The following is a 143,097-nucleotide window of genomic DNA, read 5'->3' on the forward strand; positions in this document are numbered from 1 at the left end:
CAGAGCTGGACGCAGGGCTTGAACTCATGGACCGCGAGATCATGACGGGAGCCGAAGTTGGAGGCTTACCCGACTAAGCCACCCAGGCGCCCCCAAAATTAGAATAATTTTTGTAACAGTTGGTTGCTTCAAGGTTCTACATTTTGGCACGGTTCATCACACAGAAAAAGCAAACCAACATACTGAGTGGCTAGACCTTGCATTGGCCTATTGGCCTTCTTTTTTTTTTTTTCTTTTTTTTTTTTTTTTTTTGGCCAAGGCCCAAATTCTCTCTCAGAGGCTTTGTGCTCTAAGGAACTTAAAAAAAAAAAATCTAATTGCATTAATTTTTGCATTAATTTCTGTTGTTTACAGAAAAAAAATTTTTTTTTCTGTTGTTTTTCACTCCTGGGATTTTTGTAACGCTCACCTCTCTCCCACAGGTATATGAATTTCCTTGTTGTTTCTTCTGTTACAGAAAACCCAGTGTATTTCACACACGAGGTTAATTACAGGGGCAATATGTACACAAGCAAAACTGTGGTTGGAAACTTTTAATTGGGCATACAAGTGGCCAGCTAGATGTTCAAATTAAATGGTTAGCCATCCAACCACTACTTTGTAAGAAGCAGGGGAAATTTCTCCCCCAGCTGTTCATGATCTCGAACGGTGCCTAAAGTTCAATCTATACAACAGTCGCTGGGATAGACTATTCATTCACTCATTCATTCATTCAACACAGTTCTTTTTAAGATTATTTTCGGGGCGCCTGGGTGGCGCAGTCGGTTAAGCGTCCGACTTCAGCCAGGTCACAATCTCGCGGTCCGTGGGTTCGAGCCCCACGTCAGGCTCTGGGCTGATGGCTCGGAGCCTGGAGCCTGTTTCCGATTCTGTGTCTCCCTCTCTCTCTGCCCCTCCCCCGTTCATGCTCTGTCTCTCTCTGTCCCAAAAATAAATAAAAACGTTGGAAAAAAAAAAGATTATTTTCAAGTAATCTCTACCTCCAACGCGGGGCCTGAACTCACAACCCTGAGATCGAGAGTCATGTGCTCCACTGAGTGGGCCAGCCAGGCGCCCCCATCAACACAGCTCTTGATCGCCTACTATGCGCCAGGCATTTTGCCAGGACGTGTGGGATAGAGCGAGGAACCCAACCTGGCTGTTCCATGGCGTCACGAAGCCTATGTTCTACACCCCGAAGGCTCTGACTTTGTGAAGTTTCGCGGCTAAGGTCTAGTCTAGGAAACTTTATTAGGCACCTACACTTTGAAGACTGTCGGGCGGCACGAGACCAAAGAAAGAATGGTTACATGCTATCTTGGCAATTCTTTATGATACCAGATAACGCATTTTCCTGATAGGTTTGCTTTTTCATGCCGTTACCTGAGTTTTGAATAAACAAAGAATATACTGTCTTGGGCACTGAAGATACATCCAAACCACACGGTGCGCTATGTGGGGGCCCGAAGCTGAACGCACACTCAGCGCAACTGGAGAATCGTTAATAAACACCCACCTAACTGAGGCCTCTTGAGTCCTAACTCAAAAGAAAGTGGACTTGGGGGCGCCTGGGTGGCTCAGTCGGTTAAGCCTCTGACTTCGGCTCAGGTCACGATCTCGTGGTCCGTGAGTTCGAGCCCCGTGTCAGGCTCTGGGCTGATGGCTCAGAGCCTGGAGCCTGCTTCCGATTCTGTGTCTCCCTCTGTCTCTGCCCTCCCCCGTTCATGCTCTGTCTCTCTCTGTCTCAAAAATAAATAAACGTTAAAAAAATTTTTTTTTTAAAAAGTGGACTTAAAAAAAAATTCTTTTTTGAGATATCACTGACATATCACATTATGTTAATTGCAGGCATACAACATGATGATTCAGTATTTGTATATATTGTGAAATGGTCACCACGCGAAGGCTCCTTAACATCCATCACCACACACAGTTACAAATGTTTTTCTTGTGACGAAAACCTCTTTAAGATCTGCTCTGTGCAACTTTCCGATAGGCAACGCAGTATTGTTAACTAACAGTCACCACATCCCCCGGACTTATTTAGTAATTAGTAATCTTTGGTTTGAATTATTTGGATGGCTATCTCAGTTTTCCCCCGTCATCATGACAGGAAGTGGGCAAATGGGTGTCTAGATTGTTCAGCCAACAAATAATTTTGGAGCAACGGCCGACAAATGGGTGTTGTTCCCACTGCTGGGGATATAGCAGTGAAGAAAACAAGACAAAAACTCTGCCCTCGTGGAGCAGACATGTTTAAGCTGAGGCAATGGGTTAACACAGTAAATAAGAAAAATACGTCTCATTGGCGATTATAGTAAGCGCTCTCTACGAGTATCCGTGTATTCCACCGTGATGCTAGACACATTATTTTTTTTCTAATTTTTAAAACGTTTATTTACTTTTGAGAGACAGAGAGAGAGAGATAGCATGAGCAGGGGAGGGGCAGAGAAAGAGGGAGACACAGAATCCGAAGCAGGTTGCAGGCTCCGGGCTGTCGGCACAGAGCCCGACGCGCGGCTCGAACCCACAAACGGTGAGATCATGACCTGAGCTGAAGTCGGACGCTTAACCGACTGAGCCACCCAGGTGCCCCATGGCACATGATATTTACTGTGGGACTGCCAAGTACTCCCAATATAATCCTAATCGTCTTTTTTTTTTGGTAACAATTTATGTCTTAAGTATGAACTTCACTGTTTGATCCTTTATTATTTTTTTAATGTTTATTTATTTTTGAGAGAGACAGCGTGAGCGGGGGAGGGGGCAGAGAGAGACAGACACACACACAGAATCCGAAGCAGGATCCAGGCTCTGAGCTGTCAGCACAGACCCTAATGCGGGTGTCGAACCCAAAAACCATGAGATCATGACCTGAGCCGAAGTCGGCTACTTAACCCTTAACCGATTGAGCCACCCAGGCGCCCCGTGTCTTTTTTTTTTTTTTTTTTTAATAGCGAAGCAGATGCTGACCACAATGTCTGTCTTTGTTCAGTTCAGATTGACAGACGCGTGCTGAGCTCTGACAAGCACAGGGAGGTGAGAGGAACATTGGTGAAGAACACATTTCCTGCCCCTAGGGAGAGGCAGGTCCACAAGTAAATAGTTTCAATATAACTTGGTTGGCCCTTCCTAGAGCTAACTGTGACACCGACGTTTTCTGGAAACTGCTGAGTTTCCTCTTGAAGTATAGGAGGGAGTATCCAGTAAAGAGGCATGGAAAGGACATTCCAGGTGGCTAAAAACAGCATGAGCAAAGGCCAGGGGGCCAGCACCTGCTCCACAGGAAAGCCAGCAGTAGAGACGGGTAGCTCTCTGATGGCCACAGATCACAAAATGTGAATGGATATTGCCACAATAAGGGAAGCTAAGACTGCAAAAACCTTTCTATAGTGAATCCAAAGTTCAGCATGCCACAGTATTTACTTTCGTCGAACTCTTTGACAGATAAGTATAATGCAAAAATAAAACCATCTGTTTTTTTTTTATAGGAAGGGGCTTTGTTTGCTTAATGCTTTTTTGATTTCTATTTATTTTGAGAGAGAGAGAGAGAGAGAGAGAGAGGGAGGGAATCCCAAGCAGGCTCTGCACTGTCAGCACAGAGCCCAACAGGGGGCTCAAATCTATGAACCTCGAGGCCATGACCCAATCTGAAGTCGGATGCTCAACCGACTGAGCCACGCAGGTGCCCCTCAAACCACCTCTTTTTCACTCCCATTGAAATCTTTTCCCTTTTCAAAATCTTTTAAACAAAATTCCTCTTTACCATGGAATCCATTCTGTTGATTTAAGAAAAGATCTCTCCTAAAGAAAAACCATCTTTGATCTCACTTGACAAAAAGAACTAATCAAACAATACAGTCTATGAGGGGCAGGAAAAAAAAAAAAAAGAAGCAAGCTTCTTTGAGCCACATCAAATATATGACAGAGAAAATGCTTTATTTAAATGCTGAAAACTAACACAAACCAGCTTGAAATGTAATAACCTCTGCTGAATAAGTGAAACCACATGTTGGTCTGACATGAGTTTCTAAGGCACAATTAAAGGTCACTTCGTGTGCACACATCTTATTCTGCACTGAGAGGCTTGAATGTGTTGCCGGTGTTTTTGGCCACTGTGAGGCAGGTGCTGCAACCTGGCACGGTCCACGTACCGGGATGAAGTTAATAAACACTCCACAAACCCGAAGCCTGAAATCCAACCATCCCAGAAACCCACCAGCCCGGGATTTCAGCTGTCCCTGCCCCGAAGTCCTAGGAGACAAGAACTAAATGCGTTTGGCAAGCCTTGCTAATTCGGAGCCAAGAGCCCTCCCACGGAAGTGGCTTTGCTCAAAAATGAAAACACAGTTTCCTTTCTACTCTGCCCACCTTTACCTTCACCAGGCTCCTGGGTCCACAAGCAGAAATTTGGGTGCTCCCCTTGGGAGCATGGGGTGGTCCAGCCCCAGGAGGTGCACTTGAAGTGATCTCCAGGCAGCTGGCCGGTTTCAGTTCAAGAGTCTTTCATGGAAAGACAGGGTATTTGGAAAGTGACTTTTCAAAACGGTCTTCCCCACCCCCACCCCCGTTTGTCCCCCCTTTCCAAGTCCCTTTAAGAAAGGATGTGCTGGAGGAAGACTTCAAAGTCGTTCTTTCAAAAGGGAAATCACATCTAGAAAGCTTTTTTCAGAATGAGAAACAAATTATTTGATTTGAAAGAGAAGTAAATCTTCAGAGCAACGAGGGAGGATCAAAGAGTCAGTTCGTGTGAACTTAAGAAGTGACCCTTTCCAGTGGAACGTGACTTTACTCTTTCCATGCACTCAACGCATTTTGGAGATAGTGAGTTTGCTAGAGAATCAAAATAAAGAAGCTAATCTGCGTTCCAGAAAATCACGTGATCTCTCCCTCCCTCCCTCCCTCCCTCCCTCCCTCCCTCCCTCTCTCCTCCCCCTCCCTCCAGCCAGGCTGTGTGCCCCAACTTTTACACAGTCACCGGGGCCCCTGCAGCGTGTTGCGAGGTGCAGGTCTTTGCACACTTGGGGGAAATTCGTGGGTGGGGGAGACAGAAAACGGCTGAGAATCAGGCCAACCGAGCGAGCAGCTGAGTCCCCAGAGTCCCCACCCCACCCCCCCCTCCGCCATCCCACCCACGCCCTCCGCCCCCGCCCTCGCCCTCCGCGCTGCAGTCCAGCCCTCTCCCCGCCTCCTGCTCTCCGGACCCAACAGGTGAGCCCACCCCACAGCAGATGGTTCAGGAATCTTGGCGTGTTTTCTTTGTATTTTCAATTATTCAAGCCATACCTAAATACCTCCTTCTTGTTAAAAAAAAAAAAAAAAGTAAAATCTCAAAGCCAAGCACCCCCCTTCCCACCCCACCCCTCTGTGAGGGGTGAAATCATCTGCTAAGTGTATTTTCCTTTCCTAAGTTCTAGCTTCCTGGTTTCCCCTCCGTACCCAGTGCAATTCTCAATATACCTTAAGGCGATATAAATGTAGATATTATCTATCAACATAAATGGAAGAAGGAATTAGCACACTTAAAAGCAGAAAATTTTGACATAAATAAGAAACAACCAAAAACAAACAAACAAACCAAAAAACAAAACCCAATATCAATTCCTGGTTCTAAAAAGTCCAATAAAATTATGAGACATATTTGGCTGGAATGGGTAAGAAAGACGAGAAAGTACTCACAACAACATCAAGAATAGAAAAACAAATGTAATTACACGCCCAGAGCAGACTTTTTACATTTGTAGCTATTCCTATGTTCCACTTGGCTTGAAAACCTACCTTTGTCTAAGGGGGGGGGGGGGGGGGGGAATGAATGACCAAACTAGCCCAGTAAGGTGTCCTGTTTACATCTGGAAGCTGTTACTTTTCCTTACCTGCTTGTTGGATGCAGGTACCTGTTAACTGCTCACTGTAGGAAATTGGGGGGGCGGGGGGCAGGGGAAACACTTACTTTTCTCATGAACTTGGATATTAGGAGACCAGATGGGACCAAGAGTCTAGAATTTCATACGTAAAAATAATATCAAGCTTTTAGAAGTTTCTGTGGTAGGTAAGTCACGATATGGGTGAGATAAGTTGTCTCAAGAATCACTGATTTTTAACACATTTTGAGACTCTTACTATTTAATCCGGTTCCAGACTGAAGCAAGTCGGTACGTTAGCTTTACTGGCAGTTTCTGAACAGATAACCTGAAAGGGAATGCAAACACAGTGGTCAGGTTTTATCGAGGGCTTGGTCTGTGCCGGACATCATACTATACAGAATCCAACGACTTTTTTCCCCTTATCATATTTTAACTGGGAACCTCATAATTTCACCCCCAGGGTTCTGTACCTGTTTCACATAGATGGCGCTTAGGAAGAGTGGGTGTTTAAGGTAGGAAAAACATCAAATGCCCTCAGGAAAGATGACTACGGGATTTTAGGAAACCCAGGGAGTGTCAGCGAGGGGAGGTTTACCTAACCGGAAGTTTAGGGAATAAGAATAGAAAGCCCTGACTCAGCCCAGAACTGGCACTTGGGAAAGGTCCCTATAAGTCACCCGTCCATTATGGTGATGATTACTCCGTCTCTCCCTCCGCTCCATGAGAAGAAAATTCTTTTCCTTTTTCTCTTTCTTGTCTCCCTCCCCTCCTCCCCCAACCAAAACTGGACTGACTACTGGTTAATCCACTCAGAAGACCTGATTGGCTGTGAATGCCACATTTGCATCCCAAAGGAGAAGAATTCTCCGCGCTGCAGCTATTCAGGGTAGGTGTGGAGAAAGGTTCTGGAGGCTCTGGATCCTTCCAAACTCATCCCACCCGCCCCACCCCCCATCCCTCTCCACTCGCCCACCTCAGGAAGCCGTTTGCACTCTCAAGACACTGCCCTCCTATCCCCATCCAGAGACACCAGGCAGAAGTCTGTGGGGTCCTGGGCCCAGAATCACTGAGATTCACTTCAGCGAATATTCTAGAAGGGCAGAATTCTAGTTCTCCGAGCGTTCTGTGTGGTTGTAAACCACCCCCCAAGCTGGAATCCAGGCCTGCCTTTCTTTCTTTCTTTCTTTCTTTCTTTCTTTCTTTCTTTCTCTCTTTTTTTCTCTCTTTCTCTTTCTTAATTCTTCTCTTCCTTCTCTTCTGTTTCTTTTCCATTTGGGTCCTGCCTGGTTCTAGGTGTGTGTGTTACCTGTTTCCACACCAACTGCCATTTGCTACAGGGAGACTCATTCTTTGAAAGGCCCCTAATTGCTTTCTGTTAAAGGGCGTGTATGTCCCTTTTGATGTGATAAGAAAAACACGAACCATTTTCCTTTCTTGAAACCATAACTCCCTTGCCTTTTTAAAACAAACTTTTCTGTGAGCAGGGAGAAAAAACAACCCACCTGCATTTCTTTCCTAAGTTCTGTAAAGTCTGAGAGCCAGCCGTGTTGTCCTAACTCAGATAAGTTTTCTCTTTCTTTTGTTGTTTTGAGTGCATTTGGTGCTACTTCAGAAATCCTTCTATGGGTAGTAAGATGCTTCTGGCTGACCTTTCCAAATCCTTTCTAATAATGTGAGCTTTGTTGTAAACGTGAAATCAATCAAGAAGCAGGAATACATTAGCTTACCGCCCGTGTTTTATAGTTTCCCCTTCTCAGGCTTGTTATTTTCAGAGAACACACATTGAGCAACTTGTTTCTGAATTAAAGTATTGCTCAATCTGCTTGCTTTCTTAAGAATTACATTAAACCACTAAACGAGGTATGTATGGTATCCGGGTTTTGAAGAAGGCAGCCGTGAACTTTTAAAGTTTAGTCTGCCAAGATGAGTCAGTGTGATGGATTCATTAATTAGTAAAAGCCATCCTCTGAAATTACCTTACATTAATCACAATTCATGAAAAATAGATTCAATTAGCTTGAAGATACAGATTTGACAAACTATCCCTTCTTCGGAGACCACAGTCAATTTTATTAACTCTTGCCGGATAAATCATTTATGTTCAGCCCGAAATGACGGGTGGTTGAGGGAATTCCCAAAAGGACAACGGACTCCTTCTGGCAAAGCTAAAAGCCAAGGCAGAGACGGGGAGGCCGGGGGAAGCAGGAAGTGAGATCCTGACGGTTCTGGATATGCTGGTATCTGTTGCCACTTGTACCAAAGGCATCCACTTGAATTGGGTTTTTCTGAGCCAAAGGCTGGTGAAAATATAGAAACCCACATAGGCAGGAAGACCCCAGGTGCCAGAACTCAACCTTTTACTTAAGGGTGGCTAATGCCTGTCCAGGACCAAAATAAACAGATCCCCTGGAGAAAAGGTGGACTGAGGGGTCACCTGGCGTCCGGGACGTCCACCTTTGCGTGACCCACATCCTATGCCTGCAAAATCGTACACGTTATAGATCTTAAAAATCTCTCCTCCCGGTGGACCCACTTTACAGATGAGGAAACTAAAGGTCCTAGAGGATCAGTGCAGAATTACATGGCGAAGTCAGGAGCAGAACCCAAGGACCCTGAGGCAAGCGAAAGAGCTTTCCTCAGCCTAAATTTCCCTTGGTATAATGACAGAGCTGGGATAAACAAAATTGTATGATTTCCAATTCTCAAGGGCTGTGGTTTTAGTACTTTGACTTCAGGTCGACTTTCTCAAGAATGTCACTGAGCCTGAGTATTTATATGCGTATATACATATATAAATATACACATATATTTATATGTGCATACAGATATATATAACATATATGTATATACACATGAAAATATGATACTTCAATTTAAAGTTCTATAGAAACAAAGCTTAAATGATTTGCATATGACAATTTTTAAAGCCTATTTCTCATGCGTCCACTTCCTATTACTACATTTTTTGACCTACTGACTATAGACGAAAAAAAGGGAAGCCGGATGTTTCTGCGGATTTTTAATTCTCCATTTTTGAGATAGTATGAAAATGATTAGAGAAATAAGGGAAAAGAGTGAGTCTCCTAAAAACACACCTCATCCTTGTACTGCAACGATTGAACTATCCAGACCTTCTTAGACAAGAAAATGCTGCCGATGGATCAGTCCAAGTAGCAGAACAGGTGAACTGTAGTGAATTCATCTCCTAAAGATAGTTCACTGTCAGCGGAGTGTGGTTCCTGAGTTCACTTGTGAGCCGAGAGATTAATCAGAAATGTAGTTAGGGGTAGGATTTGGAGAGATTTTTACAAAGAGGCAGAAAATGCACATAGATAATGTGATTGGAGGAACCCTTTCCCTTTCTTGACATGCTAGACATTTTGTAAAGTGCCAAATCCTCTCGAGTATTAATGCGTTCTCAAGTACTCTGGATTATTAAGAGACGGGAAGAGAGAGAGAGAGAGAGAGAGAGAGAGAGAGAGAGAGAGAGAGCACCGTGCCACAGACTGGAAAATGGTACATGCAGAGCCACTGAAACACAAAGGAAGCTTCCGTATTTAGAAGCAGGAGTAGTCTGGAAAGACCACCGTTGGAAATGAATCTACTGTGTCCTTAACTTGGAAACTCTGAGCTCTGGATCACTCTCCCCCGTACCAGGCTTCAGTTCTGCACCTGAGGAAGTTAAATCTGAGGCTGAGCCATCCCTGGGCTGAGCCTGTCCTCCGCCCAAACTTCCCCTGCATCAAGGATCCTCACCCCGGTTCAAAAAAGGAAAGTGTGTTTTGCGGTCGTTCAAATGCCGCCTTGTGAGCAAATACGTAGCAAGGAATGGTACCTTTTAGGATGAATTTACAGAGCAACTGAACTTAGCTGAACTTTTTTCTTTTCTTTCTTTCGTTCTGAAGGCCTCTGGGGAAGTTGATAAAGTTATGATTTATCGTTTGGCAAGGGACATTCCAAAACAGCAGTCTGTTTAATTTTACTTTTTTTTTTTTTTTTAAAGACAAGCAAAGGTCATAGAGACCAACTCAACTTTTAATCTAACTTCAGGAGGATTGTTTGGAAAAAGAGGGGTATTTAGGGGTGCCTGGCTGGCTCAGCCGGGAGAGCATAGGACTCTTGATCTTGGGGTGGTGTGGGGCCTCGAGGTTACTAAAAAAAAAACAGAAGAAAGAAAAAGAAAGAAAGAAAGAAAGAAAGAAAGAAAGAAAAGAAGGAAGGGTATTTAGAGAAATCTGGAGCCTTTTATTTGTGAAGAATAATTTCAAAAAATAATTTAAACTCTAGGATAATATCTCAATGCATTCTAGATGTTCAAAAAAGTCACTATGTACACAAGGTCTAAGAAAAAAAATGGATTTCATGAAAGACGTCCAAAACTAATCAGTGGGCACCATCATCAAACATATTTAAAGGCAGATTGAGGAATCAGGGTGGTAAGTTCCCAAGTAGAAACACCGGAATCCTAAAACCAAATTCTCACAGCTTCCTACACGCCTGAGCTACATTTTTTTTTTTTAATTGAATTTTTAGCAACCAGCTGAGGCCCTCCGCTTCCTTCAAGTATGGGACAATCCTAGTTACTTCCTCCTACTCCTTCCCTTCCGTGGGCCCAGAGAGCAAAAAAAAAATTCCCCCATAAACACTGATACCGTGTGAGAGCCACGGCTGTTTCCCTGAGCTTTGGGTAGGCCTTTTCTCAATTTTAATATGTGTCGGTTCCCCCATCCCCCACTGCTACTAAAGCGAGTCTTAGTTCCTAACCATGGCTTTGCAAACCCTTGCTTGGCTGGAAAGATCTACCTTCTGCAAAACAGAAATGGCATTTTAAGAATTTTAGTTTGCAGATAAACACATCTAAAGGCAGTGATAGCCCTTGAGATTCTCATTCCCAGCTTAATCTTAAATTGCAAGTTCCCGAAGTGCAGTAAACCCGAAATGCTCTTAAAAAAAAAAAAAAAAAAAGAAACCCTAAAAGCTTTAAAGATCCATGTCCAAATTAGCCTATAAAGAGTCCTTTCAAAATAAAACAAACAAAACACCACAGTCAGAGATTCATGACCGGGGATCTATTGGGAGCTATATCATGTTGGTCTGAAGCGATCCTGACAACAGAAGTGAATTGGCCTCCATTGCAGAACTCACAGTTAAAGGAGCAAACAGGAAAAAAAAAAAAAAAAAAAAATCTGCGTGAAAAGTGTTTAAACATCGGCTGCTCTGAAAAGAGGTATAAAAATGTAGGGACTGTTTTTCTGCCTGCAGTGGGAAAGTTTACCCAAATGACAAGCTGTCATGGGGGATGCTCCAGTGGCACTCTGAGGTCCATTTCCTTAGATCAAAAAGGACACATAGAAGCCCAACACTTGTATCTATGCTGGTTGGTCATGCTCCCCTTTTCCTAGAGTAATTATATGCTACATCCATGAAGCAATGTGGCTAATACCTTAATGCTCTGAGTACAAAGCCGAGTGGGGTCATATGACACTGCTAAATTTAGAAAAGGGCTCTGTTTTCTGTTTTGCTCAACCCTCACAATTTTCTGCTCTGAAGAAAGAGGAGTTTCAAATGCACACTGATCTGTCTCATATCGTGAATGAACCCAACGAGCACCTGTTTTCAACTGCCAAAATACGTTCTTTTTTTACAAAAGGGAAAGAGAAGCCTGCGTACTCTTAATTCATCATAGGAGGTAGAATTTCTGCCCCCCCCCCCCGCTTTCTTCAAAAAGGACATAACCAGAAAGGTACAGGAATAATATTTACAAAATGTTATAAACGCAAAGGCATAGGTTTAACTAAACAAAACAACAGTGGGGCTGGGGATAATATGCCAAGGCAGTTCGGGTGAAATTCTTCCCCCAAAATACACAGAAAAAACTCACGAATCTTGGGAACGGCTAGCTCATGTCAACTATGCAAAGTGACTGCAAAAAAAAATCAACGGGGGGAAATAGTTTATTAGTTACAGAGACGGGCGAGGCTCCTTTTTCATAAAATGTCTAGAAATGCTGGTTTCAAAAATGGGCAGTTTTTCTTTTAAATTAAATGTCAAAAACCTCAACCGAGTACAATGAGCCCAATCTCTTTGAAAGGATGCTTCTGACTGTGAATATTCTCTCTGTGGGAGTAGTCCAACTATTTTCCTCAAGTCGAAACTTGGACTGATTACATTGGTGGACTGTATCGTGTTTGGTCTGAAAATTAGGTCCAGTCTCCCATATGCACAGAGTTCTTTCATTTATTTATTCAACGTTCATTAAGATCCACCTCCTAAAAATGGTAACTGCCAACTTACATATCCAGGATAGAGACAGGACAGGTGCTCAGCATTTAGGTGGATTTTAACATAGAATCATTGTCGGGGCGCCTGGGTGGCGCAGTCGGTTGGGCGTCCGACTTCAGCCAGGTCACGATCTCGCGGTCCGGGAGTTCACGATCTCGCGAGATCTCGAGTGATCTCGCGTGAGTTCGAGCCCCCCCTTCGGGCTCTGGGCTGACGGCTCGGAGCCTGGAGCCTGTTTCCGATTCTGTGTCTCCCTCACTCTCTCTGCCCCTCCCCGACTCACGCACGCTCGCTCTCTCTCTCTCTCTCTCTCTCTCTCTCTCTCTCAAAAATAAACATTTAGGGGTGCCTGGGTGGCGCAGTCGGTTGGGCGTCCGACTTCAGCCAGGTCACGATCTCGCGGTCCGGGAGTTCGAGCCCCGCGTCAGGCTCTGGGCTGATGGCTCAGAGCCTGGAGCCTGTTTCCGATTCTGTGTCTCCCTCTCTCTCTGCCCCTCCTCCGTTCATGCTCTGTCTCTCTCTGTCCCAAAAATAAATAAACGTTGAAAAAAAAAAATTTAAAAAAACAAACAAAAAAAAAACCCATAGAATCATTGTAACAAAATGATGTGGAGTTAAAAAAATAACAATGACACGCCCATTAACCATGGCATTGCTAATTCAATTAAGAAAATGCCTATGCAAGTCCCCCTCGTGTTTGTATGATGACAGACTTCCATCTGCTTTCTTAGAGCATTTGTTGCTGTTTTATGGATTTTTTTTAAGTTTTCTTTCTTTTTTTTTTTTTTTAAATTAAGTAATCTCTATACCTCATGTGGGGCTCAAACGCATGATGCCGAGATCAGGAGTCACATGCTCTTCCCGCTGAGCCAGCTATGTGCCCCCATTTTATAGAATTTCTACTGCTGTTTATGAGCGGAGACTCTTTATAATTGTAGCTTTAACGAAGTATTTCATTTAGTCATCTTTTGTTCAGTAGTTATTATTAAATGGTACCAGTCTAGATGCCCAGGGATCCTAGAATTTCGATGATATGAACTAGCCACACTTTCCCCAAAAAATACTTATTGAAACACCCAATCTTTTGGAAATAGAGAATACTTAAGACACGCCTTTCTGCTGCATGGCCATGGAATTGGGGTGACGGTACCACAGTTGATCAATTCTAAGGTTCACGTTAATTTTTACATTTTAACATAACCGAAATTGGTGTGCGTTTTGCGATCGATGGCATCTTGCGATTGGAAGCGGAAGCAACCCTTTCTTCCTCAAGAGTTCCTACAATAGCAGGGCGTCTTACAACGTGATGTTTTCGGTTCGACAAAATACGGCACCTAGCCCCTTTGGTTTTCTGGATTCTTTGGACGTTATTGCTTACGTATTTCTTCAAGCGTGATGGGTTTCCATAGGCTTAATAACACTGATGGCAATAATACAATAATCATTACTGCCATTTACGGAGCTCCTCCTGTGTGTCAGCAGATGTGCAAATTCCCTGACATTTAATCCTCACAAAGGCCTAAACGGGTGAAGCTGTTTTCACCCCGCCTTGTAGAGATGGCGACCTAAGAATCTCAACGCTGCCCACGCTTGCCTCGCCTGCGCCCTGGCCCTGGGTCGGGAACCAAAATTCACATCCAGGTAGTCTGGCATTCAGATCCATTAGTCTGGTAAGGGGACACACCCTGTTGCCTTCGTGGCGTTTGGTGCAATCAATAAAAATAGACTTGTTCCCTCATTGCTCGTTGATGAATGTCAGCCTCTCCCTGGGATGTAAGCCCCAGGAGGGCAGGGAAAACATTTCTCTTGCTCACCACCGTATGGCCACGACCTGGAACAGAACCAGCCCCCACTCCCTTTCAGCGGAGAGCCCCGAAGACCCACTACCTGTCAGATGCTGTTTTGGAGGCTGGTGATACAGCCGTGAGCTGTGGGGTCTGTCTTCACGGGCTACAGTCTTTGCCTAAACAAGTAAAAAACGAAAGAGAGCGAGGCCGCCTTGGTGAAATGAGCTAAACACCGTTTCTTGGCCCTAACTGGAGAAAAAGTGGCTAATGCAAAACTGGCTGGTTCCCAAGCTGCTTCACGTTTGGCTTGCAACGTACTTCGTTGGGGCGAAGAGCCTTGGTTTTCTTTGTTTCCTTTTGTCTTACAGCAGTAGTAAAAACAAGCTGTAAAGACCCACCAACGGGCAGCAAGACGGGGCAGCCCACGACTGTACGTGGACTGCACTGGGGAAGCCAGCCCGCCATTCCCCGTGTGTTGTGGGGAAGCCTGGAGTGTTGCCTCTGGTTAGGTTCTGCTTGGAGGTTAACGTGCCTCCCTTTAAAACAAGATGCGCCCGCTGAGCATACTTAGAAACGCCTGTACTGGCTCCTGGTGTGGGACTGCATCCTACTGATCTGCCCCCCGGTTGGTGATCTGATGACACCTGCTCCCATTCTTTTCCTGACTTCTCTCCCGTTCCGTCTCCCCCCCTATCGTCACTGCATCAACCACTAGCCAGTACCCTATTTCTATGTTGTGTCTGCTCTAAAAGCTGACTTTTGTGGGGTGGAAGGCACCAAAACACACAATCTGATGGGCGCCTGGGTGGCCCAGCTGGTTAAGCGCCCGACTCCTGGTTTCAGTTCAGGTCACCATCTCACGGTTTGTGAGTTTGAGCCCCGCATCAGGCTCTGCACTGACAGCTCAGAGCCTGCTTGGGATTCTCTCTCTCCCTCTCTCTCTCTGCCCCTCCCCCGATTGCGCTCGCTTGAGCTCTCTCTCTCTCTCAAAATAAACAAACAACAACAACAACAAAAGAATGATTTAGAACCCACAATTTGAAGTTTGCAGAATACATTTATGCTTCATCTTATGATCGTTACAACCTGGAAAATAATAAAAGACAGCAAAGTTGGTCTCCTGCATCAACCAACCCTCCTCCGTGTGAGTGTAAGACAGCTGAGTGGCATTCCAATGTTACACGATTATTTGCATTCTAACTGAAATTACAGAATACTGAAAAAGTAAACGGGTCATTTCAAGTTAGAAATGTGCCTGAAGTTTTATTTTTAACTTGTTTCAGGGGCTTCCGGGTGGCTCAGTTGGTTAAGCGTCCGACTTCGGCTCAGGTCATGATCTCACAGCTCGTGGGTTCGAGCCCCGCGTCGGGCTCTGTGAGGACAGCTCGGAGCCTGGACCCTGCTTCGGATTCTGTGTCTCCCTCTCTCTCTGCCCCTAACCCACTCGCATTCTGTCTCTGTCTCTCTCAAAAATAAATATAAAAAAAAAATTTTTTTTAAAACTAATTTCATCTGAATGCTGTGCTATAACTATTACATTTCATTATCACTAATTACTCTAACTTTACTTTGTATAATGCACCTAATATGTGTAAGGACTTTGCTGGACCCAGGGAAAGAGTGATAAACGGAACCTGATGTCTGCTCTTGACTTTACATTAAATGTAAGTATCAGGTATCTTCCAGGTGCAAAAGACTGTCCCGAATGCTTTAGCTCAGGAGTCAGTGAACTTATTCTTAAAGGTCAGATAGCACATGTTTTAGTCTTTGAGAGCCATTCAGTCTGTCTCAGCCACCTTCACCAAGTCATGTGAAAGCAGCCATAGATAATCCACAAATGACTGGGCATGACTGTGTTCCGATAAAACTTTATTTATAAAAACAGGCACTTGCCCAGGTTTGCCTCTGGGGGTGGATGGCCGAGACCTGCCTTAGATGTACTTGGTCATTCAGTGGTCACAGCCCACCCTCGAGGGGGAGCAGCAGCATCCCATTTTATTAATGTATTTATTTAGCAGGGTTATTGTATTTTTATTGCATTTATCACATATACTGTAACAAAGCTTTGAAGGTAATTAATGAATATTCTATGACCTTCATGTAGATGACTTCTTGGCATCTTTTAATTTATCAATGTTGTCAGATTATGGCAAGAGGATAGTTTAAAGGGACTCAAAGTTCTTTCACAGGAGACTGATTAAATAGATCTTAAAATGAAACATTTTGAAAGCTGTTACCAGGCTGTGATAGACCTATGTGAAAAGATCTCCAGTAAGTTTTTTTTTATTTTATTTTTTTAATTTACATCCAAATTAGCATAGAGTGCAACAATGATTTCAGGAGTAGATTCCTTAACGCCCTTTACCTATTTCGCCCATCCCCCCTCCCACAACCCCTCCAGCAACCCTCAGTTTGTTCTCCATATTTAAGAGTCTCTTATGTTTTGTCCCCCGCCCTGTTTTTATATTCTTTTTGCTTCCCTTCCCTTATGTTCATCTGTTCTGTGTTTTCAAGTCCTCATATGAGTGAAGTTATATGATATTTGTCTTTCTCTGACTAATTTCGCATAATACCCTCTAGTTCCATCCATGTAGTTGCAAATGGCAAGATTTCATTCTTTTTGATTGCCGAGTAATACTCCAGTGTGTGTGTGTGTGTGTGTGTGTGTGTGTGTGTGTGTGTGTATACACCACATCTTCTTTATCCATTCATCCATCGATGGACATTTGGGCTCTTTCCATACTTTGGCTCTTGTTGACAGAGCGTCATCCCATTTTAGAAGGGGAAGCTTAAACTGGATGGAAGGTAAGTCACTTAGCCAGTGACTACTGAAACTGGCGTCTGAATGCCCATTTTCCCTGTTACAGAAACAAGCATCACACTAACTCTAACATCAGTGGTGTAGACTCTGGAGCCAGAATGGTGGGGTTCGGGTCCTGACTTCTTCACTCACTTCTTGTGAGAGCTTGCGCCAAGGACACGAATCCCCCCGCCTCCTCTCTTCGTCTGCAAGATGGGATCAGCATGGTGTCTCATCTTAGTAAGGTGTAAAGGAGGCAGTGGAGAGGAGCCTGGTGCAAGGTCATTGAACAACTGCTCCCTCTTATGATTACAATGCAAATGTGGACGAATTATGGGGAGTGGGTGCGGGTGAAAGAAGGGTCGACAGAGAGGCATCCCGCCCAGAGGCAAGTCCGAAGAGAACTGAGAAAGGACGGTGGGGATTGATGCCATAAGCAGGGCAATGCTTCCCCAGCCCTGATGTTTCCTTCCCTGCAGGAGGAGTGCTACTAGCGTGACCCCCTGGCCTCTCGCCACTCGCACCTCTGACCCCAGGCGGGTCGGTCCGTGGTTTAATCCGATGCTGAGTTTGGATGGAGAACTGGTTGGGTTAGGTCCGCCCCCTTTGCTCACGTGGGAGCCAGCCAAGAGCACGTGCTGCCAAAGCTTTTTATTGACAAGCTTCAAGTCAATGTCCTGCCCTTGCGCTGACGTCCTCGGGTGGGCCTGGGCCGCCTGTCTCTGTGGGATGAGCCTGGCCAGCCTGGAGTTCAGTACCAAGAACCTCACCGCTTCATTAGGGCTGGTTTGCTTGGTCTCCATTTGTCTCATCCTTTTTTCCCCCCTCCTTATTTGTCATTTGGGTCAAGCCAGTCCTGTTGAGTCCCTTAGCACTTTGGAGCTCTATAACGATTGTAGGCACTTACCCAACTGAGCCCCCCAGATGCCCCCCCAAAAAGTATCTTTTGCAGCTGGTTTACCCAAACCAAGATGCAATCCAGGCCCCGGGCACGGAACTGGGTTGTTATGTCATTCTGGTCTTTTCCAGGCTAGCTCAGTCCCTTCTTCCTTTCTCCGTGCCTTGTTAAACAGGCCAGGCCAGTGGTCTCATAGGATGCCTTTTTGGGGGGATGTGTATGACTGTTTACGCATTCTCCGGGACTTTAGGTGTTAAAAAAAAGTAATTCATAAAAAGTGAAACCAGACACATACACACACACACACACACACACACACACACGAGATCACTGTGAGAACCCATGGCACCTCTCAGCGAGCTGTATTTAGCCACCAGTGCCCAACCTGCAATGTTGGGGCTGAGTCTCTGCAGCAGGAATCCGAAGCCACTGAGACATTCCAAGAAGGTGAGTGACAGGAATTGTGTTCTAGAAAAATGGCTTTTGGGGTGCCTGGGTGGCTCGGTTAAGCGTCTGACTTCGGCTCAGGTCACGATCTCACAGTTTGTGGGTTCGAGCCCCGCGTCGGGCTCTGTGCTGACAGCTCGGAGCCTGCAGCCCGCTTTGGATTCTGTGTCTCCCTCCCTCTCTGCCCCTCCTCCGCTCATGCTCTGTCTCTCTGTCTCTCTCTCTCTCGCTCTCACTCTCAAAAATAAAATAAAAACATAAAAAAAATTTATAGAAAAATGACTTTTGTGGCAAGAAGGGAATAGGAGAGATTGATGGGGACCAAGACGCTGGGTAAGTGACGAGTTAGGAGGCCAACATAGTGCCCCAGCATATCCCGAGGCATAGCGACCCCGAACGCCTGGGTTCAAATCTCCAACTCACCGCTTAGCTCTGTGAGCATGAGAAAGGCACTAGAGCTCTGAGTCTACCTGTTTGAAACGGGAACATAGTAGCACCTGTCTCACAAAGTAGCTCCGGGGACTCAGTGAGCAAATGGCTGTAAAGTACATAGAACAGTTCTCAGCACACAGCAGGGTCCGTGGAGGTGTTTGCTGTGATCGCTTTCCCCCAGCTTAACTGAGGTGTAATTGACAAATAAGATGGTAATATATTTAAAATATACAAAGGGATGGTTTGCTGTTGTATACACTGTTAAATGATTACCATAAGCAAGGTGACACCTTCATCACCTCTCAGCTACCTTTTATGTGTGTGTGAGAACCCTTAAGATCTGCTCTCTTAGTGAGGCACCTGGGTGGCTCAGTCGGTTAAAGGTCCAACTTCAGCTCAGGTCATGACCTCGAGGTTCACGAGAGTTCAAGAGCCGCAGGGGCTCCACACGGACAGCACGGAGCCTGCTTGGGATTCTCTCTCTCTCTCTCTCTCTCTCAAATAAATAAACTTTAAAAAATCTACTCTTTCAGTAAATTTCAAGTATAGACAGTAATAGGGTATTATTATTATTTTTTTAATTTTTTTGAACGTTTGTTTATTATTGAAAGACAGAGAGACACAGAATGGGAGCAGGAGAGGGGCAGAGAGAGGAGGAGACACAGAATGCGATGCAGGCTCCAGGCTCCGAGCTGTCAGCGCAGAGCCAGACGCGGGGCTCGAACTCACAAACTGCGAGATCATGGCCTGAGCCGAAGTTGGTCACCCAACCGACTGAGCCACCCAGGCGCCCCAGTAATATGGTATTATTAACTATAGTCACCATGCTGGGCTTTACTTCTAACTGTAAGATGTACCCTTTGACCTGCATCTCTTCATTCTGCCCCCACCCTAAAGACACCCCCGCCCCCCGCCAACCCCTGGTAACCACCATTTTACTCTCTGTTTCTATGAGTTCAGTTAGAAAAAAATTCTCCATGCAAGTGATACCATATAGTAATGAGCTCCCTCTGTCTGGCTTATTTCACTCAGCATAAACCTTTCAGTTTCATCCATGCTGTTGCAAACGGCAGGATTTCCTGCTTCTGTATGCCTGAATAATATTTCAGAGCATGAACATCCCAGAATATCCCGTTATAATATATAGGGGAAATATATATATATATATTCCACGATATATATTCCAATATAATATTTCCATTATGTATCATATATACTTTCCCTTTATCCATTTGTCACCTGGTGGTTACTTAGGTGTTTGCATATCTTGTCTTTCGTGAATAACACTGCCCTGAACACAAGCGTGCAGATATTTATTCCAGACGGTGATCCCATTGCCTTTGGGTGCTGTTGTGATCGTGCCAGACGAACAACTTGCCCAGGTCCGTGTGCCTGGTTCGAGAAGCCAGACTTTCTGACTTCCGTTTACTCCTCTTTCCATTCAAGGCTATATATGGAAAATAAAATTACCCAAAGCAAAAAAAAAAAAAAAAAAAAAAAGATAAAGAAACAAGCTGAATATTTGTATCAACTTAACTCAGTTTCAGCTGTAATCTGGAAAATCAAGATTTTGTCAGATGTATTCAAGTTTCGTAGAAGCATTCACTTGTTTTTAAATTTCATCCACCAACTTGAGAAAATGGCAGCATCATGGAAAAAAAAAACACCTCAAGAACTATATTGTTGCCAGATTTATATTTCAGTTATAAATGTAACGGAAATATTTCTGTATTTTTTTCTAATAATAAAAGTAAGGCATGATCATGACAGAAAATGTTTACAGTATGAAGAAAATAAACATCAGAAAATAAACCAGAAAATAAACATCACTCGCACCTTTACTCTTCCTCAGCTAAGGACCTGAATGGTGTGAGTGCATACCCTTTTCAGTATTTTATGTACACATGAAACTATTCTTTGTTTTATATTGTTCACTGTTTTCTATGTTTGTGGCAGATGCTGTTGGCTGTTTACACAACACACCAACTATTCTGTTCTTTCTTGTTCACAGAACCATGACTGTCTCTGGGTGTTTTTCTTCAGGGTGAAGGCTGGACCCACCCTTGTCCCAGAAGGTAAAGTTTGATTCATCTAACACACAAATCTGGATGTCCCATTATCCTTGCCAGTGATCAGTTTGGAATAACATTTCTCAACCTCAGGACTTTCGACATTTGGGGCTGGATCATTCTGTTGTAGGGCTGCCCTGTGCTTGTAGGATGTTTGGCCTCTACCCTCTAGATGGGGTACGCCCCCCCCCCACCCGCCCCATCCACCCTAGCTGGGACAACAGAACATGTCTCCAGACATTGCAAACGTCCTCTGGAGAGCAAAAACCCACCTGACCGACCACCAGTAGCTTAGGAATAAGTAGGTGATGAAATCCTGGTCAATGAGCCATGTTGTGACATATCTATGTTACTCTTCTTAATGACTTCATAGTATTCCATAGTGAAAACAGACCGTCATTTATATAACCATTTATGTAACCACTAATGATGGCCATTTCCTTCTTGGCTCTCTGCTGTTCTGGTTGGTCAACGATATGACTTTCTATATTTGCACACTTGTGGAAAGGAATTTATAGAATAAACGCCTGGAAGTGGAATTTGTGAGTTGGAGACTGTACGCAAATTGACATTTCAATAGATGTCACCAATATGTCTTCCAAAATGTTCCAAAAAGTCAATGCTGGTTTACCCATTAAGTGAGTACTTATTTCCATAGACCTTCACTAACTCTCGAGAGAAAATCCATTAAAAAATTTTTTTGTTTGAGGGGCACCTGGGTGGCTCAGTCAGTGGAGCGTCTGACTTCGGATCAGGTCGTGATCTCACGGTTCGTGGGTTCAAGCCCCGCGTCGGGCTCTGTGCTGACAGCTCGGAGCCTGCAGCCTGCTTCAGATTCTGTGTCTCCTTGTCTCTCTCTGCCCCTCCCCTGCTCACACTCTGTCAACCTATCTCTCAAAAAATAAACATTTAAAAAAATTAAAAACATTTTTTTTTTTGCATTTCAAATACATTAAAAAATGGTTATTGAAAACCGATTTTCTTAGTGAGGGAATAATATTCCATTGAGGTACCAAAATTTATTTATATTCCCCTAGTATGAGCATTCAGTTGATTTTTATTTTATATTGAAAGTTTCTTTAAAAAATATAAATGTTTTTCATAATTGTAACAATTCACTGACAGACTTTTTAAAAATAATTTTTTAAAAACCTGTCTTCTGTCACTGGTTTTATGATTATTTAATCTATGTTTCTATAAAATGACATTTCTCCGGAGAAGACTTCTCCATTAGACACAGCAGGCCCAGAAAATAGTTTTGGGGTCTTTTTTGTTTTGTTTTGTTTTTTATTTTTTGAAGTAATCTCTTCGCCCACGTTTGGGGCTCAAACTCAGGACCCAGAGATCAAGAGTCACAGGTTCCACAAACGGAGCCAGCCACGGTGTCCTAGTTTTAGTATCTATTACAATCAGAAGTATCTATTTAAAATCTATTGAAATCATGACCTTTTAGATTGAAGAAAAAATTTTAATACTTAAAATTAATATATTTGTTTTTCTACCAATGCAGTTATACAATATAGTTTATTTTATTTTATTTTTTTATAAAGGAAAGAACCATGGAAGTCATATTACAGCCCTACCTAATTTTAGCACGTTTGTTCAAAACACATGGATCAAATAAAACACGTAGTCACTTCCATGTGGAATAAGAATTAAAGCAGCAACTTGAATCTCAGAGTGTACAATATTTAGATAATTTTCCATCAACGGTGATCTATTTGCTTAATTTTTTTGTTTATGTTTATTTATTTTTGCGAGAGAGTGGGGGAGGGGCGGAGAGAGGGGGAGACACAGAATCCGAACCAGGCTCCAGGTTCCGAGCCATCAGCACAGAGCCCGACACGGGGGCTCGAACTCACAAACTGCGAGATCATGACCTGAGCCGAAGTCGGACGCTTAACCGACTGAGCCACCCAGGTGCCCCTATTTATTTTATTTTTTAATAGATGTGTTTCATTTTTACAACTCTGGACTTATTCTGGGCATTTCTGGTTTTATTCATTTATTCACCCAACAAATTTAGGTACAAAATTAGAAGAGAGTAACCTGAGGGGTGCCTGGCTTGCTCAGTCCAAGGAGCATGCACTCTTGATCTCGGGGTTGTGAGTCCCAGCCCCATGTTGGGTGTAGAGATTACTTAAATAAATTTGAAAAAAAAAAACAAAAAAAAAACAACAAAACCTTAAAGTATTAAAAAAAAAGAGAGAGAGAGTAGAGGGTAGCCTGAGAAGGACCTTGGAGGCAGATGAATGGATGTGGATAATTAACAAATCACAAAGTTGCAGGTTTCTCTTAAAACTTAAAAATGGAGTTCCCAGCATCAAATTTTTTTTTTTTTTTAATATATTTGGAGAAAGGAACCAGAGAACAGGAAGAGAGCTGGTGGGAAAAGGCTACACCAGGCGCAGCGCAGTTCTGAGGGCAAAGGCTAAGCTGAGAAGGCTCTGATGCCCCCATAGCTGCTCTGTGCAGGTGACACAGTTAAATGACCTACCTTCTTCCCTGGTATTAGAACACTTTCGGTTACAGTATTGTGGTGAATCATTTCCTTCCAAGGCTCAGGGTGATCTATCACACGGGTGCCTCGTGTAGATTTTAACAATATGAGTAAAAAAGTTTCCTCATTCCAGAAATACAAAACAAATTACATAAGAGATGTGTCCTCTAAAAAAAAAAAAATCCACATACAAGTGTAATAACTGGGAAGGAAAATTAATGCATGGGAAGACACATCTGTAAAAAGAAAAAGTAATAAAAATGCTTGTCGAAAAAATGAGTTTTCTCTCCCCTTGTCTAATTTATAAGAGTGAAATTCTTTTCTTGCAGGCAGGAACTGGGCTGGGGGCGGGTGGGGGAGGGAGTCTGGGTGGATTTGCCTTTTCTGAGCCGTGCAGGATTTCACTAGGGACCCAGTGAATAAGGAAAGGTGATGGTTTAGAAACACTGGCCCTGGTGTATTACTGCATGAATTTTTGGTGCGAAATCAATACCTTGGTTGTCCTTGAAAACCCTATAGGTCTGTTTTTAATAGCTGGCTACATGGCTGAAATTACACTGATTACTTAGCAAAGCCTCACCTTTGATCCACTGATCTAGTTAGGGACGTGTGACAGAAGAGAGATCATTAACAAATTAAAAGAAGGAAGGGAAAGCTACAAGTTACAGAAATACAGGAAGTCTGAGGTTTGTCCGTTGTTGAAACATTTCATACCGTCTTTTAAGAGTCACAGCTCTCTGTGGGCTTTCTTTGGATGACAAAGTACTGAGAACAACAACAACAAAAGCAAACTCGCATACAGTTCAAACTCCAGAACAGTGGATCAATATTCCAAATTAAGGAATGGCGGCTGACATTGTTTTCCACCTCATTCTCTCAAGAGATAGCTATGCCTTAAAAGGTTTCTATTTCCCATCTGTATGACAGTAACACCAAGGTTTGCTCTCATTAAAAGGTGCGCCCTTTAAAGTTTTATTTGTCATAATTAATAGACCTTACTGTTTAGAGTGGTTGTGGGTATACGGAAAAATAGAGCAGAAAGTCCAGAAGGTTGCCATTTGCACCCCACCCCTCCCCTGCGTAATTTCCTCTTTATTAACCTCTTGCATTCGTGTGGCACATTTGATACAACTGATGGACCGATACTGATACCTGATTATTAACTAACATCCATCGATTACATTAAGGTTCACCCTTTATGTTGTAGTTCTATAGATTTTGAAAAATGCATAATGGTATATACCCACCATACACCATCATCCAGAACAGGTTCACTGCCCTTAAAAATCCTCCCTTTGTGTTTTGCTAGCATCCATTCTGAATTCTGTACTTTTTTCTTTTCTTACAAACAGAAGTCTCACATATTTATTACTGAACAAACCTACTAGTGCAGAAGCATAGTAACAGAGAAAAATCATTTCCCTGATAAAATATGTCTATTGTTCAGGTAGCAGTCATGTTTACAGAATGATAGGATACAAGCATGTGACTTTCATGCGGCATAAATATGTGTCTCATCTCATGTGTGATCTCTTACAGACCCAGCCTGGTACTTCTCCAATGCCTCCTCTTGGAGTTGTACTTTATTTTATTTCATTTCATTTCATTTCATTTCATTTCATTTCATTTCATTTCATTTCATTATTTTCTTTAAATATTTTTAATGTTTTATTTATTTTTAAGACAGAGAGAGACAGAGCATGAGCAGGGGAGGGGCAGAGAGAGAGGGAGACACAGAATCCGAAGCAGGCTCCAGGCTCTGAGCTGTCAGCCCGGAGCCCGACGCGGGGCTCGAACTCACGAACTGTGAGATCATGACCTGGGCTGAAGTCGGACGCTCGAGCAACTGAGCCACCCGGGCGCCCCTATTTTATTATTTTTTAAAATGTGTCCTCATCTTTGAGAAACACAGACAGGACAGAGTGCAAGCGGGGGAGGGGCGGAGAGAGACGGAGACGCAGAAGCCAAAGCAGGTTCCAAGCTCTGAGCTGCCAGCACAGAGCCCGATGCGGGGCTCAAACTCACAAACTGCGAGATCATGACCTGAGCCGAAGTCGGCCGCTTAACTGACTGAGCCACCCAGGAGCCTCTGTACTTGTACTTGATTTTATTACTAGTTTTCATCTGAATCCACTGGGGAATGGGACAATTCTGGTTTTGTTTCCTGGCCAGGAATAGCTTGATGCTAAAAGTCTTGTCAGAAGATCTGGCAAGGGGCACCTGGGTGGCTCAGTGGGTTGAGCGTCTGACTTTTGATTTCGGCTCAGGTCATGATCCCCGGGGTTAGGGGATCGAGCCCCACACTGGGCTCTGCGCGGAGTCTGGAGCCTGCATAAGATTCTCTCTCTCCCTTCCTCTGCCTCTCTCCCCCACTCACATTCTCTCTCTAAAATTAAAAATTATAGGGGCGCCTGGGTGGCGCAGTCGGTTAAGCGTCCGACTTCAGCCAGGTCACGATCTCGCGGTCCGGGAGTTCACGATCTCGCGAGATCTCGAGTGATCTCGCGTGAGTTCAAGCCCCCCCCCCCCGCCCCCCCCCCCCCCCCCCCCCCCCCCCCCCCCCCCCCCCCCCGTCGGGCTCTGGGCTGACGGCTCGGAGCCTGGAGCCTGTTTCCGATTCTGTGTCTCCCTCTCTCTCTGCCCCTCCCCCGTTCATGCTCTGTCTCTCTCTGTCCCAAAAATAAATAAACGTTGAAAAAACAATTAAAAAAAAAATTAGAAAAAAAAAAAAAGGTAAAGAAAAAGACATAGCGAGTAACAATTAACCACTGCCACCACCATGGCGGAGAAAAGGCTAAATTCTGTACTTTCAACGTAATTGCCATTCCCCTCCCCCCTTTTTTCCTTCTCCAAGGGACTTTTATTTTAGGAATAGATGACAGCTGATTCTCCTTTCTGGCAGAGACCCACAGAAAGCCACTTTGTTTGGCTGCAACTCACATATCTCTGGAAGATCTCCTCTCCTGGTGTATTTTTGCCCAGACAGGAAAATACCAAAACTTGCTTTGCCAAATACCCAAGAGGAAGCCTCTTTCCTCCAAATGACAGAGCGAACAAGCCAGAAACTGGAAGGGGTGTGTCCAACGAGCATCTGCCCCTCACCAGGTTTTATAGTTGCACATCCTGATTATATATTTTTTGTAATTTATTTTTTTTTAGCAATTTTCTAAGTAACCTCAACACCCCCACATGGGGCTTGAACATGTGACCCCGAAATCAGGAGTCACGTGCCCCCCTGTCGGAGCCAGCCAGGTGCCCCCTGATTATCTTACTAAGCTGCAAGGACACAAAATTGTTTCTTGCTATCTCTGAAGATGTGACATCTTGCTCACGATCCCCTTCGTTGTCGAATGCCTGTCTAGTGTTGAGCTCCTAAGCCTACAGTTGTGACCAAAGACGTCTCAACTGAGGATATAGATGCTAGAGGGGTTAGATAGTCTTTGGTTAGACAGTGCAGGCTATGAAAAGTAGAAAACTAGGGGCGCCTCGGGGGTTCGGTCGGTTAAGCATCTGATTCTTGATTTTGGCTCAGGTCGCAATCTCATGGTCCGTGGGATTGAGCCCCGTGTTGGGCTCTGCATGGACCCTGTTTGGGATTCTGTCTCTCCCTCTGCCTCTTCCCTTCCCCCGCTGGCTCGCTCTCAAAAATAAATAAACATTAAAAAAAAAAAAAAAAGAATCCCATTAGCTAGGGGCGCCTGGCTGGCTCAGTCAGTGGCGCATGATCTTGGGGTTGTGAGTTCAAGCCCCATGTTGGGTGTAGAGATTACTTAGAAAATTAAAAATCTTAAAAGAAAAAAAGAATCCCACTAGATACATCCCAGCAATTCTGTCACTTTCCTGGTTCAACCCCTCATCACGTCTTGCATAGCTTCTCGGAGAGCTCTGCTCTCAGAGCTGGATTCATTGTTTCTATTCTCCCCCACCCCCTTTCAGTCTGTTCTTAAAATAGGGAAATCTGTTAAAAGAAGCCAGACCGGAACACCTCTCACCACACAACCGCGCTGGCTCCCATCTTGCTCAGGCTTGGACCCCAGTCCTTATGATGGACTGACTGCGTGGCATCTGGTCCCGCGTGCTTTCTGCCCTCGTCCGCTCTGCTCCCATCACCACCAGGTCCTCGTCTTGCCAGGAATACACCGGGCACGGTCCCTCCTCAGGCCTTCGAATGTACTGTGTCACCTGCGCCTATAGTCAGAGTAAACATGTTAGGCGTTTGGGCCACGTGGTCGCTGGGGCAATAATTAACCCTTCCGTTGCCATGCCAAAGCAACCGCAGACCGCAAACAAGGAGCAGCGCTGTGTGCCAATAAAACTTTATTTATGGACACTGAAAGGGGCTGTCCTGTGATTTTCATGTGTCACGAGATTTTGTCCTCTTTAAGAATGGTTTTATTCCAACAGGCTGGAAATGGAAAAAGCATGCTTAGGCAGTGGGCTGGATGGGAGCCCTCGGTCCCTCGTGCGTCAACCCCTGCTTTAGGGAGAGCTTCCCCGGCCGTCTGCCCAGACGTCGTGGCACACGCGCACATGCACACGTCCACACGCTCCCCATTTGTCCTATCCCGTCTTAATAGCGTGTCACAAGTGGACGCCCCACACGAAGCCGGAAGCTGGGTGGCAACTAGTCCCAAGCATGGTCTCCAAGGTGCCTTTTCGGAGCAGACGCTCGGGGCAGGCGTCAGGCTTTATGCTTCGAACGTGCCAGACGTAGACTGCTTTCCAGCTGAGAGCAGGGGTGAGCGTGGGGGAGACGGCAGGTTTGTGGAGGACGGCGTCGTGTGGTTGGGCAGGGATGCGGTTCGGTTCCCAGACCTGGGTCTGCCTCGGAATAACCTGACGGGATTTTCCAGAAACTGAGTCTCTCGGGCTGCACGCCACACTGCCCAACATCAGAATCCCTCGAGAGTCAGGCAGTTGGAGAGATTAAATCCAGACCGCACCAGATACTGACTACGTGACCTTGGACAAGGTACTTAATGTTTCTGAGTGTTTACTGCAAAGCAGAGATCATAATGACCTCATAGAATTGTCACGAGGGTTCCATGAGCTAATGTAAGTGAATCGCTGCGCCCAGTGCTTGGCACATTGTTTTTGCGGTAAATAGCAGGTATTGCTTACTTTTCATTAGAAAGACGTGCGCACTGTGGAATAACTAATGACATAGAGATCAGCAAGAATCAGGCAAAAAATAAGGTCATTCTAGTTCCCCAAAATGACTACTGATAATGTTCTGGTGTACGTCCTTCCAGATTTTGATCTCTCTGTGTGCTTTTTTTTTTTTTTTTTCCTAACACACTACCTACAATTGGGTTGCCCTGTCATCTTATTCCACCCCAAGGAATCAACTCTGAATTGGATCAAGGTGGTAAGTCTAACTGTTGATTTATGGGGAACACAGAAGACAGAGAAGCATGTTGACTGACCATGAGGGGTTGCCATCAGCAGAGTTTAAATTTTTTTCTGTTGATTTATTTTTGGGGGGGGGGCAGGTGTGAGTAGGGGAGGTGCGGAGAAAGAGGGAGACACGGAATCTGAAGCGGGCTCCAGGCTCCGAGCTGTCAGCACAGAGCCCGACGCGGGGCTCGAACCCACGGACCGGGAGACCGTGACCTGAGCCGAAGTCAGATGCTTCGCGGACTGAGCCACCCAGGCACCCCTCCGTCAGCAGAGTTTAAAATGTGTGGCTCTCTACATGACAAACACCCTCAGCTTCTTCAACAAGTAAGTTGCAAGGAAAAAAGGGGGTCGGGCATCCTCTAGAGCGTGCTATTCCGCTGGAGCAGAACTTCCGTCAACGATGGAAATATTCTCTGTCTGCACCGTCCCGCGTGGTAGGTGCTATTGCACAGCATGCGCGGCCGTTGAACCCTTCAAACGTGGCTTGTGTGGCTGACTGAATTTTTTATTTAATTAAAATAAGTTTATTTAAATAGCCACATGTGGCCAGTGGCTACGGTGCTGAGCTGTGCAGCCAGATTAAAAGGTACTTAGAGGCAGGCCGTCCGACCACACTGGAAAGACCTTGTCGGTTCCTCCCATCCAGGTACTAACCAGGCCCAATCCTGCTTAGCTTCCGAGAGCGGGCGAGATCGGGCACCTTCAGGGTGGTATGGCCCTAGACAAGACCTTGGTGGTTTCTCAAACAGATGAACTTAAAAAAAAAACAACAACAAACCTGTGAAACAATGAAGGAAATTTATTTTTATTTTATTTTATTTTATTATTATTTTATTATTTTTATTATTATTATTTTTTTGAGACAGTAAGGGAAACTCTTTTGCTTGAAATTGTACATATATAAGAAAACCTTTGTAAAAATTATGCAATCATCTGGCTTTATGCGTTTGTCTTTCTTCCTCAGGGAGTTGCATCATTAGCGAACGCGGACATTTATAAATGGAGAGCCGTCAATTCTCAAGGTATTATTAGAGTTTGAAGAGGAACATAAAACAGTGCTTTTATAAAAATCACAGCCAGGCCCAATGTGACCGGCTTCCTTTGAGAGGGCTGAGATCATTCCCGTTCTCTGGAGCATCGCGTGTCAAACTCAACTGGCCGGGCCGCCAGGACAGAGACCACAGTGGCCCCAATATCTGTCTCCCCTTCTCTGTCAGTAATAAAATCCCAACTTTTAGCTGGCACATGGCCACCCAGATAGAAGAATGTTTCCTAAGCTTCCTTTGCTCTTGGGGGTAGCTACGAGACTATATTCTAACCAATGGCCTGTAAGGGGGAGTGGTATAGAGGACTTCCTGGAATTGTCTTTAAGGGAACATGTCTCTTTTTCTGACCTCCCTGCATTCTTTCTGCTTACTGGAATGTGGTCTGATGGCTGGAGCTTGAGCAGCAAGGGTGGGTCCTGAGGCTGGAGCCACATGAAAGGCTGGCTAAGCGAGAAAATAGAAAGGGACAGGTTCTGACATGATGGAGTGTCACACAATGTTAGACACAAATCTATGGAGAAAAAGAAACTCTTACCTTGTTTTTCTGTTATTTACAACTGATTCTGATCCTAATTAATATCATTGCTAAATTTTATTTTTATCAATTCTCTAATATTTATTGAATATTTACTCTGTGGGTTGGATCATGCTAATTGCTTTGAGAGAAGCAAGGTAAAAGTCATCGAATCAGCACATCAAGGATTTTTCCATTTTACTGAAAGATACACCCCCCGGCACCTCCAGGATCAGATCCCTTGTGTATATATTCCCATAGCACCAGGGCTAAACCATAGCAGTTAGGGACCCACAGTATTATTTAGCCTTTGTGAATCCCTTCCTCCAAAAAAAAGGATATTAAAAATTCTATTTTGCCATGGCATTGGCCTCAAGATGCATATAACCCCGGCTGGACCATTATTATATATTCAGTATTGTCAGATTCATTTTTCTTCTGGCTTTGGGAGAAATTAAAATAAAACAATTTTTGTGGGCCCTGAAAAGTATCACAGGGCCCAAGTACTGACCCTTATTCCTCGGGGAGAAGCCGACCGCCACAGTGCCGTGTAATTTTTCTGATCACTTATTCCGACTGTAGTTAAAGACTTCCTGCAGGGTGCGGCTCAGGACTCCTGCATCTAACTCCCCTGGGATAACACTCAGAATGCGAGTGACCCCTAGTCTCCCAGGGAGGGCCTGGCCAATATGCATCCTTAATCAAGCTGTTAGTAATCCAAATGATTACAAATGGTTGGGTTCCACTAGAGTTCGCCTGTTTAACATCTGTCGACCCGGCTAAATAGAACTTTGCCTCTGGCCAGGACCTTTTTGCGCGTGCAAGTTTGCATTTCTGCACCAACCCGGATTCTGGCACCCCGTAGGCGCGCGATACATTTTCAGTGAAGAAGAAAAACAAAAACAAAGGGAAGGTGCCGGGCCACAGTTTGCAAGACTTCCATTTTGTCATGGCTGTAAGAAAGTAAGTATGGTTTCAAGGACCCGTGAGTCTTTTTTTTATGTGTAGTTATTTATTATCATCATTATTATTTTTGAGAGAGAGAGAGAGAGAGAGAGAGAGCATGCTCGCAAGCTGGGGGAGGGGGGTGAGGGGCAGAGAGAGAGGGAGACAGAGGATCCGAAGCGGGCTCTGTGCTGACAGCAGTAAGCCCGATGTGGGGCTGGAACTCACGAACCCTTGAGCTCATGACCTGAGCGGAAGTTGGATGTTTAGGTGACTGAGCTGCCCAGGAGCCCCCAAGGACTGTGAGTCTTAAAGGACTCAATAGACTGCCTTCCCCTAAAATACTGCCCAGCAGAGTAGGTCTGCAATCGAAGTATGCTGTTGAATGGCTGTCCAGGGGGGTACGATTTTCATATATTGCACACGGTCATGATTTCACTCAGATTACAGATGAATCGGTTCGTAAATATTTTTATTTATTTGAATCCAAGATCTGGAATGCCAAAGACGTAAGAAGCCCATGGATTTTACACAGATGACTCGTTTGCTGTATTTTCCTTTGGTTAAGGTTTGGGTGAAGAGTAAACATCCTGTGTTCCTGTGTGTGGTGGGGGGGAGGCGACTTCGCTGTGAAGGCACCGGGGCAGCATTTGGCGCTCACGGGGTCTGGCTCATCGGCGTAAATCCATTTTGCTCGATAAGAAGGAAAAAGCTCGCCGTGTTCCTTCGTTCGGTGAAATCATTTCCACTTTTTCTTGTGGGATGTGCACTGGGTTTACTTTACGATGAGAGCCTTCAGGTCTTTTCAAACAACACCGAATGGAAAGCTTCATTAAATTATGCTTGTCACAGCATTGCACGTGTCCCTTAGTGGTTAGCAACATGATAATAAAGGCAAGTCTTAATGACCCGTGTGAGTGCTGCATACTTCTCTTATGTTGCAGACACAGTTTTTCTTTCTCTTTTTAAAACTGCACTGTAATATGCATCGTGTGTGCTGCATTTAAAAATGTGTGTGTGTGTGTGTGTGTGTGTGTGTGTGTGTTTAAAAACCGAGTCCTTTATTTTCGCACTTTCTGTTTAGGAGGAGGAAGAAGAGATAACCATGAGAACAGAACCGATATTAGGAATTTGGCCCCAGGAAAGAAGTTTCCAGGGAAAGGCGTAGAGTCCACGTAGGTACCATTTGACTTAATGTTCTTTCTATTTCATCATGGATGGTTATTCAGTACAGAATGAGGGCACTGAAAAAGTCTGAATTATCCAAGAAAAATGATACTTTTTCGACTCGTGGTTTAGTTTATTGGCATCCAAACCTGCTTCCTAAAAGATGACACATTTACCACTTTCCGTGTTTAAAGATTAGGAAGTATTTCTGGGGCACCCGGCCGGCTCCGTTGGTGAAGTGTTTGTCTCTTGATCTTCGGGTCATGAGTTCAAGCCCCATGTTGGGCAAATTGGGTGTAGAGATTACTTAACAATAAAATCTAAAACTAAACTAAATAAATAAAAATATTCCTTGTATATTTAAAAATGTGCAAGAAAGGGCCCCCGAGGTGGCTCAGTCAGCGAAGCTTCTGACTTCGGCTCAGGTCATGATCTCCTGGTTCGTGAGTTCAAGCCCCGTGTCGGGCTCTGCGCTGGCAGTGGGGAGCCTGCTTGGGATTCTCTGTCTCCCTCTCTCTCTGTCCCTCCTCTGCTCACACCGTCTGTCTCTCTCAAAATAAATAAATAAACTTAATTTTTTTTAATTAAAAAAAGATAAAAGCACACAACAGTGCCTGAGACATGGTGACCAGCATGTAAAAGGGCTTTCCATCACAGCCACGTGAGCTGGTGACAGATTGCTCTCACCCAGTGGCTCTTGCTTCGCAAAGAAGGGGCGGGGGGGGGGGGGGGGGGCGGTCTCTGCCCACTAGGGGGAAAGTCATTCGCTAAAAGCACAAAATTTTCTTTCACAGATTTTGAAAATGGAGTCTCTTCTGCATGGTAAAAGCACCAGTTAGGGAGAGAGAAAATGCTGACTTCTCCCAGCCTGCAGCTGCCGGGAGGAGGGACTTTTAGAGCCAAAGGGACTTTTAGCTGAGTAATAAAGCAATATCCCTCGCGAACACCACCTTCCGTCCTCCTCTCCGTGATTGTAAAAGTGTAACAGAATGTTCAAGGTCTCCTAGGTATTTTACAAAAATCACTGGAGAAAGACTGCCCCGAATCATCAATTTTTAACCAGTGCTTACTGGGCATATTCTAAATAAGCCAGACCTATGTCAGTGTAATGGTTTGTCATGAAGGTCTGCAATATTTTTCCTTCTGGTGTGAGTGATAACCGCCCATGAACTACCCCATGTGAGCGACACAAAAACAATAAGATAGTTTTTAAAAATATGCTGCTTCCTAAATGACCAGGAAAAAAAAAAATCTTTGTAAAAAAAAAAAAGTGTGAAAGAGTCTCACACACACACACACACACACACACACACACACACACACACACAGGAAATTTAAAATCCCTGGTGATTGTTAGTAACATCTTAGTGGAGGAGAGTTTTTTGTTTTGAAAAGTCCCTCGTACGCAGTGCGGAGTCTGGGATTTTTTTGTTTTTAGGTGTTGGGATAAAATTAATACCATAATAAATTCAGGGAGAAAAAGAGGAAGTCATTCTACACGAACTCCAGAGCCTAGACCACTTCCTGGTCAAATAGGTACATCCCCTGGTGTGAAAAAGGACCAGAATCTTCAAAGTAGGGGGCAGAAGTAAGAGTTTGAATATTCCTGGGAATCCTAAGAATTGGAAACACAGGCTGCGGGGCAAAAGCAACAGACCCCCGGGAGCCTACAGAGCCCGGACATACAGCCGGGAACATCACACGGAAGGGAACGTTCGGAGCCTGGTTACAAGGGACGGGGCGAGGAGGGGGAGGACGGGGCCTCCTTGTCAGGAGTCCTGGACGGAAGTTTGGGCTCTGCAGTTGACTGAGTTTGTGACCTTAGAAAGGCCACGGCCTCTCTGGGCCTTGGTTTCCGAATCTGTAAAATGGGCAAGTGCGCTTCCCCCTTCTACCTCGCAGAGTCGTCTGAAGATAATGTATCTGTAAAATCCTTTGAATAGTACAAGGCAAACATAGGGCGTTGTGTTAAGGAGGCGCCATTCCAGGCGTTTCCTGTATTGTTTGGACCAAAGCACTGTTTCCTTGTCTACATGATTTATCTACATGGACTTCTGGGTGTTTGTAAAGATGAAAACGGGAGTTTTCCCCTGTGCCTATTCAGAAAGTTTGGTGGTGTCATTCATAAAGTACTCTTATCTAGAGTCGTGTTTTTATTTACTTATTTTTTTCAATGTTTATTTATTTTTGAGAGAGGGAGAGAGAGAGAGAGACAGAGACAGAGAGAGACAGAGAGAAAATCCCAAGTCGAATCCATGCTGTCAGTGCAGAACCCACCATGGGGCTTGGACTCATGAACCGTGACATCACGACCTGAGCCAAGAGTCAGACGCTCAACCGACGGAGCCACCCCGGCGCCCCTAAAGTCATGCTTTTAAAAATAAGTACCTGCGGGGCACTGGGGTGGCTCCGTCGGTTGAGCGTCTGACTCTAGATTTCTGCCCAGGTCATAATCCCAGGGTCGTGGGATCGAGCCCTGCAAAGGGCTCTGTGCTGAGCGTGGTGTCTGTTTGGGATTGTTTCTCTGCCCCTCTTCCCCCTTGTGCTCTCTCTCTCCTAAAATAAATGAAATGAAATGAAACAAAACAAAACAAAACAAATAAAATAAAATAAAATAATCAAGTACTGGAAACCCTCTTCCGCAGCAAGAGAGAGAGGAGGGGGTCAGAACGACCTGACTCACACTTTATTCCTGACCCACATGCGTGTTGACAGTCTTTGGACACTATTTAATGGCCTAAGTGGAGACCCCCCTCGATAAACGGACCGAGAGGCTGGCATTCCTTCCCCGAACGCATTCTCGGCTGTACCCCAGCTCTGGCCGCATCGTGCAGGGCTCTTGGCCGTGAGTGTTCACTGCCTCCTTGGAACACGGGCCTGCCTATCTGGGGGCCCACGCCCATTTGTTGTTCCACACGAAACTTGGAGGCAGGCCAGGGGTATGGCCAAATAACCGCTGTGCCAGAACTGGTTAATCACGGGCTCCCTCGGAGGGAGGCGGGGACAGAGGCCCCTCGGCTCTGGACCCAGGGAGGCTGGCAGGCCCTTTCTGGCCCGCCAATGGGGTGAGACAGGAACCCTCTGGGGCCTCGGGAGTCTTTGTTAAATTACTCCATTCTTCGGCTAATTTGGCCGGCTCCCTGGATTTAGGCCACAAGTTACTGGTTGGCTTTTCTGAGCCTGCTTTTGGCACAGGTAGGAAAGGAGGAGAAAAAAAAAAAAAAAACGGTGTAAGCAAGTTTCGAAATCTTAGATCATTTCATGAATGACTCAGTGTTTCCTTTTGGAAAAGTGCAATCTTGGATTTCATTAATAACTTAGCTTTGAAAAAAAGGTTCTAAATATTGAGAAGCCCTTTTGTGCTACCTGAACACCACCACCTTCCAGCCTCCATTTTTTCACAGCTTCCAGAGGGATTTCATTCCCTTGACACTGTGTGCTTGTTGAAAAATAAACTGTCACATACTTCCTCCTTCAGGCTTCCTGTTCTCTCTGAGAAAAGCATTGGGGTTGTCTTTCTCTTTCCTTTTTTTTTTTTTTTTTCCATTAAAAGACATCTGTCAAAATCGAATGTATCCGATCAACAGGTTGGGCACCTTCAACTTACACAATGTCGTGTGTCCATTATATCGCAGTAGAGCTGGGGGAAGAAAATGCTCAAGGTACTCAGCCCTCGCTCTTGTTTGAGAGGCTGGTTATAGCCAGCTCAGGAAGGGTATATAGTCTGCCATTTCTCTCTCCGCAGAATGAGACATTCTCATTCATACCGAATGTTGCTTTAGGGTGTGAAGCATGTACCTAAATATATCTCGAGCATTATCTTTAATGTATTTGAGCACAGTTCGCTCTTCAAATTAAACAAACAAAAACAGAACAGAAACTCTCTCTCTTTGTGTCTCTCTCTACGCACAAACAATCCCGAGGTTTTTAATACGGAAGACATCCATTCTTCTGGCATTAATGCTCCTGAATCCAGCTTCCGAGCTGTAAACCCAGAAGATGCCTCCAATGACTCATTCCTGGAATAAATGTTTCTAATGTTAAAGGTATGCAAATAGCGCATAATGGGTGAAGGCAGGCTCTGCAGCAGGAGAAATAAAGCTGAGAACCAGGACGGTGGTGGTCGCTGTGGACTCTATTTGCATACGGGGCTTATCTTGTTTTTAAAGGGGGGGGGGTAAAAAAAAAAAACAAAAGAGGAGGAAAAGAAAAATTCCGACTTTGACCACAGTTCAAAACACAACTTCATGACAAGGCACGACAGTTCAAGCCCAAAGTGCTTAGTGTGAAAGGAGCGCAAACCCATTAAAAACGTTTTCTAGAACGTGGAAAGCCAACCTGCTGAGAATATTGCGCAATCAGACTTTTTGTCACTTGAGTCTGGTGTGGCAGGTTGTTGGGCTCACCACTACCTGGGTCCCTGGCTGGTTCTCCAAGCCAGACACACAGTCTGATGAGAAGAGAGAAAGAAAGACAAAAAAGAGAGACGCCCGGCAGTGGATTCTCGTGGATTCTCACGCTATGTATCAAATTACCAATCTTGCAACGTTTACTACAAGCCAGAGAAGCACCTGTCCTCCCTTTGGGAGGGAAGCTCAAATATTACATGTTTTGTTCTTTGTATGTCTGTCTGTTTGTTTGACGTCTCTGTAAATACATACTATCCACGTGTGCTCTGGAAGAAAGCTCGCTCCTGTGTTCACCCATGAAGGTGGACATATTTCAAGGAAATGGGATGAACGAAGTCCATACTGACTCAGAAGGAGAGTGCGTCTAAGTAAATACTTCAGAAAATGTCTGAATTAATCCCACACGACAGAGTGGGAAGGCGTGGAGGAAGCCCTCACGTGGAGCTCACCGTAGCATCTCGCTCTGGACTGCGACAAATCGACAAATCGGACATCGGTTTCACTCCCAGGAGCCCACTCACCATCCTCGAGGTCGGGTGGGTCGCGAGAAAGCTGAAACAGGCTGGAAATAGACAAAGTACAAATGTCACGAAGATTCCTTTCATAAATTACCTGTCTCTCTTTTACGTGGTCAGGTAATCCACTTGGGAAGGCACCTTCAAGGCCTCTCTGACAATGTACTCATGGTCAAAATGGAGCAGGTGTCCTGTTTTTAGTGCCTTTTGATTCTAAAGTGGAAGGTGGGAGGAGGAGGTGAGGAACCTCGGGAGACAGAGGTGGTTATGTTTTTTCTTTAATGAGCTTGATCCCTTAAGTCAGACATATGTACTTAAAAAATCTACGTCTGTATTTTTAAAAGAAGTGAATGCCCTCTTCTGATATCAAATTCAGGAAGCACAAAGGGTACACAGAGAAACTCGGTACCCCTCCCACTGTGGTTCTCCAGCCACCCAGGGCCCTCCCTCCAAGTCACCAAGACCAGAGCTAAGATTTTTTTTTTTTTTTAAGGAGACAATTACCCTCTCAATTTGGTTTACCTTTACAACGTGAATACCCCTTTTGTGGTCTTTATTCCCAGATAATTTGCTCTGAAATATTTTAAGATAAAGGAGGCGGGGGGGGGGACGAGTTTCCTGGTATGAAAGTCTTTACCTGTTAGGGTTTGAATTCAACTGTGAGTGGAACTTTTTTTTTTTTTTTTTTCTGTTTCACTTTTCAGAGATATTCTGCACCACCCTCCCTGACCAGAAGGTGTTGTATGTGGAAGGCGGATGGGTGAGCCGGTTGGGGGTCTGTACAGCATTCATATTTTGTAGATTTTAAAAGAGAAAGAAAACAAGACGTGACTGGAGAATCTGACATTATTTAACACCTGAGAAAAACCGTCACTGTGAACCATCAGATGAGGACAAAGCAGCCAAATTTGGACAAAGACACCAAATACTGTGTCTTTTTTAAAAGGTGCAGGGAAAATAAATAAACAAACAAACAAATGAGTAAAGGTGCAGGGAAACCCAGCAACGTAGGAACCGTGGCTGTTTCTGAGTGTTTGGTGTTAGCTTTCGGGGTATTTTCTGCGGTTTTCAAATTTTCTACCATGAACAGTAAGGCTTCCAATCATAAAAATAAAGTGGCATTTTTACGGACTTGTCGACTGCATACTGGAGTATACACCCTGTAATTTTTCCTAAGAGGTATTGTCAAGTTTGAGAGCGCTTGTATTTAAAATAAGGCAGGTCCGTAGGCCTAATGATATTCTTTGAGCTCGTTGTGGAGTTATCTTGAATAATTCTGATTCATCTCCTGTGGTTTCTACTATCTTCTGTTTACATGTGTTCAACACACACTTTATATATAGTTGAATCATAGGCCTCTTTTTAGTGTCTAACCCCACGGTTTGGAAGATGGTATTTTTGAGGCAGGATATTCTGTGTCAGGTCAATAAGTAGGAATTTGAATATTGGGAAGCTGATCAGTTTTTCTTAAAGGGCTGGTCTTGACCCCTCCAATAAGCCGAAGCGTGGATGATAGACATTCCATCCAATATATTCCATAAAGACCCCTGACAGTAGCTTCTTGGCTTGATCTGCCTGATGACTCATTCATGCTTGTCATATTATTTTTCAGCTGTACGCCTCTGTGTGCTTAAAGTGAAAAAAGGACAAAAATAAGTCTGGGGTGGGGGGGGGGAAGCATTTTAATTGCTTTCGAATGTTCCAATAAGCTCAAACCCATATAGTTTTGCTCAGGAATTTCTTTGCCAGGTTATGATACACTCGCTTGCCAACTCTCTAGCTTTCTCTTATTTTCCCTAATCTTAAGAACTATAGAAGACAGAGAGTGTTGCTAGCTGCTTGGAAAATGTAAATATTTTCAAAAGACTTAAACATTCAAATGTCATCGGAAAGCTTTAAAAAAAAAATCAGATCTCTGTTCTTAAGAAGAACTAAAAGTTCAAGAATCAGAAAATAACGAAACGATCTTGAGCCCCTGAGAAGAAAGAGGTGTCCCCCCCCCCATTCACGCCTAAATAACCATTCTGTTATCTTCAACTGTAGTTCCTACTGAGAACATCCCAACGAACGGCCAGGCTCTATGACTAAGGAAATGCTCCAACTAATGATCCACTGATAGGCAAAGAAATATCAAGAAGGCCAGCAGGGTTTGAAGGTCCTATCTAACAGACAGTGGCAGCAGCAGTGGCCCCAGCTAGATGATGACGTAGCAGTGGCTGTACCCAAACCATTACACGTTTGCTAAGATTATTTTCAGTCCATTGAACAGCTCCAGGTGGGTACCATTCATCTGGATTCTATGTAAACAGAATACAATAGACTATGCTGTCAATGGCGGGTGCCCCGGATTCCAAGCAGAAATTTTGAATGATTCCAGTGTTAAGATTCCAGTGTTTCTCTGATATTTACAGTGTTTTGCAGCATACTTGGAAAATGAAGAAAGCCATAAAAATCTTTCATAATTTGGAAAAGTGAAGAAGAGGGCAGAAATTATTGGCTAATGTACAGAAATGGAAGGAGACAACACTTTTTAGAGTGAATTCGGATATCATTTTTTATGAGCAAAATTCTCACTTACATGTGAAGACTATCCCCCAAATATTAATAAAAACAATTGTGTTTCAATCTCAACTTCTTTGAAAAAAGACTCAGCTTCTTGGGTTCAGGGTCAGGTCTTACAATGTATTGCTTGTATAAACTTTATTTTCTCTCTCTCTCTTTTTTTTTAAGATTTTGTTTTTAAGTAATTTCTACACCCAATACGGGTGTATCTCAGACTCACAACCCTGAGATCAAGAGTCATGTGTTTTTCCAACTGAGCCAGCCAAACGCCCCTATAAACTTTATTTTCAAGAAAAAAAATATATGACATCTTTAGGTCTCCAAGAAGACAATATCATAGTCATGGGGCACTTTTTATGCCCCTTACAAAGTGTCTTGTGATATAAGGAGGGAGTAGGGAAACTGAGTCAGGGATAAAGTCAAACCCAGCTCTTACATGACCCAAGAACACCAAAAGGCCAAAGTCGATTTAATTTGGTTCTGGATTCAACTTGACGTAATTGTTATTTAAAGTACATTGATTTTAAAATACACTTTTCATCATAATTACCATGTAGTGTTACAAGGAATTCATTACTCTCTGGGGTCAGAAGGAAAGGCTTTTGTTCTTAAAAGATCTAATCAGGGGTTGGTCTGCCCCACTAAATAGCATCAGACATTCTCAAATACCAGAAGATGTTTTCAGAAGAAATAAAATCCCCAAGTGGAACTTCTTTGCTCTTAGACCCCTGAGAACGTGGGTTTGCCACTGAGGCAAACATTTGCTCTCTCCCGGGGTGTTAGACTATGAGCTTTTCTTATCTACTCTCTTACAGTTAAGGTACTTAATTAAAAAGCAAATATAAATCTATCAACCTGGTGGTCAAAGAGGAGAAGAATTCTTTGAAAAGACATAGATTGAGGAAGGGAAGACTGCAAGGGGAAAATGGAATAATGCATCATAGAATGGATTTTTAGGGTCCCTCAAAGGGCAAAAATAATGTTTTCCAAAGAGGTTTTTTTTTTTTTTTTCCCAAAGAGTATTTTTTTTTAAGCATCTGTCAAATCTGTCAGTCACCTGCTTAGGGCTATTGTACATTTCTCCAAAACCTCTGAAGTTCACAGTAAATAATTGTTACAGTGGTTAAATCCAATGAGAATTTGACATTTCAATTAAGGTTGCAATTGTGTTGCCCCTGCCGTTTCAAAGATGATCAGATGTATCACATTGGAAAACCGTGTAATCTTGTTTGGAAATCTTCCTCATGCACTTGCGTCCTGCCTGAGTTGTGCCAGAGAACTTTAATACAAATCAGAAACTTAATTTAAGTAATTGGTACTAAAAAAGAAGCTTCTGGTCCAGTACTTTGAATCTTTTTGGCTATTAATAACCAAGAGGACTGTATCTTCAAGTCGGTGAAGTGTTCACGTATTCTGTTCCCAACTGTGATCTCAGTATCTCCAACGTGTCCGTGAAGTCTGGAGACAAATGACATACATGATGCTATCACGGCCACTTTCAATCTGCAAAAATCAGCATACAAGAGGATGAAGAGTGTGACGAGTAAAACAAAGCAGAATAAAGAGGAACAAAGGGAATTATTAAGATAAATTAAAGAACACTGTCTCTGTTTCCAGACTTCATGGCACTCCTCTGTGAGAACCTGTGGGGTGGGTTGAGCCCATGAGTAGCTGGATGAAATGGGAAACTCCAGTGCAGGAAGTGCTACTTTTCTGATGCTGCTAATTAAGGAATGTGGAACCTTCCTTCTGAGTCAGCTTGGTGGCATGTTGAACTCCGTGCTGTTTGATGCTTACATGATTATTGCATGAAACTTTGGAAGTAAAACCAGTCTGTTCCCACTTAGCACTGAAGAGGCAAGAAGTGGTGTGTGTGTGTGTGTGTGTGTGTGTGTGTGTGTGTGTTTAGATGGTCCCTAACCTTTAAAATGGTCCGTGGCAGATGGGCTTTTTATCAGCCGATCACATTTACAGCATGGTCTTAGATGGCAGGGTGCTACCCCAGACAGAGGACTTGGGCCATTTATGAGTTCAGTGAAGGTACACAGGCATACCACAGCATTCTGGGGATTCACCACTATTACACAGCAATAAAAACGTCTCTGTGGGACTGCCAACTCTTCCTGTTTTTATAGAAAAATCATCAGAAAAATTGGAGGTAAGAAGAAAAGGTCCTACATATTCTGTTATCAAAAAACAACCCCTTACATTTTTTTTAAAGACATTTTTTTTAATGCTGACATATTTATTTTGAGAGAGAGAGAGAGAGAGAGAGAGAGACAGAGTGTGAGGGGAGGAGAGACAGAGAGGGACACACAGAATCTGAAGCAGACTCCAGGCTCTGAGCTGTCAGCACAGAGCCCGAGGAAGGGCTCGAACCCACGAACCGTGAGATCATGACCTGAGCTGAAGTCAGATGTTCAACAGACTGAGTTCCCCTCCTTAAAAATTGTTAATAAAAATTTTGCAATGCACGTAAAGGTAGAGAGGATAGTAAAATGAACCCCACCCCCCCCATAGCCCTCACCCGTTTTCCAATTTTAAGCACATTGCTTCGACTCTCCTGTTTTAAAAATTTGCTTAAGGATTATAAATTCTAACACGTCATTCTCCTCCTGTATGTTTCGGTGTATATCTCTAAAAAATATGTGCATTTTTTCCAAATAACCTACTATGTCTTTATCACAGTTAGTGAATTAACTGTAAGTTTCTGGTATCACATAATACCCAGTCCATACTAAAACGTCCCTGATAAGAAAACCAATTGAAACAATTTTACATATACCTGTCTCTCCCTTTTTTGCTTACTAATAAGAAGACTTCTATTTTATTAAAAATGTGATTCTTGCGTCCTGATTTTTCCACTTGCTATTATAACTATTTCCCGGTGGCATATTTTCGCAGCTTTTAAATTTTGAAATGGCCGTGGGCAAGAGCCAGGATAACTTGGAAGACGAACCCTTTCTTTATTCGCGTGTTTCCCCATATACGGGGAGGGAGTATGTGTGTATTTTCCTTCCCCTTCTAGTAAATCTCGTTGCCATGAACATCTTTGTTCGCAGCCCCCTTGTCCTCTATTAGGACTATTTCCTTAGGACTGATTCCAGGAGTGTTCTTGCTGCACCCAAATGTATGAACATTTGTCAGGCCCTTGACTTGCCTCGCGGAGTTGTTTACAAAAGGACTGTACCAATTTACACTTCCACTTACAAAGGATGAGAGCGCCTCTATTAAAATGCTTAAAGGCACTGCCTCCCCGAGCTCTTATAAATCACTGGCTACGGCTGGCTTCTGTTTGTCATATGGTCGCAGCCATCACAAAATAAATAAATACACATTTTCTATAGCTCTAAAAACATGGCATGCACAGCCTGCCAAACAACCACAGACTAACTCTGATTACACGAGGAAACCGGGTCTACTTGTTGAAAATGTGGTAATGAGATAGTTTCCACCCAGACGGGAAGCCCGGTTCTGGCGGGGGAGGGGCGCCCGCATTTCTTCTGGTCTCTGTCTACCCACCCCGAGGAAGGTAGAAATGATCAGGTCAGCGTGCTCTTCTTTTCCTTTACCAATTTTTTTCTTTTTCTTTTTTCTTTTTTTTTTTCTTTTTTAAAAGCTGGGTGTCTTACTTGGGTCCGTACGGCTGAGCGGGCTGATGCAGAAATACTGGTGGAAACTAGCAGAGACTTCTGATGGCATATGTGTTTCCTGCCAGTGCAGCCTTGCAGCACGGGGGAACCGGGGATTAGGGGCAGAGCCATTTTATCGTCCAAATTCTACTTTGTTTCCTTGGGGACACGTTGTGCTTATTTGTTGACTTCCAATGAGAACTGCTTCAGGAGCGGTTCGTTTCTGTTCAGAGCATTCTCAGTTTCTTACAAATCCTTGTAGAAAATTCGGTTGCGTGGGTTTGGGAGAAATTTATGGGACAGATTTTTTTTTTTTTTTGGAGGCAGGGAGAAAGAAGAAACTATCTCATTACTGTCGTGTTTATGGGGGGGGGGAGGGGAGAAAACAAGAAGGAACTTGATAAGAAAATACTTAGCAAGATGGTCCTTGAAAGCCCAGAATCTGAATCTTGAAATTCTTTTTTTTTTGTTGTTTGTTTTTCTGGAAAAAGTTCAGGAAAGAGGTTTTATTATCCTCCTTTGCTTTCTTGCTGTTTTTGGCCCACTCAGTGGCTCCGAAGCAGTTCCTCAAAGCGAGTGCGGACAAAATATAATCTCTTAAAATATTTTTAAGAGGATGGGCAGGCTTGGTATTTGTAAAAATACGTCAACAAAATGTGCTAACCACAGTTTTTTTTTTTTTTTTTTTAAGTTGTCAAAGAAGCCAAAGGGATTCGTTAAGCGGACGGGCTGTTTTAGAACGGAGACATTCGGAGACAATAATGACTAAGGTCATTTTGGCTGATGTTTACTGAGCTGATGGCCGTGTGCCAGGCACCGTTTTAAGGTTTGGTTGTGATTAGCTCCTGTAACCTTCCAGAGCGGGCCCCGTGCAGCGGGCGGCGATGTTCTTCCCATTGTACAGGTGAGGCAGGCAAGTCGAGTCAGGAGGCTGAGGTTTCCCAGCAGCTGAGCTGGGAGCCAGGGTTTGGGTCTACGCTGGCTCTGAGGACCGTGTTTGATTCAGTTCCGGTTTCTGAGAAAATCTGCATGTTCGTTTTTGGGAGCCGCTGGGCCGAAGAAGCCCATTGGCTGCGAGTGAAATAGTGGGGTAGCTGGCTGTGGGTCCACCGCACTACGGAGGACCAAGGCAGATGGCTAATCTTCAGTGTAGACTCCTGATTTCTTGGTCACTCTATACCTACCAGGGGCGTGGCTCTAACCTTAATCTCCTCTCCAGTATTTTCCCCAAACCCCGGCATCCTGTTTGAGGGTGTGGCTGGAGAGCTGTGGTGGGGAGACAGGGGCTCAGCCACCTGGCACGCTTCCCTGGAGCCACTCACCTCTGACCCTCTTCTTTAGGTGCCTCTCCGGTCTCGCTTGACCTCCAGTTTGGAGAAGGTGTCCAAAGAACCCTGAAAGGCAGGTAGGTATCTCCCGGCTTCCGCGAGGATCACTCGGATTGAGGTATCTTTCTTCAAAGACTTCCACTTGCTTTGTCTACACTGAGGAGTCGTTCTGGTGGTCAAGAGCTGCTCAGGTTCTGGAGTGGACAGACTCGGGGCCAGCTCTGACTGTCTCACGTCATAGAAACACTCTTGCTTCTCTTCTCCCGCCCAGAATGAGTACCCTGGCAGGGCCGTGCAGTGGTTGAGAACGGACCTGGTTCTGAGTGCGGGCGAGTTCCTGTGTGGCCGTGGGCAGTGGTCTTTGTGACACTAGCCTGTCCTAATTGAACGCTCGCTATGTGCCAAATTCCCCCCAAAGCATTTTAGTAGTGAGGCCTTATTTATTCCTCCAAATACACCTGTCAGTGATTACTCTTACCTCTGTCTGTAAAAGGCCAGGGGTGGAGGTGGGGAGGGAGCTCCAGTGAGACGGCAAAGGCAGTAGCTGGGTAGCCCAGGGTCTTGGTTTGAACCTGGAAACCCGTTTCAAGAGCTCAGCCCTAGAACTCACTACCTGTCTCACCACTCGGAGGTGTGGCTTCTAATCTGGGTGACGAGGGTACCGATTCTGCCTGGGTATCCAGAAATGGTGCAAATAATGTACTTGGCCCATAAGAAGTACTTAATCAATGGTCACTATTATTATTCTCTAGTCTCTTGAGGCCAAAGTCAACCGCTTAGTACAGAACAGAATGGCATGAGTCAGCATGGGCTTTGGAATTTGTTCGGGCTAGAATTCTACTTCATTCTTGTTGTAGAATCTCAAGCAAGTTAAAGAAGTTAGTAAGGCAGAAAGTGAGTTAACCTCGAATGGCTATGGTCTCCTCATCTGCCAGATGAATTTAAGTCTACAGGTTATCAGGAGAACGAGAAAACACTATGATCGGGTAGATCAGGTGTGGAGTTAAGACTCTGGCACATAGCAGGGGCTCAATAAATTGTTTTATTTTTCCCTTTTTGTTACACTTTGTCTTACCTCTTCTTACTGTTACCATTATCATCGTTGTTGTGCTGTTGTACTGAAAATATGGACACGCGTAAATATCTGAGTGATTGCAGCAAAGGAGGACTCTTGGTTTATCAGTTTGTTTAATAACACTCTTAATACCTCCGCCAGATCATTATTCCTCTGTTCATACTATTCACCGGCGCTCAGGTTCATCCAGAGTAACGTCCTGTCCTCACAATGCCCCAAATGGTGTGGATCTCGTCCACCCTCATTTTATGACTTGTGTCCTCTTAGTGCTCCATGCCAGCCACAACATCACGCCGGCTTCCTTGCTGTTCCTTGAACCACGGGGCATAACGCTTCAAGGTCTTTGCATGCTGATCCCTCGGCTGGGAGTGCTCTCTCCCCAGAGAGAGGCTCTACGTGGCTCCCACTGTCACCCCTTCTGATCTTTACTCAAATGTCTCCACCTGAGAAGTCTTCCAGGACTAGCCTGTTGAACATTACCCTCACCGGCTCCCTCGACTCTCTGGCCCCTTTCCCCGCCCCCTGTCTCCATAACACGAATCCTTTAATTCTTTAATTCTTTTCTAAAGATTTTACTAAAAAAATTTTAAAGTTTATTTATTTATTTTGAGGGAGGCGGGTGCAGAGAGAAGTAGAGAGAGAGAGAGAGAGAGAGAGAACCCCAAGCAGGCTCTGTACTACCGTTGGTGCAAAGCCCGATGTGGGGCTCGATCCCACAGATCATGAGATCATGACCTGAGCTGAAATCAAGAGTCAGATGCTTAACCGACTGAGCCACCCAGGAGCCCTGAGATTTTATTTTTAAGTAATCTCTATACCCAGTGTGGGGCTTGAAAGCACAACCCCAAAATCAAGAGTCCTGTGCTCCACTGACTGAGCCAGCCAGCTGCCCCATAGCGCTGATCATTTAATTCACTACGACATTAAGTGTTAACTCCGTGAGGATCGGCATTTTGGCGGGTTTGCTTTCCTGCTGTATTCCCAGCACCTAAAACAGTGCCTGGTACCCAGCTGGTCTTACTATTTGTTGAGTGAGACAGTAAGTGAATGAGTGAATGGAAGAACCAGGGAGCATATTTACTTCAATTGAACAGCTGAATATTGGGATACTTTCCTGGGTGCTGTGATTTGGAGGAAACCGGCCTTCCCGTTGAGGAGCCTGTAGTCCATTCAGACAACATCCGGGGCTGGGCATAACCCAGCAAATGTCATAAAGGAGGCACTGAACAAAGAGAGTGACCGAACAAAGAGCATGGTGGCATGTGGAGAGGACCATGGGGGATGGGTAGGATGACTACTGATTTTTGGACATATGTGGCATGTGGGTTTGGGGAGATTCAAAATGAAGGTGGGACAGGTAATGGGCACAGAGCAAGGAGAAGGGTAAGTAGAGAATAGTTCATTAAAAAGCAGTACGTGGGAAAAAAAAGCAGTGTATGAAAATACTAAGTATTTTATTCTCCATTTTTAATTTCTCAGAGTATTTAATGTAGTTTGGAATTGTATGCTAATAGGCAGCTAAGTTTTACTTATCTGGGCCAAATATGAGTGTGTTTTACATGTTAAAAGATTAAAATATTTAGCTGCCAGTAAAGGGTCCTGGATCGTTGCCCGTATTTGAGAATTAACCAGCTTTTATTCATGCATTTGCATGTACATTTCTTTCTTATATTGAGACATGATTGGCATATAACCTCTTAGCTTCAGTTGTACAATACAATGATTCGATATTTGTACGTAATGTGAAATGATCAGCCTATATATTTCTGATCCCTGTGTAGTATAAACACGTGTATATATTATATATAATATACAAACGTACACATGCATATGTTATATATATATATATATATATATATATATATATATATGTATGCATTTCCTTTAGAGAATATACTATTGTGTGTGTTTAAACCAAAGAATGGCATACCTTTTGTGGCTTCATTTATTTATTTACTCCATCATGTCTTGGTGATTTAGCACATGGGCATATGTAGCACTATTTCATTCTTTCTAACTGCTGTCTATATTCTTAAATTTGGGTATATCATAGTCTATGTGGTCATTTTTCTCTTGATGAACTTGTAGGTTGTTTCTTATTTGTCACGATTATAAACAAGGCTGCAATGAATATCCTTATGTATGCTTCTTTGAGCCCCTGAGTGATGATCTCTTCAGGGTAGTTACTATAATTATATGCTAATATATATATTTTTTGTTTGTTTTAATTTGTTTAATGTCTGTTTCTCCTATGAAAATATAAACTCCATGAGGACAGCAATCCAATTTGTTTTGTACCTCACTCTTTAATTACTACCTAGCCAGTGCCTGGGACAAAGGAGTGGTCAATAAATATTTATGGAATGAATCTGGCTGGAAGGTTGGCTGGGGCCATGGTGTAGTTTTGCATCCTAAGAGAGGGAACTAGGACTTATTTGGGTAAATTGGAGAATTTTGTACAGGGCAGCAGAAGGATGGTTATTTGTGGTATTGAGGAAAAATTTACTAGGCTGAGAAGAAGACAGGTACTCGAGACCCGGTTATGAAATTATTATGCAGATCAGAAGGAAAAGACAGGATGGTAAGAATATGAAAGGAGAGGGTGCACTTGAGAGCTACTTGGATGATAGGATCTGTAAAACCGAGTAACTGATTAGCTGTGAGGGGCCATGTAAAGGAAGGCATGGAAAGTTGAGATCCATTCTAGGACATTTTCTCTTTTTTTCTTTTCTTTTCTTTCTTTCTTTCTTTCTAGGACATTTTCTCTTTTCTTTCTTTTCTTTCTTTCTTTCTTTCTTTCTTTCCTTCTTTCTTTCTGGGACATTTTTTCTTTTCCTTCCTTCCTTCCTTCCTTCCTTCCTTCCTTCCTTCCTTCCATTACTTTAGAGAGAGAGACACAGTTCAAGTGGGGAAGAGGGGCAGAGGGAGAGAGACAGAATCTTAACCAGGCTCCTTGCTGAGCTTAGAGCCTGATGTGGGGCTCGATCCCACAACCCAGGGATCACGACCTGAGCCAAAATCAAGAGTCAGACACTCAACCTCAACCTACTGAGCCATCCAGGCGTCCCTAGGACATTTTTCATTTCACAGACCTTTATTGCCTCCCAGCTGTGTGCAGAAGAGCACTCTGCTAATTGCCTTTGGGACGTGAATTTGCATGACCTTTCTTCCCTACCTTCAAAGGAGATCTGGAGTCTACTGGGGACTTTGGAGGACTTGGAGGAAGAGTAAGCAGGTACATCAAGAATGCCAGGGAGGGACTGAGGTGGGAGGGGCTAGCCCCGGGGCAACCAAGTGAAATATTGTTGTTCCAGGATTGGGGGTGGGGAGGAATGCTGGGTGAGGATGTTTCAACCCTGCCCCAGAGACACTCACTCATGGCTGACTGGTGAACATTCAGGAAATAGGATGTCGAGAAATGTGCATCAGTGTAGATTTTTAGAAGAGAGGAGATTTCGGCTGGTGACAGAGCTGGGGTTTGACATAGGGTTCAAATGGCCCGCTGGCCTCAGTGTCATCTGGAAGGTTGGGGAACCAACTGTCAGCTGGGTGGCCTCAGGCGGGCTACTTACTCATCTTGAGTCTCAGTTTCCTCTTGTTAAAGCAAAGGCAGTGATAACTTCAAGGGGTGAAGATTTGGCTAGTCCAGTGGCCAGGTAGGCTTATCGGTGACAGCTCTGATTCTCTGAGCGTGCCCTCCACACGGGAGAGAAAGTAAATGGTGTCCTCCAGTTTGCTACGTCTTCTTTGTTGCACCAGGTGCCACCTTTCAGGAGAGACTCTCTCAAGGAAGAAACACTTAACTTGAAGTTAAGTGGGTCAGTTTTTCTTGCGTTTCTTTCCAGTCACATCCCAGTGTTGGTGGGATAAAGTCCCCCCACCAGTCCCGCCTGCCACATTATCAGGGATTTTGTTTTTATTCTAAGAGACATGGAGAGTTTTAGGCAGGACCCTGATGTAATCAGATTTGACTTCTGAAAAGATCAATGTGACTTCTGAAAAGATCGATGTGACAGAGAGGTGATTGTCTGCGCTTCTGCTGGAATGGTAGCTCGGTCCACGTAGAGCTCCCTTCCCTTGTAGTTGCGTCCCAGGCCCGTGGCAAACAATGCTGGCCCCATTCTGTGGGTTGAATGCATATTTGACCTCTCTGCATTTAAAGCAAGGCTAAAAGTAGCCGTTGTGTTACTAGGAGGATGTGATGATAATAGATGTAAAGTGCCTGGCACGCAGTTATTTATTTACTTATTTTTCCGTCCAGTATTTAATGAGCATCTGCTATGTGCTGGGCTTGGTTCAAGGTCCTGGGGAAGCACCAGCAGGGTGTGGGGGTAAGACTTGGCCAATGTCTACACAGGAAAGGAGGCTGCCGTTTTATTGCCTCTGGGCCTTGGGAGAGCTGCTTAATCCCTCTCTGCCTGGGTTCTTTGTCCAATAAATGGAAAAATATAAACCCTACCTCACAGGGTCATTAGAGGGGTTAAATGAGTTACTAAGTGAAAAAGCACACATTAAGAATTCAATAAATGTTAGCGCTTATCAGCTAGCCTCCCGGCCTGCTGGCTGTGCTGTTGGCAGAGGATCTCTTTGAAACTTTGGTGCTCTGGTCCGCACCATCCATCCATCCTAAGGCAGAGAAATAAATGCAGGAGGCATTGCTGGGTGGGAGTCTGGACAGGTCCCTGCCCTTAGTGGCGTTAACAGTCTGATTCAGACCAAAAAAACAAAACAAAACAAAACAAAACAAAACTCACAAAAACAAAACAAAAGAAAATGAAATCTCTAACCAGCTACACAGATAGCCCACTAGACCCTTAACTCACCCAGGAGGGAGAGATGGAAGGAAGAGGAGAAAACAGGACAAGGAGCCCGTATGCTCTTCTCAGCAAAGGGCGGAAGCTTGGGTTTCAGGACTCCTGTAAGTGCTGCCAGGGACGCTGAGGCCAGAGTCCCAGGTATACTCAAAGACAGTCCCACGTGGGGCGCCTGGGTGGCTCAGTCGGTTGAGCAACCGACTTCGGCTCAGGCCATGATATCACGGTTTGTGGGTTCGAGCCCCGCGTTGGGCTCTGTGCTGACAGCTCGGAGCCTGGAGCCTGTTTCAGATTCTGGGTCTCCCTCCCTCTCTCTCTGCCCCTCTCCTGCTCATGCTCTGTCTCAGAAATAAACATTAAAAAAAATAGTCCCACGAAAAAGTAGAGCCCTTTGTGGAGGGATACTCAGTGTTGATGAGCTGCCCTGTGTTGTTGGACATCCAGCTCCCCTGTGGTTTGACCCCGACAAGCCAGCCATCCAATGAGGCAGGCAGGGAAGGGGTTAGAATCCCCATTTGCAGATGAAGAAAGAGAGCCAAGATCCCAGGGACTGGCCTCAAGACCCAAATCTCAATTCCCTCCCCACGGGACCTCTCTGCAGCTAAGCTGCGTGTTTTACTATTCCTTTTGGTATGCGTTTGTTGTGAGCGCATCTACTGATCATTGCTGCGGGCAGACATCTACGCAGAGATGGAGTGGTAGTTGGAAATACGTTTTCAGAGTTGAGGGGAAGGGCACCTGGGGGGCTGAGTTGGTTAAGCGTCTGACTCTTGGTTTGGGCTCCGTCCCGAGCTGGCGGTTCACGGGTCCAAGCTCCGAGAGAGCTGACCGTGCAGAGCCTGCTTGGGGTTCTCCCTTCCTCTCTCTCTGCCCCTCCCCATCTCATTCTCTCAAAAATAAATAACAAATATATGTTTGGGAGCCCTCAACATCTAGATGGCCTTTTGGGCCATTGGGCTGTGGATGGAATCGTCTAGGGAATGAACAGGAAAAGAGACCACAGGGCACCAGCAATGGGCCTTGGGTGCTTCCAAGGCTGGAGGTCAGGGAGAGGCGAAGGAACCAGCCAAGGGTTCTGAGAAGGAGCCTCCAGTGAGGACCAGAGGGGGCGGTGGTGGAAATCGATAGAACGTGGGGTTCCAAAGCAAGGGAAAAAGTGTTTCAAGGGTGAGGAAGGGGTCAGCTCTATCAATATATGAGGCAGACATACTATCTGTTGTCTATGTGTTTGTCTGTCTCCCTCTAAAAAGGGGCAAACGCTGGGGCGCCTGGGTGGCTCAGTCAGTTAAGCCTCTGACTTTGGCTCACTCCGGTCACGACCTCCTGGTTCGTGAGTTCCAGCCCCGAGTCAGGCTCTGCGCTGACAGCTGGGAGCCTGGAGCCTGCTTCGGATTCTGTGCCTCCCTCTCTCTCTGCCCCTCCCCCCGCTTGTGCTCGGTCTCTTTCTCTCTCTAAAAAATACATAAACATTAAAAAAAATAAATAAAAAGGGACAAACGCTTTGTTTTGCTTCCCTCAAGCTCTGTCTCCTGTGCCTAGAACAATGCCGGGCCTCCCCACTCGCCCCTGCAAAACTCTGGGTTCACAGCTCTGTAGTGTGTCTCATTTGATTCTCCAGAGTCTTATAGAAAAATAGGTATTTACATAATTAATAAGTATATATACTCCCTTTCCAGTTTTATTGAGATATGATTGGCATATAACCTCGTATAAGCCTAAGGCGTACAACATAATGATTTGATGTAGGCATACGTTGCAAGATGATTAGTTAACATCCATCACTCCGTATAGTTACAGTTCTTTTCCTTGTGATGAGAACTTTTAAGGCCTTCCTCCTGCTCTTCCACCTCTTCATCATCACCACATTTGGTGGAGAAGAAAACTGCAGCCCAGAGAGACTAAATCATATTCTAAGGCTAGTGCAGCTCTCAGAAGGTGTAATGGAATAGTCGAGACAGGACCCGTGGGGAGAAGGGGTCCCGAAACCTTGTCAGAGGGAAGCCACCCCCTCCCCACTCCCAGGCACGGAAGCCACCATCTTGAAAGAAAGGGTAGGGGGTGCCAGGCAAAGGGAGCCACAGGTCTGAAGGCTCTGGGTCAGAGGGAAGGCCTCAGGGCTGAAGCTTAGAATCCCACGGAAGGGCTTCCAAAACTTGAAGCTGCAGGTTAGGCAGGGGCCAGATGTACCGAGTCGGGGAGGCCAGCTCTTGGAGTTTGTTCTTTCACCCCCCTTTCCCCTCCCCAGGCCATAGGAAGCCATTAAGCAGGGCGGTGACGGGATCTGATTTACCCTGTGAAAGATCTCCTGGACTTAGGGTGGAGCTTGTATTAAGGCAAACTTAGAAAGGAAGAGGCTGGCAGACGCCTTACGCGCTCCATGTATTTGGAGGAGAGGGTGAGAGGTGATGGTGCTGTGTTAGAGGCGGAGGGAAGTGGACAACGTTGAGCTATATTAACATAGAAATTAGTGGACTAAAGGGGCATGCAGGGTGATGGAGATGGAATAGAGTTGGACTTCTGGGTTTTGGCTTGAGTAAGTGGGCGGATCCATGTATGGAGATGAGAATGGGCATCAAATTTCAATAAACTTTGTTAGTCACCTTCCTCCTCCAACCCCTCCCCTTGTGCCAGAGCTCCCATCTAGAATATCAGGTGAGTGCAGAAAGGTTTCAAGGGGTGCTCTGAAAGTCATGTGACACATGTAATTAATCCATATGTGTATATTTTATGTTTATTTATTTTTAGGTTTACTTTTGAGAGAGAGAGGGAGAGAAAGCACAAGTGGGGGAGGGGCAGAAAGAGAGGGGGTCAGAGGATCCATAGCGGGCTCGCTGCCCAGAGCCCGATGTGGGGCTCGAACTCGCGAACCCATGAGATCGTGACCTGAGCTCAAGTTGGGCACTTAACCTACTGAGCCACCCAGGTGCCCCGACCCATGTCATTTTTTAAAGAAAAGTTTATACATTTTCATTGTGAGTGAAGTGAGCCTTGAAAAGCATCCGGGATATTGGCGGAAGACAAAAGTCGAGCCCGAAGAGCGGAGGGGGAATGGGACAGATACAGTTAAAAATCAACTGTGCTCTTTGCACATCATCAAGGTCGATTAATTTAATCAAGTCATGATTGCATCAAAACCTCAATTTGAATTGAGCCTTATACTTGGCCCCTCCCTTTTCGGTTTGCTTGGAAAAACCAGTAATCTCATCTCTTGCAGTATTGTTCCGAGCCAGGTGGGCTGGCAAACTCCGAGAGAAGTCTCCAGGCTCCAGACGCTGCCTCCACTTCTGAAAGGTGATTTCTGCGATTTATTTTTATCATCTATTATTGCGATGTTTTATAGAGGGCTTAAAATTTCGAGAGGACTTGAGTGGGATCAAGAAACTTACTGGAAGGAGAGTTGTGTGGCTTTCCCTGGAGTTGTTGGGTGATCCGTCCTTAATTTAGTGCATTCAGTCGTGTTAAAAGGGCTGCCCTGGTTTCCTTCTCAAATGTCCTTTGTACTTAGCAGGAGCTGGCAAGGTTCGCCTTAACTTTTTCATTTTCTTTTCCTGCTGACTCCTCACTGCAGTTTTTCAGGTTTTCCTGCTCTGAACACTGCATTCTTTTAAGTCGAGTGTCTATGTTGGCTCCATTTCAGCTCCAAGGATTTACGTACAGTTTCCAAAACTGTTTTTCTGTAATAGTTCCACAGGAAAATAAATACTTGTGAAATGGGAAGATCGTATTGCATTGTTCTTCTAATGAAGGCGAAGTCTCCCAGGATGATTCCAATAAATGTTAAATGTAGCAAATTAGAAGGGTTTTTGTTTTTGTTATTAGATCTGAGAAGGCTGTGTCGCAGGCAGCATCTGGAGAGAAAACCAGAAGTTAGGGAAATGAAGAGGTCTCCTATCAAGAGGATTAAATCAGAGATAATGGTGCAATTTTCTAAGCGTACACTGGGAAATATATCTTGAGGAGGGCCGGTCTGTTTGGATAATTGTGAAAAACGAGGTGTAGCTGATGTTTGTCGCGTTAAGGAGAGGTGAAGTGGGGCTTTTTCGACCTTTCTCCAAGTAACATGTGCAGAGCATCAGCTTCTATGGGAAGGGACGTTTCTGGTCCTATTCTTTGTTTGTGTTGCTTGCCTCTCCGCAGCACCTGACTCCTTGAGAGATAGTCTAGCTAGGAGTGATGGCAAAACAGGATTACTCGTGGGTGGAGCTAAGTTTATGCAGACCAACGCTTGGTTTTCCATTTTCATTTCATAGAATAATAATGAGTTCTTCCGCTTTTACTACAAAACCAAATGCTCCCAGTGTTCTCCTTTACTTTTGGAGTTTCCACTTTTAATTGTTTTGACTATGCATGCTTTCCAAGTAAATCTTAAGCGTGAGTCTTCCTGTTTTAAAGGGGGAGACTGTGTCTCACAGATGCCCTTACAGCAAATGCAGATCGTTCCATGTCCATTTAAAAACACAGTACGTGTTTGCAACCCAGCACTCAGTCACTGGCAGAATTTTTGCAATGATTTCCCAGTTTTATTGGCACATCTCCAGGAACAGGGTTCTTTGTAATTCTTTGCTCAAACATAAGGATGGCATACAAAACTCTGAGCCGATAGATCAGTGAAGACAATTCTCTTTTAATTTTAAAAGCTACAACATATACAAGGTTTTTGGGGGTGGGGTGGGGGGAGGAGGAGAGAAACAGTAACTAACAAACCATAGGATGCTATTATGCTAACAAAGTGGTAGCTTTGTAAGGGCACAGAGAAAAAAGCACAACCGTTTTTTTTTTTTTTTTTTTTTTTTGCTCAGAAAATGATTTAGGAGCAACAAGGTCTGAGAGCCAGAAGCCTCATTGTTCTTAGTGGAACCATTATTTGTCAAAACATTTGATTGTTGCCCTATCCCTTCTGAAAAGTTTGGACTTTTCTTTTTGCTCAGTTTTGACACTAGAATTTTAACTATCAGTGCTATTGTGTTTACAGCATTCAAGGTTTCAGAGTTCAAAGGTTATCCATTAACATGTAGAGTAAGGCTACACTTAATGTGGAGACTCAACCTGGTTCCACTTGCTCATAGTTTGTTTTTGTAGCAATGCTCCAAGCCCGCTGTTTGGAGAAGTTAAATGAAGTTTCTTGTTTATGAAGAGTGCCCTTGGATTGCGTTTTAGGATGTGACTACTTATAAGGGTTTAAAAACTATTTGAAAAGAAGGTATTTGTCTTCTCTGAGAAAAGGAACCTTAGTACTAGAAATGATCAACATCAGTGTACTTGGGTGGAAAAAAAAAAAAGGAGTTCTGGCCGAAGAATTTACTTCTGGCACTGCTAATTGTAAGTAATTGGTTCACTTCCTTTTTAAAAAAGACTAACCAGACCATATGTGGGGTTAGTAGTTATATATAAAATGACAGCAAAACATCACACTTGGCAAATTCTTCCCCTCTGCTAAGAAGCTGTCTCTCAAAATTCCATTTTCTATTAAGAACTCCATTGCTCACCAGCAGAGCATTTATATAGCCCCCCATTTATTAAATATATCCTTTAATTGCCTTTCTTGATAGGTTTTAAGTTTTTCCATTTTGGATACACCCATATCCCATTAAAAAAAAAATACTTTGCTGTTTTGTTTTCGGTGAGTTGCCTAGCTCTGTTTACATTTGAATTCGTTTGCATTTTGGGGCAGAAAACTTAGTGGTTGTGATTGTTGCTTCTGTGGTTCCTCCTGGGGCGAACCTAAAATAAGGGAACACAGGCCTTCGGAATCGTAACCTTTTTTCTCCTTTTGTGAGCAGGGAAGGGTAGGAAACGCTCTAAATACGTTGTTTCTGGGAAGGAGGGGGCAAGGCTAGTTTTGTTCCCCCCCCCCCCCCCCCGCAGTTTAAATTCGGTTTCCTCCACGTGGGTTTCTATCAAAGCCAAGTGGATTCTTGGAACCCAGGCCAAGTTTAGAAATCTCAAGTTATAATAGCGGCGCAAGTCGAGCCCTTTTGGAAAAACAACAATTACAGGATAGCTTTATGAAGATACCCATTAAACCATTTTAATCATGTCACCTCCGCGACCTTGCTCACACTTGGCGAAAATCTGAAGATATGCTTGTGCACTTCACTTTCTGGCCTGCTCAAATGGGCGCAGAGGCTTCTGCTGGTAATTCGGGATGACCCGGAGTGCTACTACCCGCCCCTCCCTCGCCTGGGCACACCTTGCGAGGGAGGGGGAGGCGGCGAGGCTGAGGCCTGGATCTGCGCCTGCGCGCTGCCCCCGGGGGCGGGGGGGGGGCCCTCTCCGCGTACCTGTCACTGGAACCGCCGGAGCGCGCGCGGGCCACGTTTAGCCGGATGGCGGGAGGCGGTGTGTGTGGAGGGGCGGGGGGTGGGGGGGGGGAACTGTGTGTGGGGGTGGTGAAAGGCGCGCGCGTGCGCGGGAATCTCAGGCGAGAACGGGAGTGCGCGCGCTCGTCGGCTCGCTCGCGTCCCGGAGGCGGAGTCCGCGGCGGTGGGCGGGGCAGGGGCGCGCCTGCGCGGACCACGTGGCTCGGGGGCGGGGCTAAGGGGCGGGGCCGCCGCGGCCGGTGAAGGCAGGAGGCGGGGCATCTCCGAGCGGCCGGGCCGAGGGAGGGCGCAACAGCTGCTCCCAGAGCACTTTCTGACCCAACAGTCCCCCAGCGCCGGACGCGCCGCGCCCCGGCGGCTCTAGGGACCCCCCGCGCCTGCACTGTCCCCGCGCGGACGAGTAGGGGGCGCCCGCGCCTTTGCCCCCCGTGCGCACCCCCGCCCCGCTCACCTTAGCCCCGCGCCCGAGGTGAGCCCGGCCCCCAAATCCCCCGGGCGGGGGAGGGGTGGGGGCGGGGGGGCTCTCCCTTGTTGGGGGGGTGGGTCTTCCAGGCGCGGCTTCTCGAGGCGCCCGGGGAGATGGTTTCGCCCCGCGTCCAGTGGCCCCCCGTCTCTTTTGGGGGGCCGGTGCGGGCGCGGAAGCCGGGAGGTGTCCGCACAAAAGGCCGAGAGAAACTCCCCGTCGCCTCCCCTCCCTCCTGCCTTCCCCGCCCCCTCCCCTCCTCGCCTGCTCCCTCCTCATTCAAACCTCGGCTCGCTCGTGTGGTGTCAGTTCAGTCCCGGCCGCCGCCGAGCGAGGAAATGGCCGAGGAGCCGGAGCCGCAGGTAAAGGGGGTGCGCCCCCCGCCCGCGCCGGGCCCAGGGGCGCCGCGCGCCCCCTCCGGAGTCCCCCCGAGCCGCCCTCGAGTCTCCCGTGCTCGTTAGCTCGCCCCCCTCCCCGGATGACCCCCGCCCCGCCCGGCCCGGCCCCCGCTCCTGCTCTCTGTTCCGCTCCTCTAGGGCGCCCCCTCCCCACCCGGCTACGGAGCGATCCCGGCAGTGAGGAGGTGCCGGGCGAGCCCCCGGTGTGTACAGTGTTTTACCATCACACTCACTCTCGGGGACTGACGGGAGGGCTTGGGGGCGGGGGAGTCCCCCCTTCTCCGGCCCGGGCCGGGGGGCCGGCCGGAGAGAGCCGGGGGCTGCGTGCGTGCGTGGGTGGGTGGGGGGCTGTTCCGGAAAAGTTGGGTGGCTCCGCCGGGCGGCTCTCCGGGTTTGCCGGCTTGGCGGTGGGGGGCGGGCGGAGGTGAGGGGGCCGGCGCAGAGCCCCCCGCGATGGCCCCGAGGGGGGGCCGGGGCAACTTGGGAACAGCCAAAACAATGCGTCCTAACAGGCGTCCCCCGCAAACAATGGCCGGGACCGTCCACACGGGCCGGGCGGAGGGCGCGTCTACAGGGGCCGAGGGAGGGGCTTGGCGTCGCCGCAGACCCCGACGCACACCCCAACGAGCCCCCGGGCGCCCCCAAATCCGGCCCCGGGATTCCCGGTCTCCTGCCCATCCCTGAGTAGGCGGTGCACGGGCTGCGATTCCTGGATGTGTGTGATAAGGTGTTTTTTTTTTTTTTTTTCTCTTTAATTTTAAAGATTTTTTGAAACTTTTTAAATAGCCCTTAAACGCTTAAAGAATCTCTTTATAACTTAATTCTACTTGGAGTCCCAAAGCCAGCTGGAAGCAGAACTAGTAACTCTAAAGGGCAGGAAGGATTGAAATGTTCGCCTATAAGTGTTTCTTTCTTTCTTTCTTTCTTTTTTTTTTAAAAGGGAAGTTTCTGCCAGGAGGCGCTGAGTGGCGAAACCGCGCAGTTTCAGATGTAGAGCCCTCTTCTCTCTAGCTTTGGCCCCAAATGCGAGCTGCACGGGATGGGGAGGGGAGACAAGGGCGCTCCTGGGGGCCCCTGGAGGCCGGATTTGGGGCGGCCTGAGCGGTCCTGCCCGGATGGGGGCCAGACCTGCAGGCCGGTACCTGCGCCCCGGGGATCGGGACAGACGTCCAGGTCCCGGGTTGGAACCCGCATTTTGGGATTCAGGGAAGGGCCACCGAGGACGGGAAGTAGCATTCTTGGGCGGGTGGGATGGAGGTGGGGTGGGGTGGGCAGGCGGGGACTTTTCCTAAAGGTTTAGTTACAGGAACAGGAAAGAGCCACCAGTGGCCACTTCTGGGACCCCAGTGGCCTGCTTACACAGGGAGTAGCAGAAACTTTATTTTTTCTCTTTTTTTGTTTCCCCAAGAAAAGAATAGTCGCTTTGGAGTTTAAGGCTTTGCTGTGTTCCTCTTTGAAATTCCTTGAGCCTCAGTTTATCTTTCTGAATCAGCCTATAGGGCTTGAAGCGCTGGCTTGAACATTCCTAAACGTGTATTAAATGCAGGGCTGTTGCAGTGGTCCTTGGGCCAGTTTGGGGTCCTGTGGTATTGACTACTACATGCTACATACTAGCTGGTTTCCTCGCTTTCTAGATCATTTGGAACCATTAAGCTGTATGTTTTAAGAAGCCTAGGTCTGATTTAGTTCAGGTTGATTCAATTATGTCTTCATCGCTTTTGAGTTGGTTGAATGAGTTGACATGAGATTAAGCCCAACAAAAGAAAAGGCAGGGTAGCAACAGCTGCCGGCCAGGCCTGGCGACTAGGTAGGGGTCTTGGGAGGCCTTGCACCTTCTCTTTTGTATATGTTAAGAAGTACATTTAGAAATGTTCTGTTACTGTACGCCCCCCCTCCCCTGCCCCCCCCCCCCAATGGATGCCCTGGTTGATATCAGCTAAGACTTAAAATACTAAATTTTATAACACTTTGAGTGAATAATCTAGCGTTTCTAAAAAGGCCTGTCGTGTCTGGAGGGGCAAGTGCGGAGTAATAACCTAATTGCTTTTTGTCTGAAAAATATAGCAGTCAAACCACTGGTTTGTGCTTGCTTAGTTAATGTGTCTAGGAACTTTTAAGGTGTGTCCTTTAATGGTAGATGACTTTTTCTGAGAAGTCCTGTTTATTTTAGATACTGTTTTGTTCAGTATCCCAAAGACTCGTATTAGTGTGTGTGCGTTTGATCCTGGTGTTCTAGTGAAAAACCCCTCCCACCGCCCCAAATTGCTTCCATTTTTAATCAGTTATAGAAGGTCTTAAATTCAAGAGGCAGTGTGACTTACTTAAAAATCCTCTTGTCAGTAGCCACAAGGCACACCATTTATTTGGCTTGTTTGTTCGAATAGGGTTAATAATCTGATTGCTTGGAATGTTAATTATTTAGCGTGAAGAAGAGGAAGCCTCCTCCTTGTCGGCTCCACGTTGGTTTGCGTGCTGGGGGAGGAAGTGGGGGAGGATTATGACTTCTCCAGGCGAAGGACACACTTTTCCTTAGTGTCCAACTTGGTTCCAACCTTTTATCTTCACAGCACCTTCCAACGCTTGGCAGTGTGACCTTTGCTGTTTTTTAATAACTTGTTAAGATCGAAGTTTAGCAGTGGTCTGGGGTTCATATCCTTCCCTTTCACTTCCTAATCAAAAAAAGGAACTAATACACCACGTTGATAAAATTTGTAGAAAATACTTTCCCCCTTCACCCTGAAGAATCTATTTAGATAACAGCTTGATATCCCCCCCCCCCCCCCCCCCCCCAGGTAGTAGAGGGGAAGAGGACGGAGGAGTGCTAGGGTTTGCCTTTACTCTTTAAGGTGGAGGCTGATTTGCATTCTCTTTGTAAGCCTCCATTTTTTGGCAGTGGAACTTCTGGGAGGAGTAGCCGCCCGTCTCCCTTCCAGTGGACCTTTAAAGAGGAAATCAGAAAATAAGACTTCATCATCCAGTCGCTTACAAACTGATGAAATCATTAAGGAATATAATGGCCTGGCAACGACGGAGTCCCTCTCTCCTCATTTCAGATAATCACTTTACTCTCTTTTAACAACATTTATGATGAAATGGCATGTTTTTGCCACAGCAGGGTTGCCTTTTCCCAACCCTGGAGCACTCTTAATTCCGAGACGCTTGATTAGAGCCTCAGGGGTCCCCAAAGATGTGTTTTCCCACTTTATAAAATTACATTCTTTTCTCCCTGTTGTCACAAAAATGATATTGGTTGATAAGAACTTTTGAGTAGTTTTAATGACTCTTGACTGCCTACTATCTACTACTTGATTTAAAAAAAAAAAAAGATACTTTGATCTGACTCTTTTAGGACTGTGCATGATCTGGACCCTTTTTTATGTTTCACGTGAAGCTGTGTTTCCATTTGCTCAAAGACCATTTCATTGTCTTTCAATGTTCACATTGTCCCATCCCACACATGCCAGGATGGCCTGTGTGTGAGTTTTTTTGAGGTTGCTGGGGATGACTTACTTTAAATGGCTCATTGCTAATTTCCTATTTCAGTGTAACCCCCTGGCAGTTTGTTTAGTAAATGAATTGGGAAGTTGAAGCCAAGGTCCCGAACAATGGCTATATATTTTCAAGGTTTAGAATTGTACAGTAGGAACGAGAAACCTGAGACCGTTGTATAAGCTGATGTATAAGCTGATGAGTATTCCGCTAGAATAAAGTAAGTGCAAGGAGATTTTAATTTAAACGACTACATCTGGAATACACCTAATAGTTTTCAAAGAGTTACTGAGGTGTTACAAGTAAAAACCTGGAAGGTGTTTACAGAATAGCTACTGAGCTGAAATGAAAGAAATCCTAATCATATTAAATGCTCCAAGTAGGGAAAGGTTTAGTTACAGCCTGTAAACTAAAGGAGGCTGGAAGAGTCTCGATTTGTACATCTCACCTCCAGATTTGGGGGGGGGGGGGAGGGGTGTTAACCAGATTAAAATGCACGTGGAAGAGAGAATGAATTACACAAAGACAGCAGGAAATTTCTGAAATTCGGGAGAGGGAAAGCTTGATCGTCCTAACCGAATGGCCTCCTTTTGGGGGCAGCAGAAAGTTCTTGAAGTGTTGGCTGTTAGGAAGGGAGGCGATCTGGGCGATTCCTCTCCGACCGATAACACAGTTAGGCAAATTGGTAGTGGTGTGTGGGGCAGAGGATTTTGAATGGAGACCACGAGGGCAGCTGGAAGTCTGACTTTGAGGAAGTGCGACCACCGTCCTTCTCTAAAATCTGCCGTTCAGGACGAGGAAGCTCAACTCTTGTTTAGAGCTGGCTTCCAAATAAATGCTGGGGCTCCCCCCCCCCCCCCCCCCCCAGCAGCCAGCTGCCGCCACAGACCGCCCCTTTATGCTTAACATTGGAATGTTCATTAAACGACTTCACATTTGAACATTTGTTGACTGACTGTTCTTAACATCCCATTACTTCCTGCCCAGGCTAACTACATAACTGAGTTACTGGAAATCAGGGGCCAGTTTGGTAATTTTATGATCACGTTGAGAAATAAAATTACTAAACCTGAAAAGACAGCCGGGGAAGTTAAATGAGAGAATTGGTTTGAATTCCTGGGCTTTTGTTCCGAAGCTTTACCTAAGTTGTTTTTGACCTCCGCATTCCTTCAATTCGGGCTGAAGAGCTTCTGTTACCCGGAGTCAGATGCCAGTTTTTTAATGGATTCGTTTGTGTCTTGTGTATCGTTGTTCATTAGTTGCCAGCGTTGTCAGGAAACGTTTTGAATTTAAACTATGGTTCTGTGGACCGGAGCTAGAGTCCACATCTGTTTTGTTCTCGAATCCCATTAGGAGAACTGCTTGTTTGTTTGTTTGTTTGTTTTTTCTCCTACCTGTGTCCATCGGGGTGACTTCAACACAGTTCATTTACACCAGAAGCCGTGTGTTTTGGGTTTTTTTAAAATCGGTGGCTAATTTTTTTTTTTCCAGTCCAGCATACAAATCTAAGGAACAGTGATTATATACGTATTAATTGAAAGGAGAGCTTTTCCCTGAATTTTGAAAGCAAACAGGTGACTTAAAAGAGCCAGACCTACAACCTTAGTATTTACTCAACAGAGATAGGGAGGGGAATCTTTAAATGTTGGCTAAAGAAAGAGCGCCTGCCTTAAAAGGCCGTGCCCGTGTTTATATTTAATCTGGTTCGTTAAATTGGGTATAATCAAGAGCACTCACCATTTGGCCTTGTGGAAAAAGTGGTGTAGGTGTGTGGGGTAGCGTTGTAGGGTTAGGGTTCTAGTTCCTTCCATACCTATATATGCAGTTATCTGTGTGTGCAGATACACAAGCGTTTCCTTTGTGGGGAGCGAGAGAATATAGGTAAAGATAGGTTGGCTTTTTTTTTTTTTTTTAATTGAAATCTCTCTTTTTGGTGCAGTTCTGTCTAACATCTTTCCAAAAGTAGTTAAGGTGTACTACTGGTGAAGTGGCAGGAATGGAATCTCACAGATCGCAAGGCTTCAGCTGATGGCTGCATTAAAATTCTTGTTTTATCCATTTCCCTTGTAGTTCTCTTTTTCCCATCAGGATGGGATTTGTCAAAGCCAGTTTACAGACCGCAGGATCTGTTAATATTGATAATACCGAAACTAAAACTAGTTATGTGGCTTCAAGTTCACGTTGAGATCCTTTAACTGACTTTAATTGATTTGGAATGAATCAGGCAGAGTTTTTAATCCTGACACTCAAATGGACGAATATGATCGTATATTTTTATAGTATTCTGGTCTCTAATTGTATTTAGAACTGGGCCCTTATTACAGTTTCAGGAAAATGAGATGGCCGTAGGATCTTCCCAGGCTTTGCCTTGGAACCGGCCAATGGCTTTTTTATTTTTAAGCCATTTGCTTTTGACTAGTTTTAGATTGTGATGCTGAATATAACCTTTTGAATATTTTAATCTTTTCACTGAACTTTTAAACATCTTTTCACAGCTATATTAGGAAAGTTGGGTTGACCATTCAGCTCATGGGTGTGACCTTGGTGATTTCCTTGAAATAGTGTTGAAGGATTTAAAGTTACAGGTTTGGACTGTCGCTGTGGCGTGACTATGTGCAGTTCTCCTCACTTGTCGGATTAAGGAAAAAACTCTTCTATGTGTAACGTACAGAAGGAACGTTTACAGAAAAACTGTTAAGTTTCCTGACCAGATCTTGGAGATAATTTCGCCCTTTACAGGATACAAATGAAACAGGCCAGAGACTAGCAGTTTGTTTGGGTGAAATATTTTAATGATCATATATTTGGACACTTCAGTGACTCGGAGGGAAAAAGCAGAATTGCAGGAATACTGCATATTACTTCGTTATAAACAGAATTGTGTGTCTTTGACAGTTTTTGAGGACTTTGAATTCCTCTTGCTCCATCATAGGGTAATAAATATTCCATATCAAAAAATGTAAGATAACCTGTTTAGCTAAGGTGGAGGCATGCTGTCTGTAAAGGTTAACAGTGTGAGTACGTTTGTACATGAAGGACTCTTCCCAAGTCACAGCAATTGTCAGCAAGGTGGCATTTCCTTCTAATTTGTTGTGCTTAAGCACAGATTATTGTATTTTTTTCATTAAGCATTGTATAATGTGTAATATTTGCTAATTTCAAAATCTATAGATAGTGGCAGAATCTCCCGAGCTTTACTCCCCATGGAGCATCTGCTTTAAAACAAAACAAACAAACAAAAAACAGAAATGGCCTAAAGAGCATTAGACTGCTATTTTAGGCACTTCTAAGCAATATGGTTCCTACTGTTTTTCAAAGATTATGTTGTTGTAAATTTTTTTTAAAGTATCTAATCACAGTATAAAGTAATCACCAGGACTCTTGCGGAATACGAGGTTATGCCGGATAACCTCTTGCCTCGGGTGCCTTGGGGGTGTATAGCTGAAGGTTAAGTGTATGGTCTCCCTGAGTAAAGGTTTAAGAACGTTTTTTTAAACACTGACAAACAGTTTTGCAGACTGCCTTTCAGGAAGCCTAGTATGTTCTGAACACTCAGCTTCTCTGCAAACTAAAAGCATTTAGATTCTAGGGGTCGGATTAAGATCCTCCCCCTCCTTCCTCCTCCAGTTCTTTGTGAAGACAGACAACTTCCTGGGCCGGCAGTGCCTTGGTGTGCCTGCCGTGGCTTCTGTGTTGCTCCACCTGGAGAACGAGGCTCTAGAAAGGCTGTGTGTGGGTGTGCACTTCACTCGACTGGAATGGTTGTTATTAACAGTAATTAGATTAGAATGTGTATTTTTTGGTAAGTTTTGTTATTATTCAAGTATTATTGCAGTCACTGTTAAAGATTGGGGGTTTTGTTTAGCAGATTGGTTTTAAGTGATACAGGTAATTGGTTTATAGTTTAAGGAAGTGTTTAGTCTGCAAACGGTGTCTTAAGTCAAGAGTCCGAGGCATTTGTTGTCAGATTTGCCTAGCTTGTCCTGCACGTCTGTTTTGGTGGGTCAGTAAGGAGCGTAGTTTAAAATCTGAGTGATAAGGTTTTGCCTATGCTGGTCAACTTCATGGTAGGATTAATTAGGATTCTTGTTTTTTTATTATTACACCCTTGAAGCTGCAGAGGATGGTAAATTAGATGGCAGCCACGGAGAGCCGTGTTGAAAGAAGTTCTCATGAACATTCGGGTTAATTTTAATATCAGATCAGTTCAGACTGGCGACTGTGGCCAGAGATGTGCATTACTGATTGTATACCTGTACTGATGATGTTAGTGTTTGTTAATTTATTCACCAGGGGTTTATTGAGGGCCCGACCCCATGCCAGGGACCCCTTCTAGGCATGGGGACATCATGGTGAACAAGGTCGACGGGGTCTCTGCTCCTGGGCTCTTCAAACAGGTGGCCCAGGGTTTGCAGATGTTGGCTGAGTAGTAAGGATTGCCATGACTCACCGGGAGTCTAGTGCTTAGGACAGTTGGGCACAGTCGATGGCCATCACAATCTGTGCCAGAAGCTTCCCTTGAGGAGGAAGTGCTTCAGGTTTTGCCTGGGAGGTTCTCCTTCCCCATCTGACCCTCGTAGGAGACTCCTGGAGCTGGGGGGCCTAGGACGTCCTTCCCCTCATCTCCAGGCCTCTGTTCCGCTCCTACTTTTTTTTTTTCCTTTTTGCACTGTGCCTCCTTTACTGATCCTCTGGGTCTTGTGTTAGAAGCTGATGATGACTTCTTTAACCCAGATATTTGAACATTTCAGAGATAAAAATTGAAACTAAACTGAGGCATTTCCTTCTGGTCACGCCATTACCCTGGATTGGAAATAATAGGGATGTTATGTACCCACACCATGTTTCTAATTCAGAGGTTGAGTTTAGGAGTGGTGTCTTTTGGGGAAAGATTATTTGTAGGAAACTGGAGTTCCCCCAAACTTAAAATATCAGAGAGTAGTACAATTTCTGACATACGTACACACACACACACACACACACACACACACACACAGGTCCAACATAGAGGACTAACTTTGATTTTGGCAAATTAGGACATTAAAAAAAGTACTGATTGCCATTGCCACTCTTTCATTTTAAAAAAGCTAGTTTGCAACCCCCAAATAGAAAGGACCTCAAATAGAGGACAGCCTCTATTCAAATTGAAATTAATCTGTGTCGTTTGTGTAGGACTCACTGAGTTGTTTCTCTGTTTTTCATCTAGATGTTGCCAGTGAAGACAGTGTTGTCAGTTTGATAACTGCTTGTCTAGAGTATGTACTGTTATTTCTTCAGTTAAAATATTACCTGGTACACCGGCATTCAGTAAATACAGACTACATAGAACCCTAAATTATCAGTTACGTTTTTCAAATATCACTTAATATCTTGATTGGGAAAGCATCAAATATTCTTTGGTGTCTGTCTATCCATACATGTAGCTCTGCCCCTGGAACCCTAGACATTGGGAACTCTTAAGGGTGATCCTGTAATTTAACCGCCTGCAGTAGGTAGATGAAGGTGAGGTAGGTAGGTGGTGGTGACAACTTTAAGGTTGTGACTTAGCCAGAACTAGAACTCGGGCCTTTGGAGTGTTCTGTTAAAGCCCACCAAGCTGGTAGCCAGCCCAAGAGTTTTATCCTCCATTGTGATCACAACAAAGGACTCAGAAATTAAGATAAAACACTTCAGTACCTTCTTTCTTTTCCCTAATCTTTGATCTGCAGCCTTATTTAGAAAAGCTTCATGTTAAAGATCTAGTGTATTCAAAACTAAAGATAGCAAAGAGCATGAGAATTTTCTTCTATTATGAGTATAAAGAAGGGGAAGAAATGTTTCCTTGTCTTCTCTGAGCCTAGAGGCCCTTGCTCTTTGAGGAAGTGGAGAGAAGGAAAGTCAAGTCAAGGTGGTGGGAGTAGTTTGCAAGTCTTTTTGTTCTGTTGGGTGGAATTAACAGACTTCAGGTTAAGTAGCTGAGTCTATTTAGAAACAATTCTGTGCTTGCCAGAAAGGTGGAGGGGAGGGTGTTGGGTTTGGAGGTTAATTCTTCTCCAAGAATGAAAATTGGCTTCTAAATCTGAGCCTGCAGAGCCACATAAAGTAATCATGCATTTTTCACCTGGCCAGTGCATAATGGGAAGGGTGGGTTAAAAGTGGGAGGACCCGTTTTCTGATGAAAGACTGAGCCATGTTGACCCTGCCGTGTGGAGGATTTTCAAGTGTACCCTCACCGAGTAGCCTGGTGCGTGTGTTTCCTTGTTTGTTGTGTGCACAAGGGAGCCCTACCCTGACTTTGTTGAAGGCAGTTTCTGCCTTCTGAAAAAGCAGCTGGGATTTGGGCCGTGGGTTGAGGGCTAGAATATCCTGTGAACCAAAATGATTCAGGTTCCCCTTGGCCACGATGAGCCTCATTCTGAGGTGTTCTGTAGTTTTTGAATGTGGATTTTAGGAAAGGTTCCTGTTCTCGTGTGTGTTGTTGGCCTGTGCGTGTGTGATCTTCGAGGGTGCTGTTCGGCATTTGTGTCTCTGGACTGTATAGAAGACAGTTTGAAGTTCGGGCTTTAAACGTTTCATTTAGAGAGGGCCTTACTTGGCATTCTTCACAGTTGGTATCCTCTCTAGATTTGCAGGGGCTCTTTGTAAGGACACATATTGCATTGCAGTGGCATTTAAACTGCATTCAGCTGAATTTAACCGTTTCTGTCCTGAATCTTAAAGTTTAGACTTCAATCATTAGAGCACCACGTTTTCAGTTTCTTCCCTGGATGAAAATCCAGCGATTTGGTAAGTGTCCTGATTGGGTAAAATGCTAACGATTTAATTAACGGGCACGTTTAACAGGATGCGCGATGTTAGTCGAAAGCCGAGTGGACGAGCGAGGCACCTCTTCTGCCACGAGCGGACCAGCTGTGCGTCGTCCACACCGGGCTTCTCTTCCCTCTGGCCGCAGCCAGCTAACCATTTCTGTGGTTTTTGGTTTTTGTTTTTCCCCCTCTAGGTTTTGGAAATCCCTGGTCTCCAGGTTGCTGGGATTGACTTCTTGCTCAATTGAATCACTCACTCAATGGAGACAAAGAGAATGAACGCTCCGTGCTGACTCATATTTGAATCAAAGCGCTGGGGAGTCTGTCTGCCTTGTTTGTGCAAAGAACCAGTGGTTGGCTCTGCCACCGAGCTTCCTAAGACTTTTGAAGATAAGAAGCTACGGGAATATATACTTTGCTTTTGAACTTTTGTAACCAATACTCGTTCTCGTTTTAAGTCCAGGGCTGCTGGGGGCGTGAGTGACAAGTCTTACAAGTGGCCTTATTCCAGTTCCAGAAATCCCTCCACCGGATTCTTATTTTGTATACAATCCTAAAGTGCCAGGAAACATGCCCACTCAGTCCCTGCTGGTGTATATGGATGGACCAGAAGTTATTGGCAATTCTCTTGGTACCCAGATGGAGATAGATGATGCCGTGTCCATAAAAGGGACCACCGCCGTTCCTTTCCGAGCTACGCAAGAGAAAAATATAATCCAGATCGAAGGATATATGCCCTTGGACTGCATGTTCTGCAATCAGACCTTCACGCATTCAGAAGACCTTAATAAACATGTCCTGATGCAACATCGGCCTATCCTTTGCGAGCCGGCCGTTTTGCGTGTGGAAGCGGAGTACCTGAGTCCTCTGGACAAGACTCAGGTGAGAACGGAGCCTCCAAAGGACAAGAACTGCAAAGAAAACGAAGAGTTCAGCTGTGAAGTGTGCGGGCAGACGTTCAGAGTCGCTTTCGACGTCGAGATCCACATGAAGAAGCATAAGGACTCCTTCACTTACGGCTGTCATGTGTGCGGACGGAGGTTCAAGGAGCCCTGGTTCCTTAAGAACCACATGCGGACACACACCGGCAAAGCGGGGGCCAAGAGCAAACTGCAGCCGGGCGCCGAGAGCCCCGCCACCATCAACGAGGTGGTTCAGGAGCACGTGGCCGAGAGCATCTCCTCTCCTTACAAAATCTGCATGGTTTGTGGCTTCCTGTTTCCAAATAAGGAAAGTCTGATCGATCACAGGAAGATGCACACCAAAGACACTGCTTCCGGCAGCGGAGGCACACAGACAGACTCTCCGCAGGGGGGGATGCCAGCTCCGGGGGAAGAGTTCCTGCAGTTCTTGAACTTGAGGCCCAAATCGCACCCCGAGACCGGGAAGAAGCCCACCAAATGGATACCTCAGCTCGATCCGTTCACCACCTATCAGGCCTGGCAGCTGGCCACCAAAGGAAAAGTCGCCGTCTGCCGAGAAGTGAAGGAGCAGCCGGGGCAGGAGGGCAGCACCGACAACGATGATTCGTGTTCCGAAAAAGAAGAGCTCGGAGAAATTTGGAACGCCGGAAAAAGCCATTCCGAAGGTTCTGGAAAGCCCAAGCCCAGCAAAAGCGGCTGCGCGGGCCTCTCCCAGGACAAGGAGAAGCCCAGACCCTCTGGCGGTGAAGTGCCTTCCGTGGAAGCCGACCCAAAGCTGTCCGGGAACAAAGAGAAGCCGACGCACTGCTCGGAGTGTGGCAAAGCCTTCCGGACCTACCACCAGCTGGTCTTGCACTCGAGGGTCCACAAGAAGGATCGGAGGGCCGACGCCGAATCGCCAACCATGTCCGTGGACGGAAGGCAGCCTAGGACGTGTTCTCCGGACCTAACCACCGCCCTGGATGAGAATGGAGCCGTCGATCGAGAAGGCGGTTCTGAAGATGGGTCTGAGGACGGACTTCCGGAAGGGCTCCATTTGGGTAAGTGAGGCGCTCCGTTGCGTGCTGTCCTTCCTCCGCCTCGAGCCCCAGACAGCGCTGGCAGGTCGGGGTCGGAGAGCCGGGTTTGGGTCCAGGCTCCTCTGGTACCCTCCTCGTTGTAAGTTCACCTAACCTCTCAGGGCTTTGATTTTTCTCAAGCTTTCTTCCTGTTCTGAAAACTGTGTGATTTTTTTTTTTTTTTTTTTTTTTTTTTAAATATCTGGCTAACAAGCGACGCACATTATCTTAACTGGGGCAGTTTTGCCCCCAGCGGAACCTGGTAGTGTCTAGAGGTCTTTTTGGGTGTCACAACTGCGTTCGTGTTGTGCTGCTGGCGTCCCGGTGGGTAGAGGCCAGGGATGCCGCCGAGTGTCCTCCCGTGCCCAGCACGCCCCCCCCCCCCCCCCCCCCCCCCAGCAAGTCATTGTGTGGTCCTCGTGTCCCGTGAGCTCAGGGTTGAGAGACCCTGGGCTTCGCTCCATTCTTCCGGCCAACCTGATCTCATCTACAAAAACAAGGTATCCTTCGATACAACAGACTTCCCCTTCCTTCAGGACCCAGCCCTCATGCATTTATTCCAGATGGTTTTCTAGGGTCACGAAAGGCACTGGGAATGATGATCAGCCAGAGCAAGGGTACTGAGAGAGTTTGGTGAGTACTGAGAGTTTGGGGCTACCTGGTACCCTCTCCTCCCATGTCTGGGGGGACTAGTGTTCGTTAACGGTCAGCTCAGGAACTAAGTCCATTTGTGCTCAAAATAGAGGGAACGCGAAAGCACCAAAGATGCTTTAAAGGAATCTTGCTGCTCAGGTTTTCTTTTTTTTTTTTTTTTTAAATTTTTTTTTCAACGTTTATTTATTTTTGGGACAGAGAGAGATAGAGCATGAACAGGGGAGGAGCAGAGAGAGAGGGAGACACAGAATCGGAAACAGGCTCCAGGCTCTGAGCCATCAGCCCAGAGCCTGACGCGGGGCTCGAACTCACGGACCACGAGATCTTGACCTGGCTGAAGTCGGACGCTTAACCGACTGCGCCACCCAGGCGCCCCACTGCTCAGGTTTTCAATGTCCTAATTAATGGCTTTTATAGGAGACAGAAGCTGTCACTGACACATTGTGTCTTGAGGCCCCGTGGACATTATATCTAAGGCAGAGAGATCCCACCCGTGTGCTTCAAGCCTTGCCCATCTGCGCTTAAACCAGAGACTTGGCATATCCGTTTAGTAAGATTTGGTTTGAATAAAGGACTCTCCTGCTGGAAGACAGTTAAAAGAACCCCTGCGTCTTCAGCAGCCGAGTGATGGGAACGTGAATTAGTCTTAGAGAAACATGATCATTCACAAAAGTGGTCTTTGGTTTCAGCCGCTGCCTTCTTTCACTGTAACTTGATGGCTGGCTAGTCAGAACTCGAGTGTGAGACCCAAGATAAGTTTGACCAGATGATCCTCCCCAAACCAGTGCCCTGGTTCTTTTTCTGATTACATGATGGATGTGAGAACAAGCTGTTAGTTCCTCTGGAGTATTTAGAATGGTTGGACTTCGATGGGACACAAGGAAACCTAGCACTTAGCATACTACAGCCTTCGGGAATCTCGAAAGCACATTATGGTGTCTTAATGACATCATAAAGAAGGCCTTGAACACAGACCTCTATCTTTATAGTGGTCCCTGTTAGCGTGGGTCCCATTCTCAGGGGCATGTAGTAGTAAATGGGGAGATAATTAGGTCCGCCAGCTGCCCTGAAAGAAATCAAATGGCCAGTCACATTCTGCCAGCAGGTGGTGTGGGTGGTGGGGGCCGGAGAATCGGTGGAAACCTTGGTGGTTGGGCAGATAGAATGCCCCATGATAATCGCTGGGAGCGCCGCGACTTGCCTGGAGGCGGGTTCTCCCACTGCATTGTTTTGTGGCGGATTACAGGTTGCTTAACATTTCTTTGCCCTGATTTCTGTTTGCAAAATTTGGTTCGGCAACCCTTGTCTTCCACCGCCCAAGGATCATTTCAGCAGCCTATTGGTAAAAAAAAGTTTGCAGTTCTTTAAAACTCAGAGGTGATGCCCAAGGAGCAGGAACCAGGTATATGTGGGCGTTTCGTGTCCTTTCTGTTAAAAGAGAGGCATTTCATAACTTTTTGGGTATGCTGCAACATAACAAATTCTGATGCATACTTGGGAGTAGGAAACTGCAGTAAAGTTCAGACGTGGCTAGGTGGGTGTGATTGGAAGACAAAGCTAGGCATTCTGTGTCGAGAGAATTGATCCTCCTCAATTTGTATCATGACGGGGGTGGTTTCCATTTGGCTTACTGTTTTTTTACCATCAGCCTGGCTTTCTTTTAGATTTACTTTAAAGAAGATCAAAAGACAAAGTAAACATTTTGTTTTTATATTTGTTCTACTTGAAAATAGGTTTAACGGTGGTTATTCGTGTAATTCTTCTTTTTTAAGTCTTCATGACATCTTTTCCCATCAGTGCTTGTTCCTGCTGTTTGAGAATGTGTAGAGCTGGATACATTTTCCTCGGGGAGTTGAGGGGGAATCATGCAATCTGGTCTCTGTTGTACTGGAGGCTGCCCAAGGTTTGCTCCTAAACTGCTTTTTGAATCTGTAAACCAAATGTATACAGTCCAAAATGCAGAGTGAGGAAGGAGCAGGGAAAGGAGGCCTTTCAAAGGTTGGAGTTCGGTTTTCAAGGCAAAACGGCCAGTTTAGTGACGCTCAATTTTAAGAGATGGCTTCACTGCTCTTGTCCTCATTGTGTAGTGTGTGTAGTAAGAGGAGGTTGATCTAGAACTCTGACACTCAGTTTTGTGGGAGTGGGCATCTTAACTGTAGCAAGTGGAAGGGTCTTTTGGAGGGCTGGAGTTTAAATACAATAACCCTTTAAATGAGCGTCCCGGCAGACCTTTCCTCTCTTGTAGCAGAGATACATTCTCCTGGTCAGTGCAGTTTGAAGTTTCAAGTTTAACCCACTGTCACTCGGGGACAGATTCTGATTGGTCTCAGGTATATCTTGTCCACACGAGTGCTGGCGAATGATACGGTTTGCTTTCCAAAACATGCTAAATTTTGACAAACAAGGTGTTTGACCCAATGCCAAACCTTTTATTTTCTGTGCCGATTAGGTTGTGCTTGCTACCCTCTAGTGGTAGCTGGCCTGATCTTAGGATCGCCTTCTGTCTGGTTGGGAAAACTGGCAATTGATATTGGCTCAGTTTTCTAAATCAGTTACTCTGAAGAAGCTGGTTATTGCAGCCAGCGAGTGTAGGTCCAGCAGGCATGTCGCAGACGTGTTGGGAGAACAGAAAGTTGCCCGTGCATGTCAGTCTGTTAAGTGATCTTTCCTGTGATTGAGGCAAATGAGGAATGGACTCTTCTAACGATCCACTAAGTTGGCTGTACTCGGGAAACAAAAACAAAACAAAAGAAAACAAAACACAAGGCACGCATGTTAAAAAGCTTGCAAGACTTCAGATGACCTCCAAACAGTGTTTGGTATGTTCCTACCCTTTCTGGTTTACCCCAGCACTAATATATACAAGCTATTTTATGCTTTTCCAAAAATGCTTCCATCAAAAATACTGAAAGCCCACTTGCCTTACTCATGTACTCGAGCTGTCTTCTTACATAAATATTTTTGTTTCTGCTTCAAGATAAAAATGATGATGGAGGAAAAATAAAGCATCTTACGTCCTCAAGAGAATGTAGTTACTGTGGGAAGTTTTTCCGTTCAAATTATTACCTCAATATTCATCTCAGAACGCACACAGGTAAGGAGCTTCCTAGATCTTTAATTCTTACTGGCTTAAACGATTATGATGCGGTTCTTTGTGTTTCTTTTTTTAATATTGTCGTTCAACTATTCTGTTAGGTCCTTGGAGAATAGTTTGACTCAGTGTGTAGTGTGCTAATGGCAGTCTGCTAGTGTCATTTTGTAACTCGATCTGTTCCTGATTTTGAACGTAGTTTATTTACTTTCTGACTATTGTAGCCTCTCATCTTATTACAACTTGCTCTTTATCTTTAGGATGTTTTAATGCCACAGCTTTTTTTGGTATTGGTTTTTATGATTTGGGATGAAACGAGAATATGTTTAGAATTTCCTTGAGATTGTAGAAGCAGCTGTACCATAATGGTTTACAAGGCTTAAGGTTAAGTAAGTTTAAGGCGCACTATTTAAGACGCTATTCACATTTTCAAATACTCAGTGGAGTGAGGGTGATGAAGCAAGCAGCTGGGGGAAAAACCCTGGATATGAAGGTCAGCAGGGAGAAAGGAAAAGGAAAGACCCTACATTCTCTCTTAGATGATTCTAGTTTCCAAAGATCTGGTTTGACGCTTTTCATAAACTCGTGTCATACAGTGACATTTGTTGTTTTAGGTGAAAAACCATACAAATGTGAATTCTGTGACTATGCTGCAGCCCAGAAGACCTCTCTGCGGTATCACCTGGAGAGACATCACAAGGACAAACAGATCGATATGGCTGCGGAAGTCAAGAACGACGGGAAAAACCAGGAGCCCGAAGATGCACTACTTACCCCCGACAGTGCGCAAACCAAAAATTTGAAAAGATTTTTTGATGGTGCCAAAGATGTTAAAGGCAGCCCACCTGCAAAGCAACTTAAGGGGATGGCCTCTGCCTTTCCGAATGTTCTGGGCAGCACTGTCCTCTCACCAGTTCACAAAGATACTCAGGATTTCAATAAAAATGCAACCGATGACAGTACTGATAGAGTCTGCAAAACTCCTGCCCCCGCCTATTTGGATGCGTTACCCAAGAGAGCGGCGGGTGACCCTCAGGCGCAGGAACCCACGTGTAGAACAGAGGTGGGGGTCCCCGGAGGTGCGGCCCATGCGGCCGAGGTCGGTCACCGGGAGAAGCACGCGGGGACGGCGACGGCAGCCGAGGGCAAGCACAAGGCCAGCGCGGACTGCCAGGAGAAGCCTCTGAACCTGTCCCTCGGGGCGCTTCACGGCTGCCCGGCCATTTCTCTGAGCAAAAGTTTAATCCCAGGGATCACCTGCCCATTTTGTACCTTCAAGACCTTTTATCCCGAGGTTTTGATGATGCACCAGCGACTGGAGCATAAGTACAACCCCGACATCCACAAAAACTGCAGGAGCAAGTCTCTGCTGCGAAGCCGGCGCACCGGCTGCCCGCCCGCCCTGCTGGGGAAGGATGTGGCCCCGCTGGCGCACTTCCCCAAGCCCAAGGCCAGGCCCGCGCCCGCGCCGCCCGCCAAGGCCGCGCCGGCCGACCGGGACCGGGACCGCGACCGCGACCGGGGGAAGCCGGGCCCCGCCGCGCCCGCCAGGCCCCCGCCGCCCCCGGGGCTCGACCCCAGCACTTTAGCGCCCAGCAACCTGAAGGCGCCGCGGCCGCCGCACCAGCCGCAGCCGCAGCCCGGCGGGGCCCAGGGGGTCACCCGGCCGCCGGCCGACGCCGCCAACCCAGAGAGGGGCCGGAGGCCCGAGGCCAAGGCCAGGGCACCCGCCGGCCCTGCCCCGCCCGGTCCTGCCGCCGCCGCCGCCGCCAACGGCTGTGCGGAGCGTCCCTGGGCGCCGCGGGGCCGCGACCCCCCGAGCGGCCGCCCCGCCGAGCCCGGAGAGCCGCTGCCCAAGCGGCCGCGGCCAGACGCCGAGCCGCCCGCGCCCACCTTCCGCCGGGCCTTCGAGCTGCCCAAGTACCACGTGGTGCGCGGCCTGCAGTCGCTGCTGCCCGCCGAGTGCGTGTGCCCGCCGCCCGCCGCGCTGCCGCCCAAGCCGCGCGCCGCACCCGCGCCGCTCTTCGCCTGCGGGCCCGCCGCCGAAGGTGAGGCTGGGGGAGGGGTGCGTGGATGCTCTGGGTCACCCCCGGGAAGGTGAGGCTGCGGCTGCGGCTGCGGTTGGGGTTGGGGGCTGCGGACAGGCCCTGGGCCTGCCGCCGAAGGGGAGGCTGGGGGGGCGGGGGAAGAGGCCCTGTCCTCCCCCTCCCCGCCCAAGGGGAGGCCAGGGGAGGGGTGGATAATAGGCCCTGGGCTCCCTGGGGAAGGTGGAGGGGGGTACGGACCCTAGGCCGCGGGAGTGGAGGAGGGGGTGGGCCCTGGGCCTGGGGGCTGCTGAGGGTCAGGGGTGGGGGGATGGACAGACCCGGGGGCCCACGCCCTCCAGGCTGAAGGCCACACTCCCCGCCTGCAGCCAGCTCACAATGCTAGTGAGGTCCGGGGCGCCCTGGGCAGTGCTGCCTCCCCACCCTTCATGCTGAAGCCCTTTGGAGCCCAGCCCAGTCTGTCCCTTCGCCTGTATGAGTGGTCTGTGGGTGGGCAGTGTCCCCACTAGCCGGTGACAGATGCGCTGTGAGCCCCCTAGGAGCATGCGTCTTCCACCAGGAGCAGAAAGTATGAGAACCTCAGTGGACATTCTTTTGATGCTAGGACTCTAGAATCAGACCGTTTTTGTTAAATATTCAGCGCATTTTAAAAGCCTCACCCTTTTCCCATATGGACAATTTTTTTCTTAAATGATGAAGTGTTTTATTTAGATTTGGTCTTTCTTCATCTTTTGGAAACTCTGAATGCCGCAAGGTTAGCAAGTCCATTATATACATCTTGTAATCCCTTCACATACTAGGCACACAATGTACAGGGTCATGCGTCAATGTAATATCAACACAGCATCAACATTTAAGCAGTAGGTAACGTTTCACATAAAAGAGGCTCTATGCATCATATGGCCTGACCCCACAGAAAGCAAACGTTAGAATGCCATTTCAGCAGTTACAGTGTTGGTAGAATCAATAGAGTTAATTTGTTTCATACCCATCATATATTTCCATCAGACATCCATAAGGAAGAAGGAAGGGACAAAACCCGTTTTTCCCCTGTGGGTAAATTGTTACAAGTCGAAGAGGACTTTGGAGTTCTCCCCATGGAAGTGTTTTCAAAACCCCTGCTTCCTTCCGGCCTCTTTCCCTTAGAGGCCTGTGGCGCTTTACCTGTGCAGGTGAAGAGGTCGATCAGAGCGTACCGGGGAGCTGTCCCACGAGGCCGACTTAATTAAACCACTTCCTTTGTCCGGTATAAGCCCCGCTGGTCTGTGCAGCCCCAAAGAGAAATCCATTTTCAGACCTCTCAGTTTGTATTAATTTCAAATTAAGGGTTCTGTGTGGCGACAATACTCTTATCAAGGATAGCTTGATGCCAGTTGATATGGTAGGGATAGCAAATTGTAAAACAATTGCTTTTACACACTCCAGTGAATTTTCTAAATCCTGTGATGAAATACTAATTTTTACAGCCTTTTGATTAGAAGTGTCTATTTTTCTCCCTATCGGTTGTTAAAACGGACGTGAGTCAAAACTTTGCCTTTACTTGAAGAGTAGGGCTCTGTGTTGCAAGTGAAAGCCTCTTTTCAAACATCAGTATTTTTTCTCCTCTTCCCCACAGTTATGGTTCATGATGCATGTAGGTTTAAGATAACGTCTACCACCATTGTTTTGGGCTTTATTCCCCGCCCCCCCCACACACTTTGGTGCCGAAACCCGAGACTGTAGCTTACTTACAGTTACTAATGTCATTCTTACTAATGACCACATGGCACTCAGATAATTTTAGCTTCAGTGATTTAAAATTTTGTGCTAGCAAATGTCCTCGAGGCACTTAAAACCATTTCAGTTGTAACGTGCTTTTATGCGTTTTTTGTTTTTTTTTTTTCTCCAATCAGGAAAAAGGCCTGTGTCATATCAACACTTATCTAGCAGCATGCTACAGAAGAGAAACTATGAGAATTTTATTGGGAATGCACATTATCGACCAAATGATAAAAAAACTTGATTTCCTGTTTCGGGTAGGAAAGGTAAGCATATATGATCTATTGATTTTAGTTAATTGAAAATAAACCATCTAGTTCATTCAGTAGAATATAAAGTAAAATTATTTTTGATTTTTAAAGTGTTCTTAAGACTTCCAGTGCGCAGGGTCTCCGGATATCCATGATGATGGTAACTAATAACAATAGTACCGACTGGAATTTACTAAGCATTTATTTCGTGCTCAGCCTGGAAGTGTTTTTATAATCATGACCTCATTTAATCCTTCCCACATGCAGGGGGGGGAGGGTGGGCATTAGGCCAGGGATTAGCAAACCTCCACCTGCTTTTATCTGCAAAGTTTTACTGGCACACAGTCGTGTCCATGCCTTTCCATATAGCTGATGGCTTCTGAGCCACATCAGCAGAATGGTAGTTGTGACAGAGAGCGCATGGCCTGCAAAGCTGAGAATATTTACATTTACATTCTGGCTCTTTACAGAAAATGGTTGCTGGGTTGGGAGGTCCCGTGCACCCTTTACGGATGAGGGTACCGAGACTTGGGTCGCATCCCACTCTTCTTAGTTCTGTCCTAGCATGACCCAAAGCCTGGGCCCCAACCCTCATGCTTAAGAGCTTGTTCAAAACCTCGGTGCATCCTTATCTGTTGAGGGAGGGGAGCGGGACAGGAGCGCAGAGGTGCATTTTGACAATGTGGTTCACGTGGCGAATGTAACCAACTGTAGATACGCAGAAGACTCCAGCAGGACCCTCAGAGTTGTGTTAATTCCGTTGAGTTAATTCCGAGTTTGGCCACAGGGCCTGATGTCCGCACAAGTTACTCTAGACCTCATTTACCAATAAATTGAATGACAACAGCTGGGTTTATGGACAGGTTGGCGTTCTCTCCCAGAAACGCTTTTCTTGTCTAACGCCCACCATGTCCTCCCGGTCCCGTGGCAGGACGTCTCCCTCTTGTTTGCATGTGGGGCCCATCGGGCTGATGCAGGTCTATGCTCCTTTTTCCCCTCACTTAGTCAAAGTAGGAGGAGAAGGAAGTGTTGTCGCAGGAGCGGGATTCAGCGCCCTCTCCATGAAAACAAAACAGTCAATCAAAACAAATCAATCGTTGATAGATTATAAGGCACAGCTGATTTGTAACAGGTTCCTTGCACTGTCGGGGCACAGTCTGTCAGTCACAGAGGATGCCACTGTCCTGTTGGTCCCGCCCCGGCCTCTTTCTGTAACCTCTGAGCATCTCTGCTTGCATTTCCTCTGCCTGGAACATCCTTCTGCATTCTGGGTGCCAGATGACCTCTCTCTGATACGCGGGACCAGTGAACATCATTTCCTCAGGACGTCTGCCGGGAACCAGGGACTTCCCTGGCCGCTGCCCCTTGCTTGTGCAGTTCACCCCCACGTCTGCCCCTCTTACCTGTGTGCCCCGGTTCACTGCTAGCTCCGCTTGAGAGGAGATTGCCTTGTTCACTGCCTCGCCCGCTGCCGGGACCATCACTGATCAAACCCGTTAGCTGTTGGCTGAACAGATAATGTTATCACCTTTCGGTTTCTTGTGGTGGCCTTTGCCAGGCTTCGTGTAACTGATGCAAATGCTGATTCTTGGGGAAATCCTCTTCGTTAAATCACTGTTCAGAATGTAGTAGTATCCTCTGGGGTGGCGCAGCGTTGTGTAGAGTCCTGGTACTTTTATTGCAACGATTTTTTTTTAAGGTTTAATTTGTTAACCTCCACCCCCATCGTGAGGCTCGAACTCACAACCGGGAGATCGAGTCACATGCTCCACCCACTGAGCCAGCCAGGCGCCCCTTCGTTGCAACATTTGAGCTTAAGGGGAACTCCGTGCATTTCTAGATCCCTTTGGTTCTGTTTATTACACTTCTTTATTAAAAGAAAAAAGATTTTCCCAAGCTGTTTTCAGTTTTATCTTGATCCGCTCTCTTGAACCTTTTCCCCCCCATAGGACCCGATGGATGTGTGTTCTGTCCATGAAATTGAGTGAGTCCATCCTTTGAGAAGGCAGATGGCGGAAGCTCGTGAAATAAGCTGTGACCGTGCCGTGCATGTAACATACCAGGAACACTACGGTTTTGTAAAGTTGTTCTGTTAACTTTTGTACCAAATAGCAATAAAAACCATAGTTGGAACAGTTGGGTTGTACACAAATGGAGACTGCAAATCTCTATTTTGTCCCTGAATAATATTTTTTTTAGAGTTGACCAAATAAGGAGTCTTTTGCATACTTGAGCGCTGCTGAACACAAACCATCCGGGTGGGGGGGGCGGGGGGGGGAGAGTCTATAACGAACGCTTGCACCTCAGGTAACTCTGTACATACGTAAGTTCGAAACCTGCTCGTTCAGATACTGTGCGTCCCCTTTCTCTCTCCTGTAGCTCATCCCCATGAGCAGCTCCTGCTGTTTGTGTTCTTTCATGGAAAATGTATGTTTAAAAAAAAAAATTCCCGATGATTTGTATTATGTTAATCCTCCTCAGTGCGTCGTCTTAACAAAATTGTGAACGGAAGTATCGACCCTCTGTGACTATGTGCTGCATATACTGAGGTCAGCCATTCTGAATTCGGTGCCCTTTCATTGCAAGTGTCAGTCTGTCAACTGAGGAAGAGTCCTGATCTGCGACCCTTTTCTGAGAGCAGCCTGTGCCCCGTAGGGTTTTTAAGCGGGCGTGTCTACAGAGAAGTGCGTCTGTCCTCTTCAGGACAGCCCCATATCCAGTAAACATACCAAATTCTATGTGGAGTTACTTACTTTCTATCAAGTTTGTCACTTTTGTTGGAAAATTCAGGGTTTTTTTGGCCTTCGCATAAATTGGTATGTAAAAAACCTGAAATGCTGAATTACACACGTGAATTTCATATATTGGGAGCGGTTTTAAAGGACGTGAAAGCGTTTGGGTAAATTTTAGGTTTGTATCTGGAAGTCCTGGTGTGCCTGGCCTTTGGGTTAACCGTGGACGTACACGAGTTAATTGTAGACACGTTGATTCTGAATAAGGAACTGCCTGCCGAGCCTTCTGGTAATGGGGAGGGTGCGATCTGGTTCTTGACCTCAGTTGTCTTCCCATTTTTGGTTGTGTTGAGCAACCAGATGTAGTTTGGGTTTTAAAGTGAGGATGGCCACCAGCTGGCTTACTACTAGAGTGTTTTATTCGTTCCCTTCCACATGCTGTCCGTGGCTGAGTTTATTCAGCAGTACGTGGGTTTAGCAACCAGAAGATATTTTATTAAGAAAACTGTTTCAAAAATAAATTTGCACTGTTAAGTTTTCTTGCCCTGCCCTTCTGCGTTAGAGCGAGAGTAAAGTCCTACAAGAATCCTGATTTTTTTTTTTTGTTTTGTTTTCATTATGCAACACGAAGCGTACTTGACCGAGAAGTCTTAACTCCCGTGGGAAAGGGAGACCTGATTGGTCTGTTGGCCTTGTAGTGAAGTGCTTTGTATCAGGAGAGACTAGTACACTATCCACCATTTTTCCTGTTCACAAGCTGAGCCATATGTACATAATCTAGATTTTTGTTTTCATAGTTTTGCACTTTTATAGCCTATTTTTGAAGATTTAACACATTTGCAAGATGATTGACTTGATCTTTGCCTAATCCAATGAGTGTTACAGAAAGCTCGCTGTGACTATAAATGTAAATCTTTAAAAGGGGATACGAGATAATAGAGGGCTGAAATTTAAACCTGTATTTAAAAAAAAAAAATCACCAAATCTATTTGAAAACAAGTCAATTCATGTCATGCTGAAATTTGGGGGGCTTTCAGATTTCTCTTTTCTAACCACATTTCTCAATTTCTGAATACATAAAAATGTCCTTTTTTCCACAGCCCTTGTCCTCCAATTTTTTTTTTTTTTTTTGTCCATCAGTATTAACTATTGGGATACTACTGGTTTTGTATGTTTTTTTTTTTCCTTTGAGACAACAGTACATATAATAGAGGTACAATCCGTTGGATTTTTGTTTATGTATTTATTTCATTCCAGTTTGATTTATTTTAATTGTTGATACTTGTCAAACAGTAGACATTACTTGTTTTATTTATGATATATTTCAGCTTAAAGTTATGTTATTATATGTGGATGTAAATATAGATTTGGTGTTTTGCAGTCTTGGTTTGGGTCTTTATTGCGTCCCTCGTTTCTGCTTTTAACTTTTTAGAAATACAACTTTAAGCCTGCAGTTTAGTGGAGGGGTTCGTGTAATGAATCCTCACCCTCGCCAGCAGCATTTTTTTCTCCCCCGAGTATTTTAAAGCGAGTCTCAGACACGATTTAGTTTCATCCCTACGACCCTTCACTGTGAGTCCCTAACGGATAAGGGCTTTCATGGTCACACGTAACCAACCACGATGTCCACGCAGCCTTGCAAAAGTGTCGTCTTAGATTTGGTCAGTTGAGTTGTGATCAAGACCCAAACAAGATCCACTTAGTTTAGAAGATCGTTTTTTATTTATTTATTTATTTTTATTTATTTTATTTTATTAAAAAAAAATTTTTTTTTAACGTTTATTTATTTTTGAGACAGAGAGCGTGAACGGGGGAGGGTCAGAGAGGGAGACACAGAATCGGAAACAAGCTCCAGGCTCTGAGCCGTCAGCACAGAGCCTGATGCGGGGCTCGAACTCACGGACCTCGAGATCATGACCTGAGCTAAAGTCGGACCCTTAACCGACTGAGCCACCCAGGCGCCCCTAGAAGATCGTTTTTTTTTTTTTTTTAAAGCCTGTTTTGGGGCGCCTGGGTGGCGCAGTCGGTTAAGCGTCCGACTTCAGCCAGGTCACGATCTCGCGGTCCGTGAGTTCGAGCCCCGCGTCAGGCTCTGGGCTGATGGCTCAGAGACTGGAGCCTGTTTCCCATTCTGTGTCTCCCTCTCTCTCTGCCCCTCCCCCGTTCATGCTCTGTCTCTCTCTGTCCCAAAAATTAAAAAATAAACGTTGAAAAAAAAAAAAAGCCTGTTTTAATTCACATCTCCCTCCACACACGCCTTAGAGGACATTTTACTTAGTGAAGAGGCTGGGTCATTCGTCCTGTAGAAGTTGGCACCTTCTTAGGGTTTATTGCATATTTGTGGTTTCATCTGACCTGGTTTTCCAGTCTATCTCCTATAAACTGGTGAATTAAATCTAGGGGTTTAAAGTAGATTTGAGCTCAGTTTTGGGGAGCAGGGGTCTGTGTGCTCCCAATTGCATCACCTCTGGACATGTACAATATTTGGTTTTCCAACCTGTAGTGAAGTTTGATCAGTGGGTTCAGGTGTCAGACTAACCAGCCGTAATAAAGTTCCCCATCAACCTTTCTCCTTTGGGTTTTAGCAGCCACTGACGAACATTAGGGATGTTGCAAAAGGTGATTTTTTTTTTTTTTTTAAGTTCTGTCATTTCCTCTGCATTTATTATTGGACAGAAGACCTCACGTGATTATTTGATGACCTTGAAATACAGCTTAAACAAGAAAGGATAAATAAAACTTGATTCTCCCCCTTCATTAACCAGCCTTGAGAATAATGTCTGGTCCCAGACAAGACTGGTGAATGAACTTTCGAATTTTTTGTTAAGAACTCATTGTACATTTGACAAGTTGTAAGCAAATTGCAGGCATCGTTTTGACGCTCAGAATCTTCGGGGTCTCTGGCCGACAGGGTCTCTCCTTCAAGTTGGCTCTGTTTTGGACAACACTCTGGAGGCTTCTTAGTTTTAAGGCAGGCGTTCTGAGCTCTCCTTGACCATTTCCTGACCCGGACCTGGAGAGTTACCTGAGGACCCTGGGTTCCTTTTCTGGGAAATGGTAATTAGAAATGGTGATTTGGGGGTAGGCTGCTTCAACCCCAGGGCCTTCATAACAGAGAAAGGATATATATGCTCTTAAAGAGTAAAAACAAAACAACACTTGAATGAATTATATTGCTGTTTTCTGCCCTGCCCTGCCCTCCCCTCCCCTCTTCCCTCTTTCTTTCCTTCCCTCTTTCCCTTTCTTTCTCTTTTCTTTTTTATTTTATTTTTAAGCAATTTCTAAGCCAAAGAGGGGACTCAAACTACAACCTTGAGATGAAGAGTCACATGCTCTACCAACATAGCCAACTAGGTGCCTCTATATGGCTGTTTCTGTCTCAGAATTAAAATAGTGCTTTTGTTTCTTTGATTTTTATATTGGATTCTCTGAAAAGTTGGGTTCCCGATACCCACGTGGCTTGCTTTACCCTACTACATATAGCAAGGAAGTCATGATGCCAATATTATTGCCAACATTCTAAGGGAAGATTTCAAACTTGTTCAATTTCACTTGTTTGTAAGTGGGTTCTCTCAACTGGTGGTCCCAGATTAGCAAAATCATCATCGCTGGGAAGTTGCCAGAAATGCCAACCATCAGGCTCACACACCTGCTGAATCAGCAACTTTGGGGGTGGGGTCCAGCCGTCAAGTCTTCCGTGGTCCCTGCTGTCTACTGCGTAAATTCCACTCGAGAAACGCAAGCATGGTTGAGGGAGCCCAACCTTCTTTATGTGGGCTTGCCAACATACGCTCTTGGGTTCAGTGTTTTCCATCTTGAGATCCTACTTTGTCTTTTTTTCCTTTTAAATACCGTTTCGTTATGTAACACAGTTTCTTAAAACCATGAGACCAGGTATATAGCCAGAGAAGCTCACTAGCTTTTCATCCGTTCCAGCCTGCTCCCAACCTTCTATAAAGCAACCATTTCATAAAATTAGTTTTTGATTTATCCTTCCATTGTTTCTTTCTGCAAAGATCGAGGTGCATTTCTGTTCGGATGCCCTCAGATGAAAAGGAGCATGTAATACACGGCAGTGCAGGCTGACTTCAGTGGTTTTATTTAATTTTTTCTTAAGAAAGCACGCTTTGCTCCTGAAAACCTAATGGCTCCAAGGGGAAAAGAAAATCACATCTGGAGAGGTGAAGGACGTTGGTGGCCTCTCTGCCTGTTTTTAATTTTTTTAAATGTTTGTTTTTGAGAGAGCGCAAGTGGGGGAGGGGCAGAGAGAGGGGGAGACCCAGAATCCGAAGCCGCTCCAGGCTCTGAGCCGTCAGCACAGAGCCCCACGCGGGGCTTGAACCCACGAACTACAAGATCATGACCTGAGCCGAAGTCGGACGCTTCACCGACTGAGCCACCCAGGCGCCCCTCTGCCTGTTTCTATTCATTCCGCGTGTGTTTGTTTGCCAAGTGCTTCGCGCTGGTGCTGGGCGCGGGGGGAGTCTGTGTCCCATGAACCAAAGTTGGTCTTCTACCTTCCTAGAGCTAACTAACGTCCTCCAGGCGGGTGCCGAAGACGGGCTGAAAACCGGTAAACCCAACTGGGACCAGTTGCAGTAATGGAAGGAAACCAGCGGGAGACAGAAGAATGTGGAGCACAGAGCTGAGGGGTGAGGCCAGCTCCTGAACAGATAACTAAAGGATAAAGGCTGCTGGCCTTTTATTCTTTGTTGCGGCTCTTCTGTGCCACCCACGGAGGGTGCTTGGCCATCGCTCTGGCCCCCGCCCACCGGGGGGCCAGTAGCACCCCTCCCCGTTGTGGTTTTGTAACCACCCAAAGTGTCTTCAGGCAATCCAGAATGTCCCTGGGGTGCCAACTGGTCCCAGTGGAGCACCGCAGCTCCTGGGACGAATTTGGAGTTTGGGCAAGAGCCCGAGGTATTGAGTCTCGAGGATTTGGGGCCATGATGGACGTGCAGGGAAGGCCTTGGAAGGTACCCGGGCAGATGGTGGCATCAGATTTACGTTTTAGGATAACTCTGGAAAAAACCAGAGAGGCAGGATGACAAGATGTCCACTCTTTGCGTTTGTACAAAGTCTTACCAAAGAAGAAAAAAAAAAAAGTCAAAACTTTTTTCCTGCCCTTTTTACCCTTAGTCGCCCAGGGAGATTTCATCATCACTTTGGCCCACACATCAGACTCCCGAATTCCTGTGGCTGTTCTGGCCTCCCCCTCAGAATCCCATTCCCAAGCCCTGACCTCCCCCGGGTCCTGACGGACCAGGGATTCTTCTTTACTCTAGAGTGAGAAGTTACCTAAACTTCCTAGATTTTCAGGCATCTGTAATCTCATTAGAATGATAATCAAAATGTCCTCGAGCTAAGTGCCTGACAGGCATCATCTTTGTCTAGGGCCTGATTGCCACCCTCAACCCCGGGGGATTTTCCCTTTAACCCCCAGCAGCCCTGGGTTGGGATTTTAGGAACAGATGAATCCTTTCCAGTCCTCACCTCTGACAACACAGGACCCTGGGGTTCAGAGGTCTGAGTGCATCTGTCTGCATCGGGACCGCCTCCAGCCCTGCCCCTGAGGCCAGCTGTGTCCACGCAGCCACCCAGGCCTCACTGGCATCTGAACTCGACATGCGGACGATTAAAGCACCAGCCACGGCTTTCCCCCGGCTCCACCGAAGGCTCTAGACCCTTCAGCCGCCTGGGAGAACTCATTTCCTCATCCAAGCGGAGAGCAAGCCTGCTGCCTCTTTTCCTGCAAAACCTCTGGGCACACACACACAGATTGCCTCCTGTCTCCTCCGTTGCTATCCCCTCCGCCAAGCCACTCTTCCCCCGGAGGGCAGCCATCGCCTCCCGTCCCCCTTCCTCCCTGTTCAACCTCCTCTCCCCCGGCCGGATCTCTACGTGGGTGTTGGAACTCTTTTTTAGCATGTAGATAATTTTACCCAGGTCCCTGTTCAAACCCTCCACGGACTTTTCAGTCGTAGGATAAAACCCCAAATCCCTGGCCTGACCCCTGGCCCCTCGCTTAGCCTTCTTCCCTCATTTTTTACGGCAGCCACAGAGGCCTTGGTTCTCCTTCTGGAAACTTCTGGGCACCTTCCTCTTTCAGCAGTGGTATCCTTGCTATTTCGAGGCCTGGCAACACTTTTATCTCGGGTAGCCTGCCCTGCTCCCTGACTTCACCCGATTGTGCTCCGAAGCCTTTCCAGCCTCCTTACGTCTGTATCTGGTTATTTTTCCTCATAGCACTCACTACCACCTGCCGTTAGGGTGTGCACTTGAAGGTGGGCTCCCCAGGGGAAGGAATGTACTGATGTTTCCCCTGGGCATAGCACAAAGCTCCTCTCTCCTTCAATATGTGCGGGGAGGATGGAGGGATGGATGGATGATGAATGGATGAATACGATTTATTCCAGCCCAGCAATCCTTTAATGGCAGAGGTGGTCTCCTAGAATTATCTCCGAATAACCTCCTACCTGTGAGATTATCCGCTGAGTCACTGCAGGTAAGCATTTCCATCTACCTGGGGCAAAAATGTAAAGCACACTCAAGGCTGGTTAGTTTCTTATCCCTTGTACATCATGTACCAAGTGGAAGGAATTTCACAGGCTATGCATGGGTGGGGAGGTACTTAAGAAGACTAAAAGGTAATTAGGATCAGGAGAGTTTTGGTCTGGAGTATCTGAAAGGCTTTTTTCGAGGGCGTGGGTGGGTAGAGCGAGCGGTGAAGACGGCTGGTGGGCAGAATTTGATAATCGCATCAGGGGACATTGGAGACACTGCCCGGAGACAAGTGTTCCTCACATCTGAGACGTTTACACTTTGACAGGTAATCTAAACAGAGAAAAGCTTCCCGTGGTCCACGCCAGTGCAAGCACCGTTCATCATAAGAAAGGTTAACATCATGTGACCATTCTTTTTTTTTTTTTTAATGTTTATTTATTTTTGAGAGAGAGACAGAGACAGAGTGTGAGCGGGGGAGGGGCAGAGAGAGAGGGAGACACAGAATCGGAAGCAGGCTCCAGGCTCCGAGCTGTCAGCCCAGAGCCCTGATGCAGGGTTTGAACTCACAGACCGTGAGATCGTGACCTGAGCCGAAGTTGGACCCTGAACCTCCTAAGCCACCCAGGCGCCCCTCTTTTAGTTTTTAAAATGTTTATTTATTTTGAGAGAGAGAGCTTGAGCAAGCATGAGTAGGAGAGGGGCAGAGAGAGAATCTTGCACAGTCAATGCAGAGTCTGACACGAGGCTCCATCCCACGAACCGTGAGATCATGACCTGAGCTGAAATCAAGAGTCAGATGCTTAACTGAGCCACCCAGGTGCCCCAATGTGGCCATTCTTAGAACTTCTGGCTTCAGAATCATTTGTGTAAAAGGATACAAATTATTCAGGGTCCTCAAAAGTTTTTGTTTACATGGATCATGCCTATTGATATTTGCCATAGTAGAGTTTAAAACAATTAAGACATCTATTAATTCAAGAGGAAAAATAATTAACCCCCTACATGTTAATATGAATAACATATTTTTCTCATGGTAAATAAAATTCCCAAAGCGAAAGAAATTTTCCAAGAGAGTGGCAATGTTTCACTTCTTTGTTAACTCTTGAGCGCCTTAGTAAAAGAGTGGGATGGTCATCTTTGCCACTCATCCTGTCTTTCTTGACGTCCCACTTCACGTGGCCCATGGAAAGCAAGTAACTTCGTAATACGTCTTTCTGACCCTGTGGACCCCCTGAGGGGCTTGGGACCCGGTGCTTCTGGAATAGGACCGTGATCAAGGGCTTTGCACGGGACAGAGATAGTGCTTTAACGCCTCTATTTTCTCCATTAAGAACCCACATTTTGGGTGCCTGGGTGGCTCAGTCGGTTAAGCATCTGACTTTTGGCTCAGGTCATAATCTCCCGGTTCAAGAGTTCAAGCCCCACGTTGGGCTGCCTGCTGTCAGCACGGAGTCCGCTGCTTCAGATCCTCTGTTCCCCTCTCTCTCTGCCCCTCCCCTGCTTATGTGAGCTCTCTCTCAAAAATAAATAAACATTAAAAAAAACCAAACAAACAGATTTTGGGGGTGCCCAGGTGGCTCAGTCGGTTAAACATCCGACTTTGGCTCAGGTCATGATCTCACGGTCCGTGAGTTCGAGCCCCGCGTCGGGCTCTGTGCTGACAGCTCAGAGCCTGGATGGAGCCCGCTTCGGATTCTGTGTCCCCTCTCTCTCTGCCCCTCCCCTGCTCACGCTCTGTCTCTCGGTCTCTCTCAAAAGTAAACATTATAAAATAAACGCATTAAAAAATCTCCCACATTTTGCACAAAAGCACAGGTAGCATGTGATTGCACTTATGTGAGGTTCCCAGAATAGTCCAATCTACAGAGACAGAAATTGGAATGGCTGTTGCCTGGAGTGGGGGTGGGGGTAGGGAGGAGGATGGAGAGTTTGATGGGGACAGAGTTTCAGTTTGGGAAGATAAAAACATTCTGGAGGTGCATAGTGGGGCTGCATAGCAAAGTGAATGTATTTAACGCCACTGAGCTGCACACTTAAAAATGGTTAAAATGGGAAATTTTATGTTACGTGTATCTTACCACAATATAAAAAAACCTCCTGATTTTAAAATTACAAGCACAATACGTCTTTACGAAAAGGCAAGCCTTGTGTAAATCTAGAGTAAAGAGAGTGAAACTCCATCCTCTAAAGGGAAACACCTTTAATAATTCAGAATCTGTGTCTTCTGATTTTCCTCTATGCCCATACTGTTACTTATTACTGTTATCAGAAATGGGGTTATTCTATAGCTTTCTTTTTGTTTTTTTTAAAGTTCACTTATTTATTTTGAGAGAGAGAGAGCATGAGGAGGGGAGGGGCAGAGGGATAGAGAGAGAGAGAGAGAGAGAGAGGGAGAGAGAGAGAATTCCAAGCAGGCTCTGTGCTGTCAGCACAGAGCCCGGTGCTGGGCTTGATCCCACAAACTGAGATCATGATCCAGGCCAAAATCAAGAGTCAGACACTTAACCGACTGAGCCCCCCAGATCCCTCCCTGTAGCCTTCTGAATATTGTTCCTTTCCCCCCTCAACTTAATATATAAATACTGAGCATTTACTATGTGCCAAAGACAGCACTAAGGGACTTCACGAGAATTATCTTAGGTGGCCAGTTTATCCTCACCATTTGACAGATAAGGAAACTGAGGCCCAAAGAAGTTGAGTAAGTTGCCTGTGGCTGGTAAAGGGGTTGAGCTATGTCTGTGCTTTTAACATATGGATAAGTCGCTGGCTACAGTTTATACATGAGTTTTGAAATAATTTTTATTTTATTTTATTTATTTTATGCATGTATGTATTTATGTATTTATTTATTTTTGAGAGAGAGAGAGAGAGAGAGAGAGAGAGAGAGAGTAAGCGGGGGAGGGGTAGAGAGGAGGGAGAGAGAATCCCAAGCAGGCTTCGTGCCATAAGCAGAGTCCAATGTGGGGCTTGAACTCACAAACCGGGAGATCATGACCTGAGCCGAAGTTAAGAGTCAGATGCTCAGCCGACTGAGCCACCCAGGCGCCCCACATGAGTTTTGTAAAAGGTGGATATTTCTGTGAATTTAGCTGAAGCCATCACTGGGATTTGATTACATTTGGATTACATTTGGTTACATTTGGAACCAGGTACATTTGGAACCTGGTCTCCAATTATGATGAAGGTGATGAGCACAATATCCTCCTGCCAAATTGTAGGTGAGAAGTGCGTTCTTAAAGACGATCGATACTGGAAAAGTTTGAATAATTCAAGACTATTTTTTCCGTAGAACTAAAGGGAGGATCCCAGGCATTTTAGCTCACGCTGGAACGTGTTCAATAAACTGCACCACCAGGTGGCGCTGTTGTAAACAAACTTCCTCTCCCCGTCCCACCGGCTTTGACATTCAACTATTTGGGACAATTTTTCAAAAACAGAATATCTGTGATATTTTATTATTTTATTTTATTTTATTTTATTTTATTTTATTTTATTTCATCTTATTTTATTTTATTTTATTTTATCTGTGTTATTTTAAATGTTGCAGGGTGGGGGGGCGGATGGAACCTGGGTGGCTCAGTCAGCTAAGACAACTCTCGATTTCAGCTCAGGTCATGTTCCCAGGGTTGTGGGATCGAGCCCCACATCAGACCCTGCTGAGTGTGGAGCCTGCTTGGGATTGTCTTTCTCTCTCCTTCTGCCTCTCTCCCCTCCTCGCTTTCTCTTTCTCTCTCTCTCTGAAGTAAAAAAAAAAAAAATTAAAATTAAATGCAGGAAATATGAGATTCTATCGTGGTTTTATTGAACTATTTATAATTTTTATAGTTCAACATTCCATGAGCTAGCCTTTACCTTCATTAACCAGTTTATTCCTCACACATAGTGATTGTAACCCTGAAGCAGAACAACATTCCCGTTTGGGTATTCGATTTCCAGTAATGTCCAAAATTCAGTTTAATTATTTTATTTTATTTTTTTAAAGAAAGAAACTCTGGTTGTCATTGTCGTCCTCACTGTGTCCTCAGATGCCGGCTTCTCAGAGAGAGCCCAGGCAGGAAGGAGGCGTCTGTGGCTTTTGGCTTGCAGGGAGGATGTAAGGCGAATAGGTGCCTGACGAGGGGTGAAGTCCTAAAAGAAAAGGAAATCTGGAGGGGTGCCTGGGTGGCTCAGTCGGTTAAGCACCTGACTTCGGCCCAGGTCATGATCTCACAGCTTGTGGGTTCGAGCCCCATGTCGGGCTCTGTGCTGACAGCTCAGAGCCTGGAGCCTGCTCCCGATTCTGTGTCTCCCTCTTTCTCTGCCCCCTCCCTGCTTGGACTCTCTCTCTCTCAAAAATAAATAAAACATTAAAAAAAATTAAAAACCAAAAGACTATGAGGTCCATGGGGGCAGGTCAGGCTCAGCCATGCACTCATTTATTTATTGAGGGCCTATCATGTGACAAGACAAAACTCTTTGGCGTTATGGAGTAATCAATAAGTATATTATATAGTATGTCAGAGCTTATAAGAACTAGTAGAAAATTAATTGGTAAAGAGGGGTCAGAACTCAGGTTGGGGATGGGGATTTAATTTCAAATAGGACAGCAGAAAAGTCCTCACCCAGGAAATGAGATTTGGACAAAGACTGAAGGAGGTGAGGGTGTGAGCCACGTGGTTATGTGGAGAGAAACACTGCAGGCAAAGGAAATGGCAGGTGCAAAGGCCCTGCATTACTCAAGGACAGTGAGAAGGTGCAGGTGGCTGGCTCGCCCAGTGGCTGAGGAGAGGTGAGGGGAGGGGAGGGGAGGAGAGGAGAGGGGAGGGGAGGGGAAGAGAGGAGAAGGGAGGGGAGGATAGGGGAGGGGAGGGGAGGATAGGGGAGGGTAGGGGAGGAGAGGGAGTCTTGCTGACCGGATGGAAGAATTTTGGCTCTTACTCCCAGCCACTAGGGGGCTTGCGCAGAGGATTAACATGATTAATCACATTAGTGTGACTTAGTCGCAGCTGCATCCCCAGCAACTAGCCCAGGGTCTCCCCATGATGGGACACGGTCACTGAATCATTGATCCAATGAGCCCACCTTCGAATGGGGTTGGACGTCCGTGCCACAGAGACACGTGACAGGCTGCTCACGTCGAACTTGATTTCCATTTCTGGAAGACCCTATCTGTTGGTGAGCCTGACCCCCACGGGGAGGGTCTGGAGGGCTTCCTGGCAGAAGTGCCATCTAATCGGAGACCTGCACGAGGAGCTGTTTGCACCTGCTGGTCCCTCTGAACCTCCCCCCTGGGAGCCTGTCATCTTGTGGCCAATGGGAGGGACCACGCGGGGCTGCCACACTGCGGAACAAGATCCATGGTTTTATCGACCAGAAGCGGAAAGGCGATGTCAAAGCATCAACGGCAGTACTTGAACTTTTGGTTGAACTTGTATTAACTCTCCCTCATTATTATCGACTCGGTTTTGAAGGTGAGCAGGCAAGTGTAGCGAATTGGAAAATGGAATCCTCTAATGACTCCTTTACTGCTTTTTGTTGATCCTTAATATAAAACAAATAACCATAGATCACAGCCAGCCCGACGGCCCCCTTTCATCTACAATACAAATGACACCTGGAGGTAAGGAGCTTAAGGACTTTCAGAAGTAGCCTCAGCCTGGTTGGACCCCGGCTGGCTGGGCGAGGTCCTGTTTTATGCAGGTTTGAATTATGCATTTTCTTTTTTTATTTTTATTTTATTTTTATTTTTTTTAAATTTATTTTTGGGACAGAGAGAGACAGAGCATGAACGGGGGAGGGGCAGAGAGAGAGGGAGACACAGAATCGGAAACAGGCTCCAGGCTCTGAGCCATCAGCCCAGAGCCCGACGCGGGGCTCGAACTCCCAGACCGCGAGATCGTGACCTGGCTGAAGTCGGACGCTTAACCGACTGCGCCACCCAGGTGCCCCTGAATTATGCATTTTCTAAAATTGTGGATTAGACACGTGGGGAATGGAGTTCCGCCGTGGGTACCGAACGTGCGTGACCCCCAGAAGATTATTTCTTCCCCAGGAACCTTATTTCACGCAGCGGGAGCCCAAGTTGGCAGAGACGTCATTGCCACATGGTGGCACCTCCTCGTCAGGTAAACAGAAATCTGGGCAACCCGTTGTCGGGATTAGGCTGGAATTTTGGGGCGTCAGAGCATGTCACGGCTTTGGGTTTTCTCTCCTTGAGACGCACGCAGCTACTCTGTAGTCCCAGACTGGATAGACCTTTGGAACCAAAGAAAACATTGATTTTTATTTTTAAAATATCTTTTTAATGTTTATTATTTTGAGAGAGAGAGAGAGAGAGCGCACAAGAGAGAGCAGGAGCAGGGGAAGGGCAGAGAGAGGGAGACACAGAATCCAAAGCAGGCTCCAGGCAGAGCCCGATGTGGGGCTCGAACTCACGGACCGTGAGATCATGACCTGAGCCGAAGTTAGACGCTCCACCGACGGAGCCACCCAGGGGCCCCTCATCTTTCTTTTCTGATTTTAATAGAAATTAAAATGAAAACATCGTCATGGGCCCCCAGAGCTCACAGACCTAGGCACGGCGCCTTCTGGGGCTAAGGGAGGGGTGGGCCCCCAGCGGGATGGAACAGGAAGTTACAGCGGGAGGACTTTCTTCCTCCACAGAAACCTGGCCTCGCGCTTCCCACCAAATCTCTGTCCTTCAGGGGGAAAGGGCTGAGCGGCCAGCGCTGCTGGGCAGGCCACCTTGGCTTTTCCAGGCCCTCTGTGACCTCTGACCCCCTGCCTGGGTTCCCTTTCGCCTCAGAGACGTCCCCCAGGAGGCCCACTTACTTTCTGTATCGCTTTCATTTGTTTCCAGCACCCACTGCCTGGAGTGCCCACCCTTCCCTGCCTGGCTCTTACCCTGCGGGGCTGAAATCACCAGCTTCTTTCACTGCCCCCAGCAAACCATAAGCTCCTGGGGGAGGGAGGCAAGAATGGAGTTTGTGATCCATCTGTAAATTAAACTTTAATAAAAAAATGTTAGTCAGGGGGCGCCTGGGTGGCTCAGTCGGTGAAGCGGCCGACTTTGGCTCAGGTCACGATCTCGCGGTTCGTGGGTTCGAGCCCCGCGTCGGGCTCTGTGCGGACAGCTCGGAGCCTGGAGCCTGCTTCCGATTCTGTGTCTCCCTCTCTCTCTGCCCCTCCCCGGCTCATGCTGTCTCTCTCAAAATAAATAAACATTTTTTTTAAAATGTCCATTTTTAGAAAAATAAGGCTGATAGGCTATTGGTGAAATCGATAAGCGAGAACCACACTTTGCATCATGAAAAAGAGTCCTACTAACTGTTCAATAGAACGTGAAAGACCGTGGATCTCCCGAGCAGGTCTATCATGTGGAGAATGCTGGGATTTTGTTCGAAAAGATGAATACTTCCCAAGGAAATCTTCTCATTTGTGTAGATTTCAATTTCACCAACTTTATTACATTTTCAGGATTCTTCCCGCAGCTTCTCGGAGAGCATCTCAAGCTTCGGTTAGTTAATATTCAGACAATTACATTTCATAATCAGTCACAAAATGGTACTTTGCTGTTAAAGCTGTTGAGAGATTCCTGTTTTTAAAGAGCTGTTAAAGGTGTTCAGAACACAGTTGGTAAATTCGGCAAGATGATCATTTGGTAACTTGATTTTCTCAGTGAACTCGGCTTTGTTTCTTGGAAAGCGGGAGGGGTGGGCGACAGACTAGGACTCGGAGTATGGACAGGATCAGGAAGGCCTCTTCTTCTAGCGCCCACGGCTCACAGGGGGTTTTCACACACATGCATATGTACAGAGACATATCTGCACACACGTACGTATGTTTGTTATGGACTGAATTTTGTCCCCCGCCTCCCAGATCCCTATGTTGAACCCCTAGACCCCAAAGTGGTGGTGTTAGGAGGTGGGGCTTTTGGGAGGTTATTAGGTCTTAAGAACCAAGCCCTTACGATAGATGAGTGCCCTTGTAAGAAGAGGCATGAGCTCTCTCTCTCTCTCTCTCTCTCTCTCCCAGCCACATGAGGACACAGCGAGAAGGTGGCCATGGGTGAGCCCGCAAGAACATCCTCACCAGGAACCAGAATGGTCAGCCCCCAGATCGTGGGACCTCCCAGCCTCCAGGACCACCCAGTCCATGGATTTGTGTTACAGCAGCCTGAGCAGACTGTGTTTTTCTTTTTTAATTAAATTTCTGATTCGGGAATCATTTTATGCTTAGAGAAAAGTCATAAGGGTAGTACAAACAGCCCCTGTACACCCTTCACCCAGGTCCCCCGATGCTGACGTCTTATGGACCCATGTTGGTCTGTCAACACTAGGAGGTTACACCGGCCGATTTCTTTGCTCCGAACATACCCGTTCTCTTACTGACGTCCTTCCTTCTGTTCCCAGATCCAGTCCAGGCACCACTTTACGTTTAGTTGGCCACGTCTCCCCAGTCTCTTCTGGTCGGTGACCGTTCCTGATTGTCATTTTTTTTTGGTGACTCTCACAGTGGTAAGAAGTGTGGTCAAGGGACGTCTGGGTGGCTCAGTCGGTTGGACGTCTGACTCTTGATTTCAGCTCCGGTCGTGATCTCAGTTTGTGAGATCGAGTCCTGCGTCGAGTTGTGCACTGATGGCATGAAGCCTTCTTGAGACTCTCTCTTTCTCTGTCCTCCCCCACCCACTCTCTCTCTCTCTCTCAAAATAAATAAATAAACTTTAAAAAAAGTACAGGGCAATATATTGTGGAATGTCCCCCAATCTGGGCTTGTGTGCTGTTTTCTCCTGCTTCGCCTAGGGCTATGGGTTTTGGGGACACACACGACAGAGGTGAAGGGCCGCCCCATCACATCATTATCGGGTGTATAACGACATTCACAGGCAGGCACCACCCTTTTTAAGTGACCAAGGTTACATGTGTATTTTTATGTTGTTACACATTTGATTGTCACGAGCCATGGAATAAACCCAGGGAAGCTGGGATGCCAGAAAATGCTTCAAGGCGAAGTATTGCGGGTTTAACGAGGAGGGCCAGGCCTGGCCCTGTCTTCAGGGAACGGGGAGACTGAGAATTCCAGAATCTATGTACCTTTACCCACGAGATCCAGCCTGTGGGCGGCAGACCCAAGATTTCAATGTGGGTCTAACTCCAAAGTCCCCGTTTTGTGTTTTGTGTTTTGTTTTGTTTTTCTTTTTTGCAGCAGTGACTCCAAATGACATTACTAATAACAAAACGCAATGGCCAAAACACGAACAAAAAAGTGTTTGCTAAAACTTCTTAAGACCTGGCTGTGAGCCCGGCACGGTGTCAGTTGTGATGCGACCATTATCTTGTTTAATCTTGACTATTGACTCACGACAAATAAACCGTAGATTCCTCTATTTGTCAGATGAAGAAACTGAGGCTCTGAGAGGCTAAGGAATGTGTTCAAGGTTATAAAGCGGGCACACTGTTGAGTTGGCATTGGGAGTAGGGTGTTCGACTCTAGGGCCCAAGTTCTCTGCATCCCTGTATCACACTGAAAGTGCTTTTAAAATATCCATCTGGGGCGCCTGGGTGGCTCAGTTGAGTGTTGACTCTTGGTTTTGGCTCAGGTCGTGATCTTGAGGTCCGTGGGTCTGAGCCCCATGTTGGGCGCTGCATCGGCAGCTGGGAGCCTGCTTGAGATTCCCTCTCTCTCTCTCTCTCTCTTTCTGCCCCTCGCCCCACTCATGCTGTCTCTCTCTCTCTCTCAAAATAAATAAACTAAAAAAAAATCTATCCATATTGATACATGGCAGGACATGGATGGACCCTGAAAATGTGATCGTAAATAAAAGAAGCCAGACACAAGAGGCCACATATTGGAGGATTCCGTTTTTATGAAATATCCAAAAGAGGTCAATCTGTACAAAGAAAAAGCAGCCCCGTGGCTGCCAGGGGCTTCAGGGAAGGGAGAACGGGGGAGAGAGGGCCAAATGGATATGGGCACCTTTTTCCGGTGATGAAAATGTTTCGAAACTTGATAGAGGTAGGAAGTCACTAGAAGCTATTACATCGTACACTGCATTTATTTATTTATTTATTTATTAAAAAAAAAATTTTTTTTTTTCAACGTTTATTTATTTTTGGGACAGAGAGAGACAGAGCATGAACGGGGGAGGGGCAGAGAGAGAGGGAGACACAGAATCGGAAGCAGGCTCCAGGCTCCGAGCCATCAGCCCAGAGCCTGATGCGGGGCTGGAACTCACTGACCGAGAGATCGTGACCTGGCTGAAGTCGGACGCTTAACCGACTGCGCCACCCAGGCGCCCCTATTTATTTATTTTTAAATACGAAATTTATTGTCAAATTGGTTTCCATACAACACCCAGGGCTCATCCCAACAGGTGCCCTCCTCAATGCCCATCACCCACCCTCCTAGTTTATTTATTTTGCGAGGTTGGGGGGCGGGCGGAGGGAGCAGAGAGAGAAAGAGCGGGAATCCCAAGCAGGCTCCACACTGTGAGCGCAGAGCCCCGTGCGGAACTTGATCTCACAAACTGAGATCATGATCTGAGCCGAAACCAAGAGTTGGACGCGTAATCAGCTGAACCACCCAGGCCCTCCTCCCCGATTTTTAATCTAAATGATCCTAACTGCACTTTGTGACTATTCAGTCTCTAATGCTTGGAACACCGACTGACACACAGGTCCCTAAATAAGTGTATTGGTAGCCCTTAGTGACAAAAGCCACCAAAACTTCTTTTGTGTCAGTTGATGAATTTGTACCTTATTAATGACCACATTTGAAAAATTGTTTTAGGTATAACACATTCTGGGCATATAACTGAGGCTGCATAAGAATTGAATAGTAGGGGTGCCTGGGTGGCTCAGTCGGTTAAGCGTCCGACTTCCGCTCAGGTCATGATCTCGCAGTCTGAGTTCGAGCCCCGCGTCGGGCTCTGTGCGGACAGCTCGGAAGCCTGGAGCCTGTTTCCGATTCTGTGTCTCCCTCTCTCTCTGACCCTCCCCTGTTCATGCTCTGTCTCTCTCTGTCTCAAAGATAAATAAACGTTAAAAAAAAAAAAAAAAAAAAAAGAATTGAATAGTAATGAATGCTTTTTGAGCTCTTATTCATGCCAAGGAACACAGCCTGTATTTTGTTTTCAACCTGTCTCTCTTGATTTCACAAATCACGTGTGGGGCCCACCGTTCCATTTTATTGATTAAGAAACTGAGGCCTGAGGGAGCGTTCTCTCCGAAGTACAGCCTGGATTCACACTCCCATCCTAAAGCAGTCTCTAATTGGGTTACGTTCTCCCTCTGGAAGACTCTAGAGCCCTCAGAACCCAGAGTCAGGCAGAGACCCAACTGTAGTTTTATTCAAATCGCCCCTTGTAGTCACCTCCTTACACCGTGGGCCCAAGGAAAGGTTTTCCCCCAGGCCATGGTAACGCAGCCTCTGCCCACACGGGGGCAGTCTTAGCTAAGAATAGCAATTACTGTGCTTTGGGAACAAAGGCCGGCGGCCCCAACCGAGAAGCTGGCTGCCGCATTTCTAGGCCAACTTTAGGAAATTAATCAGCAACTGTAGAACTCTGGGTAAACAAATATAAAACAGATCAGGCACCAGCTCAGAAAATCACGGCAAGGATTCGCACCTATTTAAGGGGAGGGAAAGATCTCCTGGCACAGTCTTCAGGAGGTGACCCGGGGTTGACTCCCCCTGGGCTTATGTTGTCAGGGACGGATGGTGACCCCCCAGGAAAGGGCATCACTTAGCCGCGGAAGAACGTTCTCAGTCTTCCTTAGAGGGCAGGCAATTGCCTGGCACGCTTATTCCAAAAGCAGATAAAAGCAAGTGTCCAGGATGACCTTTACTTTTGGTGGGGGGCAGAGGTTCTCAGATTTTCGGAATTCATTAACCAATAACAGTGAAAAAAACCCTGGTGTCATCAGAGGGATGGATATCAAGGCTCGATCTTGACAGTTAAGGGTATTAAGAAAAATACGGTTGGCATTTCCTATTGCCATCATTTTTATGGGCAAGACAGTTGGAAAAATGGAACCGAACATCTAAAGGAGGACAGTCCTTTAAATTGACCAAAAAAAAAAAAAAAAAAAAATCCTCTTGAAAAACAAATGAAGATTGGAACAAAGATGGGGCGCCCAGGTGGCTCAGTCGGTTAAGCGTCTGACTTCGGCTCGGGTCATGATATCACAGTTTGTGGGTTCGAGCCCAGCATCAGGCTCTGTGCTGATGGTTCGGAGCCTGCTTCAGATTCTAGGTCTCCCTCTTCTCCCTGTCCCTCCTCGGTGCGTGTTCTCTCTCTCTCTCTCTGAAAACTAAATAAACATTAAAAAAAAAAAAAGACTGAAACACAGATCCACCTTGGGAGGCATTATTCTAGAGGTGTGAATTCCTTTGGTTGGAGAGAAATTTCAAGAAAACACAGGACAAGGAAGTTGTGACAATTTCCCTTAAAGGCATTGGGCACTCCCACCAGACAGAAGAGCTCACCTCTCCGGGGCATATTCAATGGGCCCTGTTCCCACCCTTCCTTCCCCCCATTGTCTCATTTGATTCTTAGAGCTCCCCTCTGAGATAGGAACTTTGCAAACTTCCCATTTGGAAACCAGTCCTGCAAGAGTTGATGTAACCTGCAGGCAGCCAGGGAGGCTTTGGCCCTGAGATTTGAATCCAGACCTTGGCAACGCACCCTTCTGGGCACTCCCCACCCCCAACCATTGGGCTACACTGCTTTGCTCTTTGGTTGTTCAAGTTGCTTTAGAAACAAAAGTTGTGGGTTTTCTTATCATTAAAACACAGCCACCCCCAGCTGGCCATCAACAAACAGAATCACTCATCATCTTTCAGTTCCAAGGTAGCTAATGTGTGAGCATGTTCTTACTGTTATTAAAAACAAAAATGGGGCGAGGGCACCGGAGTGGCTCAGTCAGTTGAGCGTCTGACTTCAGCTCAGGTCATGATCGCACGATTCGTGGGTTCGAGCCCTGCGTCGGGCTCTGTGCGGACAGCTCGGAGCCTGGAGCCTGCTTCGGATTCTGGGTCTCCCTCTCTCTGCCCCTCCCCCACTCACGTTCTGTCTCTCTCTCAAAAATAAATAAACATTAAAAAAATTATAAAAAAACAACAACACGGGGGAGGATTTGAGGTTGAACTCTGTAAGTAAACTTGCGTCTTCCTTAGCTGGCTTAATAGAATGCGATAAAGCATTTTCCCAGCTACTAATATCCTCCATAGCCATCACTTAAAAAAAAGGGTTTTTTTCATTTCTGAGAGAGAGAAAGAGAGAGAAAGTGCATGAGCGGGGGAAGGGCAGAGAGAGAGGGGGACAGAGGCTCTGAAGCGGGCTCTGTGCCAGCAGCAGAGAGCCCCATGTGGGGCTCAAACCCGTGAACGGTGCGATCATGACCTGAGTCAAAGTGAGATGCTCAACTGACTGAGCCATCCGGGTGGACGCCCGGTAGACATGATTTTTGAAAGTTGTAACATCTTCCACTGATGAATGAAACATGTAGTTTGACAATGTGATCCTCTGCTTCGTTTTCTTAGTCTGTAACCAAATGCCACAGACGCAGTGGCTTATAAACAAAAGAAAGTTATTCCTCACAGTTCTGGAAGCTGGAGGGCGGAGCTCAGGCAGTGTTAGCAAGGTAGGGTGGTCTTCCCTTTCCTGGGCAACAGATGTCACGTGGTGGCCGGGCAGGGGAGTGCTGAGGGCTTATGAGGCCGGTTCCTATGCAGAAAGGTCCCCCCCTCCTCCCCTAATCACCCCCCAGAGGCCCCACCTCCTAACGCCATCACACTGGCCGTTAGGTTTCAACCCAGGAATTTGGGGAACACACACAGACACACACACACACAGACACACACACACACACACACACACAGACCACAGCGCTTACCTTAGGTTTCCAAGAGTTCGTCGTTTCTAGAAAATACTACGTTGGGCATCTTAACCTTGTGCATTTAGTGTTTCTCACATTTCAAATTTCTTTATGGTTAGATTTTTCAGAGGTGGGGTTAATGGGTCAAAGGCTAGAATATTTAACGACCCCTCAGAAAATATGCACAACGGATGCACATTTTGATTTCACAGTGGCCCAGCAGAAACAGCAATACTTGTGAGATGTATCACGCCGTGGCCAAAGCACCAAATTTGTTCAAATCCGGTTAAAAGATCGCGTTTACTGTTTCCGCCAAAAAATGCGGCTCACATTCTGCTAGACTCTAGAGCGCCAGTTCTCAGATGTGGGCAATTTTGTCCCCTCAGGAGACATCTGGTAATGTCTGGAGACTTTGGGTAGTCGCAGGTGAGGGGAAGGTGTGCTGTCCCCGGCGAGTGGATGGAGGCCGGCGGGCTGTTACGCACCCCACATTGCACAGGCCAGCTGCCGGCAAGGAAGTATCTGGACCCCAGGCTCAAGCCCGCACCGGAATCCAGAGTTGTAGTTCTACAGGGGGTAGCTCGGCTGCTTTTGCGTATTAACAGCAGAGCGTTTCTGCTGGCGATGTGGATGGTGTAACCCACAGAGCCTAAAATATTTACTGTCTGGCCCTTCACAGAAAAGGTTTGCTGATCCCTGATCTAGTATCGTTTTATTTTATTATTATTTTTTCATGTTTATTTCTTTTTTCTTTTTTTTAAAATTTTTTTTAACGTTTTATTTATTTTTGAGACAGGGAGAGACAGAGCATGAACAGGGGAGGGTCAGAGAGAGGGAGACACAGAATCTGAAACAGGCTCCAGGCTCTGAGCTGTCAGCACAGAGCCCGATGCAGGGTTTGAACTCACGGACCTCGAGATCATGACCTGAGCCGAAGTCGGCCGCTTAACCGACTGAGCCACCCAGGCGCCTCTATTTATTTTTGAAAAAGAGAGAGACAGAGCATGACCGGGGGAGGGGCAGAGAGAGAGAGAGAGAGAGAGACACAGAATTGGAAGCAGGCTCCAGGCTCCGAGCTGTCGGCACAGAGCCCGACGCGGGGCCCGAACCCACAAACCGTGAGATCCTCACCTGAGCCGAAATCAAGAGTCGGATGCTTAACCGACTGAGTCACCCAGGCACCGCAATCTAGCGTCTCTTTAGAATGTCTGTGTGTTCCCCTGAAAATATAATTCTTGAAGAAACTCCTGGAATACTACGGTAACCAAGCATAGTCTCAGTTAAAATAGTCCTTTCCATAAAATATGTTCAAATTTCTGTTTTAAGTCCTTTGTGAAATGAGGCAGGACATATATTTTAAGATGTCAAAATAAAAGGCCATATGACTTAATCTAATACATACAGAAATATCTATAGATTTTCTTATGGGAAAAGAAAAGAAAAGTATCTCGTTCTATTTGGTCATTTCTGGGACCGGGCTAATCAAGACATCTTGAAAAAAATTACATTTTACTTTTGGGGAAAATCTGAATGTAGAGAGAAGGGGGCATATTCCTCGAGGTCCTGCCATTCCAAGACCGGGATTAATTTAGTCAGCTCTGGCTGCTGTAAGAAATATACTGGGGACAGGAACTCAAACCACAAATGGATTTCTCACAGTTCCAGAGGCTGGAGGTCCGAGATCAAGGTGCTGGCCGGTTGCGCATCTGCTGAGAACGGGCTTTCTGGCTTGCGTGTGGCCATTTCCTTGCTGTGTCCTCGCCGGGTAGAGAACCGAGGGAGGAAACAAGTCCTCGTCTCTCTCTCTCTCTCTCTCTGTCTTTTAATATTTATTTATTTTTGAGAGAGCACAAGTGGGGGAGGGACAGAGAGAGGGGGACAGAGGAGCTGAAGCAGGCTCTGGGCTGACAGCAGAGAGCCCAACATGGGGCTTGAACTCAGAAACCTCGAGATCGTGACCTGGGCTGAAGTCAGATGCTCAACCGACCGAGCCGCCCGGGCATCCCTCGTGTCTCTTCTCACAAGGGAACTGGTTGCATTATGAAGGCTTCACTCTCGTGACCTAGTTACCTCCCTCCGAAAATCCTGTTGGGGAGCAGGGTTTCAACCTAAGAATCTTAGGGGGCCATATACACACATGCAGTCCATAATGGATTACTGCCGTTGTCTTCCAGATGGTCATTATTCGTATTTTTTTTAATGAGCATCCTTTTAATACAATCCAGATCATTCCGAATATACAGTGCTGGGTCTTCTGTCTTCGTTTCCCACCCGTTGCCATCGGAAGCATTTTTGTCACGGGTTCTCCCAGTGGGGCTGAGCAAGGCTGAGAGTGCAGTGGAGACACTGGATAGGGGTAGGGGTGGGTGCGAGGGTTCAGGAGAGAGCAGGAAGGGAGGACGCGCGGAGGGTCCTGATGTTAACAAGCTTGCTTAACTCTCAGAGCCAACTGAGCCCATGGTCTTTTTCCCCCCTCTTTAACCTCCTTTATCATTTTTTCCGGCTTAATTGAGATATGACTGACACACAGCACTGTGTGCAGTTCCAGGTGTGTAACCGTGTTGAGTTGATACACTTAGGTATTGCAAACTGATTACCACCCTAGCCTTGGCTAATGCCTCCACCGTGTCACCTAGAAACCATTTCCTTTTTGGTGAGAACAGTGAAGATCTACTCTCTTGGCAACTTTCAGGCACATAATACAGTACTGTTGACGGTAACCATCATGGTGGACATTAGGTCTCCAGACCTTACTTGTCTTCAAGCCTCTGCTCTTGACCTCAACCCTTTCTCTGTTCCTCCACCCTAGACACACCTCGCGATCGGCAATTCACTTGATGTGGGTTCACTCTCACCCTGCCTCTCTGCCGGCAGCCTGGACGCGCTGGGCACCGATCTTCGTTGATAGAATGAAGGAACACCTCTAGGCTTTCCTTTCTCGCCGACGCTCCAGTGATGTGTGGTTTCTTCTAGTGGCTTCTTGCCGGTAATTAGGGTGGGTGGGATGTCCCTGCTTCCCACAGCCCCCTGGGGTGGTTCTTAGTGGGGCTCAGGAGCAAAGCTGGCACGTCCTGCTGGTTGTAGCATCTGATGCCTGCCCGCTGCAACGGTGCCCTTGAAGATGTCACTCTCTGTGGCAGGTTCTGCCTCTCGAAGTTCCAGTGGTTGCCCATCCTGAGGGGCCAGGGCGGTGCAGCTTCCCTGAAGAAGCTTCCGGAAGGTTTCTCTCCCCAGCTCATTTATCCATGTTGTGTCTCAGCTTCTGATCCTGTCCTTAATTCAAAATGTTGGCATTATCTTCACCATGGCTTTATTTCGGGACATGAATTTAAAAAAAAATTTTTTTGTTTTACTTAACATTTTTTTTCTTCAAAATCTGAAGTGTCCGATTTATTTATTTTTATTTTTAATTTAGAGAGAGAGAGAGACAGAGAGAGAGAGAGAGAGGGAGCACCGGTGGAAGAGAGGGACAGAAGAAGAGAGAGAGAATCTCAAACAGGTTCTATGCTCGGTTCAGGGCCCATCATGGGGCTCGATCCCCTGACCCTGAGATCATGACCTGAGCCCAAATCAAGAGGAGGATGCTTAACTGACTGAGTCACCCAGGCCATCCCTGATTTTGATTTTTTAAAATGTCTTATTTTATTTTTGAAAGCAAATGCAAACAAGGGAGGGGCAGAGAGAGAGGGAGAGAGAGAGAGAATCCCAAGCAAGCTCCGTGCCATCAGCACAGAGCCTGATGCTGGATTGGGACTCACAAACGGGAGACCATGACCTGCGCTGAACTTGGATGCTTAACTGGCCGAGCCACCCAGGTGCCCCCTTGATTTTGATCTTTTAAAAAATGCTTTAGAGGGGCGCCCGGGTGGCTCAGTTGGTTAAGTGTCCGACTTCAGCTCAGGTCACGATCTCGCGGTTCGTGAGTTCAAGTCCCGCGTCGGGCTCTGGGCTGACGGCTCAGAGCCTGGAGCCTGTTTCCGATTCTGTGTCTCCCTCTCTCTCTGCCCCTCCCCCGTTCATGCTCTGTCTCTCTCTGTCCCAAAAATAAATAAACGTTGAAAAAAAAAAATTAAAAAAAAAAAAAAAAAAAAAAAAGAGAAGACAGTTCAACTTCGCAATATCTCCGCACTCCAAAGAGAGAACATGAGTCTCTGGAAGACTGTTAGCATCCTTACCAAAACACTCATTTACACCGAGGTATTAACCACTGATGATAATTCACGGCATCCCCAAAATGTGCTGGCAGAGATCGAAATGTTACGCTAAGGAGAAGAATGATCAGGATGGGATTGTAGGCATCCGAATAGCATTGGGTTTCACTCCTTTAGGCCCTGAGACCCAAATATTAGGTCGTTGAAAGAGCAAAGAAGAGGGGTCTTAGAAGAGGGCTCAACCAAGTCTATGCCACTCTACCTTGACCTCTGTCCTCAGCGTTTCACTGTGGTGTGGGGACTGTGGGCACTGCTTTCAACTTCCAACCCTGTGCTTTGAGTACATGGTCTCAGCCACGGTCTCCTCATCTGTGAGATTTTTGTTTTCTGCAAAAAGCTTTCTTGTTTCTGTTTGTTCCGTGGCTTGGGAGAGGGCGAAGGGGTGGTTGAAAAGCTGTCTACTGGCTGCGGGAGACACTCGGGCACCAGGGGGATGCCAGAGGGGCACTGGGGAGGCTGCTGGGCTCCAGAGGCTCCTGGCTGTGCTCAAGGGTGAGCCTTTCAAAGAGATCCTGGCCCAGCCCCGCCTGGAGGCGGCCAGACCGCGGAAGTAACTCAGGCGGTTGCCCATCTTCTTGATGAGTTGTACTTGCTCACCTAGGACGTGGTCCCCCAGGAGAGATGGGGTATCGATGGTACCAATTTCACACCGTTGGAAGGATTTCATGAGTGCATTAATTCCAGTTGAAGGGGGCCTGGCACATGGTAAACACTCAGTTAAGGCAGGCTCTTCTGAGGTAATTTTGTTTTGGTTATTCGTGGAGGTGGAAAAACATGAGATTGACTCTTGCTTTTCCAGAAGGTTCTTCTGGTTTTTTAACAATTTTTTAAAAATATATTTTGAGAGAGAGAGAGCGAGGGAGAGAGCGAGTGAGCAGGGGAGGAGCAGAGAGAGAGAGGGAGAGAGAGAATGCCGAGCGGGCTCTGAGCCGTCAGCACGGAGCCCGACGCGGGGCTCCGTGTCACCGTACGTGACATCATGACCTGAGCTGCAATCAAGAGGCAGAGGCTTAACCAACTGAGCCACCCGGGTGTCCCTCCCTTATGATTTTCTTGATAACATTTTCTCTTCTCTAGCTTACTCGGATTTTCGACCGCCCGGGGGGTCGGCACCCCGACGTCTGCATTGTACAAGATGCACCGTGTGTCCTGTCTGGGGGTTTGGGGGGGAAGGTGCATTGCTTCTCTCCTCCTGTCATCTGAGGTCAGCTTCTGCCCCTTGATGAGGGAGCATCACAAGTCTGCAGACATGCTATCAACACGGGGCGGTGCCCCTCTGTGCATCGCTCGCTGGACCTCAGTCCTCCGTTACAGGTGCCATCACCTCCCAGCCCATCCTCTGGGAGGGGTTCTCAGCCTGGGCGTTGCAGGGATAGAATTTAGCAGATCTGAGAACTTGCAAAGGAAAAAGTCTCACACATTTACATTCACCAAGTTGACTTCTTTAAAAAAAATTTTTTAATGTGTATTATTTAGCTTTGAGAGGGAGAGAGAGAGAGCACGAGCGGGGAGGGGCAGAGAGAGAGGGAGACACAGAATCCGAAGCGGGCTCCAGGCTCCGAGCTGTCAGCACAGAGCCCGACGCGGGGCTCGAACCGACGAACCGTGAGATCATGACCTGAGCCGAAGTCGGACGCTTCACCGACTGAGCCACCCGGGCAACCCCCAAATTTACTTCTAATGTAGCAATTTCTTGATTACCGCATAGTAGTAGCAATACCCAAAGTTTTGCCAGCCGTGGAAGCCACAGATACTTTGCTATCACATCCCGGCAGTTGTGGATATCCGGAAATATTATTCACTCGTCATTGATGTTGGGATTACGGCAGGTATTAAACTCCGCTCTCACTCTTGTTACTCAGTGCGTTCATCCAGAAGCACCTGTGTTCCGGCATCTCAAATTTGTTTTTTATAGACGTTTCAGTGATTTCATTTTAAAAGCAATTGACTTTGCTTGTAATCCTATGGATTTTATTTTATGTGGCTTTCGACGTTCTTCCGAGCAGGGTTTTGCGGGATTCACCAGACTGCCCCGGGGGGTCTCTGCCACACACAAACAATTCCAGAACCCCTCCTTTGGACCAACTTCCATCATTTGGAAACAGCCAGCCTGAACGTGAGACCGGAAGAGAAGGCTGCCACATTCTCTTCCATTTCTGTCATCCGACAGCGTCGAGCGGGGTCATCCCACATTTACAAATGTCTCAGGGGCAACAAGGAAGCTGGCAGCCAGGAGGCCGGGGCTCCAGTTCCACTGCGGCGAGCTGGGTGGCCCCGGCAATGCCACACAACCCATCTGGCATCAGCTGCGTCTGGGGAGATGAGGGGACGGCAAGCTCCAGTGTTGCCAGGGCCGGGGGGCCCCAGGGTGGCTCAGGAGCGCGAGAGGATGTGTGTACCTGTGAACCCGGGAGGGGGGCCTGGGGCCCTCGACACATTTAAAGAGAACAGTGGCTACTTACCTACAGCCAACGGGTGCCAGGTGGGGATGCGACCCCAAAGTTGCCAAGTCTCCGGAGTTTTTTTTAGAAAAGCCCGAAATCTTGGGGCGCCTGGGGGGCTCTGTCGGTGAAGCGTCCGACTTCGGCTCGGGTCACGATCTCGCGGTTCGAGGGTTCGAGCCCCGCATTGGGCTCTGTGCCGACAGCGGGGAGCCTGCTTGGGATTCTGTCTTCCTCTCTCTCTGCCCCTCCCGGCTCCCCCCCTCTCTCTCTCAAAATAAATAAATAAACATGAAAACAATTTTAAAAAATTGTCACAAAAAAGCTTGAAATCGGGATTTTTATGGGAACTCTCCCTTATGAAAATATTGGTTCAAAATTTAAAAGAGACCTCGGATAAAAGCGGTACCTTTGCAAGCTTCTGGCTGATGTGCCCTGACCCCCGTGGCTCCGATAATAACGAGGATGAGGACGATGATACACACAGGCACGGAGCACCTGTTCTGTGCCAGGCACTCGGGGCTCACGAAAATTCTGTGAGGCAGCGCTATTATTTCTGTATCTTAGACGAGGAAACTGGGTGCAGAGAGGTTAAGTACATACCCAAAGTTGCCCAGCTAGGAAGTGCACGAGCGGGGTCTTGAATCTAAGTGACCTGCCCCACGACGCAGCCCTGAAGGACCCCTGACCACGGAGGATGATGCCCCTGAAGGCGTGTGATGTGCTGTTCCAGTAAGCACGTCCCTCTGCGGCATAGTGACGGTGGAGGCCCTGTACAGACAAGGGCCTTTTTCTGGGTTGACTGATGGCTGAGGACCGATGCTCTACCCTCACCCCACACCTGTGCCGAAGGCCCCGGGCCGTTGGAGCCTTGAGATGGGCAGGAGCCCCAGGAGGGCCGAGATGACCTCTTCCAGGGGCCCAGGGGCCTTCAGGATCAAGGTCTGATATTTGAGGATGTGTGGCTTGCATTGTATCCTCCCAAAAGATTTGTCCGTCTGGAACCCCAGAATGTGACCTTGTTTTTTGGAATAAGAGTCTTTGCAGATGTAGTTAAGGTGAGGACCCCGAGATGAGATCATCCTGGCTCAGGGTGGGCCCCGAGGCCAGTGAGACAGAAAGAGGAACCCAGCAGACACAGGGTGATGGCCAAGTGCACCCAGAGGCCAAGATTGCAAGGACAAGGCCATGAGCCAAGGGGCATGGAGGAGCCAGAAGCTGGGAGAGGCAGGAAGAATCCTTCCCTGAGGCCCCAGGAGGGAGCTCGGCCCTGCTGACACCCGCCGTTGGGACTCACAGCCTCCGGGCCCGGGGGGAGGAGGAGTCTGCCGTTTTAAGCCGCTTAGTTTGTGGTAATTTGTAGTCACAGCCCTCCGAAGCTCAAACAAACAAATAAGTAAAAATAAAAAGAGGGAAAAAGAAAGCTCCTCTTCATTCAGTCTCCGGACGGAGACCAGGGCTGCTGGGGTGTTTGTGGGAGGGACACGCTGCTCGGGAATGTGGCTCTGAATTCTAAGCATCTTTCATGCAGGCACACTCGTGCATGCGAGCGCACACACACGCGCGCGCGCACACACACACACACACACGCCTGTGACACGCAGACTTGTCTCCTGGCCGTGATCCGTGGCTTTGCTCTCGCCCCTTTCTGCACGCATCAGGGGCCGAGCAGGCTGGAACCCTGGCCTCCACGCTGACAAGGGCGGTTTGAGCGGCCTCTGTTTGCCCGAGTGCAGGGCGAGGGCCGCGCTTTTCCATCGAAGAAGGAGTTTCAGGCTTTGATAAATGACCGTTTAATGCTGGCAGCACAGCTGGCTAATCACTGGGCAACACCAATCATCATAATTAGTGATGGACTAGAAGGGTGAGGTCCCAGCCTGGCTGTCCTTCTCGGCCTGACTCCTTGCACTAACCCCTCCTGGGCCCCGGGGGACGGCAGGAAGCAAAGGGGATCGTCAGAAAGAGGAATGTTCTCTGGAAGGCTGGACGGGGCCTTCTGAGGAGCCCCAAACCTGAGTGGGCTCAGGGGGGCGGGCCTGGAGGAGAACCACAGACTCGCCAGATCATCCAACTTTTCAAGAGAATCCAAAACTCCAGGTTATTTTGTTGTTTACTGTGATTAAACAGACACAGTGTAAAACTGACCGTCTTTGCCATTTCAACTCTGCGACATTAAGTCCATTCCCACCATTCTGCCCCCATCACCACCCTCCAACTCTAGAACGTCTTGTCTTCCCAAACTGAAACCCCGTCCTCACCGAATCTACTCTCCCCTCCCAGTCCCCCCAGCCCCGAGCAACCACTGGTTTACTTTCTGTTTCTGTGAATTCGAGCAGGTTATTTTTTCAAGAGTGAAATCTCTTCCTTCGAGAAAGTGGACTCCTTCGCCACGGGCCACCAGAATGCACCCGGGATTTCCGGCGTTCCAAATTATCGCAGCCCAAACCCAACCCTTGACTTTCCCATAGGATCGTGCTCCCTGTTTGACCTCTGTCCTCTCTTACCCCAAATGCAGCCATCAGCCAACCCCGTCAGGATGACTGTCCACAGCTGTCTTGAACCTGATTGCTCCTTACCATCTCTTCCATTTCGGACCTAGGTGTTTCAGGCAAAACACCTTGGCCTGGACCTGAGTGGTCAGCATTGCCTCGAGGGTATCTCGTTTCTCCTTGGGGGCCCCACAGTCTGTTCTTCTCCCTAACATCTCTGGTGGCTTTGGAACCAGACAGCTTGGGTTCAAATTCTGACTGTGACTTCTTGTTCACATGATTTTGGATGCATCTCGCAGTGTCTGTGTGCTTCAAGTGGTTCATCAGATGAGTAGAAATAGGAGTGGAACCCATCTCAGGGGATGGATTGAGTTTATCCATATAAAGCCAATTAATGCAAAGGATTTTATTATTACCATCATAAAACAACCATGGTTTCTATATCTATGATTTCAAAAGATAATTATTTGTGTGTCTATCCATCTCCTACTTGGAATCCCTGGAGAATAGGGACCTTAGCTAACTGATCTGTGTTTCCCGAGTCTGGACCATGACTTGAACCAATTTAGGAAGTGCTCAATTAAAATTTGGGGAAAGAGGGAAGGAAGGAAGGAAGAAGGAAGGAAAAGAAGGAAGGAAGGAAGAGGGAAAGAAGGGAGGGAGGGAGGAAGGAAGGAAGGAGGAAGAAGGAAGGAAGGAAGGAAAAAAGGAAGGAAGGAAGGAAGGAAGAGGAAGGAAGGAAGAGGAAGGAAGGTAGGAAGGAAGAAAGAAGGAAAAGAAGGAAGGAAGGAAGAGGGAAGGAAGGGAGGGAGGGAGGGAGGAAGGAAGGAAGGAAGGAAGGAAGGGTGGAAGTTTCTCCAATCAAAGGTTAGGACACACCTAATGCACCACGTCTGAAGAGAGAACCTCTTCCAGGGTCCTGGGATGGGTGGGATCCCCACCTTCACCCCAGATCACAGGAGCACATTCCCTTCTTGTTCTAATTATTGACAAGTAACAAACTATCCCCAAGCTCAGTAGCTTAAAGCCACGACCAGTATATATCTGTTGATTTTGTGGGTCAGGAGTTTAGCCAGGGCTCACCATTGCTCTTCATGGTGTCAACCAAGATCATCCGAAGGCCGGTGGATGGGCTGGTCTTCAAGGTACAACGTGGTTTCACTCAATGTCTGGTGCCTTGGCAAGGATGGCTGTGCCGCTGGGCTCAACTGGGATTGTCTACGACACATGGCCTCTGCCGTATGGTGACGTCAGGGAGTCAGAGTCCTTCCGTGGAGGCTGGATTCCCCTGGAAGAGGGTCTCAAGGGACTCAGGTAGAGCTGCAGGCGGGGCCTCTTATGACTAGCCCCCAAAGTCCCAGAACACCCCTTCTGTTGCATTCTACTGGCCAAGCAAATCACTAAGGTGGGCTCAGATTCCGGGGGAGTGGGCTCAGATCCTACCTCACCGTGGGAGGAGTGGCCAAGGACTCGTGGCACCGTTGATCTCCCACACTCCATCTCTCCCTTGCGAGTGTTTTAAGCCAGGGGTCACTAGGTCTCATGGACAGTTTCTAGTGACTCTGTGGATGCCCTGAACGTGGTTTTGTACAGATGTGCAAAATGCGCATTTTTTTCAGGGAGATGGGCTGTCAGGAAGACCATGAATCATCCCTGCACGGTGGTCTTTCTTTTTACTGAGCCGTATCTCATCTCATGGCTTACACAATTTTTCCAAGAAAACATCAACAGGGTCACGGAAGCTATTCAAATCATGCAGAATGGCAGGCCACCCTTTCATCCCCTGACCTCTTCCTCTCTCCTCGGAGAGAATCCTTAATGTATCTTTCAAGATGTTTCCCATGCTTTACATAGAGGTGCAAAGTTTTTGCAGATGTAAACAGCCTCGTTCCCTGCATCTATATATTTGCATTAAAAAATTTTTTTTAAGGCTTATTTATTTTTGAGACAGAGAGAGACAGAGCATGAGCAGGGGAGGGGCAGAAAGAAAAGGACACACAGAATCGGAAGCAGGCTCCAGGCTCCGAGCTGTCTGCACAGAGCCCGACGCGGGGCTCGAACTCACGGACCGTGAGATCATGACCTGAGCCGAAGTCGGATGCTCAACCGACGGAACCACCCAGGCGCCCCTTCAGTGGAATAATCTTAAAAGGCTCACAGCCATAACTCATTTCACTGCGTCTGCCAACTGGCCGACGCCCCCGTTTTCGCCTCCCAACCCTATGAGAAAGGCCCTCTGATCTGACCCATTTGACAGAGAAGGAAGCTGAGGCACTGAGAGGTCGAGAAACTGTCCTGAGGTCCCATCTGTAGTCATCTGGAAGAGCTGGGACCTGAATCTGTCAGGCCCAGGGCTCATGCTGTTCCCCATTAGTTTACAGAATTCTCTAGACTCAAGCGGGGGTGATTTGCCAAGGAGGAGGGAGAGATGCAGACATGGGTTCCTTAAAGAGACGCCTGCTGAGTGCTCTACCTTTTAGCGAGACCGGCACCTGTTGGCGTTCATTCTGTAAGGAATGAGCCGTGAAAACAGAGGTCTGGCATTGAGAGCCCAGGATAGCGAGAGGGGGGCAGCAGGGGAGGGGGGGGAGGGTGAAATTACATCTCATGCAGGGGTGGTCACAAGTTTGGAGCCACTCTCTCTGGGTGGTGTCCTCGCCTGCCGCTTCCTACACATGTGATTTCAAGCGGATTACTCCACTTCTCCTGCCTTGGTTTTCTTTCCTGTTACTTGAAAATGAAATTGTTTACCTTGCGTGACAAGGGACACCTGGTGATAATGTATGTGGTGGTGATGTGGACAACGTATAATGTATGTGGTTACATGTGACACCTGGCACACTGTAGGTTCTCAAGAAAATCTAGTTCCCCTCTAGGGTCTCGCTGTTCCCAGCCAAGAAGGAGGAGTTGTACATTAGGAGGTGTATTTTGATGGTCAGGCTATCATTTCTCTTTTTGGGAATAATCCCTTGATTTTTTCCTTCTGAGGGCTTCCCCCCGTCTACCTCCGTGGGCTCTGGGTGGAATTCACTCTACCCCTGAATCTGGGAATGAGTCTGGAACTCAGGGCTTGGCCACTGGTACCCTCTATCCCTCTGGCCATCTGGTTTGGGGATAAGCATGTGACACAGTGGGCACATTGGCCAGGGTAATGTCATGCACTGAAAGCTGGTCTTCCCTGGTCACCTAGGCCATGCAGGAGAGAGATGAGCACAGAAACAAAGTCTGTTAGTGGGGAAGAAAGGGACACGGTGCCGGGTAAGGACCCAGCAGTGCCCAACACAACCGTTTTCTCATTTTTAGAGCCGAAGGAGCAGAGAGATACAGAAACTTGCCTGAGAACAGCCGCCTGATTCCAGACTCCATGTTCTTAATCATAATTCCATAATTTGCACTTTTGCTTATACCAGGGCACGTTGGTTTTCTGTATAACTTTGAACAGATAGTAATTTCCTTGAGGGCATGGGCCATATATGGACCCCCCTCCAGTTTATCCTCAGGACCCAGCCTGGTGCTCGGCAGAGTTGGGGGTTAACAAACGTTTGGTGAATGAATGATTGAAGAAGAAGGCCATGGAGCGGGGCTGGGGGTGGGGGGTGGTCCTAGATCTTTTGGTCTCCAAGAACTACCCAAGCCACCTTTTAGACTCGGATGGGTGTAGAAATCACCTGGGATCTACCACGCTTTGGGAAACAAAGTCTGGATGACCATGTTTCCCCGTGGCAGTGACTAGCCGCGTAAAGCTCTCAAGCATTTGAAACATGGCTTATCCGCGCCGAGATGTGCCGTATGTGTAAGGCACACAGCGGATTTGGACGATTTATTAAAAAAAAAAAAAAGACTCTGTGGAATATATTTTATAATGTTTCTATTATAGGTTAAAAATCATTTTTTGGGATACATTGAATTAAACAAAATATATTATTAAAACCTGGCTCTTGTTTCTTTCAGTGTGGCTACTAGAAATTTCAAAGTACATGTGTGGCTCACGTTGTATTTCTCTTGGACAATGCTGGTCCCGTGAGTGAGAAACGTGTCTTCAATTGCTGAGTGTCTATCCCTACCCGACCCTGAGTCAACAGGGCCGAACACCACAGAGGAATCAAGAGGGAGGAAGACTGAGGAGAACTGTGGATGCCAGAATTTTCTAGAAAGAGCAGGGTGTCAATGGTGCCAAGAAAGGGATGACATTCCCGACTGAGGGAGAGGATGGGGAGACTGCAGGGATTAGGCGTCTCTGGTCAAAAATTTGATGACATTTTGTTCCGTGTATGAGAAAAGCCCTCGGGTAAAGGGGGTTTTCATGGGCACGCTCCATGACTCTGCTGTTCTTTCCCCAGTGGATCCCTAGAAAAACTTACACCCATGGACCAGGAGTCAACTTCAAGAGTATCTCTTTGCCAAACACTGTAACAGACAGAAGGTCTGAATCAATCGATGAGGAGCAGAGTGACTCAATCGATCAGGAGAACTTTTGCCCCGATCGGAGGGAGCTGGGATTGTGCTTTGCAGCACGGACACAGCTCAAAAACCAACATCGAGTGAAAAGCGAGTTGCAGAGAGATAAGTACAGAATGATACCGTTGGTATGAAGTTTAAGGAACACAGAAAACAACACTACATATCATACAGGGATACAAATATAAAGATATTCACAGGCACACATCACATTCGGGATAGTGGTTATCTTGGGAAAGAAGGAGCGAAATATGATCAGAGAGGGGAGGGCTCACAGGAGTCTCCTGTAAAAGCACTTTGGATGTAATTATTTCTTCATTAAAGAAAAACAGCTGCTCAAAGCCATAGTTCGTTATGAGCACAGAAGATAGAGCCACTGTCATCTTACTGCTAAAATTCCTTCTGTGGCTCAGTCTGCAATTAGTTTGAGTTTTTAATCCCAGCTTTCATTTTTTTTGTGTTTATCACAGACATGCATACCCATGGTTAAAAGACCCAAATCACTCTACAAGTATTGTTAACTAAGTAAAGTTCCCTCCCCCCCCCTTTTTTTAAACCGGGTGGTAAGAACACAGGTGTTTGCTTTGTTATTCTCCAATACCTTTTTATAGATCTGAAGGATTTCATCAAAAATGCTCAGACATTCGTAAAATCATTATAAAAATGAATAAGCTTCCTTCAGAGTAGCTCTCTGTCTACAAATGTAGTGATCTTAAGCTCTTCTAAAACTGGGGTTCGTCCACCTCTCATCCCCTTAGCTTCTTTGTTTTCTTGGAGTTGATGATCGCTCTCACTGTCTCTTCCGTTTCCCACTTGCCATCGGAAGTTTGGAAGTTTGGTGCGGGCGGGGGGGGGGGTTCATAATTCAGGTGAGTTTTTCTAAACTCTGTTGGGTGTGGTGCTGGATACAGTTTAAAAAGTATGATCAGCTAGAGAACCTCTTGCCCTGTGATATCGAGGTGAAGAATGCCTTGAAGTCCTCATTCGTTGAACCAGAGCAGTTCCAAAGCTTTCCCAAAGATTTCCTCTAATTCCTGTGGGGATTTAGGGAATTTAGGGGATACTTTCTCTTGGTCTCTTGTTTCTGTCTCTTGTACTGTCTCTTTCTCCTCCCTGCCTCCCTGAAACTCTGTCCTGCCTTCATCTTCCACTACAGAAACTCAGGGCGCTTGGGTGGCTCAGTTGATTAAGCTTCCGACTTCTGCTCAGGTCATGATCTCATGGTGCGTGGGTTCGAGCCCTGCATTGGACTCTGTGCTGACAGCTTAGAACCTGGAGCCTACTTTGGATTCTCTCTCTCTCTCTCTCTCTCTGCCCCTGCCCCGCTCATGCTCTGTCTCTCTCTCAAAAATAAATAAACATTAAAAACAATTTAAACGACAGAAATCCACTCACACCAATCATTTAATAGGTATTGAGGACTTTATTGACCATTTCTTGGAACAGAGAAGGGTTTTACATATCAACATCTGAACATATTTTCTGGGGATCGGTTGGCATTGGTCTTCCTAAAAGGTCTGTAGGGGCCTTTGTTGGTTTTGCGTGTCTAGTCTCCTTCCTCTTTCTGCTGGTACCACAATTTGTATTTTCTTTGGGAAACCAACTTACCTAGCTTTCAGGTTTCTGGGTGAACCAAAGCTCCGTGGGGGTAAGACTAGGTAATTGTTATTATCCCCATTTTATAAAGAAAAAAAAAGTGGGACCTCATGAGGTTTGTGCGTGATAATGAAGATCAAAGGGCTAGTGAGTGTATGACTTGGAATTTGAATTCACATTTAATACTAAAGCTTGTGTTCATACCCACTATGGCATAAGAATATCATAATGCTGGTGATGGCCATATGGTACCCACTCTTGGGCTCTATCTTCCTTGCAGATTCTCCATTGAGCTCCAAATCTGTATATTCAACTAATATGTAATAACTCCAATGGAATGTCTGATAGGCATGTGGAAGGTTTAAAAAAAGGTTCACAAGTTCTTTGACACAACATCCTTCAAGGAGTGAAGCTTACTTTCCCTCTCCTTGAGTGTGGGTTGAATTAATGACTTGCTTCTAATAGATTATTATGGGAACGACAGTGTTTGAGTTCCATGACTAGGTCATAAAAGGCATTGTGACTTCTGCCTGCCTCTTTCAGATCACTCACTGTGGGGAAAGGTGGCTGCCGTGATGTGAGAACACTCAACAAGTCCTATGGGGAGACCCACATGGTGAGGAACTGAGGCCACTTGCCAATGGCAGTGTGAAGGCACCATCTTGAAAGTGGACCCTCCAGCCCCAGGCAAGCCTTCACATAAGACTGCAGCCCCAGCTGATATCTTGACTGCCACCTCATGAAAGACCATGAACCACAGCCATCCAGCTATGCTGCTCCAAGTTCCTGACTCACAGAAACTGTAAGATAATAAATATTTGTTGTTTTAAGATACAAACTTTTGGGGAAATTGATTATGCAGCATTGGACTGTTGACATATGCAGCATATGCACCATTGACATGTCCAGAGCTGAACTCCAAACCTTCATTCTGCGAATGTAATTCTCCCCCCGTCTTCTCTATTCAGAAAATGATAGCATCATGATTCTTGTCCCTCATGATAAAACCTTGAAGTCATCCTTAAAGCCTGTCTTAATTTCATAATCCAAATCACAGTCCAGAGTGCTAACAATTTCATAATCCAAATCAAATGGAAGAGCAATCTTATTGTCCTAACTTTCAAATGTATTAAAAAATTCAATCATCTCATCCTACATCCTCAGTTACTACCCTGGTCCACCCCCATCACCTCTCACTAGGTTCGCTGCAATTACTATCTACCTAATATCCCCCTTTCCCTGGTACGCCCAGCGTCAATTCTAAATACAGCCAGAAGGATCCTTTAAAAATATGAGACAGATGGTCAATTCCTCTGCTCCAAACCCCTCCTGGTTATTTTTTCTCCAGATCTATGAGCTACTCCCTTCTTTCACTTCCTTCAGATATTTGCCCCAATATCACCTTCGTGAGGACTTTTCTGACTCCTGAGCATTCTTCATAGTGTATATTTTGCTTGTTTATTTTCTCTCTCCCTTCCAAGATGCCATCTACTCAAAGAGAGGGACCTTATTGTCTAGTTTGCTTACTGCCGTGTGCCCAGAACCCGGAAGGATTCTTGCACATAGTAGGTACCCTATAAATATTTACTGAATAAATACATTGTTGTTTCCTAAGAGCTCTCGTCCTGGGTGTATATCAGACCTACCTGGGAAGCCAGGTACAAATAGGAATGCCCAAACACAATCTTAGGTACCCAGTTAGAGTCTGATGAAAAGTAGGGGATTGTAGGATGCATCCCTGGGAATCTTTATTGCATTAGTTCTTCTGCTCTTTCAGCAGAATTTGTTATTTCTGCTTTAACAGAGGCAAGGAAAATAGTAAAATATATTGAAATTGGTTTGTATTAAAAGAACTCTTTTGTAGTTAGGGCAGTAAATTATAGACATAGGATTCAATATAGGCCATAAATTGAATATTTCAGTGTGAGTAGAGTTGTATCGACCGTTCCTTTGGGGATTAGAGTTTATTTCCTAAGCTTTTGTTCACTACATCATGAGTCTTTTCAATAAAACGATCTCATTGCCTGACAGCCAGACAAGACTTTCAGTGACACAAGGGGATTTTATCGGGTGTGGTTAACTCAGAAAATTGTTCTCTGAAGATACTTTATGACCAAATATTTACTAGTGTCCCTTAGCAGGCCTGGTTAATTTTCAGAATACCTAAGAAAGCCAATAAATGTGAACGAAGACACACATGCGCATGTGCGCGCACGCGCACACACACACACACACACACACTTTCACAAACACACATCCACTATTTTTGCTATTCTGCTTTAAGTAAAGAAAAACCAAGAAGTGTTACTGAAAAAGAAAGCTTAATGATATCATGACCTTGATATCAAGAGTTCTTGGGCAGATGAAAAAGATTAGGATTGGTGGGCGTGTCACACAGAAATTTAAATCCATCCATCCACCCATCCATTGAGCAGGTGGGCATTTGCTTTATAATACTTGGGTTCAAGGGTTATAATTTATTATTTTTCGAACAAAGAAAATGTGTCCTACCCTTTATCAGAGTTTGATGGAAGCAAGAAACAAAATCGACTCTTCAGTTTTGAAATACACAGGGTAACTGACAAACCACCAGGGGAAGCACTGGGCTGGGGGAGGACAGGAAATGGGGCAGCTCTGGGACGTAGGGGTGAATCAAGTCTCTCTTGGATGAGAAAGAGTGTGAGCAGCCCTCACCCCTGCCTACCCCTTGGCGAAGTCTGAAATGGTGTGGCAGGAAGCCTCTGAGATGGCCCCTTTTTCCCAGTGTTCATGTTTTTGTGTGATCCCTTCCCCCTGAGTGTGGCTGGACCTAATGGCTCATTTCTGATGAAGAGAATGAGGCAAAAGTGAGGGGAAATCACTTTCGTATTTGTTGTAGAAGACTGGCTTCCGTCTTGTGGCACTCTCTTGTTTTCTTGCCTGCTGGCTGCATCGAAACAACGATAGTGTGTGAGCTACCCTAAAGAGAATCACACGTGGTGGTGAACTGACAAAGGCCTCCAGCCAATAGCCAATGAGGAACTGAGGCCCTCAGTGCCACAGCCCATGAGGAACCGATCCTGCCCCCACCACTGATTTCACTTAGAAGTGGATCCTGACCCTTTGGAACCTTGAGATGAGCCCACAGCTGTGGCCGACACCTTGGTTGCAGTCTGTGAGAGGCCGTCAGCCAGAGGACCCGGCTCAGCCACGCCTGGATTCCTGCCCCACTGAAACTGTGAGATCATACGTGTTTGTTGTTTCAAGTTGCTAAATTTTGGGACCATTTGTTATGTGGGATGTTAGTTTTGTAGGGCGGCCATAACAAAGTCCTACAGACTGGGTGGTTCAGAGTGTCAGGAAGTTATTTTCTCAGGGAGCCAGAGGCCAGAAGTCCAAAATCAAGATGTCAGCACATCCATGCTCGCCCTGAAGCCTCTAGGGAAAGATCTGGTCCTGGCCCATCTCCTAGCTTCTGGTAGCCTCAGGCATTCCTTGGCTTATAGATGACCATCTCCCCTGTGTCTCTTTACATCATCTTTCCTTGGTGCGTCCATGTCTGTGTCTCTGTCCAAATTACCCTTTATAAAAAATAAGGGTATAAGTCACGTTGGATCAAGGCCCACCCTCATCTTAAATTGATTACATCTGCAAAGACCCTATTTCCAAGTAAGATTGCATTCACAAGTACTGGGGCTTAGGGCTCCAACAAATCTTTTTGGGGGGGTTGGGGGACACAATTCGACCTAACAACCAGCAGTAGATAACTAATTTGAAGAGTTAGCCACCCCCCCCCCCAAATTTGGGCGCAATCACTAGTAGAAAGGGGAAAATGGATGCTACCTCATATGAAACAAAGACCCCAAGGTATATTACAAATTCCCATCCAATAGAACTGAGCTGTCAGATTCAGGAGTCACCAGCCACAGGTGGTTACTGAGCACTTGAAGCGTAGCTCGTCCAAACCGAGATCTGCTGGGAGTACACAACACTTATTGGACTTTGTAGACCTAGAATGAGGAGAAAAGAATGGAAAATACTTTTCAATGCATTTTTGATACTGATTCCATGTTGAAATGGTATTTTGGATATATTGGGTTAAGTGGAATATATTATTCAATTTAATTTCACCTGTTTACTTGTTAAACGTGGCTACTAGAAAATTTAACCTTATGCGTATGTGGCTTGCATTATATTTCTGTTGGATGTTGTTGCTTTCTCACTTGGGATGTTTCTACTCTGTCCTACTTGGAGGGGATTTTTTTCCCCCCACCTTCGACTTAAGCAAAGCTTCAAGGTTCTAGAAAACCATGGAAATGGGCCTCTGGTCTTGATTGCATTGTGATCAAAACTGAGATACTTGCTGGCCAAAGGCTCTTTATTCCCTCAAAGCCTGGTGCCTTGCCTTTTCCAAGTCTGAACATGGGATCTTTTTGCTAAAGTGGCCAAGCCACAGCACCCTTCATCCAGCTGTAGAAAACTAGAAGTTTCCACATCAGCACTTTCACTAGATGATCAGCCCCTTCGGGAAGGTTGGGGGAGATGACAGATTGATGCAGTTCTCCATTGGCTTTCCATCCCTTGGTTCCTAGGACTGGGCCATTGGTACCTTGCTTTCCTCCCCCACCCCTTGAAGGTTCTCTCTCTGGACAATCAAGATCCTCCTAGCATCTTCTATTTGAAAACAAGGGCTTATTCATTCTTCTCTGGGGAAAAGAGACACTGAGGCCCAGGCTGCTTTCAGAGGATGTGGGCAGGGAAAATATCTTCTACTATTTCTATATCTCGAGATGAACAAATTAATATTTTAATGACTAATCCACAAATTCATTTGTAGAATGGATATATTTATTGCCATATTTCAAAGCTCTTTTCCCTAAATTATCTTCATTTATTCAATAAATGTAGGGAGTGGTTACTCTGCCAGGCACTTTGGGGATTAATTGGTGACCAGGCAGACACAGCTCTCTTACTGAATTTATAGTTGAGTGAAGGAGGCAGCATGGGGCAGACAACCAAACAAATAATTATCACCTTCTGGATCAATGCTGCTAAGGAAAGTGGAAGGGCTGTCAGAGGCACGTCCAGGAGAAGCTCACTGTGTTGTGTGTTGTGTGTGTGTGTGTGTGTGTGTGTGTGTGTGTGTGCGCATGGGAGTGAATCAAAGAAGGCTCATAAAAACTGAGATCTGAAGGATGGATAGAAGTTGGAGGTGAGGAGGTGAGGGATGAGTTATTACTTTTTTGAGCTCTTAGACTGAGCTGCTGTTCATTTGTCCATTCATCCATCCATCCATCCATCCCATCCATCCATCCATCCATCCATCCCATCCACTCACCCACTCACTCATCCATACAACAAATACATCCTGAGCATCTACTGCGTGGCAAGCACTGTCTTTAACAACATGTAGACAGTCAACATGTAAACTGTGGTCCTTAGCCTCAGCACTGTTGACATTTGAGGCTGGGTCATTCTCTGTTGTAGGGCTGTCCTGTGCACTGTGGGACATTTAGCAACATCCCTGGCCTCTACTCATCAGATGCCAGTAGGGACCCCCCCAGTCCTGACGATAACAACATCTCACGGTGTCTCCTGGGGGTCAAAACTGCCCAGTTACAGACCACTGATGTAAACAAATAACTCTATAAAATCATAGCAGGTGGTGATGTGTCCTGTGAAGGAAAATTTTACGAGAATAGAGGGGGAGGAGTTAAGCAGGACGCTACTGGGTGGCTCAGTCGGTTAAGTGTCTGACTTTAGCTCAGGTCATGATATCTCTCGGTTAGTGGGTTCAAGCCCTGCGTCGGGCTCTGGGCTGACAGCTCGGAGCCCGGAACCTGCTTTGGATTCTGTGTCTTCCTCTGCCCCTCCGCTGCTTGCTCTCTGTCACTCTCTCTCTGTCTTTCTCTCGAAAATAATAAACATTAAGAAATAAAAAAAGCAGAGACATAAATAAAGTGTGGAAACAAGTCACACCTGGGGAAAGAGTGTTCTGGGCAGAAGGAATCGTCAGTGCAAAGGCCCCGTGGTGGGATGACTTGGGTGTGAGGAAAGAGGGGCAAGGAGCCAGGAGTGGTCAGAGAACAGAGGTGGGAGGTGATGTATATACTGAGCGTGGGCTCAAGTAGCCTGTGGTGACATCTTGGGATTTTACTTTCAGTGAAGAGGGAGCCACTGGAGGGTTTTGAGCACAGGCGACGCGATCTGATCCTTTGTTTTCAAAGGATCCCCCTGGCTGCTTGGTCACCGGAAGGTGATAAGAGGAGAAATGATGCAACCCCTCGGGAGTCAAAGCGAGAGGAGGAGGTGGCAGTCATGATGGAGAAAGCAGAGGGACACCCGAGGCTCCTCATTGCCCCTGCTCTCGACTGGCCCACCCCACGTACCTCGGCCTTAGTACTTAAAACACATTATGCGATGATATCGAAATGACCTATTTATATGTAGATGAACTCCTCAAGGGCAGAGATCAAGCCTCAATGATCTTTGTGCCCCTAAAAATTGTCACAGGACCGAGGATTTAGTAGGAGCAGCAGTGAGAGCCTCAGAGCCCCGACTGACTGGACCTTCGTCTTGGGAGGTCCCTTGTGTGGAACCCCTGTATGTGGAGACCCCAGGCTGACAGGGTCGCGGGGAAGGGTTCCGACAACCCAGTCAGACATACGCTCCAACACTGACGCAGCCACCGGCCAGTCTGGTGACTGCGGGCTGCTTTCTTCCCCTGTCTGGACCTCAGCTTTCTCATCTGTAAAATGGGAGAATGATTCCAACCGTGTAATTGTTGTAAAGATTAAATGAAGGGGTTTAAGCAAAGTGATTGAGTCTCCCTGGGAACATTCAGCTGTGGCTCCTGATGGTCTCCAGTGAGGGGTGGGCAAGAGCTTAATGGCGGTGTGGAAATGCAAGCTGTGCAGCCGCTCTGGAAAACAGTATGGAGGTTCCTCAAAGATTAACAATAGAACTACCCTACGACCCAGCAATTGCCCTACTAGGCATTTATCCACGGGACACAGGGCTGCTGTTTCGAAGGGACACATGCACCCCCATGTTTATAGCAGCACGATCAACAATAGCCAAAGTATGGAAAGAGCCCAAATGTCCATTGATGGATGAATGGATAAAGAAGATGTGGTCTATATATACAATGGAGTGTTAATCGGCCATCAAAAAGAATGAAATTTTGCCATTTTCAACTACGTGGATGGAACTGGAGGGTATTATGCTAAGTGAAATTAGTCAGAGAAAGACAAAAATCATATGACTTCACTCATATGAGGACTTTACGAGACAAAACAGATGAACACAAGGGAAGGGAAGCAAAAATAATCTAAAAACAGGGAGGGGGACAAAACGGAAGAGACTCATAAATACGGAGAACAAACTGAGGGTTACGGGAGGGGTTGTGGGAGGGGAGATGGGCTCAATGGGTCAGGGGCACTAAGGAATCTACTCCCGAAATCATTGTTGCACTAGATGCTAACTAATTTGGATGTAAATTTAAAAAAATAAAAAAGAAAATTTAAAAAAAAGAAAAAAAAAGAGCTTTATGGCGGTGGGTAGAAACATACTGATATTACATATAAGTAAATATATAGGTATATATGTGTATGTATATATATGTGTGTGTGTGTATATGTATATATAAAATGCTTTAAGTATTTTGTGATGCTTTGTAATGTCACAGTGAATTAGCATAATAAGATGTGTATTGTTTCTACGTAGCTAAATGATGGCATTGGGTTGATAGGCACGTGTTGCATCACCCCAATAGTTTGGAGAGTGCTGGTTAGACCAGTCGTGCTGACTTCCTGAGCTTTCTCTTGAGTCCTTCCTTAAAAATACTATTTCCTTGGGGCGCCTGGGTGGCTCAGTCTGACTTCCGCTCCGGTCACGATCTCGCGATTTGTGGGTTCGAGCCCCGCATCGGGCACTCTGCTGTCAGCCTGGAACGTGCTTTGGATCCTCTGTCCCCCTCTCTCTCTGCCCCTCTCCTCTCCTGCTCTCTCTCTCAAAAAATAAATAAGCTTAAAAAAAACATTATTTCCGGGGCGCCTGGGTGGCGCAGTCGGTTAAGCGTCCGACTTCAGCTCAGGTCACGATCTCGCGGTCCGTGAGTTTGAGCCCCACCTCGGGCTCTGGGCTGATGGCTCGGAGCCTGGAGCCTGCTTCCGATTCTGTGTCTCCCTCTCTCTCTGCCCCTCCCCCGTTCATGCTCTGTCTCTCTCTGTCCCAAAAGTAAATAAACGTTAAAAAAATTAAAAAAAAAAAAAAACATTATTTCCTTGCTCACACCCCTCAAGTATTCCGATTCTTTAGGCCCAGAGCTGCCCCCAAGAATCTGCATTTAATGGCTGCTCCAGAGCATTCTGATGTGTAATTGGGTCCAGACCAGCGTCTCCCTGCAGTGAAAGTGCGTCGTTACCCACCACGGATCTTGCTGAAATGTGGATTCTGTTCAGTGGCTGGGGTTCCACGGTTCTGCATTTTGAGCAAACTTCTGGGTGACGTCAGGGCTGCTGGTGCAAGGCTCGCACAAAAGGTAGCAGAAGCCCAGACCCGGTTCTCCGAGTGCGGGCCTGAGGACAGCCGTATCCCCCCAGGGGTTGGGAGGATGCTCTGGGTCGGGCCCCGCCGAACCCCGGAAACCGCTGGACCCCAGGGCAGGGCCAGCCGCCTGTGGTTCGACAAGCCCTTGCAGGTGGTTCTGATGCGCGCTCGGGTTTTTGAAACGCGGTCGATGAGGGAGCTCTGGTCCCCTGGGTCCTGGAGGCCTCTCTCCCACCTTCTGTCTGCAACCTCACCGAACGGACAGCCTCGAGCTGTCCCGTTCCCCAAAGGTGGGTCCCGTGCGACCCTGGAGCCCCTCCTGCCACGGGCCTGCCTTCAGAACTCTCGCTCTCCCTGTGTCCCCAGCATTGCAGGCGTGCATCGTTGAGCCGACGTGACAGGTAGCGTCCGTTGAGAAGGGCTGACGGGCCCTCTCGTCCGGGCGTGATTGACGGCGCCCTGATCCGCGGGCAGAGAATGGAAGCCTCCAGAAGGATGTGTGCTCTGTAAATAGTTGACATCATCTACCCGGAAAACCTGAAAGAGAACTTCATTTTTCTTTCTTTTTCAGGGAACCCTGAAAGCAAGTCACGGGACACCCTGAAGTGTAATTAGTCTGGCAAGGGAGTTTCTGACTGGGCCCCGGGGACCCGCGGTGAGGGACAATTGTAGGTGCCTTTGTCTCTTTGCGATTCGAGGTAGCTGAGGGTCATTCACCGGTGACCACGGGAATCCCAGCTCCTTTAACATGGGAGCATGCAGACTGTCGCCTGGGCACGTGGCGGGTCCTCACGCAGCCGACCTGGGGACAGGACCGAGATTCTGTATTTCTGACAAGCCCCCACGTGCCGCTGTGGCCAGCAGTCGGAGGACCACACTTCCCGCAACCTTCCTGCCGCCACCGCGGACCTAGTGTCCGGAGATGGCTTTCGAAGGTCAACCCGGGGGGCTTGGCTTTCGGCGTTAGACTTGGGTTTGCATTTTTGCTCCACAAATTGCTAGCTGTGTGACTTTGGGGGAGTGGGCTCACCTCTCTGGGGCTGCACTCGGCGGGGGGGGAGGTTAACGAGGACATTTACAGTGTAGGGCGGTGTTTTTTTTTAAATTGCCCCCTTGAAGAAGTTTCTTTGGACTTTTTCCTCCCGAATCATCTCCCTCCCCGTGAAATTCTAATGCCACAGATGCGCAGGATATCTCTTTATTATATACTGTGGTGCTTTGGAGGAGCACAAGGCGTTGTACTAGCTAAGATTTTTCACTCCCCGCGAATCCATGTTGGCCCGCTCGGGAGCGGTATCACCCTGTTGAGAATGCTGACTTTAGGGCGACGGTAAAGATTAAGAAAGGTGATTTCTGTCAGCTACCTGATACGGAGTAAGTGCTCAGAAATGGTTAAGTATTAATGTGTGTTGCAGAGACCACATGTTAGAGATAATATAGGATTATTAATACAATATATGCTATATATTATCACATATCATATATCAATATACTATTATGCATATCATATATCATATCATATGTCTTCTCTCTCCACCTAATGCCTGCAGGTTGGGTGTGGACGGAAGAACAAAGGTGCAGAAGGAGGAGGGAAAAGACACAGACGCAAGCTGAGGCGGCCGTGTGAAATACCACAGGAGTTCAGGATATGAAATCAGGCTAGGGTCTCAGGTTCCCTTCACTGCGCCATGTGGCCTCGAAGATGGTGTTCAGCCCTGCTGGGTCCCTGTGTCTTCGTCTCTACCCTAGGCACGGCACAATTTTCCTCCCTATCGTGCAGCGAAGAGTAAATCCAAAAGCACATGGAAGGGGAGACCATGACAGGGCCTTTGTTATTTGTGCCAAACGCACCTTCACCGGGTGCCCCCCGCGCCATGGCCACGGGCCATGGCGCTGGGCACGAGCCCTACCCTCCGGCGTGGTGGCAGGCCAGCAGGCAGTATACGTTGTCGCAGGTGCACACATCGCAGGTGCAACCAGAGAGCAGGACTTTTCCTAGACTGGAGGTCAGGGAAGAAGGTAGGGTGAGAGCATGTGCAGAGATGCTGAGGCCAGACAGTGCCTGGAGGGGGCTGAAATTGAAGGGCCCCCCGTTTGAACGTGCCAGAGGAAGCGAGTGTCCCGGAATGGCAGGAGCCAGCCCAGGCGGGGTCTCAGGCCAGCTGAGGCCAATGGACTGATTCCAGGGCCATAGGGAGTCATTAAAGGCAATCAATCAAGGGATGGGGGCGGGCAGGCGTAGCTGAGGGCGCAAGAAACATCTTAGAACATCTTGTGTTTTCTCAAATTCTTTCCATTTCCTTCGGGGCACGAGGAGCTTAGTTCTGGAAACTGGGAAGCAGACCAAAGGGGGGACTGGATAACTCAGGGGCAGATGAGACATCAGTTCATATTTCAAAGATTTTTGCCTGTCACACTTGCTTTAACAGGTGGAGAGTGTCTCTCCTCTGTTACGCATCCCACAGCTCTCCAGACTTCACCGCTGGCTCTTGGAAGTCCTGGGACACTTTCTGCTCACATCACAGAACTTAGGCCCAATGATTACTTTATGGTAACAAACCATCATTTTATAGGGCCTGCCATTTGCCAAATCTCACGCTAGGAGCTTACAAGAGTGTGGCCTTCCCATATCACAAACTTGGATCTGAATTCCAGGTCCACCTTGTCAAGGGGTCCGTGCTTGGGGCAACTTGGGTCTTCTCAGCTGTAAAATGGGGTATGAGTCGGTACCTCCCGGGGTTGTTGGAGGATTGGGACGCTTCTCAGCATTACCTTTTACTCACTAGGTCAGCATCAATACATAGTATATGTTAGGGTATTAGCTAGGACTCATTCATGCATTCATTGATTCTCTCCACAAATATCGTCCCGGACAGCTGTGATGTGTAAGCCATGATAGGCTGTCTTAGAAGTTGTGGATACAATGGTGAATCTGCCCTCAGGAATCTATAATCTAGTGACAGTGTGATGAGGGTCAACAAATACTTTTTGGGAAAGGCCAGGTAGTAAATATTTTTGCTTTTGGGGGGCCCAAGAGACAAAATGGAGTGAAACCCATGTCGCCAACTTGAAAGGGTGCCTGTAGCCTTGTCATATTAGCTCCTTTCACTTAGTAATATGCATTTAAGATTCCTCCATACCCTTTCATGGCTTGCTAGCTTGTTTCTTTCTCGTGCTGAGTAATATTCAATTGTCCGGATGGACCACAGTTTCCACTTGCCTACTGAAGGACATCTTGGTTGCCTTCATGTTTTGGTAACCATGAATAAAGCTGTTGTAAACATCCATGTAGAGGTTTTTGTGTGGACAAAAGTGTTCAACTCTTTTGGGTAAATACCAAGAAGCATGACTGCTCGATTGTACGGTGTGGAGTATGTTTAGTTTTGTAAGAAACTGTCACACTGTCTTCCAAGATGGCTCTACGGTTTTGCATTCCCACCAGCAAAGTAGGAGAGTTTCTGTTGCCCCACACCCTCGCCAGCATCGTTGTTGTCAATGTTCCAGAACGTTCTATAGTGTTGTCAGTGTTCTGGCTATTCTAATAGTGTGTAGCGATGTCTCATTGTTGTTTAAATTTGCAATTCCCTGATAACTTGCCATCGGTATACCGTCTTTGGTTAAGTGTATGTTAAGGTCTTTGGCCCATTTTAAAAAATTGGGTTATTTGCTTTCTTATTGCTGAATTTTAAGAGTTCTTGTATATTTTGAGCAACAATCCTTTGCAAATACTTTCTCCCAGATTGTGACTCGTCTTCTAGTTCTCTTGATATTATCTTCTGTAGAGTAGTTTTTAATTTTAGTGAAGTCCAGTTTGTAACTGTAGTGAAGTCCAGCTTATCAATTATTTCTATCATGGATCATGTCTTTGATGTTGTCTCTGAAAAGTCACCACCATATCCAAGGTCATTTAGATTTTTCCCCTACAATGCTTTCTAGGAATTTTATAATTTTGCATTTTACATGTAGGCATATGATCTATCTTGGCTAGTTTTTAGGAAGCGTGTACCTTCTGTCTAGATTCACTTTTTTGCATGTGGACTTTTGGTTGTTCTCTCATTGAAGAGACTGTCTTTGTTCATTGCATTGCCTTTTCTTCATTGTCAAAGATCAGTTCACTATATGTACAGGGCTGTATTTCTGGGCTCTCTCTTCTGTTCTATTAATATATTTGTCTGTTCGTTCACACCGTCTTGATTACTGTGGCTTTAGAGCAAGTCTTGAAATTATATAGCCTCAGTCCTCCAACTTTGCTCTCCCTTAGTATTGTGTTACTGTTCTGGGTCTTTTGCCCTCGACAGAAACTTTAGAATCAGTTTGTCAGTATCTATAAACTAACTTGGTGGGATTTTGACTGGGATTTCCTTGATTCTGTAGACCAAGTTGGGAAGAAGTGACATCTTAAAATATTGAGTTTTCCCATCCATAAATATGGAACATCTCTCCGTTTATTTAGTTTCTCTTTGATTTCATTTTATTTATTTGTGTAGTTATTTATTTAATTTAAATTTTAGTTAACCTACAGTGAAATATTTGTTTCAGGATAATGAGCATTTCATAGTTTTCCTCAAGTAGATCTTGTACATATTTTGTTTTATGCACCTAAGTATTTCATTTTTGGGGGGTGCTAATGTAGGTGGTATTGTGTTTCTAATTTCAAATTCCCCTGTTTGGTGTTGGTGCCTGGGAAAGTCATTAACTTTTGCTTGCTAACCTTGGATCCTCCAACCTTGCTACAGTCACTTAGTCCAGGAGTTTTTTTTTTGTCAATTCTTTCAGGTTTTCTACGTAGACAATCATGTCATCTGTAAACAATTATAGTTTGATGTCTTCCTTCACAATCTGTATACATTTTTTATTTCTGTTTCTTCTCTTATTGCATTAGCAAGGACTTTCAGAATGACGTTGACGAGAGGTCATGAGAGGGGACATCCTTGCTTTGTACCTGCTCTTAGAGGGAAAGCTTCAAGTTTGTCACCACTAAGTATGATGTCAGCTGCAAGTTTTTGTAGATAGTCTTTATCAAATTGAGAAAATTCCCTTCTGTTCCTAGTTTACTGAGAGTATTTATCATGAATGGGTGTTAGATTTTGTCAAGAGCTTTCTCTGCATCCGTTGGTATGAACATGTGATTTTTCTTTTTTAGCTTGTTGACATTAATTAATTTTTGAATGTTGAACCAGCCTCCCATACCCAGGATAAATCCCATTTGGTCATGGTGTCCAATTCATTTTACGTGTTTTTGAACTTGATCTGCTAATATTTTACTGAGGATTTTTACATATATGTTTGTGAGAGATATTGACCTATAGTTTTCTTTTCTTGTAATGTCTCTGTCTAGTATCAGTGTTAGGGTAATGTGGCCTCATAGAATGATAATGTTGGATTTTCTCTGCTTCTATTCTTTGAATGAGATTGTAGAGAATTGGTATGATTTCTTCCTTAAATATTTGGTAGAATTCACCAGTCAATCCATCAGGGCCTCATACTGTCTGTTCTGGCAGGTTATTAATTATTGATTCAATTTCTGTAATAAATAGAGGTCTATTTAGATAATCTATTCTTGTGTGAGTCTTGGCAGATTGTGTCTTTCAAAAAATTGGTCCATTTCGCTTAGGTTATCAAATTTGTGGGCATATAGTTGTTCATTGTATTACTTTATTATCCTTTTTATGTCCATGGGATCTGTAGCGATGTTTTCCCTTTTAGTCTGATATAAGTAATTTGTGTCTTTTTTTTTCCTTGATAAGCTAGAAGCTTATCAATATTATTGATCTTTTCGGCTTTTGGTTTCATTGATTTTCTCTGTTGATTTTCTGCTTTTAATTTCACTCATTTCTGCTTTAATTCTTACTACTTCTTCTGCTTACTTCATATTTAATTTATTTTTTTCCAGTTTTCTAAATTGGTAACTTAGGTTATTGATTTTAGATTTTTCTTCTTTTCTAAATCATTCATTCAATGCTATAAATTCCCTCTAAGCACTGCTTTCACTGCATCCCACAAATTTTGAAAAGTTGTGTTTTCATTTTTATTTAGTCCAAAGTGTTTTAAAATTTCTCTTGAGATTTGTTTTTTGACCTATGTGTTATTTAGAAGTGTGTCGTTTAATCTGCACATATTTTGGGATTTTCTAGCAGTCTTTCTGTTACTGATTTCTTGCTCAATTCTATTTAATTTCTAGAGCAGGCATTGCATGATGTCTATGCTTTTAAATTTGGTAAAATATATTTTATCTTCCAGAATGTGTCTATCTTGGCTAATGTTCTGTGTGAGTTTGAGAAAAATATATATTCTGCTATTGTTGGATGAAGTAGTCTATAAAGGTCAACTGTGTTCAGTTGATTGATGGTGTTGTTGAGTTTGCCTATAGCAAATTCTTACTAATTTTCTGTCTGCTTGATCTTTCCATTTCTAAGAGAGAGAGAGTGTTGAAGTTTCCAGCTATAAAGGTGGATTCATCTATTAATCTATTTCTCCTTGCATTTCTATCAGTTTTATCTCATGAAGTTTGATGCTCTGTTGTGTGGTGCATATATGTTAAGAATTGTTGTGTTCTTAGAGAATTTAATCCTTTTATCATTATCCCTTCTTTATCCTTTATCACTTTCTTTACTTTACAGTCTGCTCTGTTTGAAATTATTACAACTACTCTCGATTTCTTTTGATTAATGTTAGCATGGTATATTTTTCTCCATCCACTTCTTTTTCTTTTTTAATTTTTATTTTTGAAAGAGAGAGAGACAACAGAGGGAGAGACAGAAAGAATCTTTTTTTTTTTTTTTTTTTTAAATTTTTTTCAACGTTTATTTATTTTGGGGACAGAGAGAGACAGAGCATGAACGGGGGAGGGGCAGAGAGAGAGGGAGACACAGAATCGGAAACAGGCTCCAGGCTCTGAGCCATCAGCCCAGAGCCCGATGCGGGGCTCGAACTCGCGGACCGCGAGATCGTGACCTGGCTGAAGTCGGACGCTTAACCGACTGCGCCACCCAGGCGCCCCAAAGAAACCGAAGCAGGCCCCAGGCTCTGAGCTGTCAGCACAGAGCCCGACGCGGGGCTCGAACTCACAGACTGCGAGATCATGACCTGAGTCGAAGGTGGATGCTTAACTGCCTGAGCCACCCAGGTGCTCCTAAAGAATCTTAAGCAGGTTCCATGCTCAGCACAGAGTCTGACTTGCTGAAATCAAGAGTCAGACGCTAGATGGACTGAGCCACCCAGGAGCCCCTCCACCCACTTCTTTTTAATCTATAGATGTCTTTATATTTAAAGTGGGTTTCTTACAAACAACATAGAGCTGGGTCATGTTTTTTAATTCACTCTGACAATGTCTTTTAATTGGTGTATTTAGACCATTGTCATGCAAAATGATTGTTGATAATGTTGGATTAATAGTCACCATATTTGTTACTGTTTTCTATTGGTTCTATTTTCCCAATTTTCATATTTTACTCTTTTCTGTCTTTTGTGGGCTTAACTGAGTATTTTGTATGACTCCATTTTCTCAACTTTCTCAGCACATCAGTCATTATTCTTTACTTTTCAAAATGATTGCCCTAGAGTTTGCAATATATATTTGCAAATAATCCAAATCCACTTTCAAGTAACACTATCCCACTTCATGAGTGGTGTGAATATCTTATAATAACGAGATAGCTATGATTCCTCCCTTTCATCCCTTGATCATTGTTATCATTCATTTTTCTCATATACAAACACACGTGTGTGTGTGTGTGTGTGTGTGATATGCATATAAGCATACAGAACCAAATATATTTTGAATATTATTATTTTGAATAAACTTATCTGCTAAATCATTAAGAATAGGAAAAATAAAAGTTTTAATTTTACCTTCACTTATTCTCTCTTTGATATTCTTCCCTTCTTTATGTGGGTCTGAGTTTCTGACCTAGATTATTTTCCTTTTCGCTAAAGAACTTCTTTCAACATTTCTTGCAAAGAATTCCTTCAAGTTTTGTTTGTCCGAGGAAATTTTTATTCCTCCTTCACTCTGAAGGATTTATCATGGTACAGAATTCTAAGTTGGCGGTGTTTTGTTTTTTGTTTTTTGTTTTTTTCTCTCAACACTTTAAATATTCCACTCTTCTTGACTGCATGGTTTTTGAAGGGAAGTTGGAAGCAATTCTTTGCTCACTTTGAGGTAAAGTGTTTTTTTCCTCCAGCTTCTTTCATTATTTTTTTTATATTTGCTTTTCTGTAGTTTGAAGATAATCTACCTAGTTTTTGTTTGCTCTGTTTTTGTTTTTTGGCATTTATCCTGTTTCGTAGACTTCCTGGATCTGTAATTTGGTGTCTGACATTAATTAGAGGAAATTCTCGGTCATGACAGTTTCAAATATTTTCTCTCTTCTTTTCTCTCTTTCTTCTTCTTGTATTCCCATTACATGTGTGTTGTGCTCTTTGTGGTTGACTGACAGACCATAGATACTCTGTTTTGTTTTCCTTTTTTCAGTCTTTGTTTCTTTGCTTTTCAGTTTTTGAGGATTCTATTGGTATGTTCTCCAGCTCAGAGATTCTGTCCTCAGCCATGTTGAGTCTACTAATATGCCCACCAAAGACACTATTCATTTCCATTACAGTGTTTTGCCTTTTTTTTTTTTTTAAATCTGTAACATAGTTCTTTCTTAGAATTCCCATCTCTCTCCTTATAGCGCCCATGTATTCCTGCACGGTGTCTATATCCCTTAGCATATTAATCATGGTCTGGTAATTTTGATATCCTTGCTATATCTGGTTCTGATGGTCTATTCAAACTGCATTTTTTTTTTTTGCCTTTTGAGATGCTTATCATTTTTCCTTAATAGCCAGACATGATGTACTGGGTGAAAGGACCTACTGTAAATAGGGCATTAGTAATGTGGTGGCGAGGTGTGGGGAGAGGGGACTGGTCTACAGTCATACTATTAGGTGTCAGTGTTTTGGTGAGCCTGTGCCTCTGGGCTGTGAACTTCACAAGAATTTCTCAGTCTGCCCCCATTCCCCCACCTTAGGTGGGGTAGGAAGGCTTGGGCAGCTTGGGGTTGGGTGTTTCTCTTCCTCAGGTCAGTTAGGTTCTGAGAATACCCCAGCAGGTTAGACTCTGGTTAACTAGTCTGTCTTGAGTGCAGGAGTTGTTAAGAAGAACAGAGTGCCCCGGTGTATTTTTATTTTTTATTATTTTAATTATTTTTGCAAATGTTTATTTATTTTTCAGAGGGAGAGAGCACAAGTGGGGGTGGGTCCGAGAGAGGGGGACAGAGGATCTGAAGCGGGCTCTGCACTGACAGCTGCAGGCCTGACGTGGGGCTTGAATTCACCAACCCTGAGATCATGACCTGAGCCGAGGTCCGACACTCAACCAACTGAGCCACCCAGGCATCACGTGGTGTATTTTTAAATGGTGCTTTTTGTTCCTTTCCTCTGCAGAAAGCTCAAGACTTTTCTCTGATACTTACTGTGGGAATCTGGTCGAGCTCCTGGAGGTAAATCTCACAACATTGTGAGGGCCCCTCCATGGCTGGGTCCTCCTAGGGTTTTTAAGTGTCAGAGTTGTCTGCACTGAGCCTCCAGAAACTTCTTATTACAGTTTAGTTGTCCTGTCCCCACAGTGGTTCCCATGGTGGTTTCTGACCCGAGTCTCCTCTCTGTTAAACCTCTACTCCCTGTATTTGTGTCTGTTCCTTCAATCTGGGGGGTAGAGGTTTGCCCTGTGTCTTCTATTCTCTTATGGATCCAAGCAGAATTGTTGATGTTTTCGGTCTGTTTAGCTTTTTGCTTGTTGGTAGGACAGAGTGTTGACTTCCAAGCTTTACATCCTGAATCAGCCTGTGGCTGCTTTTTTAAAACAAATTTTTGTGATTGTGTGTTTTTCTACCACATAGGTGTACCATAATTCATTTAATTCCACCTAAGAACACTTAGGTTCTTTCCAATTTTCCACAATTATAGCCAGTGTTATGATTGGACATTTTTATTAAATAAATCTCTGTATATCTTCACTGATTTTCAGAGGAAAACTCTCTAGAAGAGTAATTAACCCAAGGGCATGCACATTTTTAGAGAAATTGACAAATACTGCTGAATCATTTTCCAGAAAGTTCTTATTCATTTTGCTCCCAGCAGCAATGTGCGTGGATGTCTTTTCCTTGAGCTCTCTCCAATAATGGAGACATTATGTTTTATTTTTGTCAGCTGACTAAGTGCAAATGATTTCTCCTTGTTTTAATATATGTCTCTTTGGTTATTACTGTTACTTGATATTGTATTAAGTGTTCATTGAAAATTTATATTTCTTTATTTGCATCCTATTGGCTCGTGAATTTTGCCAAAGTTTTTCTAAATGGATATTTATTTATTTTCTTAGAGACATATAAACACTCTTTACATCATTAATTATGCTAAAACAACTAACCATGTATTAATTCAAATAATTCCCCCCCCCATTTGTGACTTTTCATTGTATATATGGTGTTTTTTTTTCTTGCTCCTAGAATTTTAGTTTCTATAATTTCTAAATTTTTTTTTCTTTAATGTTTATTTCTTTTTGAGAGACAGAGACAGAGCACGAGCAGGGGAGGGGCAGAGAGAGAGGGAGACACAGAATCTGAAGAAAGCTCCAGGCTCTGAGCTGTCAGCACAGAGCCTGACACGGGGCTCGAACTCACGAACTGTGAGATCATGACCTGAGCTGAACTCGGATGCTCATCCGACTGAGCCACCCAGGCACCCTTATAATTTCTTATTTAGCATTTGTACCTGGAAATAACTTCCCTGCCTGATATCAGGTAAGTATTGACCTATATTTTTCTCTGGTTTTGGGATTTCACTTCTAGGTTTAATTCTTTAATTCATCGGAAATATAATTTAATAAATATGAGATATTTAACTTAGTTGTTTTCCTGAGAAATTTGCCAATTGTACACCATTTTATTTGTTGTTAATGCACTTTTAAAAAATATTTATTTATTTTTGAGAGAGAGAGAGAGAGAGAGAGAGAGACAGAGCATGAGCAGGGGAGGGGCAGAGAGAGAGGGGGAGACGCAGAATCCGAAGCTGGCTCCAGGCCCTGAGCTGTCAGCACAGAGCCTGATGTGGGGCTCGAACCTATGAACCAGAGATCATGACCTGAGCCAAAGTTGGGTGCCCAATCGACTGAACCACCCATGCGCCCCTAATGCACTTTTTTTCTTTACAAATTAAAAATTCTACTCTTATAATGTGCTGAATTCTTATTTAAATGTTTAATATATTTCTGGGAATTATTTTGTTTTTCACTGAGTTGTTTGTTCACCGTTGTGCCAGTAGGCATTTAAAAATTATTACAGCTTTACAGTATATTTTCATGCCTAATAGGTACATTCTTTCATCTTTTAGTTTTCCTACTCTATTATCTTCATTTGTTCTTTAATTTTGAAAAGGCAATACACGCACTTAATAAAATCAATGGGGCTATATTGTTTTCATTTTGTCAAAATTTTCATTATTTTATTTTATTATTCAAGATTTTATTTTTAAGTAATCTCTACACCCAACATGGGGTTTGACCTCACAACCCCTAGGTCAAGAATCACATGCTCTACTGACTGAGCCAGCCAGGCGCCCTGGGACCGTGGTGGTTTCAAATGTCCAGTTTGTTGAATATGCATTCAGATATGCACTGAGCAAGATGTATGACACATTGGATACATTTGGGACTGTCGAAGGACCTCAGTTCGTCCAGCCTGACCCCTCTTACCTTGGGAGCTGTGTCTTGCCTTTTTCAGGACTTGCCTGTGTCTGGCTTCTGCACTTGGACTAGTGAGGTTCTGCCTTGAGTCCACTGGCTTTAGAGCAAGCACACTCACTTGCACTCCTGACTTCCTCCTTTCCTTGCTCCTCATGGAGACCATTCCAGATAAGTCAAGTGAAACTCATTGAGGCCCCTGGCAGTCCAGCAGGGTGGGATAGCTCAACAGCATGTTCCAAGATCTAGCAGATGACAGTCTTTGAGGCCAAAAAGTCCTTAAGAAATGCTTCGCTGCCCTGGGGGTAGAATGAAAGGGGTAGATCTTGGAAGGTTCAGGCAATGAGTGGACAGGGGCAAGGGAGGCAGCATTTCAGAGATAGTGACTGGGGCGTCCCCAGATCTCCAGAAAAACAGCATTTATTTATTTAAGAAATATTTTTTGGACACCCACCGTGTGTGGGACTGGGCCACACCCGGGACTGGGAATATGTGAACAAGACACACGCTGATTTCTGCCCTCACGTGTGGCCTGTGGGGGAAACTGACATCATGCAAATGAACACAACAGGAGTACGTGATTGGGGCTCCCGAGTAAAAAGAGAGTGTTCCCGATGGGGGCTCAGGGAGCACCTTTCAGAGGATTCAGTATCAACGCTGATACACTGGGGATGTAAGGACACAGTGTGGTGTCTTTTAGGCACCGTTGGAAGGTAGTGTAGCGGGAGCTGGGCGCACAAGGGGGAAGATGGGGTCGGGGAGCCGGCAGGAGACGGATTGGGCGGGTCTGGGGAGGAGTTTGGATTTTATTCTGAGTGAGATGGGCTGTGACAGGAGCCTGCCCGTGTCCCTGGGCATCGGTCCTTTCCTGCCTGCCATTCATCTCGATTTCCAACTCCACCCACGTGACTCTGTGCCTTGGGGTGGTCTTTGGCCACTGAAGCCTACCTTTTCCAACCTTTGGGTTGGTTGGAAGTTCTGGGGAGTTGAGGCCCCCTGCCCCCTCCCCTTACCCTGCAGCGGCCCTGCACTAATAACTGAGCTAAGGTGGTGCATAAATATCCCAGTTCCCATCTCCGTAGGCAGAGTCACTGAGGAGATGTTCTGCCCTGGCTCCCAGAGTTCCCAGCGGGATTCGCACCATTGCTCAGGGGGGTCATTGTTCTTAAGGCCCCTTTATCTTATTGACATCTTTTCATCTCCCGTTTCCCTTGCCCACTCCCCTCTTGGCGTCTCTTGGATTCATCTCCCATGAAAACTCTCCTCGCGTTTCGTCTTGAGGCCTATTTCCGTAGGAAATCCTGGGTGTTGGAGGGTCTTGGGCGGGGGTCAGAAAACTATAGCCCATGGGCCAAATCCAGCCTGTTGCCTGTTTTTGTAAATAAAGTTTTATGGGAACACAGCTATGCCCATTTGGCTAATTATCGTCTATGGCTGCGTTTCACCACGGTAACTGAGTTGGGTTGTCGGGTCAGGGGCCACAGGGCTCACCAAGCCAAACCTATTTACTATCTGACCCTGCAAAGAAAAGGCGTGCCCGTCTTTGGTCTTGAGGAGCAGAATGGCGGGGTCCGTTTTACTTTATTAAGAGATCACTCCAGCTGCAGGGTAGAGTGCAGATTTGAGGACAGAGGGCTTAAGGACCAGTTAGAAGGCCAACACAGAAATCTAGGATGATTGCAAAGTGAACAAGACTTGAGTTGTATTTTGAAGTTAGAAACAGTAGGACCTGTGCATGGATTGGATGGAGGAAGGGAGAAGTTCAGGGATGTATCCTTGTGTACTTTTGGTTCTTCTAATGCTCCTTGAGAAATTACCTTTATGTTCAGTGTCACTTCTTCAGGAACCCTCCATGACTTCTCAGCTTGGTTGGGGGCCACCCCTGAGCCCCTGGCGTCCCCACCCGCATCCTGTCATAATGTTCTGTTCTTCTGTTGATCCGGCCTTAGATCACAGAGATAACACATAGATAACAGAGCCCGGATTCCTAACACCATTTGACTCTAGACTCTGCTCTCGTGACCATCATCACGACTATCGGTGTAACCCTCGGATGTAGCACCTAATAGGTGCCCAGTAAATAGTCACTGGGTGAAGGAAGACCAAGAACCCTTTGGTTTGCTCCAGACTGCTTATCCTGACACCCTGCCTTCGCTGCTTCCCCTCTCCCCACCTGTCTTGCTTCTCTCGCTGGGCTCTCATAGTTTACGGCTCAGACATGGGGCCATGGCAATGAAGGGGAGCTAACAGGTGATAGGATAGTCATCATAATTTAATGAGCACGAGTCTCATGTAGCCACACGATACGGAGGCCGCGAGCTGGCTGTGCACAGGCAGCAAATCATTTCTGGTGGGGCATCAGCATCTGCTTGGGCAGCTCGTGTGTGAAACATGTTCCAATTCTCCCAGGACATTAAAGGAAATGGAGGGAGGACATAGGGAAACTGAGTGTTAAGCAGGGCTATTGCTCTGAGGTAGAGAAGGCCGGGCCATCTCAATCATGTCTGCCTTCTGCCTTCATCCTTGAATTTGTGAGACAGCCACCCACTGCCTCCGTGGAGATTACATCATAAATTACACAGGCACAAGCTGACCGGATTTGAGAGCATGCGAAGGCAGCCGAGAAACCAAGCAAGGGTGCTGGCATTTGTGAAAACAAAAAACAAAAACAAAACCAAAATCTGTTGGGGATGAGGGCAGATGTTGGAAGCAGGTCAGTAGGTGTAAGCAAGAGAGAGGCCCAATGATTTCCTCGCTTGGCCTCCCCGGGGGGTCAGTGCTGCTCCTCCACTGCCTCCTTTCCCTCTCCTTTGCCTCTCTCCTCTCTTGCCATCTTTAAAAAACACACATAGGCAGAAATCAATCCATCAAATGTCATTACAGATTTATTAAGCCTGATGTAGAAAGACATTTAACAGTAACATCTTCACAGAGCATAAAAAGAGCACTTCTATTCAGTCTTGTGCTTTGAAAATCTAAATATATTTTTATCATATAAATAATTCTTTTCATGTTTTAAGTGCATCTGCGTGGTTTTTTTTTTTTTTTTTTTTTCTTTCCTTCTCTTCTTCTCTCTTTTACTTTTCATGTCTCACTTGGCCAAAGCGGAAGTCGGCATTGATGGAAACGGAGCCATTTGCCAAAAGCTAATGGTGGTGAGAGGCATGTCTGTGTGTTCTACCGTATCAGCTGGGTGTCACAAAGGTGGTTCAATATCCGCAGCATTAGAATGAGGGACAGCCTCCAGCAAAATCATAATGGAACACACCCAAGTACTCAACGTTGGCCATTGGGTTTCCTGATGCAAATTACGGTAAGGTTTCAGATGGGAAACAGTCTATTTTCCACTGCTGAGTGGGGGGGAAAAAAAAAAAAGACATCCTTTTTCTCCCAAAGGAAAGAGTGATCATGTGTAAAAATGTAAATAATACGCTTATAGAAACCTTTCTGATGGAAATGAGGGGCTCCATATAGCCTTGGCGAGGGCGTCATTATTTTTTTCAGAATAGCTAAAAAAAGTAGCATCTATTATTTAGGGCTTTAATTACAGTTCTCAAAGTAGAATGATTTTCTTAAAAAAAAAAACCCCAACTCTTGAGATGTAAAAAATAATGGCTTTTGCGACATAATTTAAGGGTTTTCTTCATCTCCACCATCAGAATTTATTTCTAGTGGTAAAACTGTATTAAAAAAATCTCTCCTCGTAGAGATAATTTCAATGCCGCAGCATCGTACACAGACATACATCTTAAGTGCACCCGAACGAAGTCATTTTTATTCAGCGAGGGGCTGATCTGAATGTTCCTTTTGACCTGGTTTAAGTTATATGTGATATCAAGACCAGATTGTTTATAATTAGGAGAGAGGACAGGAGGGTGGCACCAAGGGACAAAGGCAGGAGCACCTTTGCTGAAAATCCCTGCATTGTTTTCTTTTCCAAGCTGGAAAGCCATCATTTCCAGCTGGGTTGTTTGTCTTTGGGCAGTGACAACTTGGCCAAGCCTTTGGAAATTTGCAAGTAGTGACTGCATTGAGTCCTAGCATTCAGGATGATGGGGAGTAGTCAGCCAAGGGCCAGCCAAGGGAAGCATTTTCGAGATCCTGGAGAAGTGGGCACGGATTCCTGCCTATCTGTGATGAATCTGTTTGGCCACAGGGTGGTATAATTTTCCTAGCAGAAAACTTTTTTTTTTTTTTCATTGCAAGGACAATTTATAATCATCAAAAACAAGTGAAACATGGTTTTGATTAAAACAGCCTGTTGGCTCAATAATCTCTGTAATTTTAAAAACATCCTTAATGCAGAAGAAGAACACGCCGATGTCAGGAACGGCCTGGGGCCCCGTTACAACAACAACCGGATAAGTAAGGAGAAAAATTGCGAGGTCATAAAAACAAAATTAAGCTAATGTTTCAGATTTCGACAATTATGAATTCTTCCTCTAAGAAGACATTAAAAAATTTTTCAGGCACTATTAGATACAATACAAAGAGGATAATTCTACATGGATGAGTTTGCAGTTTTTCCAAGGGGTGAAGCATGCCTTTAAAGGAAAACTCTGGATTAGGACGCGGGTTCCTCCCTAGATCCAGCAGTTGGACGGGACTCATGCAGACAGAAAAACTTGGGTCTTAGAATTTCTTTGTAAAGTCCAATCTAATTCTTTCATTAGCTATTGAAAGAGAATGACCAGGAAAAAAATTACAAGCATATATATATATATATTTTTTTTTTTCTGTACAAAAGAATCCCCATTGTGGGCCAGTTTGGTAGGAAACAGAAACAGGCAAATATAACAAAATCTGTGTTCATACATGGAGATATAGTTAGTATATACAAATATGTACAGTATAAAAAATGTACGGAAGGCTTATGTTCCCAACCATCCAAGCTGCATTGTACATGGGGAAAACAGCCTGGCTTTTCTTCCTAATATACAGGCAAATGTATTATATACAGCATGCAGGCGTTAGAAAATTAGTGCATTTGCACAGAAACATTCTACAGGTATGGTTGTAGTCATTTTTCTTTGAAAATGACTAGTCTGCTTTCCTAATATAAAAACGTGTTTGCCTTTCCTCGCTGGCAAATAAACACTTTCCTTCAGAGCAAGGATGAATGTGATTCTCCCAACTCACTCTGCTTTAGAGTCCCACTGCCTTTTCTAAAAAAAACCAAAAACAAAACCCCCCCAACCCCCCAAAAACCCCCAAAACAAAAACACAAACACAAAACAAAACAAAACAAAAACAACCTAGAATTCACACAACAGGACAAATGTGTTGGCAACATGGTTGATACCAAATTCCTTAAAAAGCGATCTGGGTTCCGCAGTGTAAGAGCTGGTTGACCATTACAAAGACTGTACGGATCCACTACCTTCTGGAACTTTAAGGGGGTTGGAAGTTTATGATTCATGCTGACGGTGCCTGGCTTTTAGGAATCGAAGTCAGGAGACATCAGGCCGATATGAGTATATTAGAGACCAAAAAGGATAGCGGGTCTCGAGATATCGTGACATTTAAGAACCCTGAGCCAAACGAGAATTGTTTCGTGTGTCAGCTTTGCTGGACTTACACCGCGTTCTGAATCTGCTGTGCTCGAAGCCAAAATATTGTATTGCAAAACCGGAATGTTCCTGTCATATTTAGCCCCAGTACAGGATGGGAACGGTTTTTCCTTCTTCTCCGCAAACCGGTTGAACTTTGTGTATGTAAAAAATATACGAACACATTTCTAATTCCTGAATGTTATACGGGTCATTTAAAAAGTGAAAATGTTCCTGTACAAAGTCGCCACGTTTGCGACATAATCGTATGATTGTGCAAGTTCTGTAACTATAAGCCTCTGCCTGGGGACGGATACCCAAACACAGGTTTCAGGTTCCAGATAATTCAGCGAACACACTGAAATTCATTTTCTGGAGGGGTTGAAGGGAGGGGTAGGTTTTTTTCTTTTTTTAAGTAATGCATTTGTTCGAGTTTTTCAACTTCTCTTGGGGGTTTTCGCAAAAGAGTTATTATTTGTACTTCCGGAAGCGCTTTTAAGCAAATAAACATTGTAGAAAGGGCTGTGAGGATTTAATCTGTCTTTTTCAAACAGATCGTTTGTTAAAAGGCCTTAATGATTATCATATGGCTATTGGTAAACTCATTTGTGTGCTGAAAGGTTGCAGATCAAGGTGCCTTTCCTTGGAAGAGCCATTTTACTTGGAATATATTTTTCCAAAGGAAATGGACAGAGCCCTGTTGCAGAAATAGCATTCCACCTGGTACTAGCATTTTAAAACAGTCCTGTTCTAATCCATAAAACATTTCTAGTTTTCCCTGAAGCCTTGGGCTGCCTTGCGCATGAATAATTTTTGGAGAAACACCCACGCCCGTTAGCCCATTGTTCGTAACTACTGGAAGAAGATTAACCAGAGCCTGGAAATTGTATATCTGCGTATGCCTCTGAATCTGTCACAGGAAACCAAAGGAGATAAGTGGCTTTTACTTTGGATGAAGAGGTAAAATTCCCCTGTAGAAATTCTAAAGATGATTCACAAGTTTCAAAATGTTTAATCCTTCCCTACAATGGAAACATGTATCTCTGTCTGGGGGGATGGAAATTTGTATCTCGTTCTCCTGCTCAATCTTTGTCTAAAAGCATTTCATGGATATTTTGAGAAAGTGCCACATATAGGAAGGGAGAAAATGAAATTAGCATTTTAACATCTCACCGGGGAAAAAAATAAACCGAAAGTTCAGTTGTGATTTTTTTTTTTCTTCCTGGCCTAATGCTTGTGCCAAATAGATACCACTTTATTACTCTTTAGAATGGCATGTGTACGTGTGTGTTTAAAGCCTTCGAGATTTC

The 143,097-nt window shown here is 45.8% G+C and overlaps 1 protein-coding gene and 3 long non-coding RNA genes across 11 annotated transcripts; 3 read left to right on the forward strand and 1 right to left on the reverse strand.

Annotated features, from left to right (window-relative positions):
• The first annotated feature begins 30,832 nt into the window (after positions 1 to 30,832).
• On the forward strand, positions 30,833 to 38,143 carry LOC125161857 (uncharacterized). Its single transcript, XR_007150785.1, has 3 exons — positions 30,833 to 30,981; positions 32,048 to 32,138; positions 37,759 to 38,143. It is a non-coding gene; the product is annotated as an uncharacterized LOC125161857 (long non-coding RNA).
• LOC125161858 (uncharacterized) lies at positions 36,657 to 57,602 on the reverse strand. The gene is made up of 2 exons (XR_007150786.1): positions 57,534 to 57,602; positions 36,657 to 37,101 (listed from the first exon to the last, which is right to left on the reverse strand). It is a non-coding gene; the product is annotated as an uncharacterized LOC125161858 (long non-coding RNA).
• Positions 43,057 to 81,812, forward strand: ZNF217 (zinc finger protein 217). 7 transcript variants are annotated; one of them, XM_047852060.1, is made up of 10 exons: positions 43,057 to 43,162; positions 43,940 to 44,152; positions 44,590 to 44,653; positions 48,835 to 48,886; positions 53,680 to 53,756; positions 68,115 to 69,883; positions 73,533 to 73,649; positions 74,261 to 75,694; positions 77,584 to 77,715; positions 79,650 to 81,812. In XM_047852060.1, the coding sequence occupies exons 6-9, from the start codon at positions 68,491 to 68,493 to the stop codon at positions 77,691 to 77,693; spliced, it is 3,054 nt and encodes a 1,017-aa protein (XP_047708016.1). In that variant the 5' UTR covers positions 43,057 to 43,162; positions 43,940 to 44,152; positions 44,590 to 44,653; positions 48,835 to 48,886; positions 53,680 to 53,756; positions 68,115 to 68,490; the 3' UTR covers positions 77,694 to 77,715; positions 79,650 to 81,812. The 7 variants fall into 7 exon arrangements, with proteins under 7 accessions (XP_047708016.1, XP_047708015.1, XP_047708018.1 ...); XM_047852059.1 differs by lacking the exon at positions 48,835 to 48,886; XM_047852062.1 differs by lacking the exons at positions 43,057 to 43,162; positions 43,940 to 44,152; positions 44,590 to 44,653; positions 48,835 to 48,886; positions 53,680 to 53,756 and adding an exon at positions 57,034 to 57,254.
• Positions 81,813 to 116,549: 34,737 nt separating this feature from the next.
• On the forward strand, positions 116,550 to 126,351 carry LOC125162700 (uncharacterized). Of its 2 annotated transcripts, XR_007151138.1 has the most exons (4): positions 116,550 to 116,789; positions 117,469 to 117,552; positions 118,866 to 119,204; positions 126,067 to 126,351. It is a non-coding gene; the product is annotated as an uncharacterized LOC125162700 (long non-coding RNA). The 2 variants fall into 2 exon arrangements; XR_007151139.1 differs by lacking the exon at positions 117,469 to 117,552 and having other exon boundaries at positions 126,067 to 126,344.
• Positions 126,352 to 143,097: the final 16,746 nt, after the last annotated feature.

Source organism: Prionailurus viverrinus, chromosome A3, assembly GCF_022837055.1.
Source record: "Prionailurus viverrinus isolate Anna chromosome A3, UM_Priviv_1.0, whole genome shotgun sequence".
Taxonomy (NCBI): domain Eukaryota; kingdom Metazoa; phylum Chordata; class Mammalia; order Carnivora; family Felidae; genus Prionailurus; species Prionailurus viverrinus.

What these genes read in the sequence shown, in the direction of transcription:
- ZNF217 (XM_047852060.1), top strand. Translation starts at nt 68,491, where the DNA reads ATGCCCACTCAGTCCCTGCTGGTGTATATGGATGGACCAGAAGTTATT. An exon ending in TCCGGAAGGGCTCCATTTGG is followed by an intron (nt 69,884 to 73,532) that starts GTAAGTGAGGCG and finishes TTCTGCTTCAAG; the next exon opens with ATAAAAATGATGATGGAGGA. An exon ending in CTGCGGGCCCGCCGCCGAAG is followed by an intron (nt 75,695 to 77,583) that starts GTGAGGCTGGGG and finishes TTCTCCAATCAG; the next exon opens with GAAAAAGGCCTGTGTCATAT.